Source organism: Megalops cyprinoides, chromosome 15 (genome assembly GCF_013368585.1).
Source record: "Megalops cyprinoides isolate fMegCyp1 chromosome 15, fMegCyp1.pri, whole genome shotgun sequence".
Classification (NCBI taxonomy): Eukaryota; Metazoa; Chordata; class Actinopteri; order Elopiformes; family Megalopidae; genus Megalops; species Megalops cyprinoides.
In genome coordinates, this window is record NC_050597.1 from 12,109,759 (window position 1) to 12,253,937 (window position 144,179).

Consider the following 144,179-nt stretch of genomic DNA (forward strand, 5'->3'; position numbering starts at 1 on the left):
TGCTCTCTGACCTGCTTTTCAGTCCAAAAATCCACACAACCTTCAGCCAATGTACCCTTGTCAGTTGACCCACCCCCTCCAACCCCCCCTCCCCAACTCAAAGGTTCTGTTGGGAGTGTCTATTGGCTTACACGGAGGGCCAATATTCCCAATAAGACGCCTGGCACCTCTGTACTGATAAGATCCACTGTCTCTGATGGTGCACTGAACATGTTGAATATTTGAAACCTAATAGTCTCAGTGAGGGGGAATGCAGCCAGCCGATTTGCTGAGTGTACATGACCCAGTAATGACCAATGTATGCTCAGAGGCCTAATCAAACTCCACTGTGCTTCCAGCACTTTCTAATGCAAATAAAGAAGGTACTTAAAATGGCATGGTTCATTAATCCATGGGAGACATCATCAGGATCGGTTAAGATCTGTATTTGCTAAGAATGAATGGACTACTTTTCTTTATAGTTTAATGTATTTCTTTATAATTTAAAAGAAAAATCAATTGTGTGTAACTTATAAAGATGGTACTCAACTGAGGTACATCACAAGCATTCTAGGTAAATGGAATGATGTATAGAATGACAAAGGAGGGTTAAGGATCCTTCAGGAAATTGCAACTTTTATAAAAGCGGTCCCTTTACGAAGTCAGTGCTTCTGGCATCAAAATTTCACAAAGAAATGCCATTATGAGATTCCCATAAGAGTCCATATTTACAATGATTTTCCTTCACTTCAGACAAGCCTATGTAAAAGCTTCCATCACCAAAGACAGCAAAAAGGGGGCCTGCTGACTAAATAAGCAAATCTGCCTCATGTAAAACAACATGGAAAAATAATAAATAAAATGGAGGAGGGGGAAAAACAGGAAGTTAGGGGAGCGCTTCATATTTAGGACTGTGCTTCAGAGCGAACACAGATAGGACAGGCAGTGAGTGAGAGAAAGGCATGCTTAGAAAAAGCTGGTCTTGAGCTTGATGGTGGGCGCAGCCTGCACGGCGGGCTGTGCCTGCCTGGCTGCTGCCTTGGCCTTGCTGCTGGCCTGATTGGCCAGGATGGCTGTCTCCAGGCGGGTCTTCAGCTCCGGCGCCGCCCCGATCACAGTCTTGAAGGCGGCGGGATACAGGGGCCCAATGCGCATCAGGTCCTGCAGGGCGAAGTCGTGGAGGCCCTTGGAGGCCGGGGGGGCGGAGGAGAAGGCGTTCTCGTCCAGCAGGTATGAGATCAGGGTGGGCACCAGCAGGGCTAGCAGCTGCACACCTGTTTCAATGCAAACAAAGAGAGAGAAGTAGTCGAATGCAAGGTACTTCCCATTTCAGAATTGAACTTTGTAGACTGAACACTGCAGATGGAAAAGTGCTCTACAGATCAAATTGGCTAAACCACGTGGGTCTCCCCTTCATTGAAACATCTTTCATTTTGGGAGGCATGCCCTTTCTAATCTGTAGTTAGAGAAGGGTAGACTTTTCAGCAGTGCCAATGGAAATGTTTGAGAAGTATAAGAATGTTACAATAAAGATAAAATGCTTTAAATACAGGAGAAAAACAGCATGAGATGCTACTCATAAACACTGGAATCTCAACAGCTCATGGAATTATTTTTTAAGAAAAACTTGAACTTCATGCACACAACTGTACTTCAAAAAAGTAACTGTGTGAACAGTGAACTTGTTATTTTGGGTTTAAATCTAATTCCTTAGGCACATTGCAGAGCCAACCTGGATTCAAATTCATCACCATGGCAGCAAAGTCCAACCTTGTGGAGGGGGCACTGAGGGTTAGGGATGAAGGAGTAGGCAGATCTCGATTAATATTTTTGATGGAATTTTAGGGCACATTTTCAAGCTACTGCAAGGAGCATGGAAACCTTTGAGCAAGACAGGGAGAGAGACCTGTTGTTGTGTTTTCTGGCTGCTTTCTGAAAAGCATTATCAAAATATTATCAAAAAATGAAATATTATTATTATTATTTCATTATCAAATTATCCACCCAAAAGGGATTCACTTCTTCCCCCTCCAGACTGGTGTGCTAATGAAGACTGCTCTATTTCGGGATCCAAAGAGTCCAGATAAACATAGTCTACCCAACCCTGCAGTTTGCTGAACAGCAGAGCATGTTAGCACTATACTGTATCAGGATACACAGGAGGTCCAAGAGCTGTAAACCTTCCAGTGCTCACAGCACTTTGTGCAGTATTTTTAAACCCTTCTGGGAATGAAATTACAAGCAAAATAAAAATCTGAAGTGATGACAAACTATCACACATCACTATCACTAAATAATCACACAAATCAAGTGAAAGCTGTATTCAACAAAGTTCTTAAAAGTAATATACTACATTAGACAAAGACCAAATAACATGTCAGAACATGGCAACCCCCGGGCTGGGAGCTGCGTCACCAGCCACACACACCATGTAGCAATGTACTGGTGAGTGTGAGAGAGAGAACGCGCTCCCGTCACCCTGTCTGGGTGCTAATCCTCCAGCACTACCCAACAGAAATGCATGATGACTCACTCACCGCAATAATGACATTCTGAGACAAGCCTGCTGGTGAACTGAGAAATTTGGTCTCCTATAATATTATCTATCCCTCCAGCTAGTTTGTCCATAACAAATGCTGTTTAAAACATGGGCAATACAGACAACATTAAATCTGGGAACTCAATTTTTAGGCGAAAACTATTTTCTTTAGGACACAACCATTGACTGTACATTAACCCAGTCGTATGCAATACCGCTCTTTAATTTTATGGAATATTACAGGGGACCAAACATCTTGGTGTACTGGGACCTAGTGCTATTTCTTAGGCACTCACTCCTCTACTAGGCTGGCACCCCCCACACCCACCAATGTCTGCAGGTGGGCTCTTATCAGGATGCTGCGGGTGCCAAGTCAATACCACCCCAACACAAAGCAGCAGGGGACCCGAGAGGGGGTAATGAGGATCACGCAGGAAAGATGAACAGCGGCAAAGAACAAATCTACTGAGAGCTGAGAATGGCTGGCAAAGATGCAGGGCACTGCCAGCGCAAGCATCCAGACATAAGGCGAAGCAATTACAGAACAGAATCCTGAGTCTCAGTCTGGTCATCTTTCCAGTTCCATGCTGCAGAGGAGCAACTGCTACATTAAGGGGGGCATCATGCCGATACTGTGATTTTCATAGCTGGCTGGATGGTCCATTTGTAAAGAGCCTGAGATTGAGTCAAAATAACCTATTGGATGACTCATAGAGACACAAAAAGGATTTCCGGACATGTCAGTGTTAAGAGAGACCGGTAAAGACGTAATTGATGAGTGTCGTCTCCCAGAGGACATGGAGGGTCCTGCTCCTCCCACTGCATTCATTGTCTACTAACTCATTCATGGAGCTTCCTGCCCTGAACAAGCACTTCGCATCCTGTTCGAAGGTTCTTTGCAGTAAGGCAGGTTTACGTCATACATGGCTCAAGCCCACAGTAATTGTACTTGCCTTGGCCAAACCTTTTCAAGTCAAGTTATCGAATTTCGCAATGACGCAGACAACCGCTACAAATGGACACACCTTTCTCAGTTCACAAAAGATAAAACTGAAGAAAACAAAAGTGAAAAAAATCACATTATACTGTACAAGGCAAGAGGATATTATAATTCCCAGGCAGATGGTAGTTTCTGTAAGTGCCAAGTGCCAATGAAAGCCAAAAATAAACACTGACAAGTCTGGGACTCATGCTCACATTACCCTACTTGACTTTATAATTCAAAATCAGACAGTAATGGCTACCTGAGACACACCTGAAGCACCACATCAAAGTCTTGTAATGCAGTGTTGCTAATTCATCAGGGAAAAACAGAATACATAAAGCTTTTCAGTACATTTTCTTCATTTCTGGGCACTTTGGGATAATAACCACTGTTTTCTTTTGTGTTTTTTTAACAGCTTGGCAAAGACAGTCTCTAGAATCCATTTTCTATGTGTTCCGAAATATTGCTAGGAAAGGGAAATAGCTAGAAGACTGGCTGCCAAAACTGTTGCCCAGGGAGTATGGAGGTAGAAAATGACCTGGGTCAGGTGGGTAAAGGGCTCAGGAGGGATGAAGAACTCCAGGACTAAAACTGCAATCCCTGGGAAACCGGACCAAACCGACCGCATTCGCTTCAGCTACTATTAGCCTTGAAATTTAAATCAATCTCTTTGTTATTATTTGTAACTGGCTGACACTTCCAATTGTATTCCATTTTGGATAAACACTCACTGAGATAACAGTGTTATGCTCACACTCACTGATCTGAGAGCGTTTGGTCTGACACTGTTGCTCATTCAACTTGAATGGATACACTTCTGTTCTTTTGTGCTGGAAGTCGCTGTGGGTAAGAGCATCTGCTAAATGAACGTAATGTAATGTAATGTAATGTGTGCGTTTTTGGTGTTTCTTTAGAGTCAACAGCATACAGTTCCAGTGAGGGGACAGACTGGGGAGGCCCTGAGGCGAACCCTGCCGGACTTACGGTTCTGCTCCTCGCCCATGGCCACCAGGCTCTCCAGCACCTTGATGCCCTCCTGCACGGCCTGCAGCTCGGTGGCGCTGCTGGGGCGGCTGCGCTCCACGCCCTTCAGCTTCTCCACCATGAGCGGCGCCAGGGCGTGGATGTAGGGCGTGGACAGGGCGCGGCTGGAGTGCTGGAACACCGACAGCAGGAGCTGGTAGCACTTAGCCTGCACCTGGGGGGGGGGGGGGGGGGGTAGAGTGAAGCCAAGGGACAGAGGGTGAGAGGGGCAAGGAGCCAGGGACACACACGGAGGGATAACCACCACACTGCCAGTGGGACAGCTTTAACACAGACACAAATCAGTTCTGCTTTACTTGAGTGAGCAGCAGCCATGCAGAAATCAGACTCCTTCTTTACCAGGCGCCTTAGATCTGGGCTGATAAATTATGAACTCCCAACGGTGATAAACTGATCTCCATAACAATGGCAATAGATATGTTGGCCAAGCACAATCCCTGTCTGCACTCTTGCTCTCCAGAGGAATGTTTTCCCTTTCTCCCTCCTCAGAGAGATTTAGCTGTGGCAGGAGTAATCCCGCAGGGTTTAAGGACCACCCACAGGTTAGGCTGTCCACCGAAGGTGAAACTCAAGGTTACTCTCCAAGTCTGCGCTGCATTCCTCGCCTTGTTGTTCATCAACATTCGCCTTTCTTCAGAGGCTCAGAAGTCTAGCAAGCTTTTCACCCGCAAAAGGGAGCTGCAGTGTCTGGAAGAAAGTGCTGACTATGATTAATGGAGCTCCCACAGTCACTGCTTGGCTACTCGGTTTTGTTTAACCTGGTGTCACTATGGTAACATACAAAAATCAGGGAGGGATGAGGACGACAGGGGAAGGGTCAGCCACTGTACCATGAGGAGTGCAGTTGTGAGAACTGACCATTAAGGTAGCCCCAGCAGGACCTGTGTATCCATACGGCGACATCTTGCTGGCAAGGAAGTGCAGGAAATCCCCAAATACCGACAACTACACTGAGCAGCACTGAACCACAGAAGTACTAAACATCAAGAACGTTATTTCTGAATTCCTTTCTTATTGCAACTTTGATGATTTCGTCATCACCGTGATTAATGTGGCTTGATACCACTGCAGTAATAGCGGTGGAATGAAAGCCCTGTCCTGCAGCTGTGAGAGGCAAAGGAGCAGGGGGCCTGTGGTGTGACAGGAGGTGCAAAGTGTGGCACAGTAACAGCCTTCTCCTTCCCGCTCTCTCCTCCTTCCACAACAGGGAGGTAGAAGGGATTAACATGCTGCTTTATTCCTCCATCTCTCTCACACATGCACCCCACAGAAACGCTACAGTGGTCATTTCTATTGTGAGCAAGAGACAAAGTTCATGCAGTCTGTATACTCACACAAGGACATTCTTTGCCAGGCATTAAGACTTATCTGCCGTTTTTTACATTCGGGGTGACCTATTTCTGCAATGCTGGCCTCATTGCACTTAATGCTCTCTCCCTATAATAATTCAGTTTAGTTTATTTCAAATTTTCACCTTCTTTGAGACTCTTTTTGCAAAACAATACGATGGCATAAAAAGGCAAAGGATTGTGAACATTTACTCAAAACCAAATTCCAAGGCAGGACTTTGGACTGAGCTGATCTGAGCAGGCACCGTCTGTAGCTTTCCAAATCTCCCAGTTTGAGAATTCACAAAAGAAATGGCTTTCCACTGTGAAAAGCTCCATCCCAGTAAGTTACTTAACCATCAGTCTCACAGAACACTGTCATCCTGTTCCAGCTTTTTCAGACTGACAACATGCCAGACACCATCTATACTTAGTGCATAGCCTTATCCATATAACAAGTGTGAAAGACAAGCATACATCCACACATTCTTTAATGCTGGCCTGAGATTAAAGACGAGAAATAGCTGCAGTAAGAGCCTCTGAAAATGATTTAACTCCCTGCATAACACCACACAGGAAATGAATCAAAGGAAACGCTGAAGTCCTAGCTGCACTGTCATTATCAGCACCCGCTCTCACAACTAAACCAAATGCAACTGGAAAAGGGAGCTGTAGCAATGATAGGAAGTCGGCTTTATCTCTGAAAGGCTGCAACTACTGAAACCTCTGCTAATTACACATAAAGCTCCACAGGTGCCTGATGGTTGCATCCATGTGCTGGGTCTCTATGTGCGCGTAGCACCCTGCGCACCCCGCGCACCCCTGCAGGTTTGCTCCAAATTTGTGACGCTTCGCCTGGCGGCTTTGACACTCTGACACACTCCTGACAGCACAGCGGCGGGGAGGGAGCTCGGCGGCTCATACCCAGGGGTCGCTGGAGTTGAGAGCGTTCCGGAAGCGGTCCATGCAGCCCTTCTGCAGGGACGTGACCCCCACCACCTCCGCCCCTGCCGACAGCAAGAAGAGGGTGATGGCTGTCAGCATGCTGACCTCGTCCACGTTGGGCCTGGAGTCGTCTGAGTGGGAAAGAGAGAGAGAGAGAGACACTGATATACGTACTCATCTGAGAAAGAGGACTGATTACAGCCCCCGCACAGACCACAAAACAGAACAGTTAATGTCCTTTGTAATTAGTAATGTTAACAGCAAAAAAAAAAAAAAAAAAAAACAATCCTTACATTTCTGATAACTCCTTTTTTACCAAAGTTTTTTTTTTACTTTGCAGTAATAAAATATTGACATGTTGTTACCTAAAAACCTGTTCAATACCTTTTCATGGTACGGCTTCAGGGTGTGTTTTCAGCTTCAATGAAAACTGCGTTAAATAATTACTGAATAATTTTCCAGTAAGAAGATACCTGAAAAGACTATCCAAGAAGCACAGAGAAAACAACAACTGAAACCTGCTGGTTGTAAAAAACAAATTCTCCTGGGTAAAAAAAGAATTCAAAGCCATGTCTAATTACGGCACTTAAGTCTGAATAACAAGGTAAAAAGCAGATATTAGATTTTCCATGCTTAATGCTGTAACTTTATGTATACTTTATTACTGAAAAGAACATGTGTGTTTCCATGTTTTGTGTGTGTTTGTATTTTGATCTATTACAGTATCCATCTGTTGAGTGCTAGTGAAGATGATGTCAATGGTGTAGAGGGGAAGTGAATTTAGTGTGTGTGTGTCTTTATGCTTTTGTGTGTATCTGTGAGTGTGTGTGTGTGTGTGCGCGCATGTGTGAGTGTGTGAGTGCGTTTTTTTACCTGGCTGGGAGTACTCCAGTACAGAGGCCAGACTGCTCCTCACCAGCCCGGTCCACTGTTTGTGGGTCTTTTCCACTCGCGCCAGCGGAGAGGTGATGATGGTCTTTATGCCCTGAAGAGCAGCTGAGACTGGAGGCGGCACCGAGTTATCAGCGGTCTTCACTGCCGTCTCCCGCAGGACCCCCGTGATCAGGAAGAGGATTGTGGGTAAAATGGTCATGCTGCCTGCAGGGTCAAAACAGCATCCGCAAATCTTACATAGGATTTATGCCGGTCACGTCCCACAAGGCATTGACAACAGGGATAAACAGCCTGGTAACAGTGGGGAGAAACGAGTGCAGCTGTTTGCGGGAGAGCATTGGTTTGTGTGTGAACATGCGAGTGTATGTGTATGCCAATCCTACCCGCCGGGGAGCACAGGGAGGGCAGATCAGCCAGGATGGAGACGGTGGCGGCCACCAGGCGGGTGCTGTCCTCGGACAGACGCTGTTGCTTGTAGGGCAGGTGACTGGGCGAGTCGGTGACCCGGGTGTTGAGCTGGGGGAGGTGGCGCACCAGGATGAACACTAGCAGCTCCATGGCAGCATACACCAGGGACTTTCCGGGCTGGAGCTCACCCGTCTCACCCCCCTCCCCCAGCGTCGACACTGCATCCTTCTCGCTGGCATCCTCTTTACCTGGGACACACAACCACCACAATGCTTTATGCATTTGGAACGAATTAATCTTATCACTGCGGTGTACTGTAATGTGTACCCCCATCAGGATTACTAATCCCAGTCATACAGTATCTGTGATATGTAATTAATTAAACTGTACTAGTCATGTCTATGCAGTATACTGTCTACTGAAAAATAAAGCTGATGTTATTACTACTGCCTTCTTAATTCCCCTGCACAATCAAGAAGATGTCTGCTTCAAGAAAGAAAGTCTTCCTTGACGTTGAATGGTAAGACTGACATATGTATGACAGCTGGTTTCAGAACAAATGTGTTTTTGAAACATGCCATGTAAAACAGACCAGCAAAGACATGTCTCATTTCAGAGAATACAGCTGTGAGAGTATATCTATCGATAAGAAGGCAGAGGGAGATGGAGGTGGGCCGCTCCGCTGTGCCTCGGCTCTGTGGTTTGGGAAAAGCCACTCACTCTTACAGGCCCTCTGCTGCTGCAGGTGGTCCTGCGCGGCGCGGATGGTGTCCTGCACCACAGCCGTGACCTGCAGCTGCACGGCGGGGGGGTCCCGGGTCAGCAGCAGGCGGTGCAGCACGTTGAGCAGCTCCACGCCCAAAAGCTGAAACCCACACACATGCTGGCCCGTCACTGACTGCCACCACAACCAGCCTCTATCAAAACCTTTACACATCAGCTCATCACTGCATCGTTCATCTGTGGCCTGCAGCCAAAAGGCACAAAATCGTAATGGCAGCAACATCTGGCTGTGACCTCATAAAAAATAATATGCATCATTCCAGACAGGCTTGTATTAGCTGAATGTAAATTGTGTTTAAATAGGGCTCACCCTTAAATATGCAGGTCAAGTATAAAATCAATCTGTTTAAATGAACTCAATAATATCTCTCTCAGAGAGAACAAGATCCTCTCCACTGTACATGAAAAAGGCAGTTATCTTGTCATGAGCACACACCAGTAATCAGCAGCTGTTGCGGGCAACCTCATGTTACAGCTCTGGTTTCTGGTAATTCAATGGAAAAGCAACAGTGCTGTATAGAGCCAGCCACTTTCTGCTCAGGCTGATTTCAGTCTGGTTCCAGCTATTCCGCAGAAATGGTAATACAGACAGGTCTTTCCCTCATCCTGTTCCCTCAGGGTGGGTACCTGGTCCTCTGCAATGTGTGTGCGGGCACAGGGCGAGCCCAGCAGGGTGCACAGGGCCTGCAGGCAGGACATGACATGTTCAATGGGCTCCTCTGGCCGGGGGAAACACAGGAACTCGATGCTGACACCTAAGAGACACAGCAACTAATCAGTCCACAATGCATTCTTCCTTTACAAACAATTGTTTGTCAAGTACCACTCTTAGGACAGAGGAAATTCATTACTAATGAGTGGAAATCAGTTCACTGGAGGCAGCAGTTTACCAGTTCCTGTGCTGTACCCTTAAGCAGGGTAATTAATCTAAACTGCTTCTGTAAACATTTGCCTGTATTCATGCATATATAAATTGCAAGTCATGTCTAGCGGCATTTGCTAAGCAAAATAAAACTAATAATAATGAGTGTTCTTTTTAAGTTTATTATACTTATATCCTCATAAGTTTAATATTTCCAGAGAGAAAATATTTCCCTGACTGTGTATGTGCCAGTACCTAGGAGCAGATGCATTCTGTCTTTCACCAGCTCCTCCTGATTCTTGGCTGTGGCGGGAGTGCCCTGGGGGTAACCCGAGGCCCCGGGGCCCCTGGAGGGGACAGCTGAGGCGTCATCGGGTCCCTCGTTGGCTCCGAAGCCTGTGCTGCTGAGCCAGAGAGCCACGGCGTGCAGGACGGGCGCCCAGGAGCTGCGGTAGTGCAGGCGTGCCGTGTCAATCGTCTCGGGGGTGTAGAACGCCCCTCCTGCACAGAACAGGACAGAACAGAGACACAAAGAAGGAAGAAGAAAAATTACTCAACTTGTATGGCACTTGCAACAGTGTTCCTAATTTACGGGCCATCCCATCCCTGGGAATACATAGAGAAAACTTATGAAGCAATGCCCAGCTTGAGCGCTGAAGGCAGGGCAGTTGGAGAACTAACAAGCCAATAATTGTACCCATGCAGCCCTCAAGAGAAGTCAAATGATCCACACATGCATCAGTGCATTCAGCCACAAACAAAGCATTTACTACTTACGCACCATCAGCTGTGAACCAGCTTACGAGACATGAAGGTTAACCTTTTAATGCAACACTAAAACATAAGCTTAATGGTAAGAGGTGCTGGAGTGGTTCACACTGAATGTCTGTGAATAGATGATAAACTACTGACCCTACAGTACAAGCTCTGATGCACAGTACCAGGCAAAAGTTGGGGAAAAACCTACTCATAGAAGGGTTTTTCTTTATTTTTTACTGTTTTTCACATTTTAGAATAACAGTCAAGACATTAAAACTGTGAAATAACACGAATGAAATTATGCAGTGACCAAAAAGTGTCATAAAAACCCAAACTCTCTTATATTTTAGAATCTTCAAAGGAGCCAAAAATATTTTTTGTGGAAAGAAATACATAGGCATAAACATACATAGGCATCAACTTTACTATATTTGTCTAAGAAACAAATTTCAAGCAAGTAAGCATAAGTCTTTAATTCAAAATGTTTTTGAGTGCATGTTTCCTATTATCTTAATCAGGGGTGTTCAAACTTTTGACTGGTACTGTATATGGATCACTGTCCACAGCTGTACGGGACAGTGAGGGCTGCGTACCGTCGGGGGGCAGCTGGCTGGCGAACTCGGCGGGCAGAGTGAGCAGGGCGTAGTCCCGCAGGGCCGCCAGCCACAGCCTGCTGAGGGAGGGCAGCTCCGGCTGCACCAGCGTGATCAGGCTGTCCGGGGGCAGCACGTCCGCGTCCCCGCCCAGGTCGTCCTCGTCCTCCTCGCTGCCCCGCGGCGCCCGAGCCGGCCGATTCTCCGCCTCCTTTTTGATCTTCATGGCAACTACGTACACCTGAGGGGGGGGGTCATGGGGAATGAGCCATAAACAGACAGAATGCCATGCAACTTAGAGAAGGGAGTCTGGGTCAAAGAGGTTTCAGATTTTCAACCATTCTGAAGAAAATGGCATTCAACTAACTAGGACATACCCCAATTAACATGCATAGCCACAAGTCAATTGTCCACTTTTGAGGTCACAATTTATGAAAGGGCATACATGTACTTTACTATTACAGTGCTGTGACTTCACCGTTTCAATATTAGGAAGGGGGCAGGGGGTTAGGAAAGCACCTCTGCCGCAGCAGCAGACAGAGGGACTGACCTCGGCCCAGGCCTTCAGCACCGCCAGCTTCTCCATGGTGGTGGCACTCTCACTGTACAGCTGGCTGGACGAGCCCTTCCCAGCCTGCACCTTGTCCAGCGAGGACACCAGCAGGTTGTGGACGCGCCGCAGGTCATTGAGGTCGCTGACCACACCGCTGCCGATCCAGGTGCTGCACACCTGCGCACACGCAAAGGAAGTCAGATGCTGCCACTCAGAACCAGCCGACGTTCTGATTCAACACAGCGAGGAGAAACGCAACGCACATTCTTCACGCGTACAGAACCAATCAAAACTTTGGACACACCTGATTAAGATTAATGGGAGACATGCATTCAAAGACTTATGCTTAAATGCATGAACTTTGTTTCTTAGATAAACATAAATAGTGAAACTGATGCCTATGCATTAATTTCTTTTGTGATTTTTAAAAATATTTTTGGCTATTTTTGAAGATAATATAAGATAATTCTGATTTAACACTTTTTGGGTCACTGCACATTCCATTTGTGTTATTTCATAGTTTTGATGTCTTTATCTTTACTATTTTTCACATTTCAGAATAATAGTAAAGAATAAATGTTGTGCCCAAACCTGTCCAGACTGGTACTGTATCACTTCCTAATACAAGGGTGATGGTCACCGTTTACACATAATGCAGAACAGAGCCTATGTTAGTGACTGCCCTGCTTACTTCCTGTGCCAGACAGGGCCTGTATGTTCATCAGCCTGGGGCCTACAGAAAGCCAGGGCTGACACTTGCTCCTTGAAGGAGCACAATGTGATCATCTCCACTAATGACTGACTTTCACAATATGATAAATATTGTTCTATGGGTCAGCAAAGCCTTAGAAATTAATATCATTATCTGGTGCCAAGGTGGTAGCTCCAGGAAACTCCTCACTTCAACAGAAGGCTGAAAAATTAAGGATTAAGTCTTTAATTCCCAGATGCTGCCTGAGCCAAAGCCAAAGACGGGCAAAAATCACTCAGCGTTACTGTCAGCCAGACGCACTTAATGAGAGAAAAGGAGTGCAGGCTGAGGAATGCCTTTTAGTAGTCTTAGCAACAACAACTTTTTACTGCCTCCTCCAGTCCCTCAGCCTCCATATCAATCTGCAACCACTAGCAACAGCCCTACATGTAATCACAATAGTAATCCGAAACAATCTAATGATCTGATCCATATCAAACGATGTAGCTAACATGGTGAAAGTCAAAGGCGACCCTGCGCCCTACCTGGCAGGCCTTGGCAGTGATGTCAGAGGGCGTGTCAGGCGAGAATGCCGGTCGCAGGGCGGCTCCAACCTGTGGTGGGATAAAAGACGGTGGCACTGTGAATCACAGCATCTGTACCTCCCGCTGCTTGAGCTGTTAACATCCACGCTACCTGCATGTACAGAACTTGCACTATGCCAACACCCCCCTGCCACTGCACAGACTGAGACAGGCTAACATGAGCTCCAGCCAAAGCTGGGTACCCTAGTACAGAGGCTACTCACATTGGCCTGGTACTGCTCCAGGATGACGTGCCCGGGGAACTCGGGCTCAGGCACGGCGGCAAACTTCTTGATGATGTCCTCCAGGGCCTGCAGGCCTGCCATGCGCAGCTGGTTGCTGTGGTCAGTGGCGGCCATGAAGGCCATGCGGATCAGGTCCGAGAGATGCAGGACCAGCAGGTCACCTAACACAGCCACAGAGATGGAGGGACAGAAGTGAAACAGATATAAAGCTATTAACTTGCATTAACTTGATCATATTCACCCTACAAATGCAGAAACACTACCAAAAACACAATTATCCATGGCTACATTCTTCTTCTGAGACTGAAAACTGGGAGATCTGGCATTCCGTGACATATATACCATAAAATAAGCCCAGCTACCACATTATCATCACATTATTTTCAACAGCTTCACAACTCTCCATTGTGAGCTGGAGCTAAAATGACTGATGTGAAACAATCAGACAGCAGTGACAGCAGCACACAGAAGCGCCACATTCCAACACAGGAAATGTGCTAGCGTTGCACCCTCTGACCAGATACCGAACATCAACTGCCAGCTTAACAACTGGATGACATATACAATGTACAGCAAGCTGTGCAGGTTCCCCAAGATGAGGATTTCTAATAGGGCAGCGAGTGACATGTTGTCAATGAATGAATGGGCAGCTGTTGAACTGAAGAGTACGTGAGGTGGTGTGGTGGAGGGATGCAGACAGCACAGCGGCAGAGGATGGAATGAAAATACCAACGTATTAAAGCATGAGTCATCAGGGCACAGGAGGAGTATGCCGCCTCCCCCTCTCCCTCTGGCTGAAACAGCAGGGTCGTGGCTGATATGCTGTTTCCCAATCAGTGCTGGCCTGAGGTTAATGTGTTTTTCGATTGCTGGTGATTAGACTTAGGCCATTATCTCATTCATCTGTTTCTGCAGCCTTTGAGCACGAAGGAGCAGTTAGTGATCATAAACACTGCAGTCCACACGCCACCAGAGAGACTCATCTCCCCACTTACTCATGGGCCTCTAAAAACAGGCACTGTCACAATGGGCCTCTTTTGTGAAATTAAGTTTTTTTTTATCCCTGCTTTGCACTTCAAAATCTAATTTTCCTGTGCTTAATCAAACACAATTAGCTTGTACAGAGAAGTGGGACATTGTGGGAAAATCTGCTCATAGTCTCCAAAGGGCTTTAGAATGTCTTACTGCACTTAAATCAAAACCTTTGTTAGAAAAGTACTACTTTCTGAATGAATTTGGAGAGCGAGAGTATGAGACTAGCCAGGGAAAAGCCACAGAGTAAGACCGAGTGCAACCACAGAGCACTCCACTGGCAAGAAAACAAAAATCACAAAAAAACCTTATAGATCAGAAAAGTGAAGGATTCAGGGTCTCTAAGAACACCAGGTCAATGTTCTTTAGGAAAGAGCAGTACCTTTAGGGTTCTTGGCCTTGGCAGAGCGGGCGGCGGCCAGATCGAAGTGCGCCTTGTCCGCATTCTCACACAGCAGTATGATGCGACACAAGCAGTCGGCCGCAAACACACGCGTCACCCAGCGGGGGGCGACGGAGGGCTTGGATTTGTCATCCTCCCCCAGGGCCGTGAACATGGTGTCGTCGTCCATCTCATCCTTCTTCTCAGAGTCCTCCTCCTCCTTCCCCACCTCCAGGCCCATCGCCCCGCCCACCTCTGCGGGGAAACAGACACAAAGCATTTCTTACACTAGGGCGCAGGTAAACACAGGAACTCCTTATCAGTATTGGCAAATCTTCCACATTAGAGGTCACCAGATCTTTTTCTAAAGTTCACTTTTCGTCCCTAGAGGTCACTCACTGTCAACTAAGTCTGAGGGTTAATTCAGAATCGCTTGGACTTTTCTGCATTTTTCCTACACTTTTATGCGCTCTGGCATGATGCACACAAATTGCACGATAAATTTGTTTGACATCTTGTTAAAAGGAAAAAAAAAACACCATCTAAAACACAGGCTTTAAATAGTTATTTTGCTCCCTGGGCGTCTTAATCTGCTCAGAAAATGACAACGCCCCTCTGAGCTGACCGGGTCCTCGGTGTGACTCAGCGGCTGCTCACCTGTGGAGGCCGCCAGGACGTCCTTGCACAGCTTCAGCCAGTGGGACAGCTTCTCCACGGCCAGGGAGGACAGCATGTGGCCCAGGGTGTCGTGGATGTCCGAGCACAGCTTCCTGTCCGTCTCTCGGTCCAGCATGCCGAACAGAACCCCCTCCAGGCCAGTCTCCGTGATGTTCAGGTCTGAAGGACAGCAGGACATAGCGGCAATGGTGTCAGTCAGTGTCATTTACCACACACAGCGGCTCACAATGCGTGATAACTTTACCTATTAAGCAACAATAATCAGTTATTACAAAACCTTCTGACTACTCCTTAAAGTGGAAAAATCAAATAATAATAATTCACTGTTACAGTCTTGTTTTAAACACGCTCAGCTGAATGTGCTGGACGTGAACGGCCACAGTGAGGAACATACTGATGGCGGTGCTGTCCTTGCTGTCCCCGGCCTTCTTGGCCAGACTCATGGCGTACTCGCACACCTCGGCCGCCTCCCTCTGTGCCAGCTGCCGCAGACACGCCACGGCCGCGCGCCGCAGCAGCAGGTGGGAGCTGCACAGGTGCACCTGAGCGGGACACAGGGGTCGTCCATGTGAGCAGGAGTCACTCACACACACGCGCACAAACACACACATTCACACTCATTCACACTCACAAATGCTCCTTCACAGAGATAAAAAAGTCACACTGACATGCAGTAATGACTACCTTCACTTATGTCTGGCTGCTATAACAGTGGAATGTAAATGGGACCTCTTTCTGGCAGTGTGTGTGTCTTCACAGCAATGGGAAAGTAGTTAACATTTACAAGGAGAGAAGGGTCACATCTAGATGACTGCAACCTCAGAGTCAGTTGTTCAAAACACACTGAGAGTGCACAGGTTCATTGGTCCCCAACTGCACATCACCTGGTGATTATCACCTGACATGAACGTGATCGGGGAGGGGGGGCAGACTTACACAGAGGCAGGGCACCAGGCTGGACAGGTTGACGTGGCGCGGGGCGAACATGTGCAGCTGCTGCAGGCAGGAGATGGCGGCCGCCTGCACCAGGGAATCCGAGTGGTCCTGCATGATGGCACATCCCACCAGGCAGGAGGAGCGGATGGTGGAGATGGTGGCGCTGTTACCTGGGATACCACGGGGAAGGACACCACACCGGTTAGGGCGGCCACTACCTCTGGGCTGTAACACTCGGCTGCCACCAAAGAAATGTCCCTGAGCAGCACACCATCATGCCACAGGAACTAATTAAAATCCTGCAGCTGCAAAAACTGACAGCAAAATGTATACTGACAAGGATACTCTCTAGTATTTACAGATTAGTATCTGAGGTAAATCTGAGCAAGCTGGACTACACAAGCAATTTTAGGAGCTCAACATGTCAAACATCTTGTCAGAATGAATTTGTTCAAAACTGCAAGCTAAAAGCTACAATGTTGACGTTTTGTGATGTAAAATCAAAACACTGATAGACATTGCATGATCTTCGTGACACACGTGTAATACAGTATGTACAGATGTTGATATAAGTTGTAGGACTGCAGTTCAGCTCTGCTCCACCATATGAATGTGTCAAAATCGGTGGTGCAGTCGATTTTTAAAAGGTAAGCCACAGCAAAATAATATCCAGCAGCTGCCAAGCCTCAAATTACAGCTGAAAGGAAAAGAACAGAGAATTCCCCAGCCACAGTAAACAAAGTCGGATTAAATGGTTTTTATTTAAAGCTACTGAACTCTGCCATATGTCCAGAGCCTTGAATTACATCCATTGGGAGTGGGATGAAATGTGGCAGGAGCTGGGATTGCAAAAAAAAACAAAAAAACAGCTCTACCTCTGTTTCCCAACACTGACTGACTAGGTTACACTGCCCTCTACTGCCAAAACTGTAACTAGTCTCCTGACAGACACTGACAATGAGTTCTACAGCATGGCACACACAAACTGGAGGTGGCAATGCCATGAAACACTCAGAGACAGACTGACGCCAGATCCAAGTCTAGCCTCCACTGTGATTCATTTTTTATTGATTTTTTTTTCCTCCACTGTTTGGAGAAAGGGCAGCCGGAGTGTTTGGACAGACAGCAAAGTGGAGTGCACGCAGAGTCAGTCCTGTCTATCAAAGGGAAGGCACTGAACCTGCCTGCCAGCGTAGCAACAAGGAGACCTACAGAGGACACTATCGCTACAGCAGGTGGTCTTCAACTACTTTTTACTTGAGCCAATGGGCAAAACACTTCCCACTTCCTAAAATATAGGAACACAACTTTGAATAAGTAGCTAATATTAATGCTTAAAAAAGCATACTATTTATCATGTTTTAATTAAAGCATCTTCATTACTTACACGCGTTTCTCATTTGTGGTTAAAACCAGTAAAGTGCTCATTGAACAAATAAAACATTTTTCAAGCCCATAATCTATAATGGTCTATAACAATGACCATACTAACAGGAACATTATCACGATAAAAACTTATATTAACAAATATACACCGAATAACATTATACTAGAGGTATAATTACACCAAATTGTATGCACTATATTAATACATTTTTGGTTTTTCGTTCCTTAAAAAGCAAACAGGAAGTTCATGGCCATTCACAATTAGTTCAGCCCTGCCCAAGAGGAATGGTAAAAAGATGGAGATTTTCAATGGGCTGGGTTTTTTCAAGCTGAAGTGCATTACCTTGTAGCTCTGGCCCCACAGTAGTGATGAGGGCCCCCAGGCAGCGGCCGAGGCACTGGTGCACCTCCGTGTGGGACGGAGGCACGGTGAGCAGCAGGGTGAGGACCAGGGACAGGGTGGGCTCCACGTAGCCCCGGTACATCGGCCCGCTGGAGTCCACGATCAGAGCCAGGGAGTGAAGCGCCCATGTCTGCACAGGGACGCAAAGAGCCACCATTAAGTACATCATCACTGCTCAGTGTATGCCAGAGGACTAAAGATTCAAGATCCAGGAAGCAGAAGGTCCCAACTCACCTGCACCTCGTGAGAGGTCCCGTCCTGGGCCAAGGCCAGCAGGATGCTGACGCTGGTCTTCAGGTGCTGGCCAGACCCGATGCCACCCACATAACGATGCAGGCAGCCCAGAGCCAGAGAGTGGCCTGTCCTGGACACCACATCCCGTGCAGACTTCAGCCTAGCGTGGACATCCAACCAGAGTTTAGAGCATGGCACAGTAGTACGACATGGTGGTTAAAGCATGGGGCTTGTAAGCAAAAGGGTACAGGCTTGAGTCCCCGGGTCAGGGACTGCCTTGCATCCCTACAAATTTTATGCGATGAAATGGCAACTATGGCATTCGAAGCAGATGTGTTACACAGGAAGATTCAGTAGAAATGAGAAGTGATGCCTCCTCTTACTTGTCGAAGCTGTACTGGGCCATCCTGGCGATGAAGGTGGCTTCTCCGACCACTTGCGCCATGCGCCCCAACGCCTCCCCTGCAGCACACCTCAGGATGGGGTTAGGGTTGTCTAGCGCCCCCATAACCAGCGCCAGCGCGGACTTGCGCACCTCCTCCGGGCCCAGGCTGCTCTTGTTCTCTGCCAGGCCCTGTACAGGAGAGTGGGCAGGCTCAGGAGAGCAACCAGCCCCTTCCACACACCCCATCTCTAAAGCATGCTCTTTAATGTGAACTCCCACAAATCATCTAGGGTTCTCATTAGTTTCCACTAAACCATACAAATGGTCATATCTTACTAGAGCTCAGAATTAGATCTTCAAAAAAAGCAAATAAGAATACCAAGAAAAGTGTTTCATTGAACCAACCAAAAAGGCGTGAAGGAAATGGTCCTCACAAAGATGATTTACACACCTAGCCAAACACTTTCCTTGAGATTTTTTTGTCTCATAAAAGAGCCCTTGGAGCATCTGAAAAGTGGATCTGGTTTCTCTCACCTTGAGTGCGCTCAGGACGGCTGTGAAGATGTTCAGCTGAACAGCCTGCTGCCGGACGCCCTTGGCCTGCTTGATGCACTCTGCAAAGTGGTCCAGCATCTGCAGCCTGGAACACGAGTATCACATGATTAAGAATGTGGACTGAGGTGTAAGCTGGGAGAGCACATGGCTTCTCCTTCTCGATGACCCCCCCACCTTCACAAAACTCTCCCACAGCGGATTTTCTATGACTGACACACCGCAGATGCTACTGCTGCACTAACACAGACATAGTATATACATAACATTCCTTGATCACAGATTTCGTCCGAACAAAGGTGACTCATCTCAGCTGAGGCTCTCACCTGTGTTTGAAGGAGACGTGAGGGAAGACCACCCCGAAGAGTGCCACGGACGCGTCGATGACGGAGACGCCGAGCGGCAGCGGACCAGGGATTGCCTCGCCCACAGGGACGCGAAGGTAGATGGAGGAGGGGTCGTGCTCCAGAGCTCCGCTGCCTGACGCACTGTTAGGCTGCAGCTAAAGGACACCAATAATGACACAGCTCTGAATAACCACACGCCATGGAGACCTCATATACTTCAGACCTTTAATCTCACAGGGAAACTTCAAAGGTGCAACATGATAAAAGCTACATTTCAACCTGGTCTGGCAGGTCCACTAATTATTTCGAAATTGCAGACTTCAGACAAAGGGAAAAGCAAAGATCAAACTTCATTTCTTGCAAACAAAATTGCCTAATTCCTCTGGAGGCCAACTGTCTCCACCTCAGCACTTTTCTGCTTTTATAATACAAACACTTTAACTTCTCAGATCAGAATCCTCCGTCACTTTAAGAGGAGAAATGCCAATCCCAGATTCCTCTGTCCACTCAGGCCTCCCACACCTGCTTGACCCCGCCACTCCTGCTTGCTCACCTGATCCTCAATGGACTTGTGGTCAGTCTCCTGCAGCCAGGAGCCCATCAGCACACTGTCGTCATAGTGACAGAGCGAGCGCAGCAGCGAGGTGGTGGTGTTGGCCGAGTTGTCCGTCAGGGTGAACTCTGCCACCAGCTCCCTCAGGAGGGCGTTGAAGCTCCCTTAAGGACACCAGAGGAAATCCACACACATGCACTCTTCAGAGACAGAGCTTCTATGGAATTCAGCATTTTCTACATGCTTTATCGCCCATTTCAACCTTTTGGAACGGCTAAATGCAGCACGTTCAGCGTGCCTGTCTGTAATACCCTCTACGCTGTTGTAAAAGTGCAGAAGCTGAAGGCCAACCTGGACTTGAAACAAGTGCTTTACCCGGCTTAGCCACTCAGGAGCCCCAGAGCTCTCCTTTTGACAGGATTACTGGCCTTCTATTCACGGTTCAGGTATGAGGAGAAAGACCAGTGCAGCTGAGGAGACAGAACAGTCGCTAGGCGCCTCTCTGCTGACTTCCCCTTACCTTCATATGTCTTGGGGGGTAAAAGGGCCAGGATGTCATACAGCCTCAGCCTCACCATTGCAGCACTGGCCTTGAGGTGAGCTCCGTGGACCTTGATCACCGCAGGTACACTGTGGACCCAATAACAATTAGGAGCGCAATGCAAAAAAAGCTATACACAGAGGCTGGTCTGAGATCACAGCTCAATAGAACACCACTGGTTCGATTCCTCTCCTGACAGCCACTCTTCTTTTCAACAATGCAGCACAGGAGCTGAACCTCCAGTAACACACTGAGTTAGTGCTGCAGTGCGATTCCCTTCCCATTTCTGTGGCCAGCTCCAGCCGTGCACCAATGAGCAGTGCATGATGGGGGCTGTTAATCACACTCACTGTGACATCATGGTCATGGCACACTCGATGGGGGTCATCAGCCTTCGGATCACATCCTCTGTGAGGAGCTCAGGGCAGTGGGCCACAAAGCTCCGCATAGCTAAAGGGGGCAGGGGAATATGGTCAGAAGAACTGGAGTCTACCATAGGAAGGGTCCCCTGAGCAATTAGCAACAAAGCTAATCCATACACTGCATTAACAACTAATGAGGGAGCGTTTACCGCACAGCGCCCCAGCGCGGCCCTCCAGGGTGACCTGCCAGGTGAAGGAGTCTCCCCGGGCCTTCTCCGCCTCCAGCTCCTTCTGGGAGCGCGGGAACACGTTCCGCCACAGCAGCAGCATCTTGGGCAGGTGGTAGCGGACCAGGGAGGGGCCTGTGCACAGGGGCAGAGGGGGCAGAGGAGAAGAACCAGGGTGAGGGCCTGCTGACCTGCCCATATGCACTGTTGTGTTGTGGTTAAAGAGGTGAGGGCATACCCAGAGTCATGAGAGCCCCCAGGAGCAGCCAGCCAGCCTGGGTGCGCTGGAGAGAGAGACGGCTATTCTGGGCCGCCGTGCGGAGAAGGTCCTCTGCAATGCTCACCACCATCTACAGCAGCAGCGTGGACAGAAAGAAAGGGACTCTCAGACTGATGCAATTCACTTCACTGCCTCTATCAGAGAGATGTAATTTTTCAGTGTGGTTTAAAAAGAGCTGCTCTTTTTTAAAAAAAATAACATCAGAGGTTACTATAAAACCAGTAACAAACAGATCACAATCTGGTACAGACTGAAAAAGAAGCCACTGAGAACAGAAGGGCATGAGTGCAGGCGGACTGGGCAGGGGGTGCAGACCTTGCCCTTGGAGTGGGGGATGCCCAGAGGGCACTGGTGCACACCCCCCAGCAGAGCGGCCATGGCGAAGCTGTATCCGCTCACAGCCTCGGGGGAGGTCTTCAGGTTATTGATCCGCTCCGCACAGCGGTCCAGCAGCGGGGTGAGCTGATAGGGCAGCGCCACGGCAACGCACCGCAGGCACCAGGCGGCCGCCAGCCGGGCGGCCATGCTGGGGTGCAGCAGCACCGACGTCACCGTTTCCAGGAGACCTGCAGGAACAGCCAGCAGTGAGCACACAGTCACAGACTGCGGTATCCAATAGTTACAGTGTAACGCACCTTATTATGACTACCTAAACCTAGATTACGTAAATGCCCGTTTGCAGACTGGCAGGTTCAGGCAGGCGGAGTTCACTGCCATTTGCTGTGATGCACTGCCCTACCGATGGAGGGCTCCTGGATGAGGGGCGAGGCCGTGGCGCTCAGGCTCTGCACCAGGCTGCCCAGCTCCTTCAGAGCGCACACCATCACGTGCTGGCTGGCGGACACGTCTGCAGCGCCCGCCTTGTTCTCGCTGCTGGTGTCGTTCACCACCGCCTCTGCAGACACACGGGAGAGGGGGGAGGGGGGGGGGAGAGAGACAGAGAGAGGAACGGGAAGAGGTTTTGAGTGCACTTCATCCTGCAGAACTAAACCTAAACAGACATCAACCTATGTGATCCAAATTACTTTTCCCACATTATAAAATCATTATTAAGGATGATTTTTTTTTTGACAGCAACGGACATTCAGGTTACTTTAAAATTAGCTGAGTAGTATCTGCATGGCAGAACATAATTACTGTGATTATGCTATTATCTATTAAATATACTATTACACTAGTAAATATCTATATCTACAATGTGTCATGAATGAACATTTGCAATTAACAGTAAAGGGGGTTTAACCAGGAAAGATATCACTCCCGCTACAGAATCAGAATCAAAATCATAGTTCCATAATAATTCCATAACAATTTGATCTACCTTCTTTAACTCATCAAACTGGGCATAATTTAACTATTCCAAATCATTATTATCTGCTTTTTTTTTTTCTTTGAGAGAAGTCTCTCGGTTAATCCCCCAACTGAATGCTGGCCTTGCTATATGTATGTGTCAGTGACCCATGCAGTAGTACCAGCAGCCGACAGAGGGCGCAGACCTCAGCACGGCCTCTGCAGATGGGTGACTGGCACACAGCACTGGCTTACAGACCGGGCTCTGAAGGTTATCAAGGAGGCAGTAAAGCTATGCAAAAAAATGGCTGCATCCCAATGCAAATAGAGCAATGCAGAGGGAGCCGCCAGTGAGAGACAGAAGAGTTCCCTGCTGTGTGGAGTTGAGGTAGCCGTTAAAAAGGGCGTGCATGACTATGTCTGTGTGCCATGTCAGACGTGCTCAACTAAAGTTCACAGTACATTGATACTGTTTGAGTATTACAGGTTTAAAACATTAAGGATCACTGCTCATCTTTTGACCAGGAGTGATGTACAAGCAGCTCAATAAGTCCCTGCTGCAGCTCCTTTCGTAACTTGACTATGAAACAGAGCAGCAGGAACCTGACATGTGTCAAAGGCAGTTTAAAGGATATGAATGTTCTGCCAGCTGTAAGCTGTCACCTGTAGGTGCATGCTGGAATTAACATATTTAAATCTTCAGAGCCCTGCTGTAACAACTAGAAAGAGTCAAGTGAGCAGGTCACAGAAAGCGATTGCATTTATTTCCAAGATGGTATTTTAGAAAGAGAGAGAGAGAGAAACAGAGAGATAGAGAGAGAGAAGAACAGAGAGAGAGAAAGAGAGACAGTCTACAGAGACCACCTTCAAAATGGTTTTTCAATATAGGTTTCAAAGCCAATCACAGAGTAAGAATAGTAAAGTTTAAAAAAAGAAGAAAATGTATTGGACGTGTAAAAACAAACACTGCGACACCTATATGGGTGAAAGCAGTTTGTGAAGAAATTAGCCATGGAATGGATTTTTGATATGAATGGCACAGACAAAACTATTATGAAATGGAAATATGCTCTGAAAGGCTCTGATTAGTCTATTGTTATTTAAGGCAGTGAATATGTGTATTGAAAAAAGGGGAAGACCTGGAACAATACATAATAAAATGAAAAAAAAAAAAACGCTTCTATTGCGGTATGTTTAGTCAACAGCCAAAGCTTTTCTGCTTGCACATACAAAATGGATGAATAACACAGGCAAACAGAGAGAAGGCTAGTCTGTGGTTAATGGATTTAAAGCCAACTGGAATAAAGTGCTTTGTGTAGTATATTGTTAATTCAGCCATTTACCCTGAAGGAAAACAGGAGTGGCAACGCATGGAGTCAAGTGAAATGCAGTTGCAATTTCATCCTAAATAACATTACTGTTTTGAATGATAAAAAAAAAAAAAAAAAAAACTTATGGGCCGCACTGCTATAACTCAATGTAAGGACCTAACAGATCCCATTGTAAATGTTTCTGAACCTGTTAGCTGCTCAGACATTCTTCCATGCTCATTCTCATTCTCAAGTTTCAATGACAGACCACCAGCAGTGTAAACTGTTCAGGCACAAACTCATAATGTATGACACACATATGATGTAAAGTTCAGTTAATGTGAATAAATGGTCCTGCTTGTACATTGCCACATAGAGTTTTAGGGGTCTTTATTACATGAATATTAAGCAAATCAAGGATAGGCTGTATAGACACGAGCTGACAAATATCAGATATCAAATATCAGATTCTGGTACACATTCACAGCTCATGGTACCCTGGGCACAGTAGGTGTTAAGTGTGTGTTAGTCATGTGCTGTAAAGCCTTGCATTTTGATGGAAATGTACGGCAAAACAAAACTAGAACCATAAAACACAATCATGGGATATTCAGTGGTACTAAAAGTCAAAATTAGAACTAGACAACTATGCAGCTGGTTATATGGTTATATGTTATCCAGATAATAACATTTAAGCATGGGTAGCTAGGTCACAACATGCAAGCTACAATTCATTACTCTGCATATACAGAGATCCTAGATACATCTAGTTTAACAAACCTTCCTGCTTTTTTGTTATTGAATAAAACTGGATGGCCTCACTGAGAGACTTTGCTCTGATAATTTCCAATAAGCCATTTTTTCAGCACCACCGAAGTGAGAAAACTGAGAAAAGGTGATAGCACACAAATGCAAAGTTGAACACAGCAAACAAACAAGGCTGGTCAAGGCAATTATTAAGTGTGTTAGCGAGGTGGAGATGCATGAGCAAGCTTAGCAAAAGCGGCCGAAAAAAAGCAAACAGCTTCAACCTAAACAAAACAAACGGGGAAAAAAAAAAATTAAGGACAAGTACTTACTCTGTAATGCTCTGAACCTGGATATTTCCCCCCCATCAACCACCTCCTTACCAACAGCCCTCATCTGCTTGGCGATGGCCTGGCAGATCTCCTTGCCGGCGGCGATCTGGGCCTTCTCCCCCAGCAGGCCGCCGAGCGTGGCGCGCAGCATGAAGGAGACGCAGCGGCGCGAGTACACCGCCTCCACGTGCGTCTGCGTGGCCCGCGGGTGCGACACCAGGTCCAGCACGTGGGACAGGAAGGTGGCGAAGTTGCGCTCCAGCCACTGCCCGCCCAGCGTGGTCACGAACACAACGTAAGCCTGGGCGTGCGGAGAGACGATTACATCATTATTATTATGATGTCATCGTTATGATCTCAGAAATGTGATCTTTTCTTGAGGGAACAGATACTGTACAACTTATTGATCTCAGAAAATGAATAGTCCCAGCTCTGCTAGCTTTCGATCCATATCCCTGCATATACTAAGAGATTTCATAAACACAAGATCAGAAATGGTATATAAAAATAAAAAAATTGTCTTCATATAATCAACTGAAACCAATGCCTTGGCAAACCAAACACACAGCCATTTAGGTTCTATGTACAGATAGGAAGCCTCACTGACCTGTGTGACGCCCACCCGCACCTCCCTGCTGACAGAGCCGCCGCCCTTCAGCATCTCGCCCCCGCTCTTCAGGAAGCCAGACCCGCCCCGCAGGAAGCCTGTGGCCATCAGCTCCAGCACCTCTTCCAGCGTGGCCTTCTTGACATTCTGACGCATCACTGCACCAGGGAACACAGAATACTGTAACATCGCACCAGAGGAGATGTGGTCACTGTAACATTTCTACATGGACTTCCAGACCTCACAGTGCTCAGAACGGAAGACTGCACTAAACAGCCCTGAAACTGGTAAACAATCGGTGGTGGTGCCAATTAAAATTGGGACCATCCATTCATCAAGAAAACTGCCCAGAACTGGCTGTAATGCAGAACAGCTGTCGATGAGCCATGGTTGCTGAGGAGTGATGGGCCTAAGCACGTACATATTCATACAGATAATCACAAAAACCAGCCAATCAACATGTCTCTCCTCTCACCAGCAGCTTGCTTGGGCAACAAAGCAGTGGCCATCACTGTCCCCAGCAGCTTGGACACAGCCACTCGCACCCCGTAGTTGGACCCTTCCAGGGCCTTGAAGCACAGGGTAGCCACATTTTCCAGCTCTGTGGTCCACATGAACACAGCCTCGTTCTGCAGCTCCAGCAAGCACTATTAGGGGAAAAGTGTCACTGTGTTCAGTAGTCCAGAGTACAGCCTGTGTTTCTTCAACAAATCATAACTTGTATCTGATGGGCCTGTGTTTTACCCTTTAGAACCCACTACAATTTATGGTTCTTCTGGACAATTTTCAAGGATATTGTCAAAAAATCTGTAAAATAAATGAAACATCAATTTTATTCAAATATGATTTAATCTTAAAATAATAAAAATGCATTATCAGTTAGATTTTTCATTTTAATACGTCAGACAGCTGCCCCTTGGCGCAGCTTGATATTGTGTCCATCTACACACTGCCCCTGACCTCTGAAAAAGGTATCACTGAAAACGAAATACATGCATTTATAGACTCACCTTGGCAACTGCACACCTGACGGCCATGGACCTGTCAGTCAGTAAGGATCTGGCGTTCTTGTAGATGTCCCGATGACAGGAGGCTGCTGCCCCCCCGAGCCCACTCAGCACCTTCTGAAGGCTGAGCAGGATCTCCCCACGACCCTGGGACTGGGGTCAGACAAAAAAAAAAGGAAGAGGAGGAAGTGGAGGAAGGAAAAGAAGCTGTCGTCACAAATGAAGCGCACTCACCTAAAAATTTCCCTTTTTCATCTCCCTTCAGCGGCTCACATTCTGAAATGGTCTTACACCCAAAATTGAGACACAAAGCCCTCACCATCTTAACCGCTCTACTGTAAACATGCACACAACACACAGCAGGCTGTGCTGTGATGGTACCTCTGCACTTTTCAATGCCTTCAGGAGGTTGTTGATGGTCTCAGGGAAGGAGCTGCCCAGCATCCGGCCCATTTTCTCATAGAAGGCCCCGACACACGCCACCGCAGCGCTGTGAACAAAGTGCTGCAGGTGAGCATAAACCACTGCATTTCTACACCATTACAGCATCACAGCATCCAGCACCTGCTGGGCAAGCCGGTGCCTGGTGGGTGACAACACACGACAGGCAATAGCAACGTTAACTTTACAATCACATATCTGTTATGAATTTACCATATCTATGACAATGAGCCATGGTGACAGATTAAGAAAATTCAAGGTTTATATATACCCCTGCCTTTTCCTCTCCTCATTACATTACATTATTGTCATTTAGCAGACGCTCTTATCCAGAGCAACAGACATAGGTTATAATTTTACATATTATCCATTTATACAGCTGGATATTTACTGAGGCAGTTGTGGGTTAAGTACCTTGCCCAAGGGTACAGCTGCAGTGCCCCAGCAGGGAATTGAACCAGCAACCTTTCAGTTGTGAGCCGTGGTCCTTACAACTATGCTACACTGCTGCCCCTCCTCTATCTCTGACAGTCCTCAATTTAGAGTTTGTAGGTCAGTACATTAGTACTCATCAAAATAGGTCAAGTTCGCATTAATTTTTAAGGAACATTCACACAAACCAATTGGCATCCCATTTCTTTTTGGTTCATGCGAATAGTTTCCTTCTCTATGGAGTCATTTTAACTTAATGGGGCCAATACACTGCAGTGTTTCCCTGAAAAAATTATTTTTGTTGGGGGGGGGGGCAGTTGCCCAGCTGACTAGGGGGGAAGAGAGCATTGCCTCTTGTCTGTCTTTGGTTGGTGGAAAAAGGTGCAAATGACCATGCAGAGGCAGACAGGTTTAACATTGCACCTTTTGTTAAAAGTTAAAGTGCACAAAGGTATAAGTGAAGAGTAAAGAAAAAAGGGGGGAACATTTAAAATACTACTTGCACACTGTGCAGGTATTATCTCAGCATGACTTCCTCATAACGGAGCTCTCTGAATGACAGTCTAAACAATGCCATTAAAGAAAACACATTGGACATAACTTCTAAGGAGACATGTAAAAGCTACGTCTAGACTTCAAGAGATCCTAATGAATTTTTAACCAAATATATTCCCTCTATTAACAATAGATAGATGAGTAGTGACACATCCATGTCCTTAGCTCTACTGTTCCCTTACAGGACAGGGGCATACAAATGGCTTCCTGCTTCACTTGTGCCATACCTGTGCCCAAAAAACAGCAGAAAATACGCAGGCCCTAGTTCCTGATAATACAAAGTGGGCCAGTGTCTGCTATTGCCGTGTAGTTGCAACAGACTCCAGGTGAGGAAAGCATGAACCAACCAATAATCCAATACAGAAAAAAGTAACAGCTCACAGTTTGGTGGGCAGGTAGGCAGGAGTGTCATCCTTGCTCTTGATGATGTCATTGCACTTGTCCAGGGTCTGGAAGACAGTGAAGGTGTCCCCGATGCTGTAGAGGGTGGCCAAGTTTTTGGCCAGCAGTTTGCGGGTGGGGGGCCCCGGGGCACTACTGATGAGACCTGTGAGCTGCTCCACCAGCTTCTTCTGCTTCTCCTTTACATCCACCTGCCCCCACACAGACACGCCCGTCAGACAACTGCATTCACCTCCCCCACCCTCCAGCTGGAGGATGTTGCAACTAGCCACTCTAAATAACTTTAGCTAGTTACATTAGTAGTATTCATTCCACAAACCATCATGCAAGCTCACACAGGCATTAAATAGGTTGTCAGCATGTGTAAAACAGCTGGCTTTAGCGCTAGAGGAAAGCTTCACTGGTTAAGTCCCATTCACAAACCCCCACCAACACAAAGCAAGTCTGCCTTTGTAAGTCCACTTCTGAGAGGACTGACTGAGAGCCACCATCATCTTTTTACAGTGGTGCTAAATATTACTGCGTGGTTTCCATGATCGGTTAATTCAGAGTTGTTATGGTTTTTGGTTAGTTAAACTCGGAGTCACAATGACAACTACAATGATAACAGTGAATGCTGAGGTTATTTTATCATTGAAACACGACATTCAGGTGAGTATCATGAGTATTTTATCACTGACACACTGATATTATTGTGAAAGAGATCCCAATGATAGCTATTTTTATCATTTTAGCTCATTTTTATAGTCATAGCAGTGCAACAATCAATGCAACTGATGTTATGCTTCTTGATTCAGGACATCGGCTAAGTGACCCAATAAGGGATACTTAACTTACCTTATTTGCTGCAACGAGAACTTTATCCAAGAAGCGGAGCCATTCAAAGATGAAGACAGGCCTCTTGGCCTCAGTGATCTGAGCCAGGGCATCTTCATTGAGCAGCAAACTGTGAGCCAGCTCCATTGGAAGACACCGCAAGCAGCAACAACCGAGAAAGTAGGGTTCCTTTGCAGAACACCCAGTCAAATAGCTTTACCTTTAAATCACAAACACAACACACAAAAAAACTTTTAGATGTGAGAAATGAGCATTGCCAGTTTGGTTTACTTTTCTTAGAACTGCAAAACAGAATCATTGTTATTTGGTGTTGCTGAATATGAAATAAACGAATGGGAAAGAGTCGAGTAGAGTTACTTTGGCAAATGTCTGCTGAATTCTAAGAAGCATAGAAGGGCTCTGAGCCATCCATTACAGATATGCTCCTTTTAGGTGTACCGTTGTTGTTCATAGTATTATTTCATCCTGCATCTTACAGTCCAACCTTTCTATTTAATTCAGTTAGGGTCATGGGTTTCCACAAACTATTGTCTTGGGTAGTTCATGCCATTGCAAACCTGTTATGCTAAGTAATTTACAGTCGACATCACACAGTCCACTAGTCAGTGCGTTAGTACAATGGAATTAAACAGATAGTTACCTCACTCTTGTAAAATACAGCTAGCAACAACAGCTAAAATATGGCTAGACGTCGATGTCAGTGTTGACACAAACGGTAATAAATGAGTTGGGGACTTTTGAAAATCCAACATGCTCGCTACATCACAAGCGTCAAATGATAATGAAATATTTTATTACAACATGAAAACACCTCTCTGAATCGTAAAAATACGAATGCTTGTCACAAACCATTTCACTTCCAACATTTAACGTACAAAAAACGAGTTGAACTAGCTAGACAATATAGTGTAGATAACAATTCACAGCAATCGGGAAGTGAACGCTTCTGTGTGGGTTTGAAGTTCCTAGTAACCAATAACACTGTCTGGGACTGGGACAGTACAGAGCACATACAGTACATAGACTCGCTAGCTAATCGTCGTTGCTAGCTACCTTTCACACAATTGATTATAATCTACCAGCTACTACCTGATCCTGCTACAATCTAACTGGCTATCTTAGCTACCGAGAAAAGGTGGCTTGTTTCACCTTTTCTGGTTAATTTAATGGAACGGGCTAGCTAACGTTCTGTATAACCAGCATTACAATAAACACTCCACAATATTCACAGCAATAGCTAAGTAGTTATATATGCCACACGTCCAGCTACAAACATTAGCTGGTCTGTTACACAACTACATTTTAAACGAGTGTCAAATAGTGCTACCTAGCACCATTCAATAACATGACAACAGAAAGCTCATTTGCTTAGCTAGCGCAGCCTGCTCGGCGTCTGAATCAACTCTTTGCTAGCTAGCTTGCTAATGTTAGCAAGCTAACATATTAAACTCGATTCGCCCCTTTTTAAACAACATGGAAAGAGCGTTTTAAATAAGGTGTACTTCAAAACAGCACACAAGCTTGATAATGGTACGTATAAAGGCTGTTAACACAATTACAACGCCAAATTGCGCTTAGCCTACCCTGTTCGTCCAGCACTCGATGTCTGCTAGCTGGCTGCTACCACTTTCGTCAGCTAGGTCAAGCACAAGTGACAACGAAATTATTCCGACTAGAAACATCCCGCGACGTGAGGGGCTACACGAATGAGAGAAGTTTATGAAGTATCCTTATGTCATCAGAGTATTCTAATAATTCCATTTAAACAGCTATGAATCTTTTCAATGTTGTTTTATAGAAATGCAACAGTGAATTAAAAAACAAATAAATCAAAACTGTAAATTAAGGAACGTTGGATTGTAGCAACGCGTAACACTACGATTTGAGAGGTGAAGGACCAAATGGGCCAGCTACTCTCGTATTGAACTAAGAGGCAAGCTAGAGCCTTTACACTAATTTGTCTGTTGCAAAGAGCGTTTTACAAGCGTGGTAATTAACTCTGTCATTCAATAATCGATATGGCTGATGATGAAGATGACTACATGTCCGACGCGTTCCTGGAACAGACGTAAGATGTGATATACTCACTTAACTCTCTTTCAGTTGCTTGCTATCAAGCCAATGTTTGTTATCTCGAAAATAACGTGAATGTAGTGCCTTGATAATGTTTGCACATGAACTAGTTAGCTAGCAGTCCAGTGACATTTAATGTGACGTAGCAGTCATATCTATGTGCATCATTGTTGGCTGACCTTTATCATCAAAGTGATGCAATTGAAGGGCTGAACATACGTCGTTTTGCTTTTAGTGTGCATGTGTAGTGTGCAAGAAGTGGAGAATAACTTTTAGCTACTTTTAATCCTTGTACTGAAACCCCTTTCTGTATCTGTGTATCACTCACACAGAGCACTATGTAATTCTGTGATAATAGTTAATATCCTCTCTGCCTTTGTCTCCCCTTTCATGCTGGCAGAAAGGAAGTGAGACCAGGTGTACCTATGTTGAAACGGGTGAAGGAAGCATTTAAGAGAGAAGATCTGCATAAGGAGAAAAACCTGAAGAACCGACAGAAGACCTACAAGGAGCAGGAAAAGGAGAGCCGAGAGGCTGCACTGCACAGCTCCATCAGCAATGAAAACAAAGGTTTTGCACTGCTGCAGAAGATGGGCTACAAGGCAGGCCAAGGCCTTGGGAAAGAAGGCAAGTCATGCTGAGTCTGTTATTGGATGAAATATAACACCATGTGTTACACGTGGGCTCAAACCATCACTGGATTCTTTTGTCTTTTCCCTATTGATAATCATTATGTTATTAACATGTTAGTTGGGCACAGTAAATGTCCAATTAGAAAGCATAAAGAAAAATTGTAACATTGGTGTTTCTTACAGGGGCAGGAAGAGTTGAACCAATTCCTCTGAATATCAAAACAGGTACGTTCTGCTGTTGCTGTTCAAATCTTGAGAGATGGTGCTAAAACTAGTGTTAAGCATTACTGACCAGCTGTGACATGACCATAAGAACTGAACCATCAGAACATTAGAAAAAATAAACGGGATCATTGTCACTGATTTTTTTTTTTTACAAGATTTGTTATTCACTACCAGGTACACTGTAAGACTGACTCATGCTATGAAATTTGACATAAATTTGGGTGCCTTTTAGCTAACTGGGAGACATGTTTTTCAATCATTTAGACAGAGGAGGCATTGGAATGGAGGAAGTCAAGAAGAGAAAGGCTGAGGAGAAGCTTGAGCACTACAGACAAAAAGTGAAGGTTCAAAAGCAGGCTGAGAAGCAGTCGGTTGAGGACTTCAGGTAATGCAAACATACAACATTGTCATGGCTTAAGATGGGTGCTGGTGTCTGGAAATGCTGATCTGAGTGTTTTTTTCCTTTCAACAAAGTAACATTTGTCAGAGATTATTAACTTTGAGTGCTACAATGTGGGTTGATGGGCAATTGCCAGTATAGAAAAGCAAAAAGCATCGGGTTTAGTGGATACAAGTGTGATGTGCATTGAACTCTTGAGTCTGCCTTTATGTGCAAGTAGTGTAATGGATACATAGCCACTGTCGTCTTTGAGGTCCGTTCTGCTGACGTTAATGTGTGATGAGAAGTATCTGAGACTGTTCATATGCTCACCTCAGAACCAGGATGAGAACAGAGAGGGAGGAACGTCAGGCTGAGGGAGACCTCCGGAGAAGCCAACGCGCCTGCGAGCAGCTGGACAGCCAGAGGGTCAGTAATACAAACCGCAGCAAAAATATTGTAACAGCCAAACTCTCTAAAGAATCCGGCTGTTTTAAAACAGTTTTGGAGTTATTTTCTTGGCCTAAAATATTAAAGCACAAAAGACCACTTACAAAGCTTACTTGGTTTCTCAGCGCTGGCAGGAAGCGTATAACCCACCAGGCTAGTTTACTGATAGAGGATTTATAATTTAGGATATATAGAATCAATTAGAGAAGTATCATAACAAAATTTATCTGGAGACAGAGGAGAGAAGGACGGTCAGAAAGCAATGAAGAGGTTGACAAAAATAATAAAATAATGAGACTAAGCCAACTAAATAGGCAGTGTACAGTAAGCAAACTAAACACAGATGCACTGCAGACAGCCTTTACAATGCCATAGGACCCACATGGTATAACTATAACCAAAATAAAATAAAACCACAAACCACTGCCTCTGTTGCCAATAACAACAACAACAACAAATAAATCCTAAAGAGGGGATAAGTTTCAGCCACACAAACAGGAGTGGTATACAGGTACATCAACAAATATACAACAAACCTGCCTCTTCCTTACATTTCTGAATGAGCTCATATGCTCCCAAGCTCATGTAGACAGGCCTTGATGACATCACCTGAATACAAACCACAGGTTCATTACAGACATTCAACTACATGCAGTGACATTTTCAGTCCATCCATGATTCTAAAGCAACTGGTCTGGATAATAATAAAAGGATGGCATATTTATAAGAATATGATGGCATTTATATATAGTAATAAAAAGGCATATTTTGGTATGATAATGCAATCTTGCCAGTCTACTTAATTTCAGTTATGTTTCTTTTTATTTTTTCAAAGGTCATGTTAGCCAGCTGTATTGTGATGACAGTGATATGGATTTTCACAGCAATTCTCTAAGATGTTTGTTGAAGGCATGTCTATTTTATCATTTCGTTTTACAATCAGGGCATCACTGTTCCAAGGGAGGGCTGGTATTGGCCAGTGACTGAACAGGACAAAGAGGAGGATGATGAAGAGGCTGAAGACAATAAAGAGGAAGATGAAGGAGAGGAACTTAGTGTGAGTACTGTATTATTTTTCATACAGATCTATACCCTCTCAGGTACATGCTCTTATGTACAACACATCTGAAGTGGGTACCAGATTCTCTGATGCATTTGTCCTAAAACCTGGCAATAGTGGAAATGGCTGAATCATTTAAATTGCATCTGCCAGCACTAAAATTCTTTTATTCTTTTTTTTTTCCCCAGCCACTGGACAAGTTGCATATTCTGACATCATATTTAAGAGGTGTGCATTTTTACTGCATATGGTGTGGGACCACATACAATGGTGAGTGCTTCATTACTAAGATGTATTGTTTAGCAAAGATGCTCCTCAATGAATATAGCACAGCTGAGGTGTCACACACTCTTTTTTTATTTCTAAGAAATTCAGTTATTTGTTGTCCTTTCAGCTTCACGCACATAATGCTATTGCATGTGAGTTCTTTGCATCATCTCTGTAAATGCTGATTTGCACATGTGCTGGCATTTCTACCTTACAGATGAGGAGGATTTGACATCAAACTGTCCTGGTGACACAGCTGCAGACCACGACTGAGCAAGAATTATCACAAACACTTCCTTCAGACGGACGCAGCAGATGCTGCAGAATATCATGGAGAACATGTACCTGGGACTAGAGAAACTTGACTTTTGAAAGTGATGCGGAGACCCTTGTGAATGAAAAGGAGGCATTCACAACTGCAAGAATTCACAATTAACCACTGTCAAAGTTTAATCAACTTGTATAAAAATAAAAATTGGATTTTCCTTGTGAAAATGGATATCTAAAGGGCAGCACAATGAAGGTTAGCATCTGCAATAAATCCCCATGCTAAGAACAATAATGTCCTGTAAGGGTACAGTAGAGATCAATCTGATGATCTCAACTCTTTGCATATATGGTGTTTGAACCTGTTGTTGTTTCTTCGAGGTTTCTGAAAAGGACACTGGGATGAAGTTGTTGTTGCTGTGATATCGTGTATGCAGGATATTCAAGCTTGAATATTCTTTCACATATGTACCAGCATTTATTATGTTTTTACCATTGAAAAATTCGACTGAAAATGGTGTTTTTGTTTTATTTGTATTTGTGTTAGTGGTTTACTAAAATATTTCTTACTTTTTAGAAATACGTTTAAGAAATGTGTAGATGCACAATGAAAGTAAAAGATTAAGGCGAAGATTGTACATTCCTTTTTAAATATGTGTTTATTCTGGTAAAGGGAGCACGGCCATCCAGACATAATAAAACCTAAGACATATTAGTAAATGATATTGTATCTAAGTATACAGTAAGTATTCAGCACGGTGTAATGGCCTGACACATGCTGGAACGGTGTACTGTTTGTCTGACATGCAGCCTTGTTAGAAGCATATTGTTGTCTTTCTTCATAAAATGCTCTCGCTAAAAGCGTTTGATAGACGACAAAATATAAATGTAATGGCCTGCTGATAGTAGGCTATTAGCTCACATGCAATATTGTGGCCCATCCTTGGAGTTTCTAACCGGCAAATCCGAGGCAATTGCCGCTAAATGCGGGTTTGAATATCATTACTATAATTACTTAATATAGGCAAATGGCGTTTAACGAACGGTGCCGACAAATGTGATTTTAATGGTTTTGAGATGTTCAAAATGTCACATATTAACAGTCTTTATCAGCGCACGCACCCATGCTACAGTATGTGATCCTGGATTCTCCTGTTTTACCGGCAACCGGCACAGTCGCCATCTTTGGTGATGACGTCTTCAATGGGAAATAGAAACTTTGCTCTGCAAAGCGAAAGTAAATTCACTGTGCGACTTCAGGGTCGTGTACAACTGTGTGTGCAAGAGGTACCAGTTCGGAGCAGTAGCCTACCACGGTACGTACAACAATGACTTCCAAATATGATTAATTCTTTTCGGCGTTCATATCTTTAATGTTCATGCGTTTTGGTGTTCACAACACTGCGCATTTCTGTTGTTTGTGGTGACCACTATAATGATTTTACGTGCGCGGGGCCAATTGTAATAAGTGCACAAGAATATCACCCATTTTCACTGGCTAGATTGAGATGAATATGATTGACGCTGTCCAGTAGTAATTAAATATTTTACTGTAATCCATAAAGCTGTCAATGGTACAGTATGCATTGTGCACTTGTACTCATACACACACCAGTGCCATCTTATTTGTGCACTGTATTGGCATAACGATCACATGGATCACAGGATCCAGTTACCAAAGCTAGTAATTCAGAATGACATGAAATATACAAATGGAAAAAATACAAATGAAATACCAAGTAGTACAATGACTAACATAAAAGCCTGTGGTTTACTGTAGAGACCAAAGGTGTGTGTGTACAGAAAGACATTTTGAGCAGCCAGATTGCTGCACAACAGCAATCCTCGAAGATGGGCAATTTATCTATATCTGTGTGTGTGTGTGCGTGTGTATAGTGATAGGTGTGTCTTACTTCCCTTTGTAATGAGGCAGTCTATAATTGCAGTGTGCTGTTTCACAGTGCAGTGACAATAGTACATTTCTGCAAGGTCCTAACAACCCTAATCACCACAGTACATACGTGTGTGCATTTCATTAACAGGATGAGTAGGCTATGGATATGCAAAATTATGTTCCCAGGCTAAATGAATATGCACAGAAAGCACGCTTGAATTTGAGATATGAGGACGTCGGTACAGAAGGGCCAGACCACTGTCGGACGTAAGTTAAGACACTGAGCAATTCTTAATGTGCACTGAAGAAGTATTTTAAAAGAACACTTACACAATAAACGGCATGTTAATCACTTAGAGCCATTCTTTTTCATTTCTAGATTCACTATGAGAGTTGTTATGAATAATCAGGTCTATCCTGATGGAGTTGGACGGAACAAGAAAGAGGCTAAACAGAATGCGGCAAAAAATGCCTTGGAAGCCTTAATGGAAGAATCGGTCCAGCAGAATGATTCCGTAAGCAAGACCGTCAGATGGGGTTGATCTTGTGAACTAGATGCCTTTACATACACTGCTGTGGAGAGGTCTTGGACATGAAACATTGTTAAATCACGCATAAGGAAATTAAAACTTTGTTTTTGCATGCATTTGGTTTTTGCACATCCTTTTGGTGTTTTTTACAGTTACGTCACCTAGGTCTTCTTAGTGCTACAAATCCTGATCACAACACTGTGGATGGATTGCCTAGGACATCTTAAACCAGCTCTTTTGTCAGTTCAATGCTTGTCTCATTTCTCTAACTAAAAATACTGCCTCTGAGTGTTGTTCATTTTTAGACAGGTTTTTGGATGTTTGAATCTTGCAGGCTATTCCACTCATTGTTTTCATTCTTATGCAATAACACTATTCTGTGGCAAATTTTTCATTCATATGAGGAGACACATACATCCATGTATTGTAACTCCTGAATGTGTCCGGTCTTTTGCACAGGGGTGTATATAATCAACCAATACATGAAAAGTATTGGTAAAAAAGTGGAGGTAAACCTACTGTAGTAATGTACGGAGAATAGTTCTTTGTTTCGGTGTTCTGTTTGGGCACATGAGTAGAATTTCTTCAGTGAGTTCCAAAAACATGCCACCTGTACTCATATCAGTCACAGCTGACAACACTTCTGAGGCAGAATGTATTAGTTTAATTTACTGAGGAAAAGTATGTGCATTGTTTGGTTTGTATAATGATATTCAACATGCTTTCGTGCAGGTGACCAGTCCACGTGAATGTCCATCGCCACTTTCCTTTGGAAGACCTATCACACAAGCCAACTATGTTTGCTGGCTCAATGAGTACTCCCATAAGATGAGGCTGTCTATAAAGCCTATAGAGTCTGCAAGAATGGGCCCAGGCAATACCACACAGTAAGACTCCAGCCATTAACATAACAGGGATTACACTTGTTTGCTAAGGTCAAACAATAATTGTTGACACCTTTCTTTGACTTAAATGTGATGAAGAATGCAGAGACATCAATATTCTGGCTATTGCTGTAAAATTGAATGCAATGTGTCGTTGCTATAATGACTAATGATTCTTAATTCTTTCTATAAGGTGCTGCAGCTATGTTGTTGGAGAAAAGCAATTCCCAGAGGCCTTTGGGAAAACTAAAAAAGAGGCCAAGGAGGAGGCAGCAAAGATTGTGTATCAGGAGCTATGCCGAGAGCAAACCACAGATGTAAGACAATCATTAAATACATACATTACAAACAAACAGCACAAGGTTGGGTGGGTGAGGTTTATAGCATTATAAATTGTTTCTTAGATATTGCTCTGTTTTTTGAAGGGGATAGATGAAAACCACAATGAGGGTACACCTGTAAAAAACATGATGAGTTCAAGTGTTTCTCCTCTCTGGTAGGTGAATCAGTTGTCCACTCATTTTCATAGGTTTGTGATGGAATTAATCAACTTTGAAGTTCACAGTAGTTTGATATTTCACCACAGATTCCCACAGATCCCCAAAGATCTGGATAGCAGTATGAATGGAATACTTATATACATGCCAACATTTTTACTTGTTATTTTGTTTATTTCTCTTTATCCAGTGAAAACTTTGATAATCTTACTTTGACGTCAACAATGGAACTATCATCTATTAAGCAGGAGACAAACTATATTGGAAATCTGAATACCCACTGCCAGAAAACAAAACTAGTACATGACTATAAATTGGTGGAAAAGAGAGGACAGGCTCACAATCCTGTGTAAGTATTCATAAATGAGATAAAACTACTCTTTAACTCCTTAAGGCAGTTCTGCAAATGTACATTCATCAAGGACCTAGTTTAGGACAAGCCTAGATATGTATACAGATTAGGGGCTACAGTACCTATTCTATATAAATAACAATTTTGACCTTTCCATTGTCAGCTTTCCAGTGAAATGTATCTTGTCATTCAATAAAACTTGGGTTCAAAATCCCCAATGAACTTTTGAGACAGGATCAGTTGCCAATGGACATGTGCTGATACGAATCATGTTTTTTGTTTTCATTTTCTTTACATTGACTGTAACAAAGCTCAACTACTATATGCATGAGTGCATAGACCATTAAGAAGTACAGAGTTATGGAGTCTGACTGGTAGGAAATGAAGAATTTACATGGAACTTTAGGCCTAGATTCAGGTTTTCCACACTAAGCTCTCTCTTTATGTTATATGTTTTAAAAAGTGTTACTTAATTCATTACTCATTCATTTTTCATTAATGTCAGTGACTGCTGAACTCCAACTTTTCTGTAAGTTATGATTAGCTGATTTACAGTTAATGACAAAGTATAAGAGCACAAGATAGAAAAGAGCTTACTAGACAGGATCCTGCCTAGTATCAGAATGCTGTACCAACCCACAAATGACCTGAAAAAGATTCTGAAATGTTTTTTTTTTAAGATATAGGCAACACCCTAGATCATATCACTAAGTTCCTTACAATATTTTAAATACAAATACTGTTTTTCAATTTCCCACAGATTTGTTTATAAAGTGGTCATTAATAAAAAAGAATACCCTCATGCCGAGGGGAAGACTGCTAAGGAAGCAAAGCAGAATGCCGCCCAGCTCGCCTGGGAAAGCCTACAGGAGGAGACTGACTGGAACAGCCAGGTAGGTCTGCACCATTACTCCATTGCTCTGTACAGGAATCACAGCAGGGTGCCGCTGGATCCCAGGTTTACACATCCTACTGTTGGCCTCCAACATTGCTCCAGCAAGCAAAGACTCTGAGTCTTCGTCTGACTCTGTGGGCCTTTGTGCGCCTAGTTTTTAGATGATACATTGCCACGATTTAGGAGTGATTCAGTCAAAAAAAAAAGTTGCTTGGCTGCAAGTGTGCAATAATGTACTGTATGTCAGAAGTTAAAGGTGAACCAGTGTTTGAAAGTAATACAGTTCATATTAGGCATACAATAATTTTCTGCATTTTCCTCTGTTTTCTGTTTGTCATTTGTAGGTATCTTGTAGGTCAACAGTTTCAGATGGCAATACATCATCTACTTCTTCTAGTTTACGGTAAGGTGTGGACTACTACTGTACAAGTGACTCATAGACATTGTGTTGGAAACACAGTGGATGGAAAGTGTATAACATTTTATTTATCTTATTTGTTCAGTGATTCGCAAGATAACGATGAATCAGACAGAAAGGCTGAAAGTACAAGTGAATCCATTATCTTCAAGGCTACATCCAGTTGCAGTACCCCCAAGGTGGTAAGCTCCAGATTTGAATCAGTGTTCTAATTCATTGAATGACATCATGATTGTGGCTTCATTTTTTTAGCCCATGTGTGTAACCATCAGGGCCGTTCATTGTAATAAATGAGGCGCTTCATCGTTAACTACAGGGAAAGAGTTTTGCACATTGTTACACTTTTTAATTCTTTTTAATTCTGTACATCTTTAGTCACTGAAATGAATGATTAAATCTGTTATTACATGTGAAAGCTTTGCTTCAGATGGTTTTTATTTATGGATTTATTTATGGCTGTAAATTTGAGATTTGAGAAAAAGGTCTCATTCCAAAGCAGCGGAGGGTGTAATACTATTGCAGTCCGATCCAATGTCCTCATGGATGTCTATCTTCTTTTCCTTTGAAAGGCTGGCACTCCTGCAGATGTCAAACCCAAGAGAAAGTAAAAAAAATCCTCTCCTTGAAACTTATTTTTTGTCGTTTTGTAATTAAAATCTTACTATGTCATCAACCATCATCATCAATAATCATCAGCCATTTTTCATTCAACCATAGTAATGGCATCACTTGGCTTCTCCTTCTATTATTATTCCAGATATTGTAGGATGGATTTTAGTTTGCAATGATTATCTTTAAAACAACTGTGAGCAAAATACAATACAAAATATTATTTAATGCCATTGTCGCTTTACTTCTAGATTGGCAGTAACCTTTCTCATGGGCAACAGGAATTCTCAGGTATTTCATTTTTAGGATACAAAATTAGTTCTTGGTCCATTGTGCATAGACATGTAGTTAGAAATTTGTTTATAAAGGGAAAAAATGAGATATTTTTTTGTGTATCTTTAATTGATAAGGAAAAGGTTGTTTCTCCATCGAATGCCAGTTTGGAAACATCAACAGGAAAGACCACCAACCAGCCTACGAACTCAAGGTAAGGGCAACAGATGTAGTCATTTTTTTCAGTAATTAGTAGCTCTGTGTTTTCACATTTTCCACAAAGATCTTCCTGATTACTATAATGTACAATGTATTACCAATCTGAAATCAGTTTTTTATTCATTACAAAAAGTAAGACATTTTTATTTAATGGGTCACTTTTAAACATACAATCTAATCCTCTATCATAAAATATTCTGCTTGTTGAGATAATACACCTGTTAATAATGCTAGCGTGACACACCAGTAAAAAAAAAGTCGGATCCAGAAGGTAACACTTTTGTTAAGGTTTCTACACGACTATGACACAATCCAGCGAATTGGGAAAGGAGGATTCGGCAATGTGTTCAAGGCAAAACGGAAACTTGAAGACAAATACTTTGCAGTGAAGATCGTACAGAGTACAAAGTGAGTACGCTAACAGCTGTTTTTGTAGGTGTCCATCTCTGTACTGTGATAAAGTGGTTTAAATGATCATTTTGCTGTCTTGGCATTACCATGCATTGATAGAATAAAATTTCTGCCATTTTTTGCAGTTTGCATTAATTTTTACAACTGTCTCTTTAGTTATTACTAGATGTACTAATACAGTCAGGAAACTCCCAGAGTACAGTGTTTTAACACTCCAGGCTAATTAATGAAGTCTTTTAAACATATTTTTTAAACATAGTTTTAAGCAAATTCAATACATTTGTGATATTGGGTATTTTATAATGTTTAGTATTTTGGGGTGAATACACATTTTAAGAATATTTTAGCAGTGGTGCATCTTTTAAGATTTCTTTCTTACTGTACTATGTAAAACTGAACATCAATGAAAAAAACCCAAAGCTTGTCAGTCTTTAAAAAGTGAGCGATAGTGTATCAAAAGCATTAACCATTTATAGTCATCTACAGGCAGTAAATGTTTTTGTGTTCAATTTTCTCAGGAAAGCTCTTCGAGAAGTTGGTGCTTTGGCAGAGCTTGAACACCCCCATATAGTTCGCTACTACACCGCTTGGATTGAAGACACAAAGTATCAGAGTGAATCCTCTGACGGCAACAGCAGCACAAAGTAATGCAATTTTGTTTGCTATTCTCGCAATTTAAGGGACTTTACACATCGTCAACTGCTTTTGTTAGGTAAAAGTAGTTGATGACATATATTAGGCCCTTCAGGTGTTCTTTTCACTTTTGCTCAGGCAACATTGAGAGGGTGCATGTATCCTCCTTATGGAGTATGAGACTTTTAGTCTGAAAAATAGCTGCCTTGGTATGCGTGAGTATCACAGGACACCAAGGATTACATTCCTCATGCCCGGAGCTCCCATGCTAGTGCAGACATCGACAGAGTGAAACATATTTAATGTGTCATTGGGAATAGTAAAGTTAAAAAAAAACTGTTATAAATGGTTCATGATTTAATGTGAAATCTGTTAATGCACAATGAAATAAAACATCATAAGCTCATGGCTGATCCATACTATATTGGGAAAGTAAGTTGTTCCTGAAAAACAGTTTTTGGGGCTATTAAATGACAGTACGTTTTCTTTTTTCACTGTTTGTATCACTGTATTCATGTAGTCACTATACAGCCCTTGCTGGAATTATAAGTTACAATGGGCTTAAGTGCAATTTGGAATTTTTCTCAGTTTTGGACTTGCATCACAATTGGCATATCTGCATGCATTTGCATGACACAGCAATTTAGTTGCTATCATTGAGTATTCATATACCTCATACCTAAGAGAGTGAGGTCAGGTTGGAATGGATTTTTTTTTTCTTTTTTTTGTCATCAGCTCTGGCAGTAATTCCTCTGCACAGTACTTGTATATCCAAATGGAACTGTGTGAAGAGGGAACACTCAGAGAATGGATTAATCAGAAGAATCATGATCGTGACAAGGACCCTAAAAGGGAGAAGGACGCCCTGCGCATATTCCGGCAAATAGTTGAGGGGGTGACATACATCCATTCAAAGAACCTCATCCACAGAGACCTGAAGGTATGCAAGATGGCACGTGTGGTGCTGTGATTAAGGAACTGTGTTTGAAATTATATAGTTATTCCTATATATATATATATATATATATATATATATATATATATATATATATATATATATATATATGATTAAAATATTAATTGTAAAAATTTATTTTTTTTTAGTATTAAATGCAAAAATATTTTTTGTGTGTTTGCATGATTGATGAATGAACTGAATGTACACAAATATACATCAATTCGTGTCATTTGCTTTAGCCCTTAAACATTCTGTTTGGGAATGACAAAGGAGTAAAGATTGGAGACTTCGGGCTTGCGACCTTTGCTGAGTGTGACAGTGATGAAAGCTTGCTCCAGAGGACAAAAAAAACTGGAACAAGGTCTTACATGAGCCCTGAACAGGTAATGGAGGCTTACTGACATTACTTTTGTATCAGTAACCATTATGTATTTCAGGACAACTACAGAATCTTGGTTTTATAGACAATACTATAGCTGAATGGATAATTATTATGTAATCAGAAATGAGAGACCAAAGCAAATAAAAATTCTACTATTAAAATCTTTCAGGAGTCCTCAGAAGTTATTTTTTTGTTTGCTCAGCTCAATCTTTTCAATATGTATGTCTTGACAGATAAACCAGAGTATCTATGACCAAAAAGTGGATATTTTTGCCTTGGGATTGATTTACTTCGAACTTCTTTGGAGGCTTACAACAGCACATGAAAAGAAAAAAGTAAGTGTAACAAAAATAATTTTATTACTTTCATTTTATTACTTTAGTACTTTCATTTTTCTTTGTCTTAATTCTTATGAGTGTGTGTTTATGTGCACGGAAACAATACACTTACCATTTTGTACTCTTCTTACTTGTCCCTTGTCCCTTTACATATTTTCAAACATGTTTCTGAAAGGCATTCAGATGTTATGTTACATCATTTTGGCCAATCAGTTCCATAATTTTTATGCATGCTAGCCATTCAAATGTATTTCCTGGAGAAATGTAATGTACTGTATATAGTGGCACCTTAACCTTAGCTTCAAGCATTACACCTATACAAATGTTACTTCTGATTCAACATTTTGATTCTCATACCATTTTGTGTTCATTTCAATAACAATGTATGAAAATTAAGAAATGAAACTATATGAAATGCTTGTAGTATCATGCTGGTCTGGTTAAACAGCACTCAGAACTCAAAAAAGAAATGAAAAATGTCAGTCTCTAAATTCATGTTGGACTGAAATTTTATGGTTTTTAACTATGAATACTATTCATAGGTGTGGGAAGACGTGAGAGGACACGCATTTCCATCCCGGTTCTGTAATCAGCACCGCTTCGAGGTAACATGCATGTCTTTAATATGATGGTGAAATTTTCTCTGTTTAACAAGAAGGGTGATGAAATGAGATGCTGTTATTATACATAACTAGATTTAATTTAATTAATTCATTCATTAAATGTTAATTCTGCATCAAATGCCTTTATTTCAAAACCAGAGCCAATGTATGTTATTGTGTATGTGTTTCAGCATAAACTCATTGAGCGTATGTTGTCTGAAAAACCAGAAGACAGACCAGATGCCTCCGAGATCTCTTCAGAGCTGATCAAATACTGCACTAACCTGAAAAAACGGCAGCTTGCAAATCAAGACTCCAACCGAACTGTGTAGGATTCTAAAAGAGAAAAATGAGAATGCACATTTGTGATGTTGTAGTTTCCTTTGCAGATACTTAACTTAAGGAATGTGGAAGACCTGTACTTCTATTCAGAGTGGTATTGCTGTGAAGGCTTATGTGGATAATATCCTCATGTAATCTTCATATCTTTATTAACCTTTCAGATCTATTCATACTAATGACAGTACTTAATGAACTTGCACTTGCGCATCAGTGTGAAGCACTTTGCAGATTTTTGCCACATTATCCCATAGGCTTTTTTAATGAACAGGTATAACCATGTTGAAAGGAAGTTTTAATGTGCAATTCTGATTTTGTTAAGAAATGGAATACTGGGTGATTGACCATATATGGATGTGGGTGAAAGATTAGGTTAGTGTCTGATTGGTCAAGTCTTATTTGTTTAGCTCACATTTTAAGTTTAAAACAATTCATGCCTTCTAGAGAATGTTGCCATGGAGTTAATATGGGATTGTTGATTTTTCTTGTGATTTTCTTTTTTTCCCCTCCTTAACCACTCCATTATTGACCAGTCACCACCAATATCATGTCATGAATTATTTCCCTGTATTTCATGTTAAATCAAACATATGTGACTGGGTTCACTAGATTAATTTTCTCTTTTTATAATAGCATAACAGAGGATGTTAATTTAATATAATGAAATCATGCTGCAGCCTAGGACAGAAATAGGAAATCAGGGGGAGTATATTGTTAAATAATATTAAATATGACTGTACTGAATCTATGCTGCTTGTTTTGAATGAGACTTTAAGTGGATTTTTAATACTGTTACTGCTTGTTTGTATTTTTGTCTGTCATTGTCGTATGTCATATGTAATATGTAATATTTTGCCTGTCGTATGTAATAAATTCTTATATTCATTCTCTCTTTGATTGGTGTGGATTCTGGTCACTTGGCTAAATCAAACTTGAAGACTCTTATAACTCAATGTACACTTTAGAACTAAGGAAAAGGGAACATAATGTCCTTTTAAATACAAATCCAAAGTCTGAGCCAACAGGCAATGCTGTTCCAAGGTTGTTGCATAGGGCTGTAGTGTAGCATAGTGGTATGGAGAATGCCTCATAACCAAAGGGTTGCTGGTTCGATTCCCCGCTGGGGAACTGCTGCTGTACCCTTGGGCTTAACCCCGAATTGCCTCACTAAATATACAGTTGCATAAATGGATAGTGAGACAATTGCAACCTATGTAAGTCACTCTGAATAAGAGAGTGTGTTAAATGACAATAATGTTATGTAATCCAGACTCACATCAGTGGAAAATTATTTGCTTGCATTCTCCATCCATACGAGTGATACAAACAGCACACACTCCGGACGTAAGTGTGATTCTTCAAGATTAGCCCTGTATAGTCAGTGAAGTTCAGCAAATTTTGGACTACACACACGTATAGCAGCACAAAGATGAGGTCACGTGATCATGCACACTTTTCTTTAATTCTAATTACAAATGATCAAAACATAGTATATATTAATGTAAATGCTTCATTTTATAATGCGCTTGTGTAACGGGTGGTCTCTTACTGCGTTGTGTATTAGATTTAATGTGATGTTACGTGGGTCGGCGAGCGAGCGAGTTTCGAACCGAGGTTCTTACTGCTCGCTGCCAACCCCTTACAGCCAGCGTCGTTGCCAGTTGAGCTAAAGGCAAATTGCCGTTAGCCTGTCGGCGACAACGCTACTTAACCAGGTCTCAGAGGGAGTGACGTAGCCGCTGCAACCACTCGGCTACCTGCTACCCGCTACCTAAGGCTTTACGCAGGACTCACACGAGCTACTTCAGCTCCGCTACACTTGCCAGTGAGATTGAAGTGAACTCTGCAGCATGACACTGGTTGTCCTGCATCAGATTTCCCCAGGTGGAAAATGTAGAGTGAAGAGAAGGCATCGAAAAAGCATTGGCCCTCATGTAGTTTTGATTGTTGGTTTTACCTGCATGTTCAGCAGGTTGTGCTTGCGTGCATCCTCACTTGCATTGTAGAATGTGTTACAACATGCCCAGATACCGGAAGTTACTATCGTGCCAACAGACTGCTCTTGTGAACGCCTGCAACGCGAGAGGTGGGTCTTTCGTTTTCTTGGAAAGCGAAACTTTGCCAGTGCAGCTAAGGAAGCGGAGGAATCGGAAGATAGCAACAGTACAGTAAATCAGAAGGGTAAGGAATTATTAAAATAATGATTCTAATTTGTATTGCTGTCACCTATTAATGCCGATCACGTTATCATTACAAGACAAGCAAATATGTTTCCTAGTTTAGAGAAGTCAACTGGGCGCTAGAATAGCAAGTAATATGTTTTGTTGTTGCCGGTGTCGTGTAGTGTACTTCTTGACTGTCACTGAACGTTCACTGCTTATTAAGGTAATCTCAGAACAACGCTAAAAATTGGATATATAACCGTACAGACAATGACAACGAGCTGCAGACAGTTTCCAGTACTTTTAAATTAAGACTCAAATATTCAAACTATCAAACGAAATGTTCGTTTATTATTATATGTGTTACTTACTATGATTACTATGTATGGATTTAATTTATGGTTTCTCAGAAAAATTTTGGGGAATTGAAAGAGGCATTAGAATGATAATTGTGTGTATAAACAATTTCTCCTGTATGTTGGAATGTAAACATTTTCCTTGGGAAATGTACAAATGTACAATAGTTTTTTGCATTGGTATCATTATGACCTTGTCTGTGCCATTTCTTTTCACAGGCGATCCTTGCCAAAGGTAAAAGATCTAAGTAAAAGTAGTGTTTTCCAGGAGGAAAAAATTAAAAGTGTGCCTGAAGGTGGCAGATTAAGATATACCCAATGTCTAAGACAAGAAGTGGTGCAAAGGAGAACCTGGAGGACAAAATATGCACCTTTTTAAAGGGAAAGGAAGTTGGAGCTAAGTGCACTGCCTTGGAAATTGCCAAGGGTGTGGGACTGAAAACCACAAGAGATGTCAATTCTGTCCTCTATGGTTTACGGGAGACAGGCCATCTACTCAAAACTGGGGAAGGGACCCCACTCTGGTCTCTGGCAAGCCCTACTAGGTCCCTCACAGCATCTCCAGTACAGAAGCCCACAGCCCCTCCCTCAAACATACAGACCATTCTTAAGTCACAAGCGGGGCGTCAAGGAATAACAGCCCTGCATATTGCCAAGGAACTGAACCTGCAACCCAGAAATGTTAACAAGGAACTATATAGCATGCATCAAAGAAGTGAGGTGGAAAAGTCTGAAGAGAACCCTCCAAGGTGGTCTTGGAGGGATAGAGAGACAGACACAAATAATGAGACAGAGGAGAGGTACGGGCCATTTCAAAATGTGTGAATGTGTATTGTTTACTGCATGTACTGGGAACATTGACTCACTTGTATTTTATATTGCCTTTGGCAGCAGTGATTCTGAAGTTGACTCTAAATTGTCGAGTAGCGGTATAGACACTGGCAGCGAGTCACCTTCTGCAAGGTCTGAAGTGTCACAGAAACCGGTCTCAAGGTAGGTAACACGTTTGTGTTGTGTAAAATTTGTCAGGTGTCAATATTCTGCATCAGCACAAGATATGCCAAACAGTAATGCATGTGCTAATATAAAATGTCATCAATGTGGTAACCAAATGAAAGTCTTTAAGCAGCTGTATTTCCAAGTATTATTTGTGTTTATATACAATATATGGTTATGCTTAGCAGGTTGTTTTGATGTACTTCTTAGAAGCTCAGACTGTTGCATCTGAATGTTGTGTGTTCAGGTTTTTGGATGACTTTGACTTAATAGAGACGCTTGGTGAAGGAGGCTACGGTCGGGTTTATAAAGTAAAAGGAAAACTTGCTAAAGTGTTGTATGCAGTCAAGGTGGTGAAGAATACCAGGTATGTGATCGATTTCAATTATACATTTATCATGTTTCACATAAATATGTGCATGGGAAACACAGATATGGGAAGCATTGACGTTAATAATGAATGTACAGTTTTAAGCCCTGGAGAAATGTTTTGTTAGTGTTTTAACGTGTGATTAATGTAATTGCTGAAATCCCCATGCTGAAAACATTAGTGATTAGATGTCACATCTCTGTCAGGAATGCATTACGTGAGGTGGAAGCTCTGGCATCTTTTCAGCATCCCAACATCGTCCGTTACTACGCAGCTTGGGAAGAGCTAAGCTACCCACATTCCAGCACAGCAAGCCAAGCCAGCACAGAGTAATGAAATGTTCTTCTGAGATAATGTTGTGCTTTTATGGATTCCAGTCTATTTTTCATAAATAAATGCATGACTCTTCAACATAGAAGTTCATGTCCTTGATGAAAATTAATGATTGAAATACTGCATTGTCATTGAAATGTCACATTTGTAATAATGCTCACTATCATCCAGGTCCACATATGAATCTGAAGATGAAGAAGACCAATCAGAAGCATCGGGGGCTATCATGAGTTCAAAGTAAAGCCACCATTGTCTCCCTACGCTCTTATTACCAATGAAATCTCACAATTTAAGTTTGTGTCTTTTCAGTTACCATTCTTCAAACACACATTTTTGTTCATATTTTTTGCGCATGTGTTCTTACAGCAAGGACAAGTATCTGTACATACAGATGGAGTTTTGTAAAGGAGGGAACCTGAGACAGTGGATTTGTGAAAAGAATGAAGGAAACATGCGAAGCAGAGATGATGCACTGATGATATTTCAGCAAATAGTGCAAGGAGTGGAATATATTCATTCGCAGGGGCACATTCACAGAGATTTAAAGGTATGTCTTTGAATAGAGGCATTTGATCTCCGTCAAATGTAATTCAGGGAATTTGAGATTAATCATAATATTTTAACAAAATAATCTGTATGTTCTTGCTTTGCTTTAGCCTGAAAACATATTCTTTGGAAATGACAACGTAGTGAAGATTGGAGACCTTGGACTTGTGACGGTAATAAATGAAGAAGGCGCTAACTCTGTTAAAAGGACAAAGCAAAAAGGAACACTACCTTACATGAGCCCTGAACAGGTAATTAATGCAACTCTAAAGGACTGAGTTATTACCGTTTGAGTTTATTTTCTGCTTAATAACATGGAGTAACTTGACCTGATAAAATGAAACTGAGTCATGTGGATTGACCCTAGATTTGTGAATACATGTTACAGAAGTGTACTTGTGTGGATAAATACTTGCCCTGTGATTTATTTACAAATGCCTGCCCTTTTCCCACTAAAAAAGTAAAATAAATATGAAGCTCCTACTGGATGTACATGTTAATGGCGACTAACTAACATCTGAATTCTTCAGAGAATAACCCTAGTGCTTACTTATCTGTATCTGTGGCTCTGTAAGAGCAGGCTGGAGTGATCTGACCTCAAACACATCAGAACAAAATGGTTCACCATCCCTCTAGAATATCACAACCTTATAGGTTGTTAAGGTGATTGATCACTGATTAACCCTTGTGTAGTCATATTCTGTATCCTCCCCTTGTCCTCTGGGTCAAAAAATGACCCACCCTCGCCACACCCCTGTGATAAAGCCTCTTAATTGAATTTTCAACCTCAAATCTATTTTGCATGAAGAAATAACCGGTCACTCATCAACAACCTGAAGAATAACTGTGGTTTCCTAGATTCACAGTGCAGAGAGACTGTATTTATTCAGTGTACACAACTCGTTTTTACTACAAAACATACATAGTAATTGATTTAAGTTTAGTATTAATTTAGATTTTATTGATTTAGTAATTGACATAGTAATTTTTTTCTTTTGATAGATGATGATGATGATGATGATTATTATTATTATTATAATAATTATTGTTGTTGTTGTTATTGTTGTTGTTGACAATCTTTGTATCCTGACAGTCTTTGTACCCTGATGGTGTACAACTTTTATAAAAAATATAAGAAAGGGCAGTGTTTCACTGGTTAAAGAATTCATTCTATGCTCTCTATGTTGGAGTGGTGATTAACATATCCTGTTGGTGATGTGAATTCGTAATTATATTTACATTGGCAGGAGAGTCTGAGAAACTATGATGAAAAAGTGGACTTATATCCCCTTGGACTGATTTGCTTTGAGCTCCTTTGGGAAATGAGAACAGGAATGGAACGACATAAAGTGAGTATGCAGTTATTCAGAATTTAAACAACATCTCTTTACTACCGAATAATCTTTACTGAAAGAAACAGACCACCAATGTTGCTCTCTAAATAATGTAATGTACTTCAATCCACAGCTGTGGGGGGACTTGCGTAAAAGGATTTTTCCACCTGAGTTTGTTAAGCAGTACGACTCAGAGGTAAGTGCCACGCAAAGTCTAAAACACGACCAGGCCTCGTCACAGATTAACTTGCTTTAAGACTATTCTTCATACCTTTTTAGCCCCTGTGCTTATCTTTATCTTCAAATTATTATTCATTTTCCTTCAGAACCCATCTGTATTACTAAATCTTGATCTCCTTCTTCTCTAGCTGTCTTTATTGGAGTGCTCTGCCTATTAACATTGAAGCTATATGGGTTCTTATTACCCTGTGTCATCTACCACAGATTACTTTTCACTTTTCACAATACCCATTACACCCCTGTGCCACACTCAATGACATGCATTTGCTCAACTCTTCAGTTATTGCCTGAATGTGCTCAAGCTTTTAACCCAATAACATTTATTTTCCTCTAGAATACATTTGAATCAAATGGTGTATCCTTGCTGTTGAGTCAAATATAGTATTTATTTAAATTTTGCTAATGTGTATTCTAATTAATGTTGCATGGAATGTATGTAGCTCTGATTACTGTAGCACTGCCATGTAAAAATAACAGCTAGAATCTACATCCTCCATAATGAAACCTCATGTCATATTACTGTATATTGATTAACTTCAGCATAAGCTCATCAAGAAAATGCTCTCTGAAGTACCACGTGAAAGACCAGCGGCCTCAGCGATTGCCCAGGGCTTGAAGGTCCTTATGGAAGAACACAATGGACTGGGAGACTTGAAAACTGTTTGAGATGTCAATGAGACTGTAGGAGAATTTTTAAAAAGCGGATGTCAGTATGTTATACAAGTGCAGTATATTAATGCACATGCCTTCATGTGGGCTGATGTGAAACAATATTAGTGTTGAAATTATGATTTACTTTCCAAACGCTTTCTTGGCTTTTAATACATATTTTAATATTATTATGATGGTTTGAAGTAGTATAGAAACAGAGATGTACTTCCTCCCATGCAGTAAATAATCAGAAATACAAAATTAATATTTAAGAATTACAACCTAATTTCACTGTGGGTGAGGTGTGGAACAAAAAACTGGCTGTGTTGAGTGTCATAATCTGAGGGATAGTGGTTTATCAGCTTTCAAAAAGCAAATAAATTGTGCAATAAAATTGCATATGTTCAGCACTTGTTACACTAGTGGGTCCCAAGCAGATTTGTAATGCAATTTCCTGTTGATCTAGTAGTGAATGAATACATTTCTGGTCAATTAGATTGTGTTGAATGTATTCCAAAGAATCATGTCATAATTAAACATCCATACAATAAATACATACAATTATACAATAAATGTGCGCTTCCTTAAGAGTGTGGTAGGTACACAACAAAAACACACTGAAAAAAGAAAGCACATACTTAAATTCTCTGTGGGTTTGATTTATGTGCAATTAAACACCCTGTCAGCTGCTTTGCACTTTAACTGGATGTTCAACTGATTTTGTTTTAGACATCTGTACGGCTCTGCATGCTTAAGAAGCAGTTACATGTAATATAGAATTAAATTATTATGATACCTGTATCTGTACATACAGTATATGCACATGTTCGTGATGCTATTGTATTTGTAAAGTGTCGTGTTTTGCTGCTCAATTCTGCATCTAAATGGTGGGAATTCTTTATGAATGTAGAATTAGGATTTCACTCTCAGTTTTGATTCTACTCATTCATATTGCATTTGTATTTCTTAACTGGGCTTTATCAGTCTGAGCTGCGTAATTATAGCAAAGGTAACAGAAAATCAGTGGCCAACCTGTAATAAAGTATTGGCTGAAAATATACTTTGATTTACATTTCTTAGCTTTTGGCTTAAATTGGAATAACTGAAAGGGAGTATTCTTGAAAACTGTATCTTGTGATCTCCATGGTTGCATGTCATAACACAATGGTTTTGTTATCAGAATAAAATCGTTATTTTACATCCATATGAGTTATAAGCATTAATGCAAACACCCCCACATGAAGGATGCTCAGTACACAACAATTTTCAACATTGATACAAGTGCAAAGGACAACTGTTATTACAGTTACAACTTATTACCACAAGTTATTAGACAACCACTGCATAGGAGAAATGTATAAAATCTAATTTAATTTAAACAAATACTATTTGGGATTTTTTAATATATAAATGAAAACCAGTACAGTAAATAAATTATCTTCCTTTTCTGATAGATGTCTGAAAAACATCTATCTTAGTATTTGATATAGATAAGACAAGTACAGCATCAATAGTATACAATGCATACTTGAGAAGTCCCTCTAACTGTTGACATAATGCCCCGCCCCCCCATTGTGAGGACTGATAGATAGCTCATATTTACAGAAGCTATACATTTTTCATACACTCACAGTAGCAGCACATAAACAAAGTGCAATAACTGCCAATTTGTAATGATACAATGATTGTTCGTCAGTTATCAGTTATCTCCGGCCTTAAAGAAGAGCTGCTCTGTGCTTGGGTGCTTGGCTGCAGCATACGATATGATGAGTCTGCATGTGGGCTGAGGCATACAGTAGTTTTCCATCCCTCTTTCTGTTTGCTGGAGAAGAGGTCCCACTGATCTTACTCATACTCACTGGTGTGTTGTAGAGAACGGCATAGAAGAGAATGTCTTCCTCCTGTAAGTTTGACTTGATTTTCACTTTAAATCACTAAGTAAGTTATCAAATTAACCACTAGAGGGCAGCAAAAAACAAAGCAGGTGTACAGTAGGGAGAGTGAATAGATACAGTCATGGTGGGGTTTTTTCTCAAAACACCCAATTATTTTATATATATATATATATATATATATATATATATATATATATATATATATATATATGCACTTGAGGTAGTTTTACAAGTAGTAATAAAATCTGTCTAATTTAAATTAGTTTTAGAAAACTGACTAGTTCTGAAGCTCTTTAGTTATTCATCAAGGGTGTGAAAACTTCTGGGGGAAACTACATGCTGTATCATTTAACCACATGAGGGCACCACCACTCCACTGAAGAAGTTGACAGAACTTGTCTATCAGCCTGATCTGATCAAAGTTGTGTTTTGTGGCCTGACCACAGAGGTGTAATGGAAGACCATGTTTAGGAAATCAGATCAGTGGTCATCCAATCTGAGGAATCTACTCCTTTTTGCAATACTTTGTTAGGTATTGCAAAAAAAAGCGGAAAATGCAACCTACCACAGATTGCAAAAGCATATTACTTTGATAGAGAGGCTGACCTTTTTGATTTGCAAGGAAAATATGAGAACTCCTATGTGATAAATGTATCGGTATTATTAATAGCTTTGCATTACTGCAGAGTATTATCTCATACAAGCCACTCAAAGCACATGACCCCTGTCTGTAGTTTGCTGCACATCCTCCCTTGTTAAATTCAGGGTCAAGTTTAGGCTGTTACTTGCTACTGTAAACCCTTCATGCACTTATACCTATAAGTGCTATATAAAGTCATGATGTATTTTATTCATTTATCGGTGATCACAAATGGATTATTTCAAGATACAAAATTTACTGGGTTATTTAATTTATGGAGGTCAGTTCATTCATGTATGTTAGGTGCCATGACGAAAGTTCACTGATTATGAACGGTGCAAATGAGGTTATGGTCATTTTTAAAGAGATTGCATAGTACCTTTGTGTAGTTTTTTTTTTTAATATTTCTTTACTGTTTCTTTACTGTTCTGCTGTTCTTCTGCATAATCTGTATCAAACATCAAATACACGAAAATGAAATCTGATATAATAACAGAACACACATTTTCAGAGAAACGGAGCCAGAAAATTATCTGAGAACTTAGTGCCTTTGTACCTGCATGCTTTCCCAATGTAGAAGTGGTGGTCTCGAGCTGTTGTTCAGTTATTTTCTGCCAGGGGGTGCTTTTGGGCTGCTCTGTGGATAGAGGCAATAAACACACTATTGGACCAACTCCTGGGAAGGAAGGGGTTATACACTACACTGCACAGCAGGAAGATGTTAAACAGGGGACTGTCTGACATTTAGTTATTATTCTGGTGAATGACTAATATTTACATCTTGCTGAAAACAAAAAAACACTAACCAACTGTGGAATATAACCCATTCATCCCAATCAGTGATGTGGATGAACCTGGATTACTCTTCATCATTTTTAACAATACCTGCTTTCAGAGTATGACTCCTGCATTGGTAGAATATCATTTTTCAGCATTGGATCAATGATATTCAGAACCTCAGACATTCAGAACCTTTTAGAATTTGGTTTGATATCAGTTAGCGTATGTTATTTTTTCCTGGTAGTACCCGTATCTGGAGTGTTTCTCCTTCCACTGGCATTGAAAGGTCTTTCTGGGCTTGTGTGACTGTTCCTGACCACAGAGCAACAGTGTGCGCTAACATTAGCCTCCGCAGCACCCTCGCCCCTTTAGAGAAGGGGAATCAGGAGTGGTCACGAAGGCAGAGCCGCAGACAAGAGCGCATCGGCGCAATCAAGGGGAGCGTGCAGAGCCAGCCGCGCTTCAATCAGGATATTGCATCTAATTTACGGTCTCTTTTGTTGATTCAAGTGGAGATTTGTTTGCATTACCAAATTACTTTTCTTCATCAGGGAAAGGAGCACATGGACGTCGCTTCTCCCTTGAAATGAACCTCTCCCGGTGATTGCATTAAGGAGGAGACCGAGGAAGGTGCATGTCAATGTTAAAACAACACCAAAAAAAAGAGGGAAGCAGTAGAGAATGCACTCCATGTAAACGGTCCTGAGATCCTCTCCTGGAATGAGGCAACAAAATTACATTCAGTGAGATTTGTAAATAGAGGAAAGCCAGTAATCTCACTATTCTTTAAACTTTAAACCCCTAATGTCCACAGAAAATATTGTGACTGCTCTTGATGCAAAATCATTTCAAACAGTGTCATGTCTTGTCAAGTTATGATTTAAAGTCTACAGTATCTTGAAGGGAATGCATCTGAAAAAAGATAGTGAGATGGAGATCAATTAAAAAAAGACAGTGAGATGGGGCAGTTGACTGCCACATGGCATGAGTAACAACAGCCCGCACAGCTGCCACCCCTACTCCTGCCTTCTGTGAGACTTATATTGTCCCCACCCTTTACTGACTTACCCCTATCCTAACAGCCAGCCATTTCATACCTGACAGGCCTTCTGTAGACCTCTGACAGACTCAACAAGACAGGTGTAATAACACCATCCCTGCGGTGTCCTCTCACCTTGAGGGACAGTCACTACCCCTCCTGATATCAAGCACCATTGCTGTCTCCTGTCCTCACTCCCCTGTAAGTAAAGAGTGTGGAGCGAGCGTCTGCATCATAAGTAAGCTCCTACGCGTCTCTGGCTTTTATCTTTCAGGCTAAAAACCAGTGTACAATCCATTTAAATTGAAAATGATATTGATCTCTGTTGGATTTGCTGCCAGGAGCAGAAAATAATCTTTTTAACAGCCTTTACTGAGAGTAGAAACTCCAGTGATTGGTAATTCATTCCCATCTAACTTGTACACCTGTGGTGAGGTATACAACAAGATTGCCAACAAAGAAGCATATTTATTGACAAAGGCAATATGCCGAACTGTTTGAAGTTTTTAGCCTCATGTTTATTGAGCATGTGGAGTGTGGATCACTATTATGGATTACTAGCCTCCCTATCAGCCAGCAATGAAGATTCTCAGTGAAAGTCCAGGCAGTGGAGATGAAGGCTTCCACATCTCTGAACACTGGTGTGGTGTAGAATCTGGGATGATGTTTTTGTAAATTTGGGGGTTAAGTTGAGGGGTCAGTGAAAACTATTGTTGCAGTTCTTGGCTTGTTGTCGGAGACAGCGTGGAGCTGTGGTTAAAGAGCGGGGTTTGAATCTTCAGAGTTTTAATCCCACGTGGGCTACTGCTGTTGCTGAATTCTGTCAATGATTATCTAGCAGCATAAATGTGTTGTGTATTTGTGTGTGTGTTTATGTGTGTGCGTGTGTGTCTTAAAAACTATGTACTGTAATTTGCCCTGGATAAGAGCCAAACACATTAATAATTTAACCGTAAAGCATCAGTACTTTGATGACTAGCATGAGTGAAGATGAAGTCTGAGATCCTCCTCCCGCCAACCTTTCTGCAGTGTCTGCTTTAAGCCGAGCCATTGCCCTTCATAAAAATGAACAGCTTTGGTGATTTATAAAATTCAGTCTCTACACCTCCTGTCTCCCCAGGGCTCGCACTCTCTGTGCTATTTTAACTTCTCAATTATTTATCTGAGTTCATTCTTTGTGTGTGTGCACGTGTGTGTGCATGTGTGCGTATGTGTATGAGTATTTATGTCAGACTTAAAATTCTTTGACTTTCTTCAGCCATCTGTAGCATGCCCCGCTATGTTTTCGGTCACCCTTGTCAGACTTGCTGGATCTGAGCTTGGTCATTATCAGATGTAACGAGGGAAATTGAACTGTAACGTTTCAGTTCAATTCCCCGGTTCTTTTTACTGGCTTGTGAATATAGGGTGATGCATATTTTAAACAGGTATGTTCTGAGGGAAAAACTGGCTTATATTTGGAACAGTACAGTAATATGTGAAGTGCACAAGGGCAATTGAATACAGCTAATTAACGGACTGGCCCAGTCAGGTTGGATGAAATGTTTGGGCAAAAAAAAAAACCAGCAGAAACACTAGCTGTTCAGGAATTGAGATCCAATCCATGAGATACTACCTTGTCTCAAAGAGAATGCATTGTCTCAGAAAGAGTTGCATGGGACAGCATTATCCTGTGTGTCCTTAAGTAAGTGATGAACAGTCGGTAGACATGAGCAGCATTCACACAGAGGTCTGATATACCATCAGAATGTGCAGGCCGAAACAACAGCTGCCATACCCGAAAGTATCCTACGCACCAGCACATAAAACAGAGCATACTGCAGGCAGATTGTCCGAAGCAAGACTTGCCCGGCGTACATATCTGTTCTGTTGGATACATACTGAAGCATTACATATATACAATGGCATTTTTATTGGATTGATCTAAACCTGCACTGCAGCAGCACCCTCTCATGTTTAATAGATAACATGTTGCTCTCACTTACATTTGTTTCTTGGAGGGAGACAGTATATTTTCCTTGGACTGAAATTGTGCCTTGATATTGTTACTGTGTTTGGGCCAATTCTGTGGATCTGATATGTCTACGCACACACATTAGTCATGCACAGAGGATGTCCCAGCGTTCCTGCCCCATTAAGCAGTGCCCCACGCATGTTTGTGCGGACAGTAATGGTGGTGTGGGTGGCGGTGGTGCTGATGCACTGCGCTAGCTCTCGGCGACAGAGAGGGAGAGAGAGAGAGCTTGCCCTAATGTGATGAATGGGCCACACAGAATCTTGCCGCCTCCTCAGAGCAGAAAGTCTGCACATCACTCTCCCCAAATTCACTTTTTGAGGTCGCTAGGGGTAGAGCTGGGGGTTTGCCGAATGGATGTTTAGCTTCTTTTCAGCATGATTCATTTCCGGCACTCTGAAGCAGGAAGGATATGACCTGCAAGTTATTACTATTTTTTTGATAAGTTGGTGAAGAAAAATCAAGGGATGTTTGCACATAAATGTCACTTGGTGGCTATAAATGCCTCTAGATGCAGTTACAGTTTTATACAGACAGAATGCACTATAGAAAGGTCTGCAGGTTGTGTGCTCCCAAGCCCTTCTAGCCTGTACACAGACCAGTGCAAATTGCAGCAGTCAGATCAACCCAAATAAGAGTCAGTAAGTCATATGACCAGCTGATGGAAGCTCACATTCTAGTTGTGGAAATGTATTCAGCCTATATTCAAAATGAATCATGCCATTCGGCTGGGTAAGTAATGGATGTATATATATGTGTGCCAGGGAGATATTTACAGTGGTCACTTCCGAAGCCATCAGCTTGCACCTCTACCTGTAAGGGCTCAGGCAAGGACTCAGTCGCAGACCAAGAGAGCTTCAGGTTCCAGGCGGGTTTATTTATGACGTCAGGCAAGTTGCGAAGCAATAGCAGGCAGGGTCGAAAACCAGAAGGCAGTCCGTGGGCAAAAGCAGGGTCGGTAACAGAAACAGGCAGGGTCAGGAACCGGGCAGGCAAACGATCAGGCAACGGGACAAAACGGCAGGCAGAAAACAAAGATGAAGGGCAGGCAGAGTCAAACACGGAGAAATCAGACATCCAAAAAACTGCAGGAACGAAACAGGTACGACAACACTGAGACAAACTGGCAAACAAGACAGGAACAAGCAGGGTAGAAATAGGGCTGGGCTGATGAGGAGATGGGATGCAGGTGAGCAGGCAGGCAGGTGAAGGTAATGGGGCAATCAGGTGGGCGGGGACCAGGCAGGGAGCGGGGCGGGGCTGGAACACAAGGAAAAACAAAAAGCACATGGACAGGGAAAAACAAAAACACCACAGCTAGGAGGGCGGAGCCCTGACACTACCTTCTATTAACCTCTACTGCAGCACTTCTCAGCTATAATAGCCTGGCCCGTCGCACGCATACTTCACCAAAACCACTTTTATTTTAAGCATGGGCTAAGTGTACCTACCAGCCAGAGAAATCACATGCAAGTTAATAAATCAGAGAAGGCAAAGAGGCAATGCTTGTTTTGTTGCATTACCTTGGCACACAACGCAATCAATAAAGGCGTATAGGACTGCAAATGGAAACTATTGAGAAATTACAGCTCCCGCGCTCCAAATAAACAGGGCTCCCCTTGAGAGAATTAGCTTGACAATGAGACACAAGGCAATGTAAACCCATAACACAGCAAGTTATGAATAAATCTTTGGGGGAAACAGCAGGCAGCCTTCTCCCTCATTTCAAACATCCACCCGCAATCATTTTCTGGAACAAGTCTCTCTCACAGTGGAAAATCTTCACAAAAAAAAGAAAAAAAGATGTGGTTGTTTTATTTTTGTTTTTGTTTTTTTTTTTTTGGCTACGCTTGGATGCAACAGCAGGAAAGCAGATTCAGAGCCAGACAAAGTCAGACAGGACTCTGTTAAAAATTCTGGTCCTATACTCATTTGCACTCTCTGCCTTTATATTGAGAGAATTGAGAGAGTATTTTGCTCACAAACTGGCCATCCACTGCATCCCACAAAAACAAAAACATAATAAAGTCTAGCTCTGTTTATGAACTGACAGCATCAGAACTTTTGACCAGATGCAAGCCTTGATTGCAGATCTAGCTCTTTGTGGAGGACTGTAATTAAAAGATCGCCCTCTGGTCTTTTGCTCAACTCATAAAAACAGGCCTCTCATTAAAGTGCAATCTGATGGGATTTTTTCTTTTTTTGTTAAATGTCTTTTCCAGCGCTTGGAATACACCCTAAAAGCAGTTTTACTTGCCATATATCAACACTGAAAGCATTCTTCATTGTTTTATTCATTGCAATGTTTTAGGAAAAAGCAAGAGATATAGCATTTGTCACTGTGATAAAACATGAAGGAAATATATCTTGAAATTCCAGAAGTCTGGATATATTTTGATGATTCTTCAATAAAGTGGAAGTATAAGTTATGTCCTAGAAACTGAGGAGCAATTTAAATTGATTTATTTAATTTCCTTTTCAGTTCCAGACTCATGAAAGAACACTTAAATTAGCTTTTTCAAGGCATGAGGTAATTTGTCATTAATATTTATAAAGTTTGATTAATTAGCACTTCATTCTGTGGATGTTTTCTGGATGAATTTGGCCAAAGTAATTGAATGGTATATAAAATAGAAATCAGTCATAGGGTAGTGACTGTGAGGGGGTGTATTAAATTGAAAAAGGACATTGCAAAGCCTTGAAAACAGTCCATTTTTTTCTCAGAGTGAGTACTGTTATTTTCTGACAAACCAAGAAAATACTTCACAGAAAAATAAACGCTGAATTTGAGACTCCGATTCAACTAGACGTTGCAGGTACTCATCTCTGGACGTCAAGAATGTGCATTAAGACACTGTATGAGGAATGGAGGAAAAAGTATGTGAATGAGTGAACCTAATCAAGACATGGTGTTATTTATGAGAAAATTGTATTTTTTACAATATTGGGTGTGGCTTAGGGTGTTTATGTCCTCAGTATTCACTACTATGGAAGATTGCTACACAGATTGCTGGGTTTGCCCACATATCATAGTCTTGCAGCAGCAGTGCTAGTAGGTTGAGCTGACACGGATCAGCAAACATTTATGAAGAGAATGGAAATTAACCTAGAACCTAAGCGAGCTAAGCTGTGGTGCTGCTTTGGAGAGTATAAATATCACTCTGAATCCAAGTTAACTCTCAGCCCGTTGACCAAAGCAGGTCCTAGTGCTAAGTAAACACTGGCAGCAGGTATCATGGCCCAGTTTACGATGTATGACTGAATCCACCACCTGAGAGTTGGATGTGTGCTCATCCTGTTATCATCTATTTTCACTGTGCGCAGAGTTGACTTCATCCTTGGCTGCAACACAGGCAGTGGGAAGAAGCTTCAGACTAAAGCCAATGAGCACAGAGCAGATAAACAGATAATAACTGTGGACTAGATGAGCTGAGTCTGTGCATGGGCAAAAATAAGTTACGTTATGTAAAGAATCCTGTCTGCTAATTCAGTCGATATTTTGATCATTTCACATTACATCACTGAATTCATTTTCCTGTTATACAACCTCTTGGTCTGGGTACACTATGTGTTTGAGCTGGTGGTAAGAGGCACTATGAATAAACATATGCTTGAACATCAACATGGCCGACGTGCAAAAAAGTAGCTCACTCTTACTTTATGGTTGACAGAATTTCTGTGGTCTTATTGGTTCCAGTGCAGTGGGAACCTAAAATGCAGTACAAAGAGTTCACATTGGTAACTGACAGGCCACTTTACAAGTGACAGTGAATGCATTTTTTATTTCATTTTTTTTTTTTTTGGCAAAGTGCCTAATGGAGTTCCTGCCTTTCTTTGGTGCCAAAGGAAAGGGGCATGTGACAAAAAAAAACACGATTTGTGTTTTGTGTGGCAGTTGACATGGATGACAGCCCCCTCAGTGAATATTGCCTTATTGTCACCTTGTGTGGGCTGGCAAATTGCTGGAGAAGATATTGCCTTTGCCTGCCTGACAGCTCCGCCTTCACAGTTTCCCAGCAGCAGACTCTCTACGGCAGCTGTCAGCTTTCATTTCAGCCCTCAAACCCTTGACAGGATCTCGGCAAAATCTGGGAATCTGGGCGCCGGCACAGAAGTGCGTCTCCGAGTAAACCTGAGCATTATCAGCTAATAGACTACCTCCATCTGGAGTTCAGCAGTTCACACAGACAGCCGTGGAGAGACTTCACAAGAGGAGGCCCCTGCTGGGCTCAAAAGCAGACTTGTTCTCATTTCATTCCCCTTTTGAAAAAAAAATGCTCAGACAGCGCCATGGATGTGCTCCATTCATGTGCAAAACACAACATTTCCTGCGACGCTTTCGATGAGTTTCCAGGAACTGACAGTTGTTGCAGAGCATTGAAACGAAATGCTTTTGGTATAATGGATTTTTTTGGCTCTCAAATGACCTCTCAGAGGCAATATGGTGCAGCAGTTAATTCACACTGTGAAACAGAATCCACCCACGGTTCAAGCATTATTGTGAAACAGCAGTATAGCCTAGAGGTTCAGAAGCCAGACATGTAATCTGTAGGATTCAGGTTGACATGCCAGATTTAACACTGACCTCTATCAGTATTCTGAACAAGGTATTTTGAGCTATCTATAGGAATATGAAATAAATATTAAAGCCGTGAAAACCTCATCCTGAATAATTCTTTTATTCCGAATATTTTATTGTGGATAACAGTATCAGCCTACTAACAACTATGGTTTTGTTTCATTTAATTCATATTATTTATGCACACATATGTAGCAATTCATGTATCACAATGTATTTTTGAAGGATTGATTCAATTGATTGAAGATGACCAGTGTCACCTGCAACTCTCTGGACGACAATAATGGGCACAGCCTTTGTGATTAATAAAGTTTCTTAATTCAGCCTTTGGAGGCAAGACAACAATATGGGTACCATCTACACATACCTCGATAAGAGGATACAAATGGGTCTTTCAAATCATTCTGCAGCTGCATTTGTCTTTTCCGGTACAGGCACCCCAGTTAATTGCTGAATTGCAGGAGAACATTTGGAGAGCATTTTTGTATTTGTGTCAGCCTCAAGGCACATTATTCAGAAAAATTATATTTCTTTCATAAAAATAAATATTAGTGGACAGTTACATTGATGTGCATGGCAACCACATACAGCATTCAAAGTAACACTGTTGCTCTGAAAATGTGGTTAAAATGTGGTGTGTTTTCTCTGGTCGTCAGCCACGCAGTAGGCCCACCTGATTACCAACGCCCACCGCAACAGAAACCTTCACCCTCCTCATGATGCATGCAAAATGAAGTTAAATGCCACCCTCCTTCAGGCATCAGACTGGTTGCTGGTGCGCTCAACATGGTCCTGAGTCTGCCAGCATGACAGTCAGCACCAATGAGCTTTAACACAAATGTCAGGCTGATTAGATCAAATGACCTCCTCCTATTCCTCCTTTCCCCAAGGTTATCTCCGCAAGGAAATCTCTCCTGGTCCAAAAAGTGTCTGGACAAGTCATTCTGAGGCAATGAATAGGCACTGAGTAGGGTACTTTTGCTGCTCTCTCAATCTCAATTCTGCATAAGTTTGCATCTGTGGGCCATAAGCCACAGAAAGATTTTGTAGCATTATGTGTTTGTTTATTTGTCCCTAAACAGGGTAAGAAGTGATGACAATATGCCATTCCCCACCATATGGAGAGTTTTCAGTCATTGTGGTCATGTTGGCGGGAGTTGCAGTACTTGCAGTACAATGGCATACTATATACTTAGGAAAGCTGTGGTTTCTGTGTCAACTACATGTTCTCCCCATATTTTCAAGTTATTTGTAGCAGCAGAATGAATGTGTGCATAAATAAAAAAATCTGTAAACACAAATGTAGTTCAAAACTGTGAAGAGGAAGAATAAATCCCCCACACACTGAATCCAGAAGGGCTTCTCTGAAACATGACATTAAAGAATTTAGACATTAAAGCTTTTAGCCTTTCAGCTAGCACAGATATCATGTCTTGTGAGAGTACCTTTTATATTTGATCTACAAATTTTCTGCAACCAGGATGAATGCGACAGATAAAAGTATCATTTTAAAATGTATGATGGGAAGGATCAATGGCGCCCCACATTTGAGATGTGCGAAATCTGATATGATGCCACCAAAAAAGCAGGAAGAAGCCACAAATTTATGCACATATGGCAAACGCTTATGAACACACGTGCTGTTCAATGTCATGATTCAAAGTCTGTGATAACAATACTTTAGCCTTTGACTTCCACAGATGAAGCTAGCTGATACATTGACAAGCACGGTTTTTACAAAGGAGATGTCTCTGAGCATGTCTGTACACATCCCTCTGAGTGTGGGTGGATTGTTGGAGGGACATATGTGGTGTCCTAATCGCTTGATCACGAGCTTGCTAAAGATGCTTGACGGCCCGCAGTAGAGGATATGAATGGTGCACTAGCTGTCAGTACCGAGGAAGAACAGGAAATCACAGACACAGGGAAGCTTTCATAGCCAGTGCACCCCGACAGATGCAATCAACTTCATCTTGCTCAGGTGTGTTGGCTCCATCTGCAGCACAGAGGGCGGGGTGGACTTCCCCTTGCCCCTGACCACAGACAGACACACACCACAGTTGAGTTTTGTTACACAATAGCTAATATAGCTTACGCTTGTGGCTAGGTATGTATAACTTGGTATTTGCATAAAACCCTAGCCTACAAGCTACCTAGCTCAAAAGCATAATAAAGCAACAAAATGTACATTTGCTGTCTGACTGCAGTGGTATAGCTATGGTGCTGAGTCCAAGTCATGTAACTTGAGTCCATATCTCTGCCATTTTCATTGCATGGTAAAAAGTTCATGGATTTGTCAGTTCATTAAATGTAAGTAGAAACCTTCAGAAGGATTTAAGAATTCCTGCACTGGTGAAATTTCAATATTTCAGTATTGCATTTCTAATACACAAATCCCTCTGACCTTGTAATTTAAGTTTGTTCCACCCTGCAACCACTTTAAGTACCCACGATGACCCACTGTGACTATATCCGTGCGGAGACCTTGAGGTGGATTTGCGGTCAGATGCCAAAACAGCCCTTTTTCTTTTCTGACTGATTAAAGCATCCAGCTGTGCACCCTGCTGTCCCTCATCCTATGCTGTGTGAGCTCAGCTCCTCTGCTAGCTTCCACACAGTGCAGGAACATTACTGCACATCTCTCCCTCACAGACCACATCATAGAGTCAGCAGCATGCTACTGTGACTTGTGCCAGTGCAGTGCTAAAATTAAGCAAGCCACAAAATACACACAAATAAACAGCATTAATGATGCAAAGGAAAAAAAAATGTAATAATTGCAAGGAAATGTACCTCATGATTCAAACTGTGTCCATCCAGTGCCACATGGAATGGCTTTCCAGTGGACCGTATTGGGAATTCATGTCATCTTTCTTTTTGGCGAAGCATTTCTGTGCAGTACTTTCAGATGTTGGTGGGTTTTTTTTGTTTAATTACAACATGCCACATAGCCCAAACACCATAAAGAGTAATTGATGGAATTGACTGGAAATAAAGGTTTTACTTTGTGTTTGAACTGTTTTTCTGTAGTAATTACCAACAAAGTCTGTGAGAGGCAGGCCCAGAGATGAAAGGACAGTGAAAAGAAGACGTACAAAGTGAGAACAGACGGAGGGCCGGCCTGTAGAACTCCAGTATGACAGACAGCCTTTGGTCTTTTTTCAGCTGCCAAGCGCTTTTGAGGATTCGTTTTATCTGCTCCCTGCTCCATTTTTTAGGTCCGCGTGCCAGATTGTATTTGTCCAGTCTGGCTTCGCTAAGAACACCATGAACATGGCTTAAAGAGACAGTCAGGTCTGGCCTATAGACATTCTTTTCTCAGTTCAAGTAACTGAACGCCAAGCAGGATTTACATAAAGGGGAGTGTTTAATGGCCTTCCAAGTTTTTGACAGTCATAAGGCTTATTTTCTGTTTTCAAAGACTGTGACAGGGACTGTGAAATAAAGTCACACAAGCACAATGGCAGATGGAGGACACGTGTCCATCTTAGCGTTTACTTTCCGAGGGTGACGTTCTAAAGATCACATGAACCGAACACCCTCTGTCCTTAGGATCTTAGGTCTGCAGTCATTTCAGTGCCAGAATCGTGTTTCTGTCACTCATAGACTGGAAAAAAGGGGCTATTGAAAGGGAATAAAGAGCTCCTTTAGTGGATGAAAAGATATCATTTTGAAATAATGCAGCACTGAGACTGACTCTGTGACCTCATTCTGTCCAGGACTCATTCTCACTACACCTCTGTGGAATTGAGACACTATCCCCCTCAAGCCTTCTCAGGTTAGCGACGCTCCTCACCATCGCCATGTCAAAACAATCTCCTCTCAGCCCCCGTGGGTCGATTGGCTCTATTGAGAGGCCATATGCTAACCTGACACTGATCTCAGACCAGCCTATCCCACAGCCACCCCATCTCCATTCCCCTGTGTTGTCGGTGCAGGAACACTGTCCCTGCTTTTTGATGCATTCTATATGGAGACCAAGTCAAGCTGTTTCTTTTATATAGGTCAGCTGAAGTCCTTAAGATACAGGCGGAGAACTTACTTTTAAACTGGTGGTGCCTGAACCTTAGCATTGCAGTTGATAGAATCACCCTTTCTTGCCATGATAATGTGATCTCAGGGATCAGTAAATGTGTAAACACACCTTAACTAATGCCTATTTAAATGTTTAAATGGCACCGTGGTTTTCAACATCCTAGTCCCACAAGTTCACAGTTCAAATAGGCAGCATTTTGGGAGGGTTTAATATCCAAATGTATATTTCTTTGAAATGTGTTGGTATGCTTGCTTTGAAGTTTGTTTCCAGTATTGTAAATAAAGGCAATCTCAGTCTCTTCAGTATTTTTATCTCACCAGTCACCACTGGTGAACTGTGGGTATAGGCTCTTATTGGAGAATAGATTGTGTAATTGTATATCATAGAGTATATTTTACAACGCATGCACAAAAGCAAATGTAACAACTATAAATATTTTATAACATATATTCTGTATTTTGACTTGAGTCGCTATGTTCATTCATTTTATTCTGGATTCGATATGGAAATATGAATTGTATGACTCTTTCATATGTGCTGACTGGGTCTGTGCATGTGCTGCTGTCTCTGATGGGGAAACACAGCCCTGTCAGTGGAGGGGATCGATTGCATGGCCGTTTGCGGAGCGGGTGCTGCCCTAGACAGCTTTATTGATCCCCATTGTTGGGTGAGGGAGATAAAGAGAGGAGAACTGCCTGTTTTGTCTGGCGCCCAAGCCAAAAATCAATGCAATGATGTTTGCACAACATCTGTTAGGGGGATCGGGTTATTTTCTGATGCTCGGAGTGTTTAAGGGGTGCTTTGTTACACAGGTGCCTTGCCGGATTGAATTATTGCATTATTTATCTGCTCTGCACATGCTTGTCCAGGGCAGCTTACATAACTCAGATTTTATGTATTACCCGTTTTTACAGCTGGATACTTTGCTGAAGCAATTCAGGTTAAGTGTCATGCTCAAGGGTACAAAAGGACTGTACCACCTGGGAATTGAACCCGCAACTTTCTAGATGACGGCATAGTTCATCATTCTAGCTTGATGCTCTGAGGGCAGCCTTAATGTTGAGCTCTGGGGCTGGCCTTGAGACCTTATCAGCTGTGAATTTTCCTTGGGTATCACTGTGTCGTGACAAGGGCTGGTGACTCTGTTGTTGAAGAGCGACGCAATAGCAATATAACAATGAACCAGGAGCTCAAAGCTCATCCAGGAGCACAGCTATTCCAACAGAGCAGCATGTCCTTGAGCCACAAAATCTCTGTAGCCAACCCATTCATCCACCTCTGCCGACATGAGCCAGCATCTTGCCCAGCCCTCCCTGACATTCAATAAGCTCTCCAGTTCCCAGTATTGGAAAATGGATTGGGACACGTACTGGATTTCCTGGAGGATTGCGTTGCTTTCCATGGAGGTAGAGCTGATGTGTTGCCAGATGACCTCTGGTTGTTTACCTCCTCAGCTTAGAGGTCACAGATCAGAGTCATCTGGCTTTCACGTGCCGATGGAATTTCACCCAATTTCAGCAAGTCTGACATGCATCCGGAGTAAACAGATAACCCCGCTTTCATTAGCCAACATGAAAGCAGCCTTTGGTTACATGTAGAAGAAATGACTGTACTGGGATGAGGACTTAGAACCACAATATATATTATATAGGAGTTCTTACATAGTACAAACAATGTGTTCTTTGTTGACACAAAACTACTGCGTAATAACATGGAATCAAAACTTTAACACACAATTATTACTGTGCAGCAAACAGAATAGGCAACATGGATCCAATCTGTTCTAGGGGACATGCATTATGAAAAGCCATGAGGCGCAGTCCCAGATGTCCATTGCGACTACACACAAACAAACCAAGCAGAAAACTTTACGACCCCAAAAGACTGGCAGTGAAGGCTGTCGGATGTTGTTCAGATCTCGGAACGCTCTGTTTGAAAGCGGAAGACGTGAGGGGTTCTGAGGTAGGCGCCCTGCAGCGAGACGTTAGCCCTGTAGTGGAAATGTAGGGCTCTCCAGAGACAGCGGAGCGTTGCACTCACCAGCCAATGTGTCAGAGTAACCTCAGTCCCAGCCTTCTCTCTGGAGAGGAGAGGAGGCTGAGTGCAGCCAAAGAGGGGAAAAAAAGAGTTATGTTTGGGAGAATGGATGGTGCATTTCTGTCCGGATGTACAGTAATATATCGCTGTGAGTTAAACAAGATGGACCTCATCCCCTGAGAATGGAGACCACCCAAACTTGTCTGTGTAGGCTGAAGCTCTCTTAGCTTTCCATCTCAGTACAGAAATATTTTTTTGTCATGCTTCTATGTGTCCTTTTGTTTTTCACTAAAGCTTACTGAGATGTGACAGTTTGGGCTTTTCACAAACAAACATACCCTGTCAACGGAGGCACAGCTGTGAGTGAATTTCAGCTAGGTAGGCCACATTGCTTAGTAGCTGTTGATGCACACAATGGCAGTTATTGTATAATGCTTATTTCAGCATCTGGGTATTTCCAAGGAGTGCCAAAAACAGTGTGAGCAGTGCCTTGTGTTGACAGGCTGAGAGTGGTAGAGCATGGTGCTCCCTTAAAAGCAAGATGTGTTTTCTCTGCTCGTCTGTACACGTTGGGGATGATGCTGTGACAAACGCATATCAAACACAGCTGCCACGCAGGCCTGCTGATGGAATCACCATGACAACGCGGCGGCCTGTCCCACATGGAGAAATGCACTTTGGGTAGCTCGGTACATAAGTGAACCACAGCCAGCCCCACTGCATCAGATTCAATAAATGAAGCGAGGAGAGACATGCACTGCAAAAAGAAAAGCAATCCTTTGATGGACTCAACACAGCAACACAGGGCTTTGGCGCTATGCTTCTGAAGTTGTTTTTAATTTTTCCCAGTTCTAAAAGATACAAATTTTGCGCATATCCACAAATAATATTTTCCATACTTTAGACAGACACATAATATTGCAATAGAAATCAGACCTGCGAAGAGCACTTATGATTCATTGTCTAATGCTTCTTGACAGCTGAAGAAACTTTTCAAAATTAATTTCATCATCCAGGCACAATGGTATTGTAAGCTTTCTATTTTCAGTGAAAGTCCTGAAAACTATTTTCTATCCTGTGGAATATTTCAGTCATAGGTATACATGTTAAAGATGTGAAAGAATTCAGTTAAATACAATGCCCTCTTAAGATCACCGAACGTTAACAATATAACTACAAACCATACCAAAGATAACAATAATCTATTGCTTACTAGCAGTTACAGCAGCAAGTGATTCAACAACCTGTCAATCAATCCATTCTAAGCATTTTGTCATGAATGATGAGCGAGACAGGGTTCGATGAGGAAAACAGGGGAGGTGAGTACTATTCTGCTGTCAGTTTTAAAAAAATAAATCCAATGAGGCACAGCACAGTGTGGGAACAATGCCTTCACAGTACTGTACTACTGTTCAAATAATTAACATTTTACTGGTACTGAAAATCATCTCTGTTTGAATGTGCATATGGTAAAATAATTTTATAGTTATTGTGGTTTGATCAGCTTCAGTCATTTGAACTTGAATGATTTACATATTTTTTCATTACTGTTATCATTCTCAGTGTGACTGGGACTTAAGTTTTGGTCCAGACTGAAACTTTCTTCTCGCCTTTTCTGTGATGAGTCTAGCAACGATGGGATATGAAATCATTAAAAGTGAAAAGCCTTCAGTCCCAAAAAGAGATGTGCACATGGCATAGGCAGCAAAAGAGCAGTTGTTTTACATGATAAATGAGGTCATCCACAACAAATGATAGATACTGTATTTCTGAAAAACACAGCCCACAATTTTTTCAATCAAAAAAATTGCATCCACACTCAGTAGAACCCAGGCCTGTCTTCCCTGGTGATTAACAGAGATACATCTAAAAGGAAATGTTCTCATTTTTTTAATAGACTTGTCATAAACGCTGTTTCTCAAATAAGGGAACATTCTCTTTTTCACACAAAATGAAAAACAAACAAAATAGGTCATATTTAAAGTGGAAGTCGTGACAGTTACAGTGCATCCTTACCAAAAGTCTTTATCAAGCTAGGTTCCCGCTTGTCTAGACATTCTCAGGGAGAATGTTGTGCTGTTCCGGAGGCTTCTCCAACCTCCTGGTCCTGGGTGAGCTTGAAGCGCCCAGATGGCGTTGAATGTCTCAGTCCCCCAGAGTGTATACCTGTTACTTGTAACAGACCGTTCACCAACAGACGGTAATTGTCACACTTGCGTCAGGTTGATCACAGCCTTATAATCCACATCTCTGCTGGCAGCATTCTGGCAACTGCTTCCTGCCTTTTTTTTATCCTGATGAGCGTCCTGAAGAGCTTTCCACACACCTCTTTCCAAGCATGCACAACCTAGCTCACTTCGAGTGCAAACAGGCACGAAGCCAACCTCTGAGCCAAGTCTCCCTCAAAAAAGAAATTTTCAGTACTGACATATAAAGATTACACCCATATCTGATTGTGATATAAAGCCAACCTTTTCCAGATATAGCCACAAGTTTTTAACTGTGCCCCATGTGCAGTTTCATCCATCCATACTGTAGTTGCTGTTGACTGGACTGTCCCCGTATTTGAGGACAGCTTTGTAATATTAATTAACTAGCTACATTGATGAATAATAGTGTGAAGCAACTAAACATTTGAAATGTGCAATGTTTACTGCAAAATAATTAGCAATATGTGCTTCAAAAGCAATAACTATCTAGAAAATGTGACTTAGACACTACATGCCAGTGAATTCACACCTAGTTAGGTAACTGTGCCTACTTGGTCAGCTTACATACAGTGTGGCCACAGTTTTGTTTGGGAAAAGTGGAGTTTGTGCCATATCTACATTTCTCAGTATGATCCCAAAATGGGAAGAAATTCCAGAAATTCCAAATTAATAAAAACCAAAAAGAGAGAAAGTAAACAATCTTAATCAGGTCTATGAAAACTGGAACTATGTTGAATTCAGAAGCAGTGTACAAATATAGCCCGAGCATGTTTGAATCTGTAGGTACTTCAATGGCCTCCTACAGTAGCTGTTGAAAAAGTGCTTGAGCCCAGTGTGGGCGACGCTGAGAGTTTTCATGCTGTCACAGAGTATTTAAATGTAGCAGTTTTATTTAAATACATACCTCATACTCCAATGTGAGCTGACAGTACTCCTGGATGAGTGTGGAAAGGACCCCCCCATCTTGATTGAGTGGGGTGTCTAGGTCATTTCCGGGGGCGGCTGAAAGACAGTTAATGGAGGGTCTGAGCCTGCTGTCATGCTCATTGACACTCCTGTTCACATCTTATCACCATCTAATTCCTAATGACACTGGTGACTCACCATTAGCCACTCACCCGGTTACATCAGGCCAACGTGCAGAACTATCAAGATGATGATGATTACAAAATGGAAGCAATTACAAAGTTCTAATCCAGTTAGACTTGACAGAACTGTGTTCACATGCACAAAGTGCAGCTACGCACTGTATTAGAGCTAATCAGCGGGAAAGGGAGAGTGAGGTTTCATCAACCTGTCATGATTTGAACTAATGGTAGTGCTGTTAGGTTGAGAGAAATGTCTTAAAAGACTTACCCTCCCATCAGTACTAATCAGTCGTGAATGGCTGGGACAGATGTATTAGGGGTCACCCAGGTATCAGGAGCCTGAAGACTTGATGGATTTGTCTGAACTGTGTATTTTGGGAAGACTAATTTGAAGGGGTCAGCTGTCAGCACTGAAAGAGGGAAAGTGATCAGTTAAAAAATGAACCTGCTACATTGGCGTATCATGAGATTGACAGGATCATTCCTTTCCCTTTTCCCTCCTCATGCTTGTACCCACCCACATAGAAGCTATTTCACCAACACACTCACACACACACACACACACACACACACACACACGCACACACACACACACACAAAACACATTTACAAACAAAAACCATACTGAAGACTTCTGCATAGGGATCAACAATGACATTGAATAGCTGTGGAGACAGGCAGTCACATTGGGTGTCTGTATAATATCAATGGGATTGTTCCCAGCAATGAAGCTTCACCATGCTCTGCTTCTTCAGCATCCTGAACCTGAGTGTTTCCCTGAAATCACCGTGCCTTACACTGGTAAGCCTCTCTCCTTCTCTGCCCTTCTCTTTCCCAAGGTCCAAATCCATTGCAGGACATCTGCAGCTGTGCCAGAGTGCTGCCTCAACATGACGCCGTCAAAAATACTCAGCATCCATAACTGCCTATATTTCTGCAACTCGTGAGTCATTACAAACTTTGTGTTTAGCTTGTTCCAATAGAATTATTATAGCAAAACTCCTTGAACACAGAAGACATGCAATGCATTTGTAATACAATCTGTCTGTAGAATCTGCAGTTCTGTTACACATCCAACGCTGTCATTGTCCTTTTGTCGTCCATTTCACTCTTCACAAGCAGTTTCGCTACGCTATGAGAAGAGACTGGCCTGACTTTGATGCCCCTCAACAGTTGCAGATTGAAACCTCTCTAATCTGTTTTCACAATGCCTTGCTGCCTTTTGGAGACCTTTTCATTCTCGTGGAATTTGAGTGTGGGTGGCAGATGTACACAGGCTTTGCTCTGAAACCTCTCCATTGAAAGATGAGAGCTTTTGTTGCCCACACAAACATGGCTTCTTAAAATCCTGGGTCGATTTTGTGAACTGCAAGCCCAGAGCGCACAAAGCTGCCAGCATTTTTTCGTCTGCTTGTGTGCAGACTCACGGATGGCTGTCCCCTATTCACGGACCCAAACCAGTGTTCAAGCCCCCCAGCCTAACCGTTACCAAGGCTCACTCTGTTTCCTTGAGGTGTCCGTTTACCATAAATAGAGATGTTATCGTCCTTTTTCAGCTGGAGTTCTCTACACTTGGTGCTTACCCCTTTGGAGAGAGATTGAACCATAATGAGAGCAGCAGAGAAAAGATTTGATTTGGGGGGCTGAGTGAGCGAACAGGGAGCTGAAGGAGATCTAGGTAATAATGGATGGTGGGGAGTGATTAATTCTCAGGTGCTGCGGCTCTGGCAGGTGGGGGTGTGCTCTGAATGTCTGATTGCCCTGCTCAGTGTCTGGCCCATGCAGGAGGGCTCCCTCGGGGCCTGGGGTTTATTTGCTGCTAAACAGCATTATCGCTGCCTCACTTGAACGTGCTGCGCTGTGTAATTGCGGGGACAGAGGGATGCTGCAGTACGGGCGCTTTGTAGGACCAAACAGCCCCACGGAGAAAGGCAAAAGAATTCTTTCACAAACGGCAGATCCCAAAGAATCTACTCTATTGTTCTTTTCTTCTGAGCTGGAACTGTACGGACTGTGGTCCATAGTGTGAGTTATATTTACAAGGCATGATCTTTGGATCCTGGATGGCCTCAGTGGTTTGCTCGTGTTCTGTCCGTTTTAGACAAAGGAATGCACAAACAATGCGCTAAACATTTACCAGCACGATTGTGGTGCCTAAGAAAACGTTTTCTGCATATGTTTGTTTTTTAACAACCTCGGTCTACCACTCTTCAGCCTTTAAAATGGAGCACATCTGGACCATAACTTGGATGAGGGTGTGTCCAATTTCCCTACAGTATAACACAGCTTTTAACCATTGGACTGAAATGAACCCAAACAGATAAAAAAGACTTGTGTCTTCCGCTTGGGTCTTCCTGGTGCAATCCCTCACCACACAGCTATGCTGTTTGGATGGTTTCGCTGGGGCCCCTGAGGACAAAGTCAGATTGCTTCCTTCTTCTTGTCACAGTCTGGGTGGAGAAGGAGAGAGAAAGATGCTCTTTCAGGTTTGGAGTAATGCTTTCATCACTCCACATACCCTCTCTGCTGTTGGCCCCAGTTCACATTTTCTTCCCATCTGTCAGACGCTTGACAACACAATCAGCAGCTTCCAAGACAGGAAGCAAAAGGACTGCCTGGACCGCGGGCCAGCTTGGCTCGTGTTTCTTGTGGCAAACCACACCAAATACACATTGTTTCATGGCAAAACTATTTCAGAGTCCACAATGGAGCGCCACAGGCCATCGAGAGCTGCTCTGAATGAATCACTCCCAGCCCCATCATCCATTTTACTGGAAAATGCAGCCAAGTGGGCCACAGCACACAAAAGCATGCTTGGGTTTTCTGGGTTGTTTTCTCATTCTCTTTGTTTTACGTCTGCATTGCACCATATGGAACATTCGATGAACACGTGCAAAATGTCAGCTGGTGAATGAAAGGTGCAGCTTCCTTACACATTCCCAGAATGGGGCTTTAGAGCTAACTGTGTGCAATGTCTGCTTGAGACTGTGGGCCAAGGCACCATTAGACTTGAGTTCTCCTGATGATGTGACCTCTGACCTCTGACCTTGAGAGCCCTGTGTGAGCCGTGCTGTCTGAAAAATTTATAAGAACCCTGGAGGCTGCAGGCGACAGGAAAGGTGAGCCTGATGGATAAATTATTCACTCAGTGTCTTTTGAATGACGCCCACCTCTGGTATCAGTCTGCTTGCTCTGGCCTCTGTTTGAGATGAAAAAGCACGAACCACAGTGAGGAGCGGGAAAGATTGGGAGTTTTGCTAATCCTGCCCCCAACGTGGGGATGAATATTTCATAACTACTCCCTACGGCCCATAAAGGAACACATGCAAATTTAATGAAAGCTCAGGTTAAATGAGACATTCTAATGTATGTTCACAAATGGTTCATCAACATTTCAGTAAATGTCTGGTGAATGTCAATAAGGCACCAGCATCATCTTACATTGCATTAAGGCTCGTTCCTTACCCACAGGGCTAGACCTTTACAACAAAGATCCGCTGATGCTTGGCAGGTACCTTTCAATATTTGGACTAACATAGACTAAAAAGGTACATTATGATGTTCAATAGACTCCAGCAAACATCGCTTTAGTGTATTAATGTCAGAGCATCCTTGGCACATGTTCATTGCCCTCTGCATTGAAATCTGTTTCTGCATATCATCTCGATACTACTGAATGATGTAGGGCTGTTCTGATCAGGTGAAGCCCACATTAGGGTCAGGCACTGTTATTTATGCATCACCCATAGAGAGCTTAGCCCCTCTTTCTACTGGGCTGGAGGAAGCAGCAGTCATTCACATTCTGACCGTGGATATTTTTTTTTTCCCTTTTAAGACCAGATGGATTAAACGTGCTGGACCGTGCCTGCATTAATGCAAATGGAACAATTATTTTTCTCCCGCACGGACAGCTCGGCGCAATCAATACAGCCCGCGGTGGCGGTGTGAATGGAGTGGGGTTGCGACACCCGCGATGGGAGAGGAGGAAGTTCTGGAGAAGCAGTTGATGTCTGAGGGAATTAACGGCTCTGGGGGGGTCACCTGCTGCAACCTCGCTTTAATTACCAGGTTGCAGAGAAACCACTCCCATCAAATGCCAGGGGTTTTAGCGTTCGCCATCAGTGCCTCCCACTCTGCAGCACTTTGACCTTCGTGTTATTTTTCCATGCAGCAGATTACTAACAGCGGGATGACTTACCAGAAAGCGACATGGCCTCTGTCTTACCTCATGAAAATTTAAACCTTCCATTCCAAACATTTACAAAGTTTGAAGGCGAATAGTAGCCAATGTCACCACAAGAGTTGGGTGTTCCAGCAGCACGTCTCATCAGACTTTGGAGAAGAATTTGATTTCACTGTGAACCTGTCGCATTGTGGGTGAATACCCCTACTCCTACATCGTACCCTTATCCCATTTCCACTGACAGAAACCATGCTAGGCCAAGCAGTGCTGGAACCAGAGCTTGCTTCCATTACACCACAAGAATTTGGTTAAGAGAATTGTTCACTATTTGGTATTACCATATACACTATTTTCGTCCTTTAGGGGACAAGAAGTATATTGATAGAGCTGTAAAACAATCTGTAATCAAATCATGCCTTGACTTGTAGACTTATACTGTACATGTATTTATTTCATACCCAATATTTTACACTGCATATTTATAATGCTTAAAGAAAGAAAGAAAAACATGGCAAAACAGTATTATAGGTGTAAGGTCATGAGCAAATTTTGCAAATTTCACAAAGCCATCTCTCATTGTGTCTGGATATTTATGGATATGCAGCAGGTATGGAGCACAAAGCAAGCTGACAGGCTTCGTGAGTAAACCTGTCTTCCTATTGAGTGAAGTGTTATTGTTTAATGCGGCATGGCATTCAAAGCTGACATTTAGACACCCAGACAGGCCCACCTGCGTGAGTAAGAGCAGACGTAGAAGTGGGTTGACATCAGCTGTTGAGTGTGAATCCAGCCCACTCAAACATTACTCAGCTGTAACTAAAGCCAGACAATACATGTACAGACAGACAGCATTTAATGGGTTATATTTATTTCCGTCATGTCATTATTTTACCTTCATGTGGTATGAATTTGATGATAATTTTAATGCATTTTGTTCCCCAGACGATTATAATTTTGCTGTTATCCATCTTTGAGAGTTGTGCAGACTCCTTTAGGAGCTGCCTATACTGCTATTGCAGTTCAGCTATAATAGCGGAACCTTTATCTTATTGAGCATTGCAGAGACAAATAGAAAATTTGAAAAAAGGCAATTGCTCATCTTGCTCTCTCTGAGCTATAATGAAAGTTATTATCCCGCTCCTCCCCTCCTCTTCCCCTTGTGTTTTGACAGTAAATCCTAAAAAAAGTCAGCTGTTCTCCAGCACTCACCAGGTCTGGGTCGTGAGTGATATCATCTGTGAGATTCACCCACTCACGCCAAAACCTGTATATCACAGGAGTGAAGCATCAGCCATTAAAACATCTAAATGGTCCCTTCAAGACAACAAATTCTGGCAATCCTCCACTTTATTACATTATTGTTCACTAACGCTTCATTAACTACAAAATGTAGTAAATGAAGTAAAATGAAGTAGAATCCTTGTCCAACAGAAGTCATGGTTCTCTTGGTATGCTGAATGCAATACCCATCAGGATAAGAGGAACTGATGACTTAGCAGTTTTTTGGTCACAAGGTGCAAATGGAAGAAGCCAAGCCATGTCTTATTCAACGATTCCTTTACCTGCCTTTTTCTGAGACATTAGCTGATATACCCACACTCTGCAGCAGTTCCCTCACGCTTGAAAGAAACACTTCAGACAATAGGAAAACAAATGAGTGCACCAAGTGTCCACAGAATCTGACAGCACAGGTAGATTAATACAGAGTACACCCTGGATTGACTTTAGCTGTGTGAGAAAATAGCTGCATTTCTTCTCAATACATTAAGATGCACTGAATACATTTATTAGCTCTTGCCAATACCCATCCACCAGGATGGACTAGGTTAAAAAAATGAATTTGGATTATACCCCCAGGGGGCACTGTTGCACTGGGCTGCAAAAACCAGTGATGAATGAATGGTTTGTGCAGGGAGTTCTCTTGCCTGTTTTTCTGTACGTGTGGTAAGTGCAGCACTCTGTAATATCTCATTTCACCTCCGTCTCTGTATGGGAGAGCAATGTACACCTCCATTCTACCCTTTCCTGGATTTAATTTAGTTCATTTTGATCCATTAAAAGGCTTATTATTGGAAAGAAAGTAACTGTATTATGATTAAATATGGCCATGACAAAAAAAGGAAATATTGACCACTGTGCCTGTTTTATAGGTTGTATCATTCAAATAATTGACTAGATCTCAATTATTTATGGTGGTGAGTCTTATTACTCAATATTGCGTAGTGTCACAGGAGTTTGTTGGGCAGTAGTGTAGTGTAGTGGTAAGGAACAAGACTCATAACCTTAAGATTACAGTTTGGATTCCCCAGATTAGCTGCTGTCATTGTGTACTTGGCACTTGACCCAAATTGCCTCAGTAAATGCCCAGATATATAAATGGATGACATCAAAGTGGTATGATATGTAGGTCCCTCTGGATCCCTCTGCATCTCATAAGCAAATGTAATGTCACAAATGATAGCCACATGCATGCTCTTAATGTGCAGGATATTGTTGAAATGTAACGTTACATCATCAAGAGGAAGGTTAACGTCCATATCAGCATCAAAACTGATCTTGATGACTCAGCATTCCTGGGTTTTGTAATTGGCTAGATACCAGATGGGTCCTGAATATCAGGTTTCATTCAGATAATACATTCACCATTGTACCTTTTAAGACACATGTAATGTCTCCCTTGGAGAAACATATTGTGTGGACACACAGGCAAATGTTGCCATATGGTCAGGCAGTATGATTGCGTGAAAGCAGAAACCTGTCTCATCGACTGTGCTTTGACTTCTTTAAGATGGCCTGGTTTCTGCTCACTGAGCTAGAGCTTCACACAAAAACCCACAAAAGAGGATCCAGGGCCTCTATTCCATGCACATACTTGCCCAAGGAGGTCTACAACTATCCAACACAGGTTCATACACACTTCAACCTCCCGCCCTCTCCTGCTGTAGAGACAACACAGACAATGCTTAGGCCAAAACAATAGGCTTTCTCTCCCCAACAGTTGTGCATTAGCCTTAAGGGTCTACCCTAAAGCAGGTTCCTGATAGATCACCCACATGGTCCACCCCCCCCCACCACCAACAACCTCAGCCGTGAATGCAAACAAAGGCTGGTGGGAATGTGAAGCCTTTCATTGCAGAGGGGATATCTGCTTGCTGATGGATGTGGGCCGGTGACCGGCGGAGGCGGGGGGGCTCCGGAACACCACGTCTGACCCCCTGACCTGCCGACAGGATTTATCGAGATCAGGAGAATAACAAGCCTCACATTGTTGAGGGGGGCCCTTCTGAACCCCTGGGACCAGAGGCAGAGATGGACACTTCCTAGCGCTGGTCATTAGAATGATAATGACACGAAAGAAAAAAAAGGAAACAGATTGTTCTTTTCTCTTTGAACTTGGCACTCACTGGAAAGTCACATGGTGCAGATGTCACTGGTTGAACTGTCCCTGCCATCCCCCCAAACCCCTAACCCCCCCACCACCTCAAGAGAAGTGGTTTAAATGAAGACATCTTGCGCTCCAGCAAGCCAATCCTGGCCCCCAGCACTCTGTCCCCCAGTAAAATCCCTGCCATGGGAAATGTTCTTTCTGAGTTAATGAATATCCTGCTAAAAATAGCTTTCTGGCTGACAGTGCTAATGTTTCATGGTACATGTTAAGCTCCAGCAGATGTTAATGGTTATTGAACATCAGTGAGGCGGGGTAAGAGTGTGTTCATGGCCTGAGAAAGACACACTCCTCACAACATCTGTGCTACAACTAACTATTTCTCTGAACGCTCTTTTAAAAACCAGGGACGCTGCTTCTACTTCTGTTTCTGCTGGTGGTAGAAGGATTACTTATTTCTGAAGCCACAGAGGATTGTACTTCAACAAAAATGAGCTTGATTTCCCTGTGGAAGTAGTGCTCACTGGCTGTGGTATGCTCTGGTAGTCATTTGGTTCAGTGTAATATTTCTACTTTAGTTTTTCCTCAGATTGATGGTTTGAAAATGTTCCAATTGTGCCTCATTTCTATATAAAAACCTCAGAAGTGATGGATATCCAGTTTTCTGAGGCCACTATAATTGAGTGAATTGCTTCTTGCGAGCATTGAGTTCCTGCGAAACAACTGATGGCAACCGCCCAACATCCAACTCCAAACAAACCCATTGACCTCTTTGAAACACCCGGTTCGTAACCTATAAACTGGATTTATTTACAAAAGCTGCTTCTTGGCAGTCATTTCCCACTTTTCCATTTGATTTACTACGTGCAACTACATAATGAAAAGTCCATGTGAGTCATATGTTAACCGTGCGTGGTATGAGAACGCAAACATTTATCCCCTCTCCCCGCTAAATCACAGTCACAAATGTTCCAGGCGCATTTCGCATAACGATCCGAAAACCACAAATAGAGATTCACATTAACATCACTCATTCAGCAGATTGATCAGAGACCCTACTGCGTGTTTTGATGTTACAGATGGATAAACAACCGGAGGTGGCCCGCACGAGCTGATCTGTGTGGGATACCAAGGGGAACGAGAGCTGGTCTGCCCTTCCTTACATGGCTGCTGTTGAGAGTATGCTGATATGCTCCTCCAGTGTTGCCATCTGTTTGGCAAGATCACACCGCTAATAACCTGCGTCTCGCCCCCCCCCCTCCGCTGATGGATTCAATTGACAAGCTCATGCTCTGATTATCTGGGGAGACAAATCGTCTGGCGGGGAACGGGAGAGAGGGCGAGAGGACAGGAGGGCATGTGTGAGACGAATTGCAAACTTCAGGTTTCGTGTTCACCCTCTCAAACCTAATTTTCTTCCCTCTTCACTGGTGGCTCGTGACCGGAATAAAGCAAAACAAAGATGGCTGCCAATGAAAAGCAGAATTGCATTGTGTTGATGGTGCACAGAGTTGTCTTTGCTTGAGCAAAAGTCTAGTGGAGTCCTGGTAAGGCTGCATTCTGGTACTGGTAGGGATAAAATAAATCAGTTTTATAAATTGGACTGTTTGATATTGGATAGAAATATTTGAATGAAAGCATGTATTCAAAGCACACATAATGCTACATGTGAATCAGGCTTGCAGTCAATTTATTCATTTAATATCAGCCAAATGTCTTTCACATGGTGAAGACTGAAGCTTTGATAGAACTACCAGAAGTGCCATGTTTGTATAGAGGGAATCAGAATCAAGAATCTGAATTTCCTGACATTGCACAGAATGCTCAAGTATAAAAGTTACACACTGGGAGTCACAAATTTATGCCTGAAGAAACAGCATCCATAGGCATGACCATGCCAAGCAAATGTTTGAGGAGCCCTTTGGCCCTATGTTGCTTATTGCTATATTCCTTAAGGAGTGTATCTGGGTTGAGAATTGTCTTGAAAATGAGGCTGAGGACATGGCTTTCTGGTATGGTACAGCTCACAAAGTATGTGAACCACAAAGGCAAACATGTGCAGCAGCAGCTCCAGACTGAGAAATACTCTGATTCATCAGCTGGGAGACTAAAGCGCTATTAATATCAGCTCGCAGCAGCCATGGTGGAAATAAGACTTTCATCAGTGTCGGCTGAGTTCCGATTGCTATGACACGGTACATAAGCTGCCTCTGTGATTTCCGTCTAGCTGAGACAGTGGCATGAGACGAATTTTGGGCAGTGCGGTTTGTGCCTCAGATGCTGAACAGCACAACATAGGCCCTGTCAAACACATCCCCTGCACAGTGGCTACTTGGTTACAGTGAGGTGTTCCCGGACTTGTCACTAGCATCAACATCAGCAGCAGTGGTATGATGTGGCTCTCTCCCCGTTGCTGACACCGGCCAACTGTCTCAGTAATTAGGCCTTCGTAGAGTCATTCTCTGCCCTCTCTCAATGGACCAGAGTGACTGGGAATGACATGTGGATCACCCTGGCAGCTGCATTCATTTATATTCACTCTGAGGCCTCAGCCCCTGATTGTCAGATCCCTTGTTGAGGATAGCCAAAAATTCCTTTCATACAAGTGCTTGTGACAGGTATTCTTTTCTGGTTTTGACTGCTTTATGCTGGCTAAATTAAGCTTGCCAGTGTCCTCTCCACAGCCAGCAAATTACTAGACCATCCTTTACACTGGTTACAAGATTTCTGTGGGTATCCCAGACACAGCAGGTGGTCTTTGGTTTGGTCCTGGAATGAACCTCCTGTTTCAGTTAGTCTTGCATAACCTTAATGTCTCCTTCTATTGTTTCTTTCTGTGGTCATTTCCTTCCAGGGTGGTAATCAGATATGGCCAACTGATTGTGAGACAAACAGGCTGTGAGTTCTCTGGCCTCGGGTATACAGTTCCCCTTAAACGATGATGTCATTGCTCCCTCGTGACTGTGCTCAGTTTCCCCACCAGTTCAATTATTTACAGCGTTTAATTGGATCAGCTGAGTTCAGATCGCTCCCAGGATCCGTTTTCTCCAACTGCCCTGGTAAAGGCCGCTCTGCACATGTGCTGAAATTGGACCCTGTGGAATGGTTCAGTCCTAAATCAATGGATATCAAAAATGTTTAATTGAATTGTACAGCATGCACATCACTTGCTTGGAATGAAGGCAATATGTGTATACAAGAAACAAGAAACATGTCAAAAATAACATATATAAGAAAATATGCAGTTTGTAGATACTGTATGTGTTTTTTTTCTTTAAGAGTTCCATAAGGGATCGTGTAAATCAAAGGTGCATGCACACAAACACACACAGACTCACGCACACACACACACACACACACACACACACGCACACACACACACACACACACACACACACACACACACACACACACACACACTCACAGCCAAACAAGGCTAAGGTCTTTTGCTGAAACAACCAGAAAAGGAGCAGGGTGATGGTGGGGGGGTGGGTTCTCTTATATCCAGAGGGGGTGGAGGGAGGTTGTTGGGGGGCGAAAGGCCCTAGGCTCAAAGGATAGCCAATCTGCAGTGATGCTGCATTCATTAATCAAAGCCTCCAGTACAGTGGAACATACAGCCCTTAGTCATCAGATATCCTCTGGACCTGGGCCACCAACAGCAGCTCTCAGCTATTTTACCGTAGGGCTCGGCACAAAGCAAGCCCTTGTCCGGGGCTGAAGCTTCAGTGGGGTGCAGGCCTCCTCAGCGCATGTCTCCTGGACCCTGAGAGAGTTGGGTTACAGGATGTAGAATGACAGGCCAGCAAATGGCCCTCACATTTAGAAACTTGGGGTCAAAAGACAAGGCCTTCCTTTTCACCCCTCAGCACCCCCTCCCAAACACACACATACACACACACACACACTCTCCTTTGTGAAGAGGTTTTGTCACAGTCTTTGACATGTGCGTTCGAGATTCAGCCATATGTGTGACAGTTCAAAGTCACGAGCAACCATTTCCTAATCAGTGCTTCATTTGCTTAGTTGAAGAAATGAATTTTGACATCCCTGTGTTTGTTTGTGAGAATAGGGAAGTCCTCACATGCCAAACAGCTCCTGTCAGTTGACAATTACAGTGACCTACACTCACAAAGTGACTACTCAACAAATACACTCAGCTGTTGCAATATGCAAATATGCACTATGGAAATCATTAAACTGATGCCATAATATGAACTGATATTATCATTTATGGGACCCCTTGCTGTAAATTATGTTTGGTTATGAATTCATGACATGAAAGTGTACAAAATGTATATGCTTTGTTAGGGACATAAAATCCCTTTCGGAGAGAATACAGTCCTTTCAGTAAGCGGGCATATGGAATATTTCATCACCCCAGGTTCAGAGCTCTCTGAATGTCTCCTGGCAAGTATTCAGCCCACATCTCAGGTGGAAAGTGCACAAAATGCGTCTCCAGCTTTTCATCACTAAACACTGAACTCTTTCACAGCCAAACACACAATTCCAGACTGTGCCAGTTTGAGCCTGTGGCTAGAATAATAATATCCCTGAGTTGTAGTGGAGCTGAAGCAACTGTGAAGGGGTAAGGTCCTTTTTTGACTTATTTTTGACATATAATAACACCTCAAAAACTGCAAAGACCCAGTCCATTAATCTATTTCTTCTGCTCAATTTGAGGTGGGTTCAACTTGTGTTAGTTTCAGTTACATTTGTGTTTCATATTAATTTAAAATGAATTTTTGGCTATTCTGTAGTTATTCTCTTATGTGTTATTCATATTGCATATATATTAAGTTGATAGACACCCTTTTCACCTCAGTCAGTTCATACTGCATTACATTATTCATGTCCATGGAAGACACGCTGTTATCCACAGCAATGTAAAGAGGTTATATTTCATATATTATCCATGTTCATAGCTGAAGGCTTCCTGCCAAGCTCAAGGCAGCTCCATAAACACTATAGTACAAAGTAGACCCAGAGTATTGGTAGATATAACAGCAAATGACACTGTTTGCAGATAATTTGTGTGTATAAGTGCAGTATACAGTGTAATTTGTACTATAAAAAATAAATCCAAATTCTGGTCATTAATCTAACTACTGCCTGTAATATGCTTAAGCTAGACAGCTATATCCAAATTGGTCTTGTTACAAAAAAGTGCTGACTCAGGGGTACAGCCTTAGAGCTTCAGTCAAGCCATACAGTTGCACAACAGATCTATACTGGAATGACACAGCCTAAAGATTGTACAGTCTAAGGTACAGTTTAAAGAATTGTTTTCAGAGGAGGATGATTGGGGTTGGTGAGCAACAAAGCTGTTCTGACTGCAATCAAAGCATTGCATTTCATGTATTGGTTTTGACAGTGTTGGCAAAAAAAAAAAATATTTGCACCAACAGCCACAGTACAGCAATATCGCTTCAGACTTACATTATGGCAGTGAAGTGCACCAGTAAACTATTACCCGACCTCAGCACACTGTAATATTAATCCTATAAAGGAAATAATGGAGCTCTGTAACCCAGAGGAGATGTAGGCTAAATGATGAACAGGCACATCATGCAACAAAAAACATCAGCTATTCTTCCCTAGAGGGTTTTATACAGGACTGTTATGTTTTAGATGAACGCAGGGGCTTTAAAAAAAGTGTCCAGGAGGATTACTCCAAGGACCTGAATACCCGCTGAGCGCAAGGGGGAAAATTTCCTGAGAGGGCATGCTTTAGTATTCCATCTCCTTCAGTGTGATGCACACACATGCACGTATGCACACACAAACACACGCATGCAAGCATACCATATTTTCTCATAAAAAGCACACAACATACACACCACAAGATATTTGGCAACCCATATCTCCAAACATTCCATTTAAAAAAAAGATGTCCCAATAGGGTGGCCGTCTTCCAGAAAGTGGGCTGGGGTAATTGGGGGAGGGGGTAGTGAAGAGACCTCTTGCCTCTTGCTCCCAGAGCCCAGATCTGCTCTGCCTTCCATTATTAGTAAGTGGAACTAATTCAGAGAGCATGGAGGGTCATGCCCTGAGCCCGGATTCCAGGCATAATCTTTCTCACACACGCAAGATTTCACCGACGAGTTTGAGAACCTCACCAAAGCACAGGGATTAAAACGGACTATTATTACATTTCTTTCCCCCTCCCTCTTCCTCTCTTTTTCTTAGCTGTGGCTTATAGTCAGCAGTCAGTATTCCAGCTGAATTTCTCATTCTATGCATAAATGACAGAATGAAAGGGGACTTTGGGACAAGGCTAATTGCTCCTCAAACCCCACTGACTCCAGAGTCATCGGCAGTATTAAGTCAGAATCACTGACAATAAGAATGTGGCAACCATCTGTCACAGCACTGTAACATCTTTGTTAGAGCAAAAATGTTGTCCAATTATTCCACAAATCCTGCAAGACACAGGTCCTAAAATTACTAGTCTTCTTAAATAGATATAGTCCATGGACTATGTCTGGAACTTGTGTTTCACATGCTGGAAAGCATGGTGTATCTTATATGTGGTGGCATAAGTATTGATTGTGTTCATTTTTTTTCTTTTCTCAGAACCTCATGTGTCTTTTTAAATTGCATATTGTTAATTGATTCACTAATCACTCTTTCTTTGACCCTAAACCTGCACAGCAAGCAAGAAAGCAAGTAACTAACTCGTATCTTTAGGTTCAGAATCTTGTACTGTACCGTCAGTACTTTCCCAGACCATTAAGTGATTGCAATCTCTAATCAGAAGGTGATCACATGGGCTTCGGTGCATTCCACTGCCTCCAACCAGACTTTCCCAGAAATGACAGAATGGTCTAATTTCATTTGCATCTAAAGTCACATGGCTCTGCCTATGGCGGTAGGCTTCCCCAACCCCCCAGTGCAGAGCAGAGGAAAAGTTCCTCCTGACCTTGTGACTTCTTCCTTTGACCTCCCTGCGTGTCTGACAGACGGCGGCTCGGATAATCTGCTTTATTCTTCACTCAGCTGCAGCCCTAATAAGCCCATTGATTTTAAGAAGAATCGATTCTCCAGTCAATCCAGAAGCAGCTCTGCAAGGCAGCGGTATGCTGATAACGAGTGTTCCTCTTTGTCTGAGCTTCAGCCTTTTCCCTCAGAGGAGGCTCCTGAGCCAGCCTTGTCTGGGCGAAGATGGCACCATTTTCGTCCAGCGCCCGATTTGAGAATTACACAGTGTTTCTTTGCAAAAGTGGATGACTGCGTGTTTGAGTTACAGGATGAATCTCGGAGACCTTGGTTTGCTGGAGCGCAGAACCTCTGGTGCTTGCAATTTGTAAGCTAGACATGCGTGGGCATTGCCTGACATTAGCACTGATAATGAAATGCTTCCGCCCACCTTGAAAAAAAAAAACATTGCTTGTTGGTAGCAGTGCTACAATCAGGTTTGAATAAGGTGTGTACATGCATATTCAACATATGTAGATGATGAGGATGGATTATGTGAGGTCAATAGGTAAGTCTCTGAGAAAATTATTGGCTGGCTATGTGATAATGGTGAGGATGACTCAATGGCTCCAATACGATCTTTAACTGTGAAAGCCATTTGTTTAACTTATGAAATATGAGAATTTTCAAATTCTCATTTTGCTCTTGAGCATGCACCGTGAGGCCCGGTGAACGGCAGCAGGTCTGAACATATACATTTCAGAAATTTCAGACTATGAGTGGTGATAAATCCCTACATTTTCTGTGTAGAATTAATCCAGATCAGTCTGAGGCAGAACCCCCCCCCCCCCCCCCCCCCAACCCCCACTGCCCTGTCTTCATCTAAGGACTTCCAAACAAGGAGCTGGAGGAGAAGTGAAAGGCCTTTTTGTCCTCTGCCTCCTCAGAGGCAGGCCCCCCTCAAGCTTTCCTTAAACACTTGAGAGGGGGAGATTTAGGTCATGGGACGTGGATGTGGAGCTCCATGACTTGCTAATCCCTTTCATGGTGAGCACTTCAAACTGGAAACGCTGCATTTACTGGAGCAGTGGGGCAACGCTGGAGCTTGCGTTGCAGGCAAGAATTTAAAAGACCTTCAAGGCTTGCTGAGCTGGGACTTTCTTTGCTCCAGTCTGCAAGATTCCCTGATGACTCCAGCTGCTCGCTCTTGGCAAGTACAAATATGTGCCCTGGCCAGTGGTGTACTCTGCTGTATACACAAAACCACAACACTACTGTATGTATTGGAAATTCCATGGCTCCTTTACATTAAAACATTATATTTTTCATGCAAAGGTGGCATTATGACACTCTGACAGGAGCCAAAGTGGACCATGCACAAAAGTGAACTTTTGAGGCAATGGCTGGCCAGTGATTTTGGGAGAGAGAATCTGTCAGGGGTCCACAGTGATAGCTGGAAATGGAAGAGAAGAGGTCCTTCCCTGTGGGGGTGGGGGGGGGGGCAGAGAGGTGAATGTTGCTGCTGCATGGCTGTGTGAGAGAGGACGCTTCCTTAGCCTGGAGCTTGGTCTCCCTGCGTCACAATGCCTGCTCAACCAAAGCTCCCTCCTATTACAGCAATGCAGGCTATGAACCGCTCAGGCAGTGACAGCGCCCAGACAGCAGTGCAAATGAAACCCACAGACGTGCTGTGTTGCTTTTGATATCAAAAGGCTCCAGACATTCACAACACTAGCAGATTGGCTCTCAAACTGTGTCCATATGTTGTCAGTATCTCACTTTTTTAGTCTCATTACACACCTCCAAGAACTTCAGTCTGCTAAAATACAGAAATCAAGCCCTATTAAAATGCAACAGTGCTCACAACAGGAAAACAGGAAAACGGTGCTTTGAATCTGTAATTGGCATTCTGTAATTTTTTTGAAGACTCACTCCAGCTCTCCATTGTTACACCACAAATAAGGGCATAACATTCTGATCCCTAATATGATAACCAACTCCAGACCACACCAGAAATGTGTTCCTGGGTTATTTACTGTTTCAATGCTGTTTGGAAAACTTTGTAAACACAGCTTTGCTTTCTTCCCCTTGGGCCAAAGGTAGACTCAGAAAGACAGTACTAAAATAAAAAGGGCCTCAGCAATTCTTTGGTTTCCTTAGATGAGCAGATAATACCCATGTACCCTCCTCCTGAGACAACAGTCACCCGAAGCCAGGGTGCTGGACAAAATAAAAGACTGCGGAGTTACATAACTGTTTCGGTCACACCAATGTGATTAGCAAGTTTTTCCCTAAGGCCAAAAAATGACTCAACTCTTTCACAACAAATAGGAACTGACAATATAAGAGCTAAGATACAATGTTCAGACAGCTTAAGTTGACTGAGGGTTAAAGATATTAGTGTCGCTGAATTGAATTAGGGCGGAAGGATGGTTCTAATGGAAGAGACAAGGTTAGCCTCCCTTGATCTGATTATGAAACTGCTGTCTGTACCAACAAGACCCCCAACTTTATGTTTTTGGGAAACTGCTATAATTTTATCTTATCCTCACATCACCCCCAAAAAACTAAAGCTCCGTCAAAAGAGCAATTAAATACTGTCATCTTCCATTGCACATGCAGCATTGTGGTGCTGTGGACGATGTTCACATGTTGGAATTGCTAATATTCAGGGCATCTTTTAATGTTTGTTTTTTTTTTCATGCCCCATACAGTATGTGCAGATGAAACGATCAGGCATACAGTTTTACGGCATGAAGCAGGTGTGCGAGATGTGAACACACACAGAGAAACTGAGAGGGCTTGCCCAGTGCTTACAGAACGAAGGGCCAAGCACATCAATCATTGCAGTGTGAATGTTCACAGTGTCCAGCCAGGATTTAGAAGAGACACTGGGTTCATTAGCCTAGCATGGCTACTGCCCAGATTTACACTGGGCCAAGGACAGAGGTAAATGTCAGTGAACTTGTCTTTCACTGCCCACTTATCCCACCCCCACCACAAGGCATAGAATATTTCAGGTTCACATATTCCTGCAGTTCCCCTACCAGATCACCTTGAGCCTGCTCTCTACCACTGTCTCCAACAGTGGGCACCCCACCAGCATGTCCTTACCCCATTTCTTGCCTTAGCAGGCTAATATTAAAGGAGAAAAAAAAGATAAACTACTGCATAGATATACAGCTTTAAGCATAGGCAAAATGGTACAAAATGTATTGAGAGCAATTACAGAAAGGAACAAAGTATGTCTGTTTGTGTGAGTGTAGAGCAGAGTGAGGAAGAGTGCATGCTTATGTGTGTGAGGCGCAGGGTGTAAATATAGCGTGGAGGAAGGAACGGTTTCGTGTATGTGTGTTTGTGTGTGTGTTGGGGGGGTTGTGGTTGGGGGGTCAGGGGGTGCAAACATAATGTGGAGGTAGGAAGGGTTCAGTGTGTCTGTGTGTGGGTGTATTAGGTGGAGGGGTCAGGGGGTGCAGACACAGCGCGGAGGTAGGAAGGGTGTTGTGTGACCACATCTCTGGTCTTCGGCCAGCTCCCTGAAAGCCGGGTCACAGGACACAGCTGCATGTGGTTACAATATGGAGGAGTCGGCTCCACGCTGCACTGCGTGGCAGTGACCCATACTAGGCTCTTTGTTACCGCTGCCAAAGGAGCACATTGTCAGGCCTCGTGGGAACAGTGCAGAGCCCTATCGCCCTGTCTCCCAGCCAAGGATTTCTATACACAGACACACTTGTTTTTTTTCCCTTTTAAGTTATTTCCTTACCATCCAATAACCCCATTCCCCCTCTCTCCTCAGGCCCGGACACCAGGGTTTTCTATTTTTGTTCCCCTCATTTATCTGTTTTTTTTTTTTTTCGAACTGCCATACCCCTTTATTTTCCTTACCTTCTTTGCTCAGGGAACCGGGCCTCTCTGCTGGAAATCTCTCTCATGACAGGATGAGGACAGCCCTCTCCAGGATCTCCAGAAGGAGGGAGAGACAGAGGGGGGGTGGGGTGGAGGTGGGGGATGGAGGGGGGGATCTGTACAAGCCTGTTATGCAACCCTGTTTCTCTGTGCTATGTTTTGCATCTGGTGCAGAAGAGACGCTCCTCAATTACTTTTTGGAGGCCCCCCCCCCCCCCCCCCCCCCCAGGATCTGATCTCCCCAATCAGAGCAGCATGCCTCATCTGTGACACAGCCTGTGTTGCTAAGCAGCAGGCCTCTCCAGAAGCACACGGCAGACATCGCACTGCCTCCCCCGGGGCTGACCTATAAAAATAACCTGCGCGCTCCATCCCTGGCTCACAAATTTAAGTACTGTTAAAAATAAACAAATCGAATAAATCCCGGTGTTTCATTTAGCCTTTTAAAACACGGGCTTTCTCAAACTGTTATCCCAGCTGGTGTGTTTATAGCACATCACAGAGTCTGTTCAATGTGCTATCCTGTTGTAACGTGTGGTTATTTGGGTTACTGTCACCTTCCAGTCAGCTTGGACCAGTCTGGCCATTCTCCTCTGACCTCTGTCATTAACAAGGAGTTTTTGGCCATAGAACTGCCACTCACTGGATGTTTTTTGTTTTTTGCACCATTCTCTATGCACTCTAGAGACGTCTGGCACCAACAATCATCCCACAGTCAAAGTCACTTAAATTAGATTTCTTACCCATTCTGATGTTTGGTCTAAACAGCAACTGAACCTCTTGACTATGCCTTTGTGATTCTATGAATTGAGTTCCTGCCAGATGATTGGCTGATTAGATATTTGCATCAACGAGCAGGTGTACAGGTGTACCTAATAAAGTGGTCACTGAGTGTGTATCCCTTATGTTAAGACACAGTACCTTACCTCAAATACTACAGTGAAGAATTAATTGTTTACTGTCAGTTTGGATAACTGAATGTGGAGGATTGTTAGCCTGCTAACTGTCCCATCAATGTTACCATATAAATCATCTGTGCATGAAAGTCTTTTTTTATGCTTTTTTCTCTTGCGGTATGTATCAAGGAATTTTTGGAGTTCTTTCTCAATTCTATTTTTTACTTGCCAGTGAGATGAGGACTACCTAGAGCCAGGTCATGTAACTCAGGTTTCTTTTTCAATTCTCAGGTGGGTCACAGCTGAGCAATGTATTTAACCCAAAATTGTTCTAGTAAATATTCAGCCTCAAAAACGGATGTCGTAAAAATTGTAAACCAAGCAATTTGCTCTGAATAAGAGTGTCTGTAAAGCAAATACAGTGGTATGATCTTGAGTCAAGGCCTGTCAGACAGGCCTTCCGCTTGAATCAAATAGAGCCTGTTTCATCTGAAGGGCTGCATTGTTTTTATGGTGACATGAGGCAGGGGAGGTTCAGCAGCACTGAGTTCTTACGACAAATTGGATTTAAATATAATTTGTGTCGAGGTGTCTCATGATGCTGTTCGCCAGAGGGTGTTAATGATGTCACGTAGAGGCACACACATACCAAAACAGATGGGTGAAAGCTGTGGCATTGTTTTGTCCCCTGATTCTCTCGGTACGAAGAGACCCTGCCCTTAAGATCTGACGCTGGAACACAAGCTCGGCTCATTTTACACAATGGTCTGGGTCAGGGATGGGTTTGCTGAAACGGGATCAGTATACAGAATGCCTCCCTTGTGGTAAAAAATTCCTGCTAAGTGCTGCACTTCCTCTTTAAGAACACATTGGCCTGGCAAGGGCTAACTGGGCCTTGTCAAGCACCGAGGTCTGGATCATTGAGGTCTTCTCTCTTTCAGACGATTTCAACATCATTGCTGAAATCCCCTCCATGACTCAGAGAAGACAGAGCCAGGCCCTCTTACTCACTGCGTCTGGCTTCCATCAGTGCTCTGAGCAGACTCGCTTCAAGTTCTTTCAAAGGTGACTGCTCGCTTCCCGCAGTTCCATTGCAACACTCAAAGTGGGAGGTGTGTGTGTGTGCCTGTGTGTGTGCGTGTGTGTGTGTGTGTGTGTGTGTGTATGTGCATGTTTGTGTGTGTGTATGTGTGTATGCGTGTGTGGGGTGGGTGTGTGTCTGTGAATGCATGTTATGCATGCATGTATGTTAATTTGTACTGTTTGTTTACTTCAGTGTGTCCAAGTGTGTGTGTGTGTGTGTGTGTGTGTTTGTGTGTGTGTGTGTGTGCGTGAACGCGCATGTGTGTGTGTGGAGTTGAGGGGGTGGCGGAAGGGAAGTGGGGATATTCTACAGCATACTCCCTGTGTCATGAACAGGCACAGATGTGGCTCGGAGCAAGAGCCAGAAAAAATTTTACAACACCCTTCAGCACGAGTCAGACGCCTCCACTTCAGAGGTGGAGCCATACAGCACACACTGCTCTCTCACCATGTGCTGTGATTCACCTCCCACGCACACACACACACACACACACACACACACACACACACACGCACACACGCACACACACACGCACAGAGACACACACACACACACACACACACACACGCGCGCACACACCCCCACACAGACACACACACACACACACACACACACACACACACACACACACACGCATACACACACTGTGCTCCTGACGGCTGCTGGCAGACTGTCCAGGCCATACTTGTCGCATCGGGCCTTTTAAACAGCGAGCAAGGGTGGAAGCGCCGAGGACTTCCCTTCCGAACGCTGCCCTCATTTTAAGAGCCCAGTGCAGCAGTGAAGGTCAGCAGCCAGTGCTCAGCCTCCTCCAGTGTTCTGCCATGTCTGTCATGGTTTCCTTTCTCAGTGGGGAAAGGTGATTGTTTCGGCCAGGCAGGGGGTGTGGACATGGGACAGGGATCTTACAACTGATGATAAAGCAGAAAAACAAACTAGGCCGCAGTGAGTACCAAAATAGTAATGCTGCAGGTGTTACTTTCTGCTGGAAACTAAAGGCTAATGTTGGGAAGAGTAAGTATTGATCAGCGTAGATATGGAAGAAACAGAACCCTTCAGCAGTGTTTCAAATGCATCTCCCAACACAGGGAAAATAGGAAAGGATTACAATCAGTAATGTGTTGCATTAAAACAGAGTGGAGAAAAACATGTCATGTGACTTTTCAGACATGGTAGTTGTGAGAGGGCTCCATGCGTAGCATCAATGAGAAATGTCTTAGTGGAAGCCACTACACAGGACATGGTATACATACATTATTTATAGTGACAGCTACATTATGGGGCATAATCGCCATTCAAAGCATCTGTAACTCTGGCATTGTGCAGCAAAGCAGCTTTCATTGGTCAGCCTGTGGTGAACTCAAAGTCAGCACCGTACCAGGTAAAGCTGCTTTGCAGAGCCAGTCTCCGGCAGTCTAGATCTTTCTAAGATGTATCAATCGATCAATTCATTATGCGTCTCTGGGAAACTAAAACAAACTGCAAGGCAAGTGGAAAGTTGAACTGGACTGTGTCACAGTTCTGCTGGATGGAAAAATCTTGTTAGGGTTTTTTTTGGCAGCGGCTACTGCCTGTCTGAACAGAGAAATTAAAATGTTTGAGAAGGAGGCAGGCGAGCGGTGGGGGGGGGTTGGGGGTGGGGGGGTTGGTGGGTTAGCGTGAAGGAAACTTTTGAAAACGTCAAATAAAATAGGCCCCCAAGCCTCCTGGCATTCCACTCCACTCAGCAGATCTGGCAGGTTTTGCGGGTTCACATTTGTTTGGAGGCTGCAGCACAGTAATCTTTTCAAAAGGGCGGATTTGACCGGCTGCCAAAGCGGAGAGCCAAGCATCTCTCATTTGGAGCTGGCCCGCAAATGACCCTCCTGTTGGAGCGGCTTTCAGGAAAAACAAAGCGGCGGTATTAAGCTGAGCCTGGCAGGACGGGGTGGGTTTACATGGGTGGGAGGGAAAAACACGGAAACAGGAGGCCCAACTTCAGAAACATCTGCAACGCCTTCCTGTGTAAGGAGAAAAAAAACTGTCTGAGTGTACCCCCGGGGGTCTACCAGAAACACATGAGAGTTAAAATATCCTCCACTTGGCTCGGTCTCTCTCCCTCTGACTCCCCCCCCCCCCCCCCCCCCCCCCCCCAACTTACTGTGTTCACATCTACCGTTTCCCCTGCCTTCCACACCCTTATACTGGCCCCCAGCCTCCTGTCCCTGAAGTTTAGACCCTGCTTTGCTTTGTTGACCTGGTGTAAAGTGATTCTGCCTGCTTGCTGATGCGTTGTGAGCGTGTCTGTATGCAACCTGAGCCCAGCCTCTTCCCCCTGCCTCGCATGGGAGAGGAAATTCCACTGCATTATTGTAAGGATAACTGCTGTTATAGCAACCCACATGACCTCCAGCAAGCTCCTGCCGGGCCAACAAGCCAATAAGTAAATACTTTAGAGGCTTCTTCTCATTCTTCTTCTCAATAGGCTTTTTTATTTTTAATTTGAACTGTTTTTTAACCAGTAAGTGAGTTTTGTGTGTGTGTGTGTGTGTGTGTGTGTGTGTGTGTGTGTACGTGAGAGAGAGCAAGAGAGAGAGAAAAAGAGAGAGGGACAGAGGGAGATATGTGGAAAAGTTTTGAAATTTTCTAGTGAAATGATAATTCAAAGTACAGGGTATAAACATCATGACCTTGTGCAATGTTTATCTCCATGCTGGAGTCTGGCTTGAACTCCTCGCTGGGAGAGAAATGACCACAACGTTCCTGGATCCTTCCTCTCAGACCCAGAAATGTCCTGCAGAATTCATCTGCACAGCTGGCAGCCTGCAACTGTGTTTCTCTCCTATCAGGGATCCTGAGAAAGGCTGCAAGCGTTTAACACACAGCTTCAGACAAGGAACCGGGCTGATATGAGGAATAGCCCTGCCTCAATCTGCTGACTCTGTTATACTGGAAGAATAGAGACTCTGACTTTAAGAAGACATTTCAGCAAAAGCCACTGCAGCTGAACTGAACCAGTCTCCAGGAACAAAATACAACAGGTCACTGAAACTCTCGCACAGACCTGTTGGAGGACAATGCCCATCCACCTCAGCAGCACCAATGACTTACATTAAATATGACCATGAGTTTCTCCTGAGTCACTGTTTGACTTGGGAGAGGTTACCTTTATATCAGTTCTATGTTTCTATGCACAGTATGTCATTGCTGTTTACTTGGTTCATAACAAGAATTTCTCTGTATACACCTGGAAGTGATGTGTTGTGTGAATAAAGCCAACATATAAACCACAAACACTAATTACCACTGTTGAGCTTTTCTAGCTTTTAAAAAAATATATATTAAAACTATACTCTGCATTCAGTCAGGTTAATTACAATATTTGATTCTTGGAAAAAAAAAGCAGAGACCACAATCTTCACGAAGTGTAAGACGACCCTGTAGAAACTGGTCTCCGCTCAGTGCAAGAGGAAAACAGGTTTTGATGTGTGGTCGGCTAACAGAGGAGTACTGGCTCACCTCACTGTCCCACAATAAATCATTACTGAGCAGCTCAAGGTGTTGTGTGCTCACACAATCAGAGCAGACATGGTTATAGGCCCTGTGAAGGACGAAAAGCTGCTAACATGTAAAAAAAAAAAAAAAAAATGAAAGCACAGAAGGAGGAAAAGCCTTACAGATTGCCAAAGGCTGCAGCAATCTCAACCAGTTTGAGCTGGTTCAGGGCAGTGGGGGCCAGGGGTGTGACTGGAGTTAAACCCTTCAAACACCACAAAAATGAAATACTCCGTTCCAGCTTCTGTAAGAATCCACACACACACACACACTCACACACATACACACACCGTCATCTCAGCTTGTTTATTTTCACAATGGAATGTTTGGGACTGAAGATGCTGACCAGACGCCTATAACGACGTCTGAGGGTCCTCTCCACTTTAAACGACGTCTCGGCTGACTAATTAGATTTCGACGATCTGACCTCACCATGGGCAGCGCCTCAAGGGCGGGAGCGGCGGATGGCTCGGCTTGTGACGTTTTACGCGATTAGAACCGGAATGAACCGTGTCAGTCAGGAGGGGAGGCTGGGAAACGCTGAGGAATGCGGCCTCTGCTCGGTGGGAGTATCCGTGATGACTCTGCAGCCGGGGATGGGGGGGGCCTGGCCTGGGGGAACAGCTGGCTGACAGTTACTCAACAGCTCGGTTTATGAGAAGGATAGAGGCTTCTCCTCCATGCGATACCACGCATTAATGAATAGGAAGGCGGTGTGAATATATTAAGTGTTCATACACCTGCCTTGTTGAGGCAACTGGCATGTGCTTGATCTGTTCTGTCAAACACCTTCCCCAGGATTGATTTCCAAAAACTTTAAATGAATTTTTAGTTACAGACATATTTAAATATTAAGTGATAACGGTAGAGTAAAGTAAGGATAAACTTAAACAAAAGCCCTAGGTATTTATCAAATGTGGGGTATTGAAAGAATCCCCTTCCCAGTTTTTTAATCAGTTCTTGTAAAGTAAAATTACAGTTTATATGTAAGCAGATCCTTTATTAATTTTTAAACAATCTTGTGTGATTTTTTTTATTTGAACAAAAAATGTTAAAACTGTAGCACCGATCACAGAAGAGAAAGACGAGTTTCTTAGATCAGCAAGCCTGAGATTTCTCCTGCCTATTACAGTAGCTGGCCAAGTATCAAACCTGTCTCCATTTTAGAAATGACGCCCTTCATGACCCACAGCACATTTCTATATCCATACATGTATTTTTTTTATTTTTTTATCAAAAACAGCAGAATTCCTCTGTGACATATTTATGCAGATTACAGCCCATCAACGAACAACGGCCTGCAGATGCACACACAGATAGGATGTTTTACCCCCTTCGGTCTCTTTATTGGGAACACAATGCAAATACCAGCGCTCTCCCCTTCTGACAGGGCCTCCAGGATACGGCACACATTTAGAGCCTCGCTGTTCAAACAATGACAAAAGACACAAACACTGGGGCTTCCCGTGGAGGCTGCCAATAACGTGGTGTTGCTCCGCTGAACGCCACAATCAGAGGAGGGCTGGAGTCATGAAGAAAACACATGTGCGGCACTACAAAGGCTCACCTCTGACCCAGGTGGGGTGAGAGTAATAAACACACTGAGGGTTTCGAAAGGCTTCATAACTCTGCTGGAAATATGGCTTCGCTGGCTAACCCGACAGCTGCGGCCAATCTGTTGCTGCTTCTTGAAATAAACGTTGGTCTTCTGTGGTCTCCAATACACTGAGTATTGTATATTAGCAAAAGAGAAACGGTTAACAGGTTGATTCTCCATTTCTGCAGGCAAACAGGATGTTTTGCATAAATCCCCAAGAACACACCAAGAAAGTATAAGAGTCATACAATCTGCTTTTGTTTGGTTTTGGGGCAAACGCCCTGTCAAACTGTCAGGGCTTTAAATAAATAAAAGTTGAGCAACACTTTGGCTGGGAGCCACTCATCAATAAAAGCTATTGCCTAACATGATTGAGCTTTACATGGCTGTTGTACTTCCTCAAACAGAGAGAAACATGCCTGTGTTGTGGGAACATATTTGTCTACCAGAAATGTTCTCTTTTTTTGCCAGGGGTTGGCCTGTTTCGTAATCTCTTCAGCCCTACCACGAAAATAATTTTATTGAAGGTGCGTTCATTGAACGCCTGGATCCCGTAAGCCGTGGGTGGGAACGAAAGTGATAATATGGAACATATCGGCCCCTGCAATAAATTATCAAAGCACTTGCCAGAGATAGTGGGAACTGCATCTGCCCTTTGACCTCATTGAGTCACACTGTTGGATGTGAATTACTCCCACAGTAGTGCCTCTGGAATTCTTTCCTCGTTGTTTGTGTGTGAGCACAGTGGGTCAGTGCTGTTTATGATTATTAAATCTATATGTCGAATGGATGCAAGTCTTATACTGTTTACAATGCTTCCCCTCTCGGCCCCCTCCCAAAGCAAAGTCTAGACTATGTGTTGAAACAACATTTTCGGAAATTTACCAGTTAAGGCAGGTTTATTTTCTATTATATCCAGCACATGCAATGTTTCTTTTTAATGATTATTATTACTTGTTTGAAAATGCTCTTTTGAGGATTAAGCCTAATTCATGGGGTATCCAAAACTAGTCATAGGAATTCTCCTATTTTCCTTGGGTGTGCTTGGACACTTTTAATATGATTAGTTTAGCTGAAATGTTTAGAAAGATTTTTTAAGAGCAGTTTTCTCTGCTTGCAGTTATTGGCGTGTTTGATGAAATCACGCTACAAAGTCAGTGAGTCATTTTCTCCCCATGACTTGGAAAGAGATTTTGGCTACGAGAATATACAATAATCATATGACAGCAGAACCAATCATTTTCCAGGAATACTTCGCCTGTGTGGGCCTGTTTTTGGGTGCAATAGTCATGGGCTTGTCAGGCTTCCTGCCTGCCTACTCACGTAATTTCTTTCCCCCCCATCTGCTAAAGAACGGGCCTCACCACGGCCCCCGCCACCCACCCCCCCTCCTCCCCCAGCCCGGCTCCCGGAGTGCTGGAGGCTTGCCACATACTTACGAGGAGCTCACACTTCCTGTTTGAACTTGAACTCACTGTACCCTGGTTTTGGGTCGGAGCTGGCGCTGCGTGACTGCTTGTGATCTGCGGAATGTCTTGAGCAATAGCGCCGGGGAGAACACACACTGAGGGGTGTGACAGGGAGGGCGTGGAGTCCTCCGCCGATGGGACACTTTACTCGCTTTACAAGAGCACATGGTGTCGCCGATCAAATGAGGCTGAATGACTTATCCGAACCTGCTGCTTCCCAGGTGAGCTGATTTTAGATACAGTTACAGCTACATCAAGATTTTGGGTTTTTTTTTGTTCAGTCAGTGTGCTGTGGTTGCTTTTTTGTATCCTGGTAAAAGTGAGTTAGGAAAAATACCACAATAGTCTTAGTCTAGAAATGATCAGATTTTCCATTGTGTCTGAAGGGTGATGATTGGTAAGGAAGAACCATGACAATGGAGAACATTTCCACATCCTCCTGCAGCAACTCTGAGGGTCCCCTTTGCAAGGAAATGACACCACAGCTGCCACAAACACAAATACTCAGTGCAAAGTTCTAATTGCCCCACGTAAATTCCCATAAAAATAGCAATTGCAAATGGCAAGTCACGTGTTCAAGGGTGTCCCAAGCGAGGATGGACTTAGGATGCAGTCTACTACATAAAACTGGTTGGATTGACCGCTTTGTTACATATGGAAGAGATAGCTTAATAGACACTGAAATAATTCAAGCAATCAGAAATGATCTCATGCACAATGGGAGTCAGAAAAATTTGCTGAAAATGTGGAATCAACATTTAAACATTTACAACTTTATACTAAAGACTTCAATGAAAGCACACACTGATTACAAAGTTGAGAGCTGTTGTAAAAAAAAGGACAAAATGCAGATTACAAATACATTACAAACACACAACTCCCCAAATGTAGCAGTCTGGAATAATTTACAAGAAGCTTGTTCAAAAATGATCCCTAATGTTAATTGCTTCCGTGGATTACAACAGTGTTAATGATCTTTTCCCCTGTAACCTTTATGTGCCTGTGTAATCATGAAATGAGTCCCGGCTCCAAAGAGCCCCAGCGGCTGGTCACTTGCATGTGGTTAACCGGTGCAGGGTCACAGCCATAAATAAGCCGCCACAGCGTCTGATACTGATTTACTGTATCTGCAGGGTCTCTAGGTTCATCTCCATCCCTGCCAAGCAGAGGACGCGACTCCATGCGCCGTTCCCCTCCACTCCAATCCTGTCTGTCACTCCCCATATTAAATTATCATGACACAGCTAAGTGCAAGCACAAATGATGGGGGATTATCATTGTTTGCATCCTTGGAGCCTCAATGTCAAAGCTGCGCTGTAAAGTGTCAGCACTTTTCTGGGAAGTGCTCTTTACGTTGTATTATTAGCCAGAACGCATCCTACTAATGTAGGTGCTTTTTTGCGTTGCATCACTTGGATGTGAAAGCATTAGTATCGGTCATACCCAATAAGCATTCATGCGTTTTGCCAATACAAGACAACATACTGTTCATTGTTGGTATTTATTGTGTTCCTCGATTAGGTAATGCGCGTACTCATAGTACAATCATAAAATATGACAGGAATTTGGAAACCAGCCTGTGCATTATGCTGTCACAGAGCTGTCATAGAATTATTTCAGAAAATGAAATGCTTTGTTCATACGTCATAGCAGTGATTGGCTAGTATATCTAGCATCTATTCTGGCCTTTGGTCCCTGTCTTCATCTTGCCAAAGACTTTCAGTGCTGAGTCACTCACAGACCTGACGTGCTTCCTGTGTTTTTTTTTTTTTTGTTTTTTTTGAGGTAGAAAGGAATGTCATGTGAGCAGACGCTTCAATGTGGAGTAGAAACCTGATCTCCCTTTCATTCCGCAAACCCACCCATTCCTGCTGTCTTATAGATATGCTTCTGACAGCTGGAATAGAGACAACAAAACATCCTGAAAAAAAACACCACGCCAATTACTCAGAAGGGCAGCCAGAGACAGGTGGTCCCCCATCACTCTTCCATCTACATTTAAGTGTTCGTCAGTCAGAGCAGAAACTCTGAGCTCTCAGTTACAAAAAGAGCAAAGTGACATAGAGTTATGCTGGGGAGGTGGGTAGAGGAAGCCTCTGTGGACCCACTCTGTGTATTAAAGTGTCAGTAAGACTGATGAACACACCAAGCCTAACCCCTCAGTTCCTCTTTCCCTATGCAACTGTCACTGGTCAAACCAACAATAACAAAGAAATCCCTTCCTGCTTTTACCCTGGCCTTCATCAGTTATTCACTGACCTAGCAGTACCACCTCTGCTTTAGCCCATGTTGCTAAGCATTATGTGGTTTTAATACGCTAAACTTTAATTCATTCCTTCTCATAAATTCGTGTTTTTTCAGGGCATTGAGCTGAAAGCAGATTGACTCTGCTTCTCACAATAAAAAAAGCATTTTCTCAAAAGTGTTAAAAATGTCTTCAATTATAATGAGGTTATCATTTCCAGCAGATGGGCATATATGTGTTTTTATCCCTAGGACAGCAAAAAAATCATGCATTAATTCTGTCAGTTTTTGATGTTTTTTTTTTTTTTTAGTTTTGTGTTTACCGAGTAATCTTCCCCCACTGGTACACTGGGAATTAAATAAAAGAATAAAAATAAGCATCACTGTTTATGCCTGCATGTTGTTTTTAATAAAAGTACAGGCACTGAATATTTATGCTAAATGGCTTTACCATCATTTTGAAAAATTGATCAGCTATGTTTGTAACTGTTTCATAAGCACTACATCATCCCATTAGTCAGAAAGGTGATTTAACACAGCTGAATGTCATGCGTGGTGTAAAGCAAGAAAAAAAAAACAGAAGAGGTTTGACATGCCTGCTTATCCTGGAAACAAAGCCTTGGGGCCAACGGTATGTTGGAGGCTGGACTGAGTCAGTGCACTATTACACACCATCTGGGATGCTCACAGCCAGTGCAATCTGGGATACATAAGTCACAACACCTCGCTAAGAGTGAGAAATTTTCAGCCTCATTACCATTGTGATTGTATTCACACAGCCAGTTCCAGTTACTATTGGCTATTTTGACGCTAAACAGCTAGAATCTATTTCTTATTCAATACTATACTGACAATACTTAACCCTGAATTCAAACAATACCTGCCGTTAACTTTTGACTCGTGATAAAATGCAGGTACAGGGAGTTAGTGTTTCCACAAGGGTCTGATTTATGATCATCTGTATTGTGGCCGTTAATTTTATTTTTCAGGACAATCATGCCTGGTTTACAACATCTCATCAAACCGATGTGTCTGAGTCTGTCCACACAGGAGGTTGCCATCTTGTAGACTAAAGTATGTTTCTCTTAGAATAAATGAATATGTTTTGTTCAGTAAAGTTCTGTATTTTTAAGACAGTTGTCCTTTAGATTTATAGCAGTGGGGTTGAGAGACCGGCAGGTAAGAGAGAGAAAAGAGCCAAAGAAAGTGATAGAGTAAAAAATTTCAAAGGGCAAAAAGATTTTTTCCCCATCTCAAGTCTCTGTTATGTTTTCTGCATAGTCTTTCTTATTTTAGTTTGTTATCATTTAGTGAACATGTGGAGGAGAACATTAAATTATGTTCGTGTATGAATGCTGTTTCCCTAACCCTGTAAAGAAAGACAATTTGCATCTTGCTGTTCCCTGCAACCTGTCATTCTCAAACCATCACGTAGTGTGTGTCATAAAATTGAATATTTATACCATGCTTCATACGTGTCAATATATGTAAATAATCAAACATTTACGCAGTATTAAAACCTTCTGAATATTCGACTCTGTCCCAGAATTATCTAGCTGTTTTGTGGAAAATTTTAATTTTTTGCCTGTGTAAACTCTGCTTACAACATTGCAGCCATGGGAAAACAGGATTCAATTACCAGTGATCTGGTTTCCGATGGGGTTTCCAGGAACACATTGTGTGATAAAACTGGGACCCGCCTGTATTCCATTTTCTTTCCTCACAAATGCAGTTTGGCAAGTTCAGCGAAATGAACGAAACCCCGTGTTTTGTATTGAGAGAAGCAGCATTGGCACTTATTTCGAGGTAAACATTAAGAATAAACCTTGATCGAGTCCAGGGTTTAGTTCCAGGGGCTGAGATGATGTTGCAACATGAATTTGCAAAAGAATTTTCTTGGTTTTTTGTTTTGTTGTGTTTTGTTTTGTTTTGTATTGTTCTTACGGGATAGCTTGGATAGCATGAGCTGGAGTAACCTGAAAGACCACATGGTCATGAGAGAGACTGATCTCTCAAGTTACCGGACGCTGGCAAGTTACAGGGCACTGCGGCCAATTGCAGGCACACCCTCTGAGCGGAGATGCATTCTTCCCACACTTCATAGTCGATCAATGAAAGTTTCGCTGTTTTAGTGACAAAATACACTCATGACCTTAACCTAACTTCTCATTCTGTGGGCAACCGGGTCAGATGATAGCTGTAGCAGTATGTCATTGACAAAGCCACACTTTCTCTGCTTTGGTTCTTATCCCAGTGAATTGCATTGTTTGGAGAATGTGTTCTGGGACAGGTTGTTGAAATAAGCCGTACCAGAAAATACTAGCATTTGAGGAAATGTATAGATCGTAATTACTTCAGCTTTCAGAAATTATGAGCATGAAACTGAGTACTTCGGAGTCTACTTTCAGTAAGAAAACAATTTATTCCTTAACAACTACTGTGAGTCAGTAATGTAGCAGATGTTGTAATCACTGTTTTAACATCAGTGTTTTAAGTTAGCTGAAAAAGTTCTTCAGACTGAGACATTATAGGCTGACATGCAGCTCTGCTCCCTTTGGTGTGACAGATTCCTACACAGAAAAGCAGCAGGGTGCTTTGTGACTGATACTGTGGAAGGCCTCCCGCATCACAGGTCTGTGGATAACTAAGCTAACAGACAGGTCATTGTGCAGTTGCTTATTCATATGTGACCTCACCAACTGCGTCTGGCTGGATCCCAAACCTGTGAATAAGGCATGGATATATGGCCACTTTTACTGTGATTATTTTGAGATTAGGATGCCCCTGTCACGTCATGGCACCTTAAAGTTTGAATGGCATTGCCATTTATCTTTGCTGTAATACGTTGATTCTTACTTTTTATGGGCTGAAAATAAGAGGGCCAAATAAAGTAAATATAGAAATAGTTTGGTACTACACATAATACATTTTATATATAATAGTGTGATGCATCATAACTTCAGCAGGAACCTCTTCAGATCATTAAAAAGGGCAGATCCTGTCCCTCTGTGGGTATGCCAGTTATTCACACGGGTGCAATAAGGACTAATTAAAGCTGATTGTTGCTTCACGCCTTGGCTAATCCATTTATTTTAGATTATTTCTCATTTGAACTTTGCATCTCACACTTTATATCATCCATACGACACTATAAAGGGCCACTGGGTGACCAAAATATCCCCCAAAATATGGTATTGTCATTCCAAATGGTTCTGACATTTTACTTTCCAAAATGAAATTTTTTTATGTCACTGCATTTAATGCAGTCCTGTGCTTGAACATTACAGTGCATTCATACATCAGTTTTCGCAAGAATTGCGCATATATTCAATATCAGAATATTTTAAATAATTTTGCCTATAATATTCTTTTTTCCTTATTTTTTTTAAAAAAAGGGAAACAAGGTTGAAATGCTACAAACTCATAATAAGAATGGAACTTTTGTATTTTCACAAGATATTTACAGCAACGCTTTAAGGTCAGAGTTACGTTTTCTATATTTAGGAGAGATTGATCAAAACAACATAAAATGCAAACGTGTGGGTGGTTGCGTGGGAGTTATGTTGGGTGGTGGCTTAAAGATTCACGTGGTGAGTAAGATTATACACAAAGTGTACAAAGATAAACTGAAACTTGATTGCACCACCCTCTTTTTCTTCTAACAGAAATTAGGCTGTACCCCGACAGCGATATGACATCTTTGTGTTACGTCCCATTTAATCAAAAGGCCCTGATACGGAATCTCTTCCTGACCGAAATGACAGCATTGTTACCATGACGTACTGTGTTTCTTTATGATTTAAAGAGGTCCGTTTCAGGACAGGGAACTTCACACAAACAGGATTGAGTTCCAAGATGTCAGACACAGGTCACATGAGCAAATGAGCAAATGTGGGTTTAAACTCATACCCAATAAGGCAGGCGTGCACACAAAAGGAAAAATACACCTGCACCTTAAAAAATTGTTGCTGTATGTGACTTAAATTAGCACAGATACCCACAATGAAATTTTGGGTAGGTGCAAATATTTCCGTTGAAGGTTTTCTTTGTTGTACTGTTCGTGAGTGATGGCTTATTTCAGCCCACAACAACCCTAGTCAAACTCTGTGAAGTCAATTACTTATTCTTTTAACATAATTGCATCCTAGCATCTGTATATTTAATGAAATTTGACATTGAAATTTGTGAAAGTCAAAGTATATGTGAAATAACGTATACGTTCACATGCAGTACAGTGCATATGAACATACACTGAACATTTACATTGATACATATACACTTTCTCAGAGGCACAAAGAGGCATGATGGAGATGGAAGTGTGAGGAAAATACTATAATATTTTATGGTACATTTTATTGGAGCCCTGAGAGGATAGTCAGGTCCCGAAAATTGCACACTCTGCTTGAGACAATGCTGCCATCATGTTTTGGTAATTACAGGCCAGAAACTGAACTACACAAGCAGATAATTGAGAGGCTGAGCCCTTTAAAATATCTAGTGATCACTGATTGGGACTGTGGTGTGACACAGTCCTATACCATTCCCTCCCTGACACTGAAACCATCACCTGTTTTGCATTTATAAATAAATTTTAAGAGTGATAAATGAATCATTAAATCAATCATTAAATAAATTCTGAAGTGTGAGATTGAAAAAGAAGATGGCGGAGGCTTGAGTGGGTTTTCTCTCTCTCTCTCTCTCTCTCTCTCTCTCTCCCTCCTTCTTTCTCTCTCCTACCAAACAACAATGACAGTGTGAGAAGGCTGAGCCCCAGCTGGCATCAGCTGACTGTCTGCAGCTGCCTTCGCCTTTGGGGAGGTTTCCATGGCAACGGGGCTGCTCGCACTTGGTCATTGAGGGGCCATGAAACATCATCAAAACAAAACCCCCATTCATCTGACGCATCTCTGGAATTTGCAGAGCGGCATGAAGGAGGCATTTGGCTATCCCCGCAGCTGCTGTGCAAGAATATGCTAGAGTTTACGGTCTGACTTGATATCCTTAGGAGACCTTAGGGGAGCATCAAAGACCAGGCAACTGAGACTGAGACAAATTTCTTTCTTTTTTTTTTTGCAAATTAATTTGGTATTTTGGAAAGCTTAATGTGTAAGTGAAATCTCCTTTACTTCAAAGCTAGGTTTAAATGGCAGAGAATAAGGCCTGAAAGCTTGTTGCCCTTTATTCAGGAGGGATGTTGGTGTGTACAGCACTGCTGTCAGCGGCGTCATTGCATGAAGGAAATGTTGACGACCGTAAGGACTGAGCCTGCTCCAGCTTTCATAATAAATGGCTTATAACTCAGATAAATACCTTTAACTAAAAACCTGCTGGCATAAAATGACTTTGACCTGGCCAAAGTCACATCCTGTCTGTGTAATAATGTTCAGCATTGAAATGTTTCCCCAGAGAGGATTGTGTCGGAGAGATACTCCAGAAGACACGATCACAGGATATAAAAATACTTTTTGAGCTTCTCAGTCACTGCAAGCCTTATGGAACAAAAAGATCAATTTTAATTAACATAACCATTGAATTGAATTTAAATGTAATCAAGCTTAAATTTGAATGTACACTAAATAATCTTCAGTTATATATTTCCATATTGACTTTACAACAGTTACTCTGTCACTATATATAATGATTTCCCAATCATATGGTTGCGCCTGGCTCTTTTTTCCCCATGTAACAGCTTATCAGCATGATTATAATGCCGTCCCATGGGTTTCCCTGGACGTCTGTAACATGTAGTACTAATCAGTCTGCATTTCAGTCAATTGACACATAACTGTTCTCAGTCACTAACGTGTAATTACTCTTGTCAAGCAACATGCACACAGTGACTTGTGTAAGTGAAAATGAAATATGAATTTGTCTCTTCTGGGTAATATAAGAAATGTAAACATAAAGTCATGAAAATCCTTAAAATCTCACCAGAAGAAAGAGGCATGTTTGACGTTGAAATTTACAGAAATAAACATGACCATTAATGTATTCAACCTCCTGGTTATTAATGTACAATCTCAACAGCAATGTAACTCTGTTCCATTGTGCATAATGTTGCTCTTATTGATCATGATTTTGCGTCTTGTAAATAACATGATATACAGTAATGTTACTTTCATAGATAATTGTTCAGCTGTATTGATTTTATACAGCATGTTTTTGCTGCTGTATGTTTATTACTATTTGATGTTTTTTTAAAGCTTATCATCACCCTAATTGCAATTTGTTGTATTCCTGGATGACTTCTAACTGTTAATGTTCTGCTCTCACTTGTGATATACTTACATGTAATTAATTATGCTGTACTAGTCTTTTCAGATGGTCTGTCTGATAAATGCAGCATGCAGATGTGTTTCCTTCACAGCAGTTGGCGTGAAGGCTTCGTTAGCACTTTCCCCGTGTTGTCGTGTTCCCCCTCGCCTGCTCACGTTTACACGTCTCCATCTCGGTGGCTGCGGTGGGAACAGGACAGCCATGTCTTAACCCTGGCCTGAATCACACATGCTACTATTAGTATTGCTCTCTCCTTCAGGAGCCCTGAGTCCCTGCATGATCTCACCAGGTGCGCTGCCAACAGTCGCCGTGGTTACCGGCCAGTATCACACCTAACCACGAGACAGCCAAGGACGGGGTGCGTTCAATTCCAATTCCAATCACGAAGAGACTCATTTCTGTCTAAGAGAGAAGAGGGGAGGCGGGGTGAGGGGAGGGGGGGCAAAGGGGTTGAGAGGACAGGTTTAGATGAAATTTCTTATCTAGCTTCTTATCTCAGGATCTTTAATAATGCTTGGAGCCCTGTCGCTAAATAATGGTGGTTGTTTGCAAACACAATGATTTTCAGTCTCTGAAGGACATTTAGTTGAATCACCCTTACAAAAATCGTGATGTCATTTGGCAGACGGTGGTGACTTTAACGACTGTGAATAAGTAGTATTTTAAGAGAAAACAAGGTACACTTCAAATTTCATTTTATTGACCTTCAACAGAAATCAAATATGCAACCAAGAGCATAAGGCTTGTTTACGCCATCTCTTCCATTTGCCTGCACCGTGCTCTGTTCTTATACTCCAAGTTCCCTGTCTTTCCCGACTTAAGTTGATTGTTGCCATGGTGACAAGGAGAAGCAGACAGCCTGCATTTGATGCTTGACTCCACAGACAGGAGATGTGTGGGGGCAGATGTGCCTGTTCCGTTGTTGTCAGGAACATTAGACAGGCGGAGTGAATGCTATACGCCACTTAAAATGTTATTTTTGTGCGTGTCATTTCACACAGCGTGACATTTTAGGGACGTTAATTATAATGCATCCTGTGTGAGTGTTATCTTAGATTTCCATATTAATGGGGAATAATTCACAGGTTTTTCATTGATATATTCCCCATGCACCATTATTTACCATTCTATTTTATATGCAATTTAATTTATTTTTATGTTTTGAGTGTTTTTTTTTCTGGTGTTCATTAAACTAAGGCATACACTCCTAACACAAAAAAGGTTAATAAGAGCCTAATGATATTTCTTAAAAGGGTTGTGATTACACAACTAACAAAGCATCCTCCTTACTTTAAAGCAGTGCAGCACAATGGCTATGCAAAAGACTGTGATTTGCTACATGTTCGATCTTACTGATCCAGTGATAGCAACAGGAGCAGCAGTCAAATGCAAATGAGTTTAAGTGCTGATGACGCAAATCAGAAATTCAATTCTTCATATTAAGTCAGCAAAAAATATGAACTACTTTAATATTCATTAATGGATTACCAACAGGGATCTAATGTTTAAAGTCAATTTCATTTGCATGATAGTTGTATCTACTCCAATAAAGCATGCTATATTCTCTTTGAAATGTAAAATAACGAAGACAGTTTTAGGATGCATAAATATGATATTGGTGCTTATATCAGTAAAATATATTAAAAACAAGTCTAAGTTGCCTCTGGTCTTTCTGTTCCATTTGTGAACCCTCTTCAACGGCAACAGATTTTTTCATGCATGACTTCCAATGCATTTCTGTTTCATGCTTATTTATATGTGACATAGTTTCATTCTAGTGCTGGTGAAACATCAACAAACATTCTGATTTGATGCATGCATCACCTGAGTATTCAAGGTTCAGGATTTTTTTTTTATGACATTATGTCATCATTACCAGGGCAACCATGCAGCAATCTAAAGCTTTCCTATCTCACTCAGTAAGGTCAGCACTCAGAGATGCTGCACTTTGGCTCATGGCTTACTGGTTTGTTATTGCCTCCTCCATGACTGCATTTTGACCTCTTACCCATAAGGACTATGGGTTTGTTGAATAAACACAGAAGCAGGAGATAATAATGAGAAGGACTTGTTTTGAGAAGTACATCCAAACACATGCATGCTGCTTCACTGGGTAAAGTTATAGGTTTTTCAATAAAGCTTCCGCCTCGTGCCATTTCTCCTAAGTGCAACCACATGAGGAAACCAAACCAATCAACAGAAAAGTTTAATAAACATAGCACTCTCGACAGGTGGCTCCAACAGCATCACCGAGTTGTAAAATCACTGCAATTTTATTCAGTTTTGCAACTTCACAGTCTAAGGAAGGTTAACAACCTCCATGGGAAATGAAGCTTTTCAACAAAAATAGAAATGTTGATTTTCTTTGTCTTTTTTTTATCTTGTTCACAGTGATGACACAAATACTGTTTGCACTTCCACTGACTGTGACGGATGAGCGTGTCCCATGGTCTGGCATTTAATCATCATGGCTGACTGCTCCACTCTGCCCAGTCATCCAAGCCTGTCCACCATAGAGATAATGGGTGCATATCAGGAGTGTCCCTCTTGAGCAGGATTGCAATCTGCACATTTCTGTCCTGGGGCCGCAGGTCACAGACCTGAATTCTGAAGTGACTAAACAATCTCTTTAACTCAGGGCTCCTGCAGACCTCGGGAAGGTGACATAAATCCAGCCGCAGAGCACAGGGGGTGAAGTGTATACCGGGACATCACTCTCGGAATAGCCAGCTGAGCCCAGAGCAGCTGCCTCCCAGACACAGAGAGGGAATGGATAAATAATTGATTTGGATGAAGAGGGAATGCTCCTGTCAGGGCTGCAGATTCCCCTTGGGTATACCAATATGCTTGACCCCCTGCCTTACCCCTCCCATCGTTCTGCATATGGAACATCTCTTGCCCCATAATAACACAGACTACCTCACCTGGGATGAGGGGTTGGTGATTTTGAGTGAGGCTTGTGGTAAGCCACATTAGGTGTCTCTGCCTACTGTGAATAATGTATGGCAGCTAAGCAGAGATGGTGCTGGTGCTCTGTGACTGCTAAACCGTACCTTTTGCACCATCTTTGCGCACTTTCTTTATCCTCTGTTTCCCTCTCTACCTCTGAGAGCTTGGAACAGCTGGCATCCGGGGAGATGGGCTAGCTCTTTCCAGTGTCAGGAGCCGACCAGCATACTAAAAACACTTTCGAGCATCGCGGGAGTGATATCAGGCTGAATATGCTCAGCGGCAGCTAAAGGGGGGGGGGGGGGGGGGGGGTCGGGGTTCTTAATGTTTCAGCTATTCCATCCACACAGCCGTCCAAGGCTGGCCTGGAAACAAAACAAGTCAAATCCAGATAGACAGACAATCACTCTAAAACAGTATCCCTCCTCCGTTTAGGTAGTGTTTTTGAAACACCGTGAGCAGTGCTGTATTTGTGCTGCTGCCATGGGTTTTACTGGCAGATGAATGAGGAACCAGTCTTAATTCCTGGAGAGAGTATTCAGCTGATTCCATTGGTTTATGATCTGTCATATATCCTGCGCTGTAGAGCCTCTTTAATTTGTTGTAATGAAAGTTCACAGCCAGTTCAAGTGACTCACTTCACAAGAGGCAACTCAGAGAGCACATTAGCATGTAAACCTGCTGATACAGATAGACAGTACAATTTGTCTGTGTCAAAGCAATTACGAATGCATTGTTGAGGGCACAATTGTTTTTTTTGTGTGTGTGTTTCTAAAAATCAAATATTTTCTTGACAAATCCTCTGCCACAGAGAATAGTCGGGTTCCTACCTCTGATGTCCAAAGACATAAATTATGGGACCTTGAAGCGAGCGAAGCTATTGTTTCCTTAAAAGATATCTTTTCCAGTGCGCCATTTATTTTCTGTCGACTTTGTGGTCTTCAGACGCTGAACGCTTAGTTTAGGCACAGCCGACGCTCCCCCGAGTATCAATCACGAGCAAGTCAGCGGAGCGCAAGCGTGGAAGGGGACGGCTGTCATAAAGGTGTGCATTAAATAAAGGAAGATGAAGGAGCGAAACCTTCAAAGAACAGACTCGCTTGGCTGCACAAAGGGAAGGACAAGCAGGACAAACAACATGATGATGTGGGTGGCGGCAAATACCAGCGGCGCCGGACCTGAGTCCGCACAAATCCATTTTGTTCCAGTTTTTGGAAGTGAGTGAAATAATGGAGGCAGGCGGCCGTACAAAGAACTGACACACGGGCCGTATTTAATCAAATTCGAAGCCCTTCCTGGATTTGTTGTCCCCATTACACACCCCACCGGGTCCTCACCCCCCCAAGGTAACTTGGTGTAGATCCACTTTAGGGCAGCCATTTCATTAAATACTCACATGTGCTTCAACTGGTGACAGATTAAGGACTGTCAAAAAAAACAGAACAGTAGTGAATACCGCACATACAACCCTGCAGCATATTTAGAAACAATTTGGCCAAACAAATATATTTGCGTATGGAGGCAGAGAGCTAACAGCAGGCCATCTGTAATGAAACGGGATCTCCCTCATGAGTAGGGGCACATAGGTATTTATCTCTTTTGTGCTTGTGCCCTGCAGTGTAGCCCCCTAACGAGCAGTTTAATGATGCCAATTAAGTTGTGTCTTGCTGATTGACGAGATGCTTATTCCTCTATGTCACTGTTTACTGCGGCAATGCTTTTCTCATCTAATTGCATCATTACTGATACATATCGTAATGTTGCATTTTTGGGGATTTGAGACTAAGCATGCAAAACGAGGGAAGGGAAGTGGATATGGCTGTGTGGAGCCTCTAATGGCAAAATGTCCTTTGTCTTTTCTGTTCTCCTTTAGTGGTGTGCCTCCATGTAACTATCGTGCTGTGCGATCCTTTGCCGTTTTAACAGGAGATGTGAGGCTGTCATATAAATGAGACATTTTCTCTCAAAGCCCAAAAGATCAATGTAGTTGCCATGCCAACATACTGAAATATGGCTTATGTGGTCCCTACATTCAGTATTGTTTAGTATCAGTGTGTGTGAATCACAGATTCAGGGTCAATAAAACAGAATCATTGATTCAGCTAAAATAGCTTGGAACCATTTGCCAGTGTTCATAGATATTTTGAATAAAGTGGTGATTTATGATATAAATGTGAAATTTTGCCTGACACACGTGCAAGAAAGGTTATGTGCGAGGATATTTTGACATCAAACAAAATGACCCACTAGATCATTGCCCTCTATGTAATGTGAACACAATGGCTTTTTTCCATATACTAATTTAAAGTTGGATTCACAGATATATATTTACAGCAAAGTAATCATTTTATTGTTTGTAAGGATGGTAATGAAATCAGGTATGACATTAATAAATACCACCATCAACGATGCCAATATGTGGTCATGTTCAAGTTTCTCCAATAAAGAGAAAAGCTTTTCCATCCTGTCAGACAACTTCAAAGAACATTAAGATCACAATTTAAAGTCAGCCCATCTCATGATTTTCCTGTTTCAGAGATTAGATGTGTTCAGCCCCTCTGACTTCAGAATAAAGGAGAATTGATAGCCTGAGTCAGGAGGACTCAGCTCGAGACGGCAGCACTCTCCATTGTATGTAAGATTATACTTCTGCATGTCTGGATCACGCTTTTGATTCTTAGTAATTTACGGTGCTTACATTTGCACATTTTCTTAATCAGTTCCAATGAAACCCTGTCCCCTCCAAGGTACAACAGCCCATCTGGGAAACAAACTTGCAAAACAGAGGTCAAAAGCCCAGCTCTGCCATCTCCTTCTAGCTGAGTCCACCTTGCCAAGTGCCGCACTGACAAAACCAAAGAATGATCTTGCATAACAGTGTAGAGTGTGCTTTCAGATGGAGATTAATGAGGCCGTCTACACTCTCAGGTGAGCAGGGATTTCTAATCTTGAAATTCTCAAAAGCACCACACCAATGCCAATGAACCCACAGAGAGACCCTGCAGAGAGGCAGAGCTGAAAGCTCCAGTTCATCAGGTAGCAGCTATAGGTCATAGCACCCTGTAACCTTCTCCTACTTCATGGCAAAGTGTGGTTGGGCTTGTTTAGTACTTGAATGGGAGCTTGAAAAAAAGGCTGGTGACCGTCTACACACCGGTGGTGTTTGAAGTGTGCCCCCCTGAGGCATATATTCTTGCATATATTCTGTATTACGCTCACAAAAACACACCCAAGTCAAAATCCTATGCAATAAAAATAAAAATGGTTTATACAACTTATATAAACGTGTGTGTGCGTGTGTGTGTGTGTGTGTGTGTGTGTTTATGTTTACATTTGTATACAGCTATGTATAGAAGTGACCCATCCACACATGGGGGCTGGTCTTTTTGTCATTAGGAACACAGCGGTAGTAAAATCTCCTGTTTGAAGACATTGTGGTCGGGCGCCAGCCCAATCCCAGCGATGAATGCACCAGAACAGGATGAGAACAAAGCTGCCGAGCTGGCCAGGATTAAGCCCCTGACAGCGGTGCGTCATTGTCACTGGCTGGTGACAATGGTGACAGCTCAGATTCACAGGCTGCTGCATTTTTCAGGCAGACAGACACTGCAAGGTCATTGTTTGCGGTGCTTAGCTCAGCTGGTCGATGACCTCTCAACCGTTAGACCCCGCTGCTCCTCTGAACCACGGTCGCGATGCATGCAGAACCGTGGCATTAGGACCGCTGAGGTAACATGACCGCAGGGAGAAAGGGCAGCATCAGGACAAAAGGTTCAGGCTTTTGGGCTTGTTGCATCATGGCACCAGTTCTTATGATTGGGCTCTGCAGGCATGTCCTGGCAGCCCTCCCCCCGCATGCACAGACAAACACATGCACACACACACACACACACACACACACACACAGATGAATCCTGGGAATGATCAGATATGTGCTGGTGTAAGGGTTTATTCAACTCCTTCCCATGAACACACCACTCCTCTTGCTGCCTGTCAATTTACCCAACTGCCCAATGATTGTCCATCATTTTTTTATTTCCATAGGCTCTTTTTATTAAATACTTTTATCCAATTCAATACTCTTTTCATGAAGAGGTTTGAAAATGTAATCCATGCCTAGTTCATATGAGCCCCCTTCCCTAAATATTTTGAATTGGCTTTGGAATCAAACCCATTGCAGAAAGAGAACTTCTCCTTTGTTTCTGTAACACTGATCAATGAACCTAGTGATTTTACAGTCTTTTAATGTCACAAAAGTCCAAATCTCATTAATTGCAACTGATCTATTAATTCAAATTTCTTGAGCTCTGACAGACAGCACAGCTTTGGTACATTAACAGCCATGAAATTATACTGAATTGCACAATTTGCCATGGGCCTGGCTCCACAGAGTCTTTCATGTTGTCCTCAAGTTCGGGGTTATACCCACTGTCTCTTCTGGGATTGACAGATTAAATGCTGGCTGTGAAATATTGATGTTCAGAAAGCATTACAATCATGACACATTATGAAAATTCTCCATGGTGTTGAAAGCAATTAGCTTTTTACTGGCATATGAAAATTATGTACCCATGCTGGAGGCAGGAGTTGGTGTAGTTTGAAAGTCTTTACCATCCCAGTCACCTCTCAAAATGCAGAATAACATTCTAAAAACCAGAGACTCATTCCCCAAAACCTGCAGTGCGCAAGGTATTACTAAGTGCAGTTGCTTTATTTGCTATAGTGCAACCGTCATATTGCACGTGCATGTAATTTGCAAATGAAATCGATAACTATAATTGCACAAGGATAATACAAGAGGAATGTTATTTTGTAAAAGCCTGTATCGGTAGTATTACTGCACTCTGAAAAACAAGAATTGACATTAACTTATACTGTATAACCAAATTAACTTACTATACTGTATATATCAAGGTATCGCATGTCAAACCTGTCAGTGCTCCTGATAAACCTCACGAATGAGCAATTGGATGTGCCAATATTCCTGAAATAATTTCTGAAATTCCCACGGTGCTACCTTTCTTTCACGTAGGAAAGGCTTTTGTAGGGGATCATTGTGTTTTAAATGCTTTATTGTCAGTGACTTTGTGGGTCACACAGTTGGTGAAAAAACAAACTAACATTTTTTTGTTGAGATACTCCTGCAATCATATCAACTGGATCTGTTCATCAGTGCTCATACACCCTAAATATTGTACCCAAATAAAGGCCAAGTGGAGGTCCATAGGAATGCTGCCTTAGTGTACGGTGTGCCTTATGTCCTACACACTCTCTCTACAGTTAGGTAATACAACACGGTCATCTTAAAACTGAATATATGAATGATAGTAATTAACAATTTAAATGATGAATAGCCTGTCCTGGCTCATTATTCTAAATAAATATATATGTATTTAGAATACATTTAGAATATATATATATATATACAGAGGAAGTGACATGCACAACAGGGTACCTATAATCCTGTAATCCCCTCCTGTGAGGAGCATGGCAGCCTGTCTCCAAAGATAGGAGTGAAGGTAGGGCAGTGTTTTACATGTGATCCATTATTCATCCCAGTCTTTTTTTATCTGGTCACACTCAGCATCGCTCTGTCACTCACTAAAGCAAAAAAAAGGCTACTGGGCAAACATCTCTATTGTTATATTCATAGCTATCTGAACCCTGTACATTTGGCCTGGCCTCGCATTCACCCTGGTGTCAATAGGAGAGGGAACACTCTGTTCTTGCAGAGTCACTAGTGCATGGCTTTGTTTCCTGGGAAGGCGGTGGGGGGGATGGGGGGGGGGAGGTTGGGGGTGCTGAGGGAGTAGCCTCACCTAGCAATTGTTTTCAAGACTTTGGCTGCAGTCTGCGGTTGCCATGGGAACTCTTTGGCCTATTGCTGTAGCCTGAAGTGACTGCCTGCAGACAATGCCGGGTTGCCTCAGATGCGTTACAGGTGGCCGGGCCAGCGCAGCTGCCTTCTTCAAGATAAAGGCTAGTGTTATTGTTTTTTCATTCCCACCCCTTTCATCCAGCCATCACATCAGTGTTGTCCAGCTCCCTTCCCTGCCTTTTCATTTTCGCTTTGATCTTGCAAACTTTGGTGGACTTTGGGGTGACTGACACAGGAAGCGCTCAGATCCGGAGCAGCGGGGACGTCCGCAGGGCTCCCGTTTCATCCGCCAGCCAGCGCTCTGCGGTGCGTCTCCCGGGTGACGCCATGAGGCCGGGCCTAACCATTCAGAGAACCGAGCCGCGGGCCCACGTTTAACAACCACATCACCTGGTTGGCAAGCTCTGCAAAACAAGCTGCTATCTAGCTGAAGGGAGTTTTTCTGCAGTTAAATGAGATCAAATATATCCCAAGTCTTGATGTCTTTGAACAGTTTGTCTTCTCGCTGTGGGTCTTTGACTGTCGTTGTCTTTTCTAAGGAGGGTCACACGTGACTGACATATGGGCAACTTCTGTTGCACAGATGAGCTGTAGGTCTTTAACAGTAAGGCCTAAACTCAAATATTACGGCGTGAAGTGTGGCATCGCTTGGTGCGATTGATATGGCTCATGCCTCACTGAACCTGGGTCACAGAAGAATTAGATTTATGAAACTAAATAAACCAAACAACAGCACTAGGAGTGTAACTCAAAGGATACCATATGAAAAGTACATTGTTCCTTGTTGATGAAAGCAACAGGGATGTGTGACTAAAGCACAGATTCTTCCCTTGACTGGTTATGTCTCTCTTGAACCTGTATGTTGAACTCACATCTAAGTTGTCATAGACATTACCACATAAGGAAAGTCACCAGGGCCTTGAACCATGTCTGCATTTTTTGTCCCACAGGTCAAAAACCAGCAAAAGGGGTTTCCAGGAGCCAATTTCAAGAACAGGTAAACACAGGATTTATTTAAAGAGAACAAAACACGTTCTGAGGTGGAAGTGCAGCTACCATAAGGGAGGAAACCAAGTACATTAATGCATTAAGAGCTCACTCACCAAATCATACGCAAAGCCCCTGACATGAGACAGGTCCGCTCCCACCTGCTATGGTCTTTATTTTCAGGATCATTCAGTTTATTTGATTCGATTTGAAAAAATGGGATTGATGACTTGTCTGTTTAAATTGATTCATCGCCAGAGAAAACCGATTTTTTCCCCAAGATTCCAGGAACTGAGTGGTAGAGGGGGGCCTTAATAGGAGCAGAGGACACATCGCAGGCTGAGTGTTTGTCTTTTGTTAGGGTGCACTATTAAGATCCACTCAACCTAAATTAAATTAGTATTCAAACTACCAGTTTCATTCAAAATGCAACACTCGCATCCAGTTACATAATTTTCTCTCAATCTATTTTTTTGTAAAAATAAATGGGTTTAGAAATATCCAATTTCCTCTTAATTACCACCCCCAGCTTCACTTTAAGGGAGAGGATTGACTGCTTGAAAGACTGGCTTTTCAGCCCCAGTTTATAAAGAAACCATTATAACTCTGTGACAGAAATATGCATTGCAAAAAAGGTCCATGTAAGGAGAAATGTTCAGTAATATGTGTAGCCCGTCATCAAGTCATAAATCATCTGTTTTTGCCATAAAGAACATCCAAAAGGCCTGTACATATCTTACAATCTCTACATGTTTGCTCTTTGTGGTTCCCTGAGAAGGGCAAAAGTTGAGACATTCCCTTTAGATTTCTTGAAACAAATGCTGTTGGCTTCAGCCCATGGTAAGCATACAGCATAATTCAGCATACTTCTGTTCTGAGTATTTTCAGACAGCCAGACAGCTGTTTTGGGTTTCCCATACCTCTCTGGCCTTGTGAAGAAATCTCAGGTTCCAATAAATATACAGGCCTGAAGTTTCAAGAGCTAAAGCAACAAAGCATTTCATCAGAAACATGGGTGTGATCTGAATAGTGCTATCTTGTTTCTCCAAAACAGCCCCAACTTATTTAAGTTGGTGTGAAATAAATTTGTTAACATTATAAATAGACTCTGTATCAAAGCACTAAATTCTATGGCAAATAAAGCTAGCCACTGTCTGTGAGAGATTTTATATGTAACTGAATCTGTTCAGCATTTTTGGTATGTGCACCATGTCTCTTAAGCCCAAATGCAGGTTTACTTTTCTGATTGCCAAGTAAATGTGGAAAGCTGTGGAGTCTGAGGCAATGATTAGCACATTGATGCCAACTGTGCTCTCTTCCAAACACTTCATCTCTTTAAAAAATTCTATATTGACGGCCTCCAACCACCCCGGAAAAGCAATTCTAGTGCACCCTTTCCTGAATCTGCTCTGTCTGTGCAAGGGAAAATTTGAGTACTATGGGAGGTGGTGAAGCCTTCAAAATCCAATTTAAATGAATAAATTTAGGTCAAATTCACCCATAGTTTTCGAAAGATGCTTAAACAGCAGATGTAGCAGCAACAACAGGGGAAGTAAAGAAGCACTTTTTTTAATTTAGCACAAACAGAGCTCCACTTAATAGTGTAAGGTGAACACACAAGTCAATGTTGTAACACACAAAATTTTACTTAAATTGACTTTCACCCCATTGTTGCTCCCCATAATGGAGCAGCATCCCATTAGAGACTGGTTTGGATCATTTACAGTTTCCATCAATTTATAACATGCTCTGCTTAAAATATTTTAAAACACTGTGAGAATGCAGGAAATATGACTTCATCATGGTGCTGCTCATTTCCGCTCAGTGAAGAGGGTACAGTGAGGGGTTAAACTGTATCAGGGCTTTCACTTCCTCCACAACACCATCTGAACAAACAAGTGGGTGACCTGACAACACTCACAGATCATGAGGAGGGAAGGGGGGGTGTCATCAGGGGGGAAAATCCAGGGAAAAGAGCCAAAGGACACCCATGTGACCATAAAAGGCCTGGGGTGACTTTTGTGGGCGGGCATACCCAGACTCTAGCACACAATAACAGTTTTGGGTACTGGAGGCTGGCCGTACAGTACTTTTTACATGTGACTAGTTGATTCAGTTTGTTTGTTTTCATCATCAGATAATCTATCCCTTGGTCTTCTCTGATTGGCCCCTTTTTAGCACATGAGTTCCGCTGGCATTTAAAAGGCTGCATTGGTCTTCACTCACGACATGAATACAGAAGTACTATAACTGCTCCCAGAAGACCCTGACTTCTAAATATAGAAACCGTGGGAAAGAAACCCACCAGAATATCCACACCCACCTGGTTCATAGGCTAACACTACTACTACAACATCAAAAAATATATAATAATAATAATAATATAACAAATATCATTATGTTTCATTCCAAGAAAATTTATGAAACTAAGCTATAGCTACACCAGTACACCTGAAGATCAATATTACAAATCTGCTTAGTTCAGTCAGCATGAATGATTTGAAAATCCCTCTGAATTTGGTACACCTCAGAAACAGTGTTGATATTTAGCAGTAACAATCAACCCTGTGTGCTGCTGCCAAAATTCAGAACCTCCATGCAGCACAGTGGAGAATATCTTTGACAAAAAAAACAGACCACATTCTGCACCATAGGAGTCACATGACACAGTGCCTCTTTGAGAAGACAGCAGCCCTTGTGATTAGCAGACTCACTGTCAGGCCGACTTCAAATGACGCCATACTGAAGTGCTTTTCAGCACTGTTTGCAATCTATGTGATATTTACTCTGCTTTTTATCAGAAACATATTGCTCCTCCATTATTCCTCTTATCTCTAGGTCAGTGTTGGGCGTTTGGATGGGGCAGCTGCCTGAAACGGGCAAATACCTGTTAACAAAAGATCCTCCTCAATCTGCTTTGAAAAGATTTTAACATTTATGGAATATATGGTGCAGAAGGAAAATATGCTACCAATCAAAAACTTGTACTGTACAAGGAATGATGTATCTGAAAAGAATATAGAAAGGCATCATGGAACAGTTCAACTGTAAATGTAACAATCTAAACTTAGTTCGCTCCCTTTGACATGAACTAGTTTTCATGGCTCTTTGAAACTGTCCCTGTGAATGCCAATCACAGCAGCCTCTCTTCCAGGCAGTTAATTTGACCTAGATAATCAGACCGCCTCTCTTGCGCTGTGTGGGGCAGCCCGCACACAGCCAAGTAATTTCTGTAACAGCCATAAGTGGGAGCGCCCGCATTGATCCTGACCTGCCAGTAATGTAACTCCCATCCCTTAAGCCTTCATTAACACACAACGCAGGTAAGCACAGCGGCTATTCATCATTCAAAGATCCTTTAAAAATCAGGCTAACTGTCTGGCATAGATTTCAGAAATTTGTTTTCTTTTGCGGAAACATTGGACTCCTTACCAGCAGCCTGACAGACGTAACAAGATGAGAGATTTTTAAAAGTGCCCTGGAGTGGCATCTGATCCACCTTAGGGAATCTATTAACGACAACAACAAAAAAAAACTTTTATCCTGTTCCAGGCCTGCGGCTGAAGTGCCGGTAAAGGAAGATATTTGAACAAGCAGATTCACGCGGATTAGTCAAAAAAGCAGAGAGGCTAATCTGTGGGCCTGACATTTCCTTCAGGGCTTTGCAGAGCAGCTGCAGACACGCTGTCATTTGAGACCATCAAACGGCTGCCACAGGAACCAATCTGTCGGTGTGACTTCAAAGCAGATTAGCGCGTCATGTTTAAAGGCCACCGCCAAAATGGAAGACGGGGTGGTTTAGACTACAACCAGAAATGAAATGTGAGAGAAGACCTGGAGTTTCCAAACCATGGTTTGTGTGGCTGGAGGAGGGGTGTGAGGGGTGGGGGGAAGGGGGGGGGGGGGGGTGTTAGGACAGTCCCTGGGCTGAGTAATGACAATGATGAAATCGTGGCCAACAGGAAGCATGTGCGATTCTGACACAATGTGAAATCACCTCAACTGACACGGGTTGCCAGATGTTGTTGGGTCTAGTGGACCGTCTGTGTGGGGATTTACATCCTAAGAAAGATTAAATAGTAGGTGCTACATTTAATTTGGCAATTCTGCAGTGATAGAGTAGCCTCCGAGGCCATTAGTTGATGCTCCTTTTAAAACTCCTTTTAAACCATGAAAAAGCAGTATATATAAATAGTAGATGGAGAAATACCAGAGAAACAGACTAAACAGGTTCTTACTGCATTTTATATATAAAGCATCAAAGTCTGCTTATACAGGGAGAAATTACACATATTTCTCCTATGTCAATATATTACATATTTGTATAGCATTCTTCTACTTGGTCTGACAGAAAAACAGCTGTTTCTAAAAATAGCACTTAATACTACCTACAGTTAGTATTAAAGTAGAACAACAGTAAAACAGTGAAACAACACCCTACTTTATTCTCAGCAATGATGAAAAAGGGATGCAGCAGTGAGAATACTCCAAATAGTATGTTCTTCCAGTGATTTTTTTCAGCACGCTACAGAGTCTGTCCCCACCCACACACCTGCCTGGGCCTTGGTGTCTTATTGCATCAGGTCCGCTGTGGCCCCGCGCCCTGGGGCATCGCAGATACCACGCCACCTGGCGCCTTGCTCCCCAGCGCTTCCCCAAACTCCCCCACCACGGCTTGCTACAGCCACACCTTGGACGCTATCCCCCCCCCAGCAGAGGGTCAGGGCTCTGAACGCAGAGCTATCCAGTCACGCCAGGGCTCTCACTGCACAGACACTGCTGAGCCAGGAAGGGGAAAACCTACATCAAGCACTGTTTCGCCTCTGGTAACTCCTGTCTTTTCTGCTGTTCTTCATCTTCATTTTCTGTTTTTGTTTGTTTTTTTCTCTCCTCCTCCTTCCTTTTCATGTTGAGGAATAATTCCAGAATATGTCCCTCAAGGCAGGGACTTCATCAGGCTTGCAGTAAAAGAGGGAGAAAAGAGTGAACGCGCAAGGGAAAAAAGTCAACTAGTTCTGAGCGTCTTGTTAAGATAGAGGAAACCCTCTGGCTCTTTTGTTTTAGTTCAGTGCTCCATACAGGTTGGATTATGAAGAAGAAAGGACTCAGGAAGGAACAAAAAAGCCACACCTGTACTGGGAAGACTCCTCGGCTATTTTATGCCATGCTTCTTCTCATACTCATTGTTCTGTGTATCTATTTCCACCTGATTTTGTCCTTTCCATGGTAGATAGATGTATAAGTTGTTTCTTGACTGTCTATGGCCATCATTTAAGGTGTTTAAGTGTTATACATCATATATGTAAAAAGAAGAAATAATTCCTGATTCTTTAAACTGTTGCCTGTTTTGCTTTATCTAACTCAGATAAATGGGAACTCTTATTTGTTTCTAAAATATAACAGTATGGTGCTCATTTAAGTGTTGATCAGCATGGAAATGATTGATTCAGGTAATTTAATATTTTCATTTAAGGTCTCCTGATGCATACACTAACAACATAAAATATTTTTATACGAACACAGATCACAAACATTTTCTAAATTTTTATTACCATATTCCAAAGTTTCTTTGCACAGTATAGAGCATCGCTACAACAGAGAAATGTTTTTGCATTCCAAGTACATTTGCTATTGCTGCTATGACACTTCAACAGCAAGAAATAATTAGTTTAGTTGTCTCTCTTACAACATCACAACGTTGTTTTTTATATTCTGTCAGCAGCAGTAGAATCGAGCAGTAGCACAGCTGCGGCTCAGTGCGAATGAGAAGAAGTCTTACTCTAAACAGTTCATAGAACAAGGGTTTCAAACCTCACAGGAGCTCACTGAACAAGCCAGTGTCAGGGGAGGACTGCTATTAATGTAGTGGAGCTGTGTCAAGTCTATGAAAACTTTTCACAAATATATAATATTGACCCAGATGTCCAAGCATGCACGGCCACAATAAAACAAACACCCACTCACAAAGCAGACTGGAAGAAGCATCTAATTAAATCTAAATTAAAACTGCACAAATTAAATGCAGCAAAAATGCAGAGAAAAAGATTAACTCCTCCAGGTAACTGCGATAGAGGAAATATCTACAATGGAATTTAGTTTTGAAGACTTTGCTCTGAGTTGCACTTATTACTGAATATTATCTGAATATTTCAGTGGAATGCCAGTGTTTTACTGATAATTATTGGTGAATAACTTTTATACATGTCATTGTTTTATTCAATAAATCTGCATATTTAGTAAAAAAAAAATCAGTTTCAGCCTTTCCATCTGACAGCCCCAGCTTTGCTTATGGGTACTGGAAAATGCAAATAACATTTTAAATCTCAAACTGAAGTTCATGATGAAGTTTCTGTGGGCCTACGGCACACATCATTATTTATATTGTCCTGAGCTCTTAGTTTTGAATGAGTTGTTTGTGGAAATTTGATGGTGGGTTGACATCACTTGATTCATGCCTGCTGCTAGCTGTTAACTACAGTATAATATTGCTTGTACCTGTACCTGTATATGATAACAATATATTGTCAGTTTGCAGCAAAGTGTGGTAGGTAACAGTAGGTAGAAAACGCCAATGCTTCCCATCCAATGTCAATAGCTTCACTTGTATCTTGGTGAATGACAGTTTATTAAGTGTGAAAAAGTGAAATGATTTGGCAATTATCAATAACACACAGCTGGTCATGTTGTTATCAAAATTGACAGCACAGCTAGAATGCCAAGTTGACTAATCAGATTGTAAGGTCAGAACTATCTGTTCTATAATTATGAATAAATAGTAGGCTACTCTGAATACTAATGTGATGTTTTATCTAATGATAAACCAGAACACTCACCCAGATAATCAAGTTCAGCTGTCATTTTCTGTTGTCCTTTTCCTTCTTGAGATTGTTTCGAGAGAAGAAAATTGAAGGCTTATAGCTTTCTCTCATCAAGTTTAAATCTCTTCAATAGGCTACAAGGTCAGAAGGTGACAATTAACCATAATATCTTTTGGGTAGGTCTTCGCTTTTAGCCTATATGAATGGAAAAACATAAAATAATCATATTTGTGTAGTGTTGAGATGTTATTTGACTATAATAACCTCAAATATATTACATTACATTACATATGCACATACATTACATATACACAAACAAGGCCTGAACCATGTTGAACGTAAAGTAGCTAGCCAGTCAGCTAGTGGTAAAACCAGGTTAGCAAGCTAAGTAAAATGAATCTGCCTTTTCACTGTGTGGGCCAACACACCAAATAAAGTAATTCCTTGCTGCCTCTCTCATGGGAAGACCGCAAAATATGGGCAAATTTGCTATACAGTCAGCTTGCTTGTTTCATACCGCTAGTACTCAGTTGAGTTGAGGACATCGCAATTCAATCTCAGAGCAGCCAACATAGTACTCTTCTTCTAATGAAAATGATTCAGCACAGTAAGATATACAGAAAAAAATGAGTAGCTGCCAAGGACTTTTTGTTCACTTGATGACAAGGCTTAGAACAGAGAGCTTGTCATCAGAGCGGTGTGTCACTGAAGTGTGTGCGAAAGCCAAGAGTGATACACAAGTCAAAGGCAGTGGATCAGACCATGTACTCCAGTCATATGCGGCTACTCCTGTCCCAATGTTCATGTGTTTATTGGCAGTAGTATCCAGATAAAAGATAATTACAAACTCACTAGATTAACAATGAGCTATGAGAATTTTGCACATGAGATTTTTGATGTCTTATGAATGTACTTTTTTCAGATGAGAATAAATATTGATGTATTTTGTCAAATAGAGTGTTAATCTCCACACTGTCAGTCAGACATAGAGAAGTTATATGGGATACGGTCCAGTTAGGTGTTCATACAGGGCTTCATGGGCTTATTGAGGGGCTTTAGTTTATAGTTTTGAATTCCTCATGTCATAATCATTATCAGTACCATGGCTGACCCAAATCTGACATTGTTTTCTAAGTTAAAAAGTCTTAGATCAAAATGTCTGACAGATGTCCAAATTAATCTGACTGTATATAATAAACATTAAATTAAACATTTTTAGAAATAAAAAGTGGCACTCGGTGTCAAGCTTTGTTCACATAACATGGATTCCTCCCTACGGTGTTGGCAAGGGATTTAGATATTACATAAATACACCAACTGTATAACTTTCCATGGTTTTATCCTATCCTATTCACTTTCCCAGTTTGTAGTTGTAGTTTTTTACTCGAAACAGATGTTTAATTGTGGTACCTAGGAAATCGGCATAGAATATTATATTATTAAAGCGGAAATAGTGTTGCCATGTTGTCTGATTTGCACCAGAACTGTATTGGGGTGGGTTTGGTTCTCTGCCATACCACTTTAAGACCTGTGATGGCACCTCTGTCTCATGACATTGCCATTCCTTACCTGTATCACTCCCTTGTAGATGGTAACCCCACACATACTTTACAACATTCAATCATTCAGTCATTACAGGCAAACAACAGGGATAATGTGTGAAATTAAAGGCATGGCCAACACTGCAATTAAGCGTTTCTCACACCCCCGTGACAGCTACATACGTAGGAAAGGAGCCAGGCTGCAAGGTAAGTGCTGCATCAGTTGAATCTGTAATCTTTTCAATGGGAGGCCTGTGGTTTTGCCTGATCCAGGCTGGCAGTTCTGTGGGGTGAAAAGTGATGCAAAGACGATCCGGCCCCGGGAGAAGGGAGTTGTTCTTTCTCATTATGACAATCGATTTAAGTTGCGGCTTCCTGCTGATTGCCTGTACAATGCCATTACATTGTAATCTCTTACTCACATACATACAGACAAACTCAGTTATGCGGCTGTCTTTTCACTGTCCTGCATGTACAGCGCTGCAGAGGACCCGTTCTCTCGGGGTGCGTGATGCATTTTCTTATACTGTATATCACAGCCATCAAAAAATCGATTTTGATGAATGATTCAGCGTGAACTAAAGGACACGGATGGATCTGTCTGCTTTACCTCTCCCACCATAGCTGTAAATAGCTCTGCTCATTTTGCTTTTTGACAGTCACACCATCCTGCCATCATCGTCAGTCTTTGAGGAGGCATTTGGAGTTCTCACCCTGGCATAACTGTCCCTTCTGCTGGTGTGGGTGTGAATGATATTACCTCTGTAACCAGTCCTGAATTATGTTTTTCATCTTTCGAGATTGACTCAGAAAGGGAGCTTTCAGTTTTACTTGAGCCAGACAGATGCTGAAAGCCCCTACGTTCTGAATAATTCTGAAGCAATGCACAGACCGCTTTCATCAATTAGCATGATTCTGTGCTATCTCTGGGGAATTCAGGAGAGACAGGCCGTGATCTGAAACTTGAAAATGACTGGAGCCTTATCTGGACACTAAACCACAATGTACCAATTCAAACCTACCTGTGAGAAACTGTGCACATGCATTAAAGTGAAACTAATTGATATATGTAAGCCTTTGAATGTTTAAGTTAATTAATTCCAGTACAACATTTAATTAGTTACTTAAGTAACACTTATATGTATCAATTGTCACAAAAGGTTAGAACCAAATGCTGTTTGATTCTATCAAAAAGAAACAATATGGATGAAGAAAAGACCACGGACCGCTCTGAAGTGTATGTGTTGTCAGTCTTCTGTGGCAGCCATTTGGGATTCCTTAAAGACAGCGAGAGATGGTGTCACCCATGGTGACTAAGAGGCGCAGTGGTGCCCTGGGTTAACCTCTGGTTCCAGTCTGCGGCAGATTGGGTTTCTTTGGCCGGCCCAACATCCACATAGGAAATGAGTCACTGTTATTCACCAGCCGTCTGCAGACTGCTCACCCCAGAGTGACACCCCGCACAGGCCAAATTAGCTCCTGAAACTTTAATCTCCTCCAGCTCAATTATTTAATATCTGAGCGGCTGACTTCAAAGGAACTCTGGAATGAGGCCATCCGTTCTCCCAAGGCCGAGCTTCCCAAAACGGTGCCCACGGTTGATGGATATGCGAGAAGCCTCTTGGCAGTAACTCGTGGTGGACAGGGGCACGCAGAATTCCTGAAACCTCACCACAGACCCCACAGGGAGACCACAGTTCCTGGGTGTTTTTCTCTGAAAGGGTCTTCTGTGTAAGGTAATTAGGAAAGTTAGTACATAATGATGGCCCTTCACTTACGCCTTATCGCTGACATCGTCAAACCGGTTTTGACCACAGGAAGCCCACCAGCAGCAATTCAGATGACTTAGGGCACCAGATATAAAGGTGAGAGAGGAATGATAATTCCCCCTCTTTGATGTGTGCCGTCAACACACACACATAAATTTCATTATACGTGTGCAGTAAGTCTGGTGCATTACTTTCTATTCCTGCAAATCTAAAATGCATAAAGCAGTTTATAGTAATGTCTTATTTTAAAGCCCACGTAGCTCTTAATTTTCTGGTCATGGTGCATCTGAGAGGCAGAGAGGTCACACGGAAAGCCCTGAGGGACCTGGAGCTGGCTAGCAGCTCTACTCTGAGCTGAAAAAAAAACCCTACTTGATCAGAGTTCAGACCTGAGGCCATTCAAGGTCATTCCAGAGATTCATTGGGTTCTCTCAGATGGCTGAGCCACTGAAAGCAGCAGTGCCGCTGATGATGAGCGAGGGTTCATCCACACACATCTTTCTAATAGGATCAAATCAAAAGGAGCTGGTATTCCAAAAAATACAAGCAAGCACTTCCAAAGCGTAATCGCAGCGTGATGAACAATGCTGATGCAGAAAAATAAAATAAACCTCAGTTCAATAGACATAAGCGAAGGAAATAAACAAAAGAAACCAGGCCATCAAAGAAATTGCATCTTATCAGAATAAGCTAGCATTATACAAGCTCTACGTAGTTTGATGGGGCTATGCTATTGCCCTTGCATCTGTTTATTGAACTACAGTATGACAATACAGTGTAGGTATATTAGGCCAAAGCTCTAAAGCACCAAGCTTGTGCTCATAATTTAATAATGTCGAAAATGTGATGAGTGTTTTTTGTCTGTTGTCATCTGAATAGCGTTTGTGCTCATACAATCTGTAGCTGTGTTTTGTCATTCATTTCATGTTTTTTAGATGCTCACGATTCTTTGTTGAGCGAGTTTACAAACACAGTTAAACAAAATTGTGACACAAAACAGTACAGTAAATATGTTGTGCATGTTCAGTGTCTGCAGCCAACAGATTAAATTTCGACCATTCTGTGCAGGCACTGTGACAACTTTGTGTGAATATTTTTCAAAATGAGATGGGTGTCAAGATGGCAAAGTACCGGCACTGTGCCAGTATGAGTGCGTTTCAAAGTGGCTATGTTGTCCTGGACCCGGTTCAGGGCTAGATACACTCCATTCAGGCTTGTCAGACAGCTTTCACTAATATTGACAGAAACTCACATTGCACAGCAACAGTTTGAGTTGGGACTTTGATCTCAACATTGACGATAATTAATCAGACAAAGCCTGAGTGTGTTAGGTGGGGAGAGGCATAACGGAGCCAAATAAATGTCAAGGATGGCAGATAACAGCTTTCCGACACTTCTGTGCCTGGCTCCTCCCCTGTGGAGTGCCTGCACAGTCTTGGACAGACCCGATGGTCCTGAAAGTTTGGAAACAGCAAACAGCTTGTAAAAGCAGCACAAACAAACCTGTGTGGGAGGTGAAGACTCACTCATAAAAGTCCCACAACTTAAAAAAACAAAAAAAAAAACAATGAAGTGAAGTGGGTTGGGAGGTAAAATAAGGATAATGGTTGTGCTTTTTCGTCTAGGGATCCCCTCTCTGGGCCAAAAAAACTGTCCTCTCTTTAATCAAAATTCCATAGAGTCTATAACCCCCCCCCCCCCCAAAAAAAAAAAAAAAAACATACAGACACACATGTGTTCAAAAGGAGAATTTAACCAAAAGAAAAAAAAAACATGGCTGCCAGAATCACATCATAGCTGGCACAAACAGCATGGAACAGATGGCTCTTCTGACGGCCTATATTAAGTGTAGTTAATGAGCCAGGGCTTGCATGATCTCATGCTAGTCTACTTCCACTTAATCTCTTTGCATTTTTTTCTTTCTTTTTGTGTGTGTGTGTGTGTCAGCACCCTGACCGGTTATGAGTACTCCAGAAGGGAAGTAGGTGGTATCTTGTATAATAGGGCATCAGCAGAGCTTCAGAGACCGCTGGTGGTGACAGCTTCTTCTCCATACCTCCATCCCAGTTGTCCAAGTGTTCTATAAAGGGTAGTCTAGCAGGCTGACAATAGGTATCGTGAGGTTCATAATAGCAGCTCAGGCTGACATTTAGAGGCATGTGTTTGCGTGTCTCGTGTCCCTCTCTCTTTCCCTCTTTCTCTCTATCTCTCCCTCTCTCCCTCTCCTTCTCTCATAAGTGGTCATAAACATCATAAATCAGAATATGTTCTAAAAATATAAGCTTTCTCCATCATTTTTTTTAAACGAAATAGAAAAATGCTTCTATCTATTTCGGTATGACCACTAGTGTTAAAAAAACATGTTATTTCTGTAAACATTCTGCATTGAAAGAAAAGGTCAGATGGCTGTGAACAGAATGAGATTTATTGCACAGACATTATAATGATCCCCTCAGCTTTACCTTTGACCCCCAGCAGGAACTGATTGTGTGCATGTGAATTGAGTGACCTTGGCTGCATTTATTTCAGACCTCAGAGAGCACCAGACACAGGACAATTTAACAGCAGGGCCAGGAGAGTAAGTGTCGGCCCTGATTTTCCAGATATCCACCATATCATTCACGCGCTCAACGTCAGTCGTCCCAGCGAATCTGAGCGCTGAATTTTGGACGTGTTAACGACAGTGAAAAAAAATGGTCTCAAAGGCTGAAGGAGCAAAAGGGTGGGGCGGTACGGGTGGGCGGCAATCAGGAAGTGCTCTCTGGAAGGATTTGTCTTGTGATGAAGAGGAGCTGTAATGATTCAAGTTCCTGGAACCCAGCTGTTCTGCTGTGGGGAGTGGTGACAGTGGAATCTCAGACCCGTGAATCACCCATCTGCAGCGGAGCTTTGAAGATGGGGGAACACACCCTCACAACGTGGAGGAGTGACTGGGAGGCAAGGGTAAGGTGCCAGCAGCAGGTTATTACACGGCACTGGGTGCTTATTTAAACCAGGACATGTCTGCGCATGAAAATCTCAAACACAGTTATTGCGAAGCAGCTGCACCACACACACAAAAGGAGGGTTGGATGTTTTCGGGGATTGGTGTCATCTCCGCAGAGCAGGAAATGACCAAAACGATCGCTAATAAGGGGGCTGAACACTTTTGGGAAAGTCAGCTGCTAAAATTGTCCTTAATTATGATGTAGCCGGGCCGTCTCACGTGTGAATGGGGTTGGTGCGGAATGTAATTGGATTTCACTGGATCACTTACAAATGCCTCTCGCTTCCTTTTCCCACCATGCCAGTGGAAATTGTCAGGTGAGAGACCATGCTGCAATCAGCGGTAATCAACGCTGATGCATCCGTGCCGTCACAGCCTTGCGGTCTTTCGATGAGGCCATCGAAACTTCGATTTCATGCCCCAAGGCTTGCAGCTCAGTGCCAGGATTCGTGAGAAAGAGGGGAAAACTTAACAGGCTGGGACTCTGATTGGACGGTGTCAGTTTGCACAAAGGCCGCTCTTGTGCAAGATGAGAATGTGTGTCCCTGTCTGGCCACAGCTACCAACCCCCAGTGAGATGACGTGTAAAACAAACATTTACACTCTTGAAGCTTTCAGTGGACTCAGTGAGTAGAGCAGATTGTGGAAAGCCTGATTTAATGTAAAAGGTGAAATGACAAAAGTTAGTAGGAACATATTTAATTTGTAACATATTTAATAAGAATTAAGAAATTAAACCTAAAGTGCTACAGCTGTACAAATCCCATTGCTTCTAAAAGTATAAATCTGTATTATTTCCCTGTTGGTATATCATTGGCCTGCCTTAAATGTCATAGCTAGTAAACCTTGCTTTGGTTCTCTGCAGTGTTCTTTGTGATGAGCTCAGATCGTACTGAGATTAAAACATTTTTAAAAGCGTGCAAACTTCTGACACCCCCTCCGCTTAACAGAAGGACTCTTACACAGCAAAGGAAGCCTGAACCCCCTCACAACAAAGAGAATTCCTGAAGAATTCCAAACACCATGCATAATTCAAATTCCCAGATGCGAGCGCGTCTTCTCTTCCATCAGCATGGGCAGGATGCAGTCCTTGACTCGCAGGCTCACTGTGGGTGATCCCGAGGAAGAGGAGAGGAAACGAAGGGGAGAGAAAGCCAGAGCTTGTTTGTGCGTGGATGGGCTGCGGATGGGAGGTTTTAGGCAGGAAAGGGTTAAGTGCGGAGGAGCTGGGAGCGGAGCCTGCGCCCGGGCTGTAGCTGAAACGAAATGGAGGCTGAAGTGCTGACTCACTGCACTCAGACCTTTATTACCCACAGTGTCACTCATGCTTTATGGGGGAGACTGGAAAGTGCTGCCTGCCCTTCATTTACAGGAACACTTCCCGGGCCGTTTGTTGTTCAGCAGTAAGCCTTTTCACCTGCGCTGACGAAACCGTTTTTTTTTCTCCTCACCATCCCCTCCCCTTTCACGAGGAAGGATTCTGGCTCCCTGGGCTCAATGAGTAACGAAAAAGGGAAGCTACCTTACCACACTTTGTGTGTGTGTGTGTGTGCGTGTGTGCGTGTGTGTGTGTGCGTGCATTTGGTCTGCAGATATTTGCTTATGTTTGTGTATATGTGTGATATAAAAAATAAACCTATATCATTCCCATGCCCGGAGAGTTTTAAAACATGTGAATGCACATGAATCTTTAAGTTGTTGATATTGGATATTAACAACTGAATATGAGTTACCTTGCAATGGCAGCTCTGGTTGAAAGTAACTGTTCATTCCTCACTGAATACATACCATTTGAACATGACTTTTCTTATTTCTGTAACACCAGATCAGGAGATTGCATTTATGTAAAACAGGTCCAGTTTGTTCATACAATACTACACTACTATTTGTCAAATGTCTGCATTGTCCCAGTTAAAGTTACCAACTTTCAGCACTTAGAATGATTTACTTATATTGTGCAATGAGCAGTAAAACATATTGACTGTTACTGTAATTACAATAATATAAACTACCTGTTACAGTATAGTATAACCACTCAGATAATCTAAGAATTGGTTTGCGTATTGTTATTTGTTTCTGTGGTTGCTGTACAAGATCTGAATACAAAGTACATAGCAACAGAAATACCTTCACACCAACTGTGAAAGTTCTTCTGCGTTGCTTTGCTGCATCTGTTTGGTGGGGAGAGGATTGTAAAATGTTACATATTTCCAAGAAAAAGAAAAAGACCATTTCATTTAAACAGGAGAACTCAAATATAAATGTCTTTTCCTACCCCTTCATCCCTCCAAAGTGGCTGTATTACACTATAGCTGGGGGGCTTAGCTGGGTAACACGCTAAGCAGGTTGTGATCTGGCCAAGGAGAGGCTCTTCATGAGCAACTTTCTGCTTTTCTAATACGTCTCCTCTACACTCCAAGCAAACACGGTCCATGCATTCCATCTATGTAAGCCTTGACTCACACATGTGAGTCATTAGCCAAATCCTGACACAGCTAACAAAACAGAGGAGAAGAATTTGCATTTAAATTTCCCCAAACCTCCCACAGTCTGAAGGTCAGCCATCAGCTGTTTCCAGGGCGATGAAACACTCTCCTATTTTGCAGCATTCCTCAGCTCCAGATCAAGGTTATTATAAATGAAAGCCTTTAATTTATGACTCCATTAATATTTCAATAGCTATTGATTTCCTCGCTCTAGTCCTTGCCAGTGACATATTTCACATGCACGACTTCCAATTTCACAGTGTTACTGAGGGAAAAGTTCTACGATAATACTAATGACACACTTGGCCAGTGTATTGCTATTAGAAAATATAGTCCTCTGCATCAATTTTTATTGTTCTCAATCCCAAAAAGGCATGAATGTAGAAGAGCCTCTGCTTGAATTTCACCCTCTCGTAGCATCTATATGAAAACAGAGCCGAAAATAAAAGTGAATTCACAGTTGTATGGTATGAAATTCGTCATATTCTCAATTTCGGAGTGCTACATAGAAGCCAGTTGTCGAATGCTACGGAGGATCTCACACTTTCAGAAGTGACAGAGAAAGTGTTTTCTCCGTTTCCCCTTGCTTTTAATTCTACTGTCCTCCACGTCTCACAGCCACAGGGTTAAGATTGTGCTGCTAATGGCACTGAAACCACTCACAGGATGAGTCAACATACAAACACTGGGAAAGGGTGCTGTGTTCTGCTGTATATCAGACAGTGGGATCATTCTGTCAAAAGCATGCTAAATGAAAAAGAATCTCTTTGAATGGTTTATGTTGCAGAGTATCAATCAGTTTCTCCCCCTGTTGATTTGTATGTATTTTATAACCTTTTGATTTATATATGCCCACTTCTCAGTCCATTTCTCAGTTCTCGGTCCCATTTCCCAGTTCTGTTTTCTTGCTGATTTCATGTTACTTAAGGCCATCTGAATGATGAAATATGGAGCAATAGTCAACTTAACAATGAAAAAGAAAGAAATTAAACTGTTAGGAAGAGGGGGATCTGGAAAGGAACAGCTGTCAGCCAGTGGTCGGTTAAAACTGAAAGATAGGGTCCACCTTGCAGAGAGACAGAGAGAGAGAGAGAGAGAGAGCAATCAAGACCATTCAGAACCATTGCATGGGTCCTAAAATGCCCTCTTGATTTCTCTTTGTGCTTGCAGTGCAAGTAACAGTGCTCCAATAAGACTTGACTTCCCAAGGTGATGATGGCTTGATTGAATCAAACTGAGAAGTGCAGTTTTGTTAGCTTACTTTGGAGCACGTGGAATCACAGGTCCATTCACTGTGATTGCAAGGCAAAACTTGATTGAACATTATTAAGCCTGAAGAAAGAGAGAAAGAGAGCCTACATTTTCCTTGCTGGGTTCATCGTTTTGAGATAATTTTCACGCATGCACACATACGTAGACTCACACACACTCACAATAGCAAGTACATGGGTATGTGAATAATCACGTTTGCTGGATGGGCTCATTTATTTAACACACTGCTCTCTTGCTGTGAAAGTACTTTGTGCAAAACCTTAAGAGTATCCCGTAAGAAAAAAAAGCAAATGCCACACTGCACCCAGCTGCATGTATGGCTGCCTGCGGGCATCCCAGAGTAATGCAGTGATGACAGGGCCTAAGGTCAGGTGTATCAGTGAAATTCGGTGAAACCCCTTCTCTGGCTTGCTGTTACCTCTGTGGGCTGGCATAGAGTTCCACAGTTCCCCAGTGCATTTCAGCCATGGCCAAGCAAGCACTTCCAGACTACCTGAGAAAAACCGTGTAGCTGTTGAGTCAGTAAAAGCTTTATCAATATCCCAAAATGCTCAAGCCAGTGATCTGCAATTCTCACGTGATGCTACAACGACAATGACAGTTAGAAACTCTTTCAGTAAGCTGCATGAGCCAGACTCAGCTATCCACTGTACATATTGAGAAATCTGTGGTTTCTACACCAAGGGAAGTGGAAGGGCTGAGCAGTGCTGAAAGGCCTTGGGTTTTTTTGACATTTGAACAAGAGAGTATGTAATACATAATAAAAGTGAAAGTGACACAAACACACATAAGGTAGAAAGAAAGTTTAAAAGAAGAAAGTGGAAAATTTTGACTCAGGGGCCACAAAGTTTCCTGAGAGCCAGACTGCACGTGATAAGAGACTGTTCCTCCTGTCGGCCCCAGCTCAGCGGTGTCAGCGCACCATAAGGTGGCACAGTAGGAGGTGTTTGGGAGATTTCCCTCGGTAGGTGTCTGCGGTTTAAAAGTTCCCAGGTTGTTATTCTGTCAGTTTTGCAGAGACTGGGGGGAGGGGTGGGGTGGCTTTGAGTCGAACGTGTGCTTTGTGATCTGCCTTTCCCAAGACAAGTCTAATGAAGAAGGTTAGTCTAGACAACAACTGCGAGGCCCAGCCCTGCATAATCCTGCAGTCTGTGTTCCAGCCTGTAAACCAGTTATCTTAATCAGTGCCCACACAGTGGCTGATAGGCTAAAGTCACCTCTGTGAATGGCACTCAGCACACTTGTGGTATTTTCCACCATCCTTTTTGCCTTATTTGCTTGAGTCATTGACAGCACTGCCTGGCAGGGACATCTTTACGTATGACCTGTGTATTGAGGTGAAGATATATACTACTATAAGTATTATATTCTATATATACTATTATATTCTTATATTACTTTTGGACCACACCAGCAATGCTAATAGTTTCTTGTGTAGGTATTCCTATTTTATTATGATAAATGCAGCAACAAATACAGAGATGTATCAAATCATACATTCATATGTAGGCAGGGCTACTTTCCTGTCACAATGCATCAGGTTTCCTTCTCTTGTAACCCAGTTAAACTTTCTGCTGCAGCTGTGACTTGTTTGTTGGTTAAAGAGCATATCTCTGTTTCAAGAGCTCAGCAGATTCCCTGTCAGGTTCTTTTTTTTTTTTTTTTTTAAGTGAGACGGTTTTCAAAAAAAAAAAAAAATGAACGCAAGATGCCTCTGGTGACGTATCTCGACCTTCTGCACTATAAATACGGGGGAATTACAGTGTGTGCTAAACAGGGTGACTGATCTTCAGTCAAACCGAGAACGCCCTTTCACTTCAAAGCAACCGTAGAGGAAGATCAAGATGCGTTTGACGGGGGAGGAGGAGAACAGACAGACCCTTCTGCTCAGAAGTCCTTGTAGTTATAAGGTAGCATGATGAAACGAAACTTTAGCGCCACGGCTGTTCTCAACTTCCCCCAGCTCCCCCCTGAGTCACTGGGGATTACGCGTCTGATCTGTTTGATCTGTTGGTGCACTTAGCGGTGGCAAAGCTATTCTCTATTTTCCCCTGTTGAAATGAAGAGAGTGAAATACTCGCTGGCACCACCTGATGTGCCTAGACTAGTAGGCCACGGAAGAAAAAAAAAACATTCATTACAAAATGGGAACAAAAACGCATTTTTGATACCAAACATTTTTTGATAGGCCATTAGTCAAAGTGTGGTTACTCAGCGGGGCGTTCAACCTTGGTTGTAAATAAGCCTCCTCTAGTCAGACAAACAGGGCGTTCATGCAGCTGCGCTTTCAGTTAGGCAATCCTGCACTTACACGTTGGGAAGTTGCACAACAAGCCAGGCAAGATATCAGGCCACCAAACCACAAACTGCTTACTTGCTGATGCAACAAGATTATTTAAAACCGATGGAAGCCTCTTTTTTTTGCATAAACAAACTGCATCGCTACACAGGAAGCGGAAGGCGAGAGCTTAAACGCTGACAGTGATATCCTGCTTCAAGAGGGCATCTGTGAGAACAGAAGCTTTGGCGTAGTGATGCAAGAGGCAGGGGAGGGCTGTCATCTGGAAGGACGCAAGCAGGAGAAGCAAGGCAGCCATGCTGGGGAGGAGCGCGCAAGGCCAAACTCGGCTGGTCCTGCTTCAGCTTGTGTGTAGGTGCTGCTTTATGGGGGGCAAGAGTTGTGTCACACTGCACTTCGTAGCTTCGATTACGAGTGCATGGCATCAGCCTAGCGCACTAGCGCGTCCGGGAGATTGCACAAGCAACGGTGACCGGCGCCGTAAACGGAGAGGCGAAGTCGTGACATCACACCTCTAGCAGACACACCCGGGAGAGGTCGCAGTTCTGCTGTAAACACTACAGTGAGGTTCATCATATGTTAAATTTAGACTGACCAGCACTCAGCAGAAGAGCTAGAACGACTGGGGCTAATGCACAGGGTCAGTAGACAGGCGAAAAGGAGAGCTACATCACAGCCTTTTAACATGGCGTGGTTTTCGTTGCCACAGTGACATGACAGGAGAGTAAAATTCTCCTTTGAGCAATTCGTTCTCAATAGATATTGATTCCCCCTGAAGCTCAGGAGAAACAGTTGTATTAGTGATAGGTGTCATCTTAGGACCAAGCATTGAAGAAAACAGCTCAGATGCCTTTGTTTCCATGGAAACAGCCTGCATGTACTAGAGTGTTGCTGGTTGTCATGGAGACTGAAATGGCTTTATGTAAGTATTCATTTTCATGTGGCATGGGCGGCTTTCTAGCCCATAATTAATTCTCAAGGAGTTTTCTCTGCTGGAATTATAACATTGTCAAATCGAGGGCCCGGCAACAGGATTCATGCATAACCATTGAGGCAAAGTACAAATAATTTCCTTCGCAATTAAGTTGTGTCTCTACAAAGAACATCCTGTGTCTTCAAGTTTAAACCCAAAATTATTGTGCCTTCTTTTCTAAAAACCATCATCAACACACGTAATTTCCAAAGCAAAAGGTTGACATTGGGAGTGAGGTATTCTTTCAACTGAAATGCTGATTACTCCAAAGAGATAAGCTTACCTCACTATTTGGTGACTGCTTTGCATTAGAATAGGTGTTGACAGGGCAGGGCCATATTATTTTGTAACTATGTGTGATGTGGATTTCTTAGAGTTTGAATTATAGTCTTCGCATGTACTATATAGCCAGCTCTGCTAGCCTTATAATAGTCCACTCATTTGTTTTCAAGGTGCCATTAGCTAACGCATGACTGCTAATTTTGTGTGTTTGCTAAATCCATCTTCTGTGGCTGTAATTAAGCAGTGCTTCCCATCTGAATCCAGCAGGGCAGGGCTTGAACTGGCTGCATCATTTACTCCAGTGCTGGAGAGCCACATCTCTCCAGCTAACCCACTAAGGGGATTACTCAAAAGATACAGTCCACCAATCACAATGCTGGTATAGTACAGAACATAAAAACAATTCCAGGCATGAGAGCCAATTACCAATGTCCAACTCGCACACACACAAAGACACAAAAATTCACATGAACACACAGACAAATGCACAGAGGCCTACACACCTACAGCGAAGACATTCATGCAGACACACAGGAAGCAGCACATGGAACGTAAGTGCATCACGCGCACAGAGTCACTGCCCCTCCCGTTGTCATGAAGCACCATTCTTCGGATTCCGTATCTGTGACATGTTTTTGTCACACATGATCTGCTGTCTGTTCTCTCTCTCTCTCTCTCTCAGAATATAACAGAAACCATGTGCTACTCTTCGTGCACCATGTGGCGTGTTTACGACAGCTTCAGGAACTGTCGGAAAGAAAAGGCACGAGCCAGTTACGAACCACAGTATGACAAAAGTTCTGCAAACAGAGGTGTCATATGACAGAATGGGAAATAGTGGCTGGTCTGGGGAGTGATGCTGCATTTAACCTCTGCTCTCAGACTTCTCCTTTTTACTGACAGGTTTTTTTTAAACACATATCAGAAACTACACAGAAGGGTGAAGTGGGACCATCATGTACCTTGTAGACAACATTACTGAGTGAGAGGGAAATGAAAATAAAATTGGAAAGTTTTGCAGGTCCACATGTTTCCCGTTTGTCTCTCAATCCCAAAACAGCCAGTATCTTCTAACTAGGAAATCCAGTGTGTCAGCAAAAGGGGATTCCTTGATTCTCTTTCTCCCTCTATCTTTCCCTGATGGAGGACAACATGCCCCTGAATGATGGCTGCATTGATTTGAGCTAGAGAGATGCTGCCTAGCTAGGGTTGTGCTGAGTATGGTTTAGTAAGTTTCAATAAAACAATGAATCAAAGATGACTTTAATTCCCTGGAAGCCATTTTTGAACTTCCTACTTCAGTAGTTCCTTATACATGATTGCTACATCAATTGCACATTTAATTACTGCGTTCTATACCCCAGAAATTTTCCTTAATTCACCATACCTTAGTCTTGTTTAAAAAAAGAATGCATGTCATATTCATCTTATTACAAAATCTGAGGTATGGAAAGCGGAAGTGTACAAATTTTCAAACCCATCAAACTGAGGGTCAAGGCCACATTCATCTGCCAGGCTACTCGCAGAATATACAACCAAGCAGGGATGCAAAGCCAGATCGTTACAGATACGTATTTCAGCTGAAGAATGTTATCTGACAATCGCTGCCTGTGGGTGTGACAGACAATAAATGCCAGAACCCCCACACACACCCAAAACCTCCCCAGGGCCAGTTCTCACAGTTCCCTCCTTCCGCATGCATGTGCCAAGACCTCATATACTTCAGTTTAACTGCCACTGCCTGGAAGGCATTTGTTTGTTTTTTTTTTTTTGTTAGATGGTCTTTGTAAGAACCAGGAAATCCCTGATCTTTTACCTCATTTGTCACATGATGACAAGGTCGTGAAACCAAGCGCAGAGCATTGCATTGTTTCAATTCTCTATCCAATAAACGACCCTGAGGTGTTTTGGATCTCAGTCAAAAAGGATGAACAGGTTACTTGCATGAGAACTTTGAAGTGGCAGTCATTTTGATATTGACAGTGTCAAACACAGTTCAGCTTTATTAAATTCCCAAGGGAATTTAATAAATCATAGGTAAAGTGTTGCGTAATGTTAATAACAGGTAAACCGAAGGTCTCCTGAAATGTTTTGCATGCCTGTAAGAATTACAATATCCAGGTCACTGCTGTTGCTTCAGATCAGGTTACACTGTTACGCAACGTGGAGTGCACACTATGGCATTTCTCAGGCGAGTCCCAAACTGTCATAGCAAGAGATACACAGAGACACGTCGTTGATGAGTATCTCCAGAAATGCCTCGGGGGGGGCGAGAGATGCATGTGCTGGCATAAAGAGTGTTGAGAGACACGGATTAACCTGTTTTGGCTCAGATGAACATGCACAACCTGCTCGGAGGGGGGAATTTCTACTTGAAGTGGAGACGTTCACAAAATGCCAGCGCGTGAGCAAATAAAGTCTTTTCAGTGTGTTTGCTCCTGGTTCCACACATGAGCACACAGTAACTGTAACACAGTTGTGATTCGTTGGCTGGATGGCTGACACGTAATTCTGTGGGCTTCGTCTTGTTGTTATTGCTCCAAGGGTGTTTCTGCTGCATGTTGGGTTGCTCAGAGGCCGTTGCACAGATATACTTGTTGCTATGGCGCCATTCTCCCAAGAGAAGTCGTGGGTCTCTGTGGGTGTTTCTGTCATAAATCCCTTTAAACAAATAAATACAAGTGTTCCCATGTCTAACAGGGAGGGAGATGATCTGTGTTTTTCTGAGGTTTTCCGTTTCTCACGGGGAGCTTAACTGAGACCAACCCCAATTTCATGAATGGGATAAATATGTTGCGCAGTGTGACGTGTGTAACCATGGTATGCTAAACCACTGTTTGCTGTAAAACAGCAACACTAAAGCATGCATAATATCGTGACAGCCGTTAATCATGAGCCCGATTCTGGGTAACATTCTTTGAAGTAACTATGTGACATGTGACAGGCATTTTGTGTACTGTTGTATCACCAACAAGAGTGTCTTTTTTCTAGATGCCATTCAGAAGTCTACACGAACATTCAAACATAAATGGTATGTCCATAGCCTGACTACAGTCTGCACCTAGTTGATCAGACAAACAGGTTCGTGTGTTAGTTAGCTTGCAATGCTGAAATGATAATGTTAGCTTCACGATTGGTATCCAGGCTTTGGAAACCTTTGCTTTGCTGCCCCTCTTCAGCTGTCGGTTTAATGGAAAACATTCCCACCATGACATCACAGGTCCCTATTATCTGCCTTCCTCTGGGTTTGCTCCACTAGACGCACTGTTGAAAAACATGTTTGCGTGGCAGGTTTTTTGCGGGACGGCTGCCACCACAGCGACATTTTCCACCTTGGTGACTTCACCGATGATCATCAGGCGGGCATCTTGTGATTCACTCTCCAAGTTGAAACACCCCCTCCTCCCACCCCCTTCCTCAGCTGCTGTGGTCCCATGACTGCTGCTGGCACCAGCCCCCCAGTCACTGTGTCTCCAAAGTGAGCATTACTGTACTTTCACTACTCGGAAAATCGCAATATACACCATCGAGGGACGGTGTCACATGGTTGCCGTGAACACCACAGGAGCGGCGATCATGACTCAGCTTGCAAACAACCTCCGTTTGTGCCAATTTCCCAGACTGGGAAATGCCTTAAAATGGCATCACTGTACAGCCAAGGCTTTGCAGATACTGTTTCATATATCCTGAGTTTGTCCACAACATAGTGTTTACAAAAACAAAGGTGAGTGTAATGTGCATGCATTTCATGATTCCTTAAACATGGGGTCAATAATCTTTGAGAACAGCTTGAAACCTTTCAGACAAGAAAAAAGAACCATGCATATAATTTGGACACCAGTAAGTAGATCTATTTTTGCATTTCCTGCCAGCTGACTATGTGCAGTGTAGCATCAAGAAAAGCCAAAATAAAATGATAAACACACATATTTAAAAAAAAAAAAAAAAACCTCACACAACACTACCAAGACCGTCAAGTTACCACCAGCTCACTGCATAGGGTCAAGACAGAAAAGAAGCAACGAAGTCTGTAATCTTCCATCAAATCAAAGTTTTCTTAGTATTTTGTGATAAACATTTTTTTTATTCGGCCTTTTTGACTGGACTGTCATCTGTTGTGACGTTAGTGAAATACACCATTCACTACAGTTCAGAGTGACCTTTTTGTTTGCACCCAGTGAAAGTCATCTGGTGGCAAACAAGGTGTACTCCCCTCTCCAGATGTCAATGTCAGCTACCTCCCCCCCCCCCCCTTTCTGAACAACCTCCATCAAAACATACTCCTTCCCCCTCCTCTCAGGCGCTGCTCAGACAAGCTTTACTTTCCTGCTGTTGGCTGGAGATAGGCCTGCGCCCAGACCGGGGCGCGTGAGACAGACAGAGAGAGGCCTTGTCTGATATCGGTGCTGTTTCGCCAGAGCGATAAGAACCCAGCAGCAGCACGTGAGGAGGCAGGGAGAGTTCTCAGCGTGCTCAGGGGTCAGTGATAAACTTCACCCCATCATTACACACGAGCTCAAGGAAACAGAGACAGATATGAGAACAGAGGCACTGTGTAATTTCACAGCCTCTGTCCCTCCTCGTTTACATCAGCGCGCTTCTCAGAAGAGAAATACAGCGACGAGATTTAATTGCACTGCGAGTCACTGACACGTGCATAAGTAATGAACTGAAACCTCAGTTAAGCGTTCATTTAATGCCACTCATTTTGATGAGGACATAAATAAAACAAGGTATAAATAAGATCTGAAGTGGAAGACAAGGACCAGGATGTAGAGCCTAGGGAACAGATACAGCCAGCAATGAGAGGGGTGTTGTGTAAATATAACATGAACACACATGCTCACACAAACACATACACATACACACACACACACACACACACGGACACAATAAAACCAACTAAGCTACATCCATGTGAATGTATACACCAGTCCCCCGGGGCCAGCCTGGAGAGGTGATGTTTACAACAGCATGCCTGGGGACCTACCTGATGAGTCATCAGCCATTTACAAGCCCTGGTAGCAAACAGATGACAGGACTGTTCTGCCAGGCCATCAGCAAGCCCCTCCCCCCCACCAGACTCTGTATCTTCCAAGAAAAAAAAAAAAAAACAGAGGAAGCAAAATCTGGTTAACAGTAACAGGTTGTCCTTGTCCCCTGGAATGTATGACCAACAAAAAGGAGAAAGAACCGCCAACTATTTGGACCAGAGCCCAGTCACCACTGGTTTATGTGTGATCAGTCAGGACAGAGCCAGGTGAGCACCTCTCCTGACAGATGGTCACATGGCTCTGCAGGAAGTGACCTGCGACTTTGTGTTGCACGCCAGTTCAGACTGGCTCAAAAACAGAGCGAAGTCCACTCACAGTGTGGATGTTGGGCAATCTGTCACTGTACTCCCTAACACCAGGAGCTGCAGGCTTGTCATGTGACACTATGGATGACACCAGGAAACCTCTCACTGTCTCACTGTGCAATGTTACATGAGAGGACCGCCAGCCCAGAGAGGACAAAGGTATACTGGCACCCCTAAACAAACTTCAGACACAGAGACCTTCAACACCACAGCACCTATACATGCTTCCAATCCAAATTGCATTGCAGTTTCATTTTGTGAACTCACGTTCCTGCTTTGGGATTGACTTCAAATGTGCGTCTTCAAGATTTCATTGAGTTTGGTGAAGGTCTTGAAGCTGCCAGACATCTTCATTTCTGAGAATGACCCCGATTTCAGGCTTTCTCTTTAGTGTAAAATAAATCAATGAAATAAATAAATAAAAACTCAGGCTGTGTTTCAAATGAAACGGCATACTTAAAAAGAGGAGAGGAATAACATGTCAGTTTTGAACTTGCGAGACTTTCTCAGGATGAATAATTTAACTGCAGCTCTGGTTGAGGGTATTTTTTCATGTTCCTTTTCTTTTTAGTCTCACATGTTAAAATTAGCCCTTTTTCTCAGCGCCTGTCAGTATGAACTTGAGTGATTCAGAGCAGTGCCGGTGACGGGGGTTCACTGTGGCTCTGAGAACACACAGACAGCTCAGACAGACAAAATTTCAGTAGAGGGCAGGAAACAGCTTCTCCTCACAGCATTTTAT

General features: G+C 42.7%; 4 protein-coding genes across 6 annotated transcripts; 3 read left to right on the plus strand and 1 right to left on the minus strand.

The window, feature by feature from the left end:
- Positions 1 to 821: 821 nt before the first annotated feature.
- On the minus strand, positions 822 to 31,082 carry heatr5b (HEAT repeat containing 5B). Of its 2 annotated transcripts, none has more exons than XM_036546388.1 (36): positions 31,034 to 31,082; positions 29,451 to 29,649; positions 28,593 to 28,804; positions 27,165 to 27,273; positions 26,787 to 26,936; positions 26,252 to 26,423; positions 25,777 to 25,934; positions 25,221 to 25,470; positions 22,230 to 22,385; positions 21,806 to 22,056; positions 21,449 to 21,560; positions 21,193 to 21,345; positions 20,972 to 21,071; positions 20,601 to 20,710; positions 20,081 to 20,244; positions 19,507 to 19,682; positions 19,163 to 19,268; positions 18,627 to 18,817; positions 18,244 to 18,403; positions 17,950 to 18,139; positions 16,221 to 16,390; positions 15,679 to 15,826; positions 15,264 to 15,443; positions 14,607 to 14,861; positions 13,172 to 13,353; positions 12,909 to 12,977; positions 11,670 to 11,849; positions 11,120 to 11,360; positions 10,023 to 10,268; positions 9,533 to 9,660; positions 8,843 to 8,987; positions 8,098 to 8,370; positions 7,694 to 7,918; positions 6,800 to 6,951; positions 4,488 to 4,701; positions 822 to 1,253 (listed from the first exon to the last, which is right to left on the minus strand). In XM_036546388.1, exons 2-36 carry the CDS (start codon positions 29,574 to 29,576, stop codon positions 946 to 948), a joined length of 6,162 nt encoding a protein of 2,053 aa, XP_036402281.1. In that variant the 5' UTR covers positions 29,577 to 29,649; positions 31,034 to 31,082; the 3' UTR covers positions 822 to 945. The 2 variants fall into 2 exon arrangements, with proteins under 2 accessions (XP_036402281.1, XP_036402280.1); XM_036546387.1 differs by having other exon boundaries at positions 25,170 to 25,470.
- A 270-nt stretch (positions 31,083 to 31,352) lies between these two features.
- gpatch11 (G patch domain containing 11) lies at positions 31,353 to 35,318 on the plus strand. Its single transcript, XM_036547108.1, has 8 exons — positions 31,353 to 31,518; positions 31,924 to 32,150; positions 32,339 to 32,380; positions 32,645 to 32,765; positions 33,098 to 33,188; positions 34,153 to 34,266; positions 34,458 to 34,539; positions 34,754 to 35,318. Exons 1-8 carry the CDS (start codon positions 31,469 to 31,471, stop codon positions 34,807 to 34,809), a joined length of 783 nt encoding a protein of 260 aa, XP_036403001.1. The 5' UTR covers positions 31,353 to 31,468; the 3' UTR covers positions 34,810 to 35,318.
- Positions 35,319 to 36,022: 704 nt separating this feature from the next.
- Positions 36,023 to 45,030, plus strand: eif2ak2 (eukaryotic translation initiation factor 2-alpha kinase 2). 2 transcript variants are annotated; one of them, XM_036547058.1, is made up of 20 exons: positions 36,023 to 36,119; positions 36,846 to 36,964; positions 37,077 to 37,212; positions 37,960 to 38,114; positions 38,305 to 38,428; positions 38,537 to 38,607; positions 38,799 to 38,957; positions 39,721 to 39,853; positions 40,200 to 40,258; positions 40,359 to 40,455; positions 40,843 to 40,877; positions 41,134 to 41,173; positions 41,293 to 41,369; positions 41,663 to 41,782; positions 42,304 to 42,429; positions 43,154 to 43,358; positions 43,616 to 43,759; positions 43,992 to 44,093; positions 44,639 to 44,701; positions 44,890 to 45,030. In XM_036547058.1, the coding sequence occupies exons 2-20, from the start codon at positions 36,858 to 36,860 to the stop codon at positions 45,028 to 45,030; spliced, it is 2,094 nt and encodes a 697-aa protein (XP_036402951.1). In that variant the 5' UTR covers positions 36,023 to 36,119; positions 36,846 to 36,857. The 2 variants fall into 2 exon arrangements, with proteins under 2 accessions (XP_036402951.1, XP_036402952.1); XM_036547059.1 differs by having other exon boundaries at positions 40,359 to 40,452.
- A 3,475-nt stretch (positions 45,031 to 48,505) lies between these two features.
- pkz (protein kinase containing Z-DNA binding domains) lies at positions 48,506 to 52,453 on the plus strand. Its single transcript, XM_036547060.1, has 9 exons — positions 48,506 to 48,548; positions 48,799 to 48,918; positions 49,128 to 49,250; positions 49,426 to 49,491; positions 49,621 to 49,801; positions 49,911 to 50,051; positions 51,048 to 51,149; positions 51,268 to 51,330; positions 51,915 to 52,453. Exons 4-9 carry the CDS (start codon positions 49,481 to 49,483, stop codon positions 52,038 to 52,040), a joined length of 624 nt encoding a protein of 207 aa, XP_036402953.1. The 5' UTR covers positions 48,506 to 48,548; positions 48,799 to 48,918; positions 49,128 to 49,250; positions 49,426 to 49,480; the 3' UTR covers positions 52,041 to 52,453.
- The last annotated feature ends 91,726 nt before the right edge of the window (positions 52,454 to 144,179 follow it).

Excerpts from the sequence above, each read along its gene's own strand:
- heatr5b (XM_036546387.1), bottom strand. The coding sequence starts at position 29,576 with ATGGAGCTGGCTCACAGTTTGCTGCTCAATGAAGATGCCCTGGCTCAG. Across the intron at positions 21,561-21,805 it reads TCCCCCACTCCAAGGGCAAG|ATGGTGGTGAGCATTGCAGA; the intron begins GTCTGCACCCCC and ends CTGCTGCTGTAG. Across the intron at positions 20,711-20,971 it reads GCCATGACCATGATGTCACA|TGTACCTGCGGTGATCAAGG; the intron begins GTGAGTGTGATT and ends TTGGGTCCACAG.
- gpatch11 (XM_036547108.1), top strand. The coding sequence starts at position 31,469 with ATGGCTGATGATGAAGATGACTACATGTCCGACGCGTTCCTGGAACAG. Across the intron at positions 32,381-32,644 it reads TCCTCTGAATATCAAAACAG|ACAGAGGAGGCATTGGAATG; the intron begins GTACGTTCTGCT and ends TCAATCATTTAG. Across the intron at positions 32,766-33,097 it reads CAGTCGGTTGAGGACTTCAG|AACCAGGATGAGAACAGAGA; the intron begins GTAATGCAAACA and ends TGCTCACCTCAG.
- eif2ak2 (XM_036547058.1), top strand. The coding sequence starts at position 36,858 with ATGGATATGCAAAATTATGTTCCCAGGCTAAATGAATATGCACAGAAA. Across the intron at positions 38,429-38,536 it reads GCCGAGAGCAAACCACAGAT|GGGATAGATGAAAACCACAA; the intron begins GTAAGACAATCA and ends TGTTTTTTGAAG. Across the intron at positions 44,702-44,889 it reads GTAATCAGCACCGCTTCGAG|CATAAACTCATTGAGCGTAT; the intron begins GTAACATGCATG and ends TATGTGTTTCAG.
- pkz (XM_036547060.1), top strand. Across the intron at positions 49,802-49,910 it reads ACATTCACAGAGATTTAAAG|CCTGAAAACATATTCTTTGG; the intron begins GTATGTCTTTGA and ends GCTTTGCTTTAG. Across the intron at positions 51,150-51,267 it reads CAGGAATGGAACGACATAAA|CTGTGGGGGGACTTGCGTAA; the intron begins GTGAGTATGCAG and ends TTCAATCCACAG.